Source organism: Erinaceus europaeus, chromosome 5, assembly GCF_950295315.1.
Source record: "Erinaceus europaeus chromosome 5, mEriEur2.1, whole genome shotgun sequence".
NCBI lineage: Eukaryota > Metazoa > Chordata > Mammalia > Eulipotyphla > Erinaceidae > Erinaceus > Erinaceus europaeus.
In genome coordinates this window covers 56,561,786-56,705,964 of record NC_080166.1, presented here as the reverse complement: position 1 = coordinate 56,705,964, position 144,179 = coordinate 56,561,786, and the positions used below count along the sequence as shown (strand labels likewise).

The 144,179-nt window shown below is 44.3% G+C and overlaps 2 protein-coding genes across 3 annotated transcripts; one reads left to right on the top strand and one right to left on the bottom strand.

Annotated features, from left to right (window-relative positions):
- Nucleotides 1-45,524: 45,524 nt before the first annotated feature.
- On the top strand, nucleotides 45,525-67,506 carry CSRP2 (cysteine and glycine rich protein 2). Its single transcript, XM_007529621.3, has 6 exons — nucleotides 45,525-45,666; nucleotides 55,932-56,044; nucleotides 61,353-61,521; nucleotides 63,653-63,782; nucleotides 65,691-65,784; nucleotides 67,267-67,506. Exons 2-6 carry the CDS (start codon nucleotides 55,933-55,935, stop codon nucleotides 67,341-67,343), a joined length of 582 nt encoding a protein of 193 aa, XP_007529683.1. The 5' UTR covers nucleotides 45,525-45,666; nucleotide 55,932; the 3' UTR covers nucleotides 67,344-67,506.
- A 2,312-nt stretch (nucleotides 67,507-69,818) lies between these two features.
- ZDHHC17 (zinc finger DHHC-type palmitoyltransferase 17) lies at nucleotides 69,819-133,956 on the bottom strand. 2 transcript variants are annotated; one of them, XM_060191349.1, is made up of 18 exons: nucleotides 133,679-133,956; nucleotides 115,579-115,682; nucleotides 112,038-112,160; nucleotides 109,449-109,526; nucleotides 108,119-108,263; nucleotides 100,696-100,760; nucleotides 99,868-100,030; nucleotides 95,326-95,436; nucleotides 93,881-94,006; nucleotides 90,308-90,450; nucleotides 87,836-87,936; nucleotides 81,717-81,841; nucleotides 80,535-80,597; nucleotides 78,205-78,298; nucleotides 77,992-78,075; nucleotides 74,791-74,948; nucleotides 73,865-73,959; nucleotides 69,819-72,757 (listed from the first exon to the last, which is right to left on the bottom strand). In XM_060191349.1, exons 1-18 carry the CDS (start codon nucleotides 133,769-133,771, stop codon nucleotides 72,619-72,621), a joined length of 2,010 nt encoding a protein of 669 aa, XP_060047332.1. In that variant the 5' UTR covers nucleotides 133,772-133,956; the 3' UTR covers nucleotides 69,819-72,618. The 2 variants fall into 2 exon arrangements, with proteins under 2 accessions (XP_060047332.1, XP_060047333.1); XM_060191350.1 differs by lacking the exon at nucleotides 95,326-95,436 and having other exon boundaries at nucleotides 133,679-133,946.
- Nucleotides 133,957-144,179: the final 10,223 nt, after the last annotated feature.

Sequence of the window (144,179 nt, the reverse complement as noted above, 5' to 3'; positions counted from 1 at the left end):
TCTTGTCCTGGTTCATTTCTCCAATATTTCTCCTTGCTGGTTTAACCATTTTATATAGTACATTATGAGGTCTCTCTCTCAGTACTTTTCAAATTACTGATCACTCTTGCCTGGATTGACTAGTGTCTAAGTAAGGTAATTAAAGGGTTCACAGTTGTGGAAATTTACAGTTGTTTCAATAGTATTTTAATCCCTGAGTTGGAGCACAGTGGCTTAAAAACCTCTTTTTTTTTTTTTTTCTTCTCTGTAGGCTATGGGAGCCTGAGGGTTTTTAAACTATAAATAGGCTTCTTAGCTTAATCACTGACTCCTGACCAAGAGATAAAGCAGGGTGGGGCAGAGATAATCCAGTGGTTATGCAAAGAGACTCTCACAGCCCCACCGCTAGGCCACCAAGGTATAGATCTTCTCCTGAGTTTCCTGGTTAGTTCTCTGTCCCCTGGTGACAGCACAGGGCCTCCCCCTGCCACTCCAAACTTAAGGGCAGTAGCAATGGAGACTCACAGTTGCATTTGGTGAGTCTTAGGGGAGTCCTCTCCTCCCTTCAGCTGTCTTTTTTGTTGGTGAAACAGACCGGAAGTGGTGCCTCAACTGGTAAACTGCCAGACTGTTACCAGCAACTTAATCTCTCCCTAGGCTCCTCTCTATCTGCGAGCCACACGTGTTTGCACTCACCAGTGATTTGGTGGGCTCCTGAAATCATTCTAGTTCTGTCTTGTTAAGGTCCGAGGTGGTTTCCTTTGGTATTCCTAGTTGGCCTGGGAGAGGAGAGGAGAGAAACACAACTGCTACTGCTCCGTAGCCCCGGAAGTTCCTCTGGAAGTTCCTCCCCATGTCTGAATGATCTTGCTTTTCTTACATTTGTTACAAAGTCAAATTGAAGACACTTTGGAAAAAAATAATAAAAGAAGTAGTTGAATTCAAGAACAGATACAGACTCAGAATCTCTGGATCTCTCCCCTACTATTAATAAATTTCTCTTTACTTTAGAAAAAGTAAGGCAGATGGGGGGAAATGGTCAATCCCTCTTTATAAGAACCTAGCAAGATTCAGGGTGGATTGTGGAACTGTTATAGAAATCATGGAAAATGATGTCTTAGAGAGCTAGATTAAATATAAAGCTAGTGACAGAATACCTTGTGCATGTAGAAAAAAAAATTCTTTTTTTTTTTTTTTTGCCTCCAGGGTTATCACTGGGGAGCAGTGCCAGCACTACAAATCCACTGCTCCTGGCGGCCATTTTTTCCATGTTATTGGATAGGACAGAGAGAAATTGAGAGGGCAGGGGAGATAGAGAGTTAGAGAGAAAAATAGACACCTGCAGGTGAGGAGCCAGGGGCTCGAAGTGGGATCCTTACATGGGTCCTTGTGCTTTCTGCTATGTATGCTGCTTCACCAGGTATGCCACCACCCAGCCCCCCACCGTTAAGAATTCTTACAAGAGATTAGATGATGTTTTAAATCAAGGAATCAAAGAGATACAGATTGGAAGAGTGTGGGCTGCCGCTCCAGGGCTCAGAGAGACAAGCTCTGGGAAAGCCTCAGTGGGGCAACTCATTTTTTGAGAGAGAAAGCAAGAAGATATGCCCATTACCCAGGGAGAAGGTCTTGGTCATCATTAACCCAAACACAGAGCAACACAATGCATAGCCACATGTTGACCTGAAAAGTATTTGATCACAAGTGAAGAATTACCACACAAGGTTTGATCACAAGCTCATAGTGCAATTTTCCCTGAGGGTAAATTACAGCCACTTTAGAGCAGGGGGAGGAGGAGAGCAGGTGAGTAACAGGACGTTTGCGGTAGTTTTCAAGTTTGGCCATACACAATGTACAGTAATTCATGGCCTTTGTTTTACGGGGAGAGAGGGGCACATGCAGAAAGGTAGCCCCCATCCAGAGAAGCCATCTGTCATTAGTTCATGAGATTGGGAGGGGACCTGCCATTGTCTCGACCAGGAGAGGGGAGAGCCTGGGGTTGACCCCTCAGACCTCATGGAAACAACGGCCTGGATTTCCTGGACAGTGGGGGTCACTCTCCAACAGAAGAGACGAAGTCAAACTCTCACTATTTGCAGATGATACGATAATATATACATAGAAAAACCTAAAGAATCAAACAGGGAAGTTTTTGGAAATTATCAGGCAATATAGTGAGGTGTCAGGCTACAAAATTAAATCAAAAAGGTGGTCAAAAGACGTAGGCTGCAAGAATTCTGTTGTTTTTGTTGTTACTGTAGAGAAAGGTTAGAAAAAAAAAGTGGCAGCTGTGGCTTGGCAGAGGACTAACAAAAACTGTCATGTCTTTTTTTCTCAAATATTAAAATGCTGGCTACTTGGCCACAATTTATTCTCTTGTTATGTCAACATCTAAAACATGCACTTTAGCCAAAAGGAATTTGGTGTGAAATTTGGTCTGGCACTGACCACTAAGGGACACTGAGCAAGTTAAGCCCTGGTCCTAATTTGAAAACTGGAGGAAGCACAAGATGCCATTCATAAACTGTTAGAGATAACACGTGAAGGTCCTTCAGAAAAATTAAAAATTAGTCAAATCCTTATGTTATGTAGTCAAGCATTTAGAAGGGCTGTTCTGCGCCAAAAAGTGGGTTGCCCATCGGTAGAAAGTTTACACTCTGATTCAGCAACTCTTTCAAGTGCTATGGGGCAGAGACATTAGTAATGGTTGAGCCATCTACCTCAAGCCTCTCCTTGACTAATCATAGTCTCTCCTTGACTAATCATAGTCACAATAAACCGATGACAGAAGTAATTAACCAGCAAAAAAAAAAAAACTGGTAGTGAATGAAGTTTGCATTTGAAGAAAATTCCAGTGCCTTATCCACTGCACCTTCTGAGCCACATTGTTGACTGTTTGTTTTTGCCTCCAGGGTTATCTAGGGCTCCATACCTGCATTACGAATACACTGCTGGAGGCCATCTTTTCCGTTTTGTTGTTCTTGCTGTCATTGTTGCTATTGTTGCTGTTGGATAGGACAGAGAGAAATGGAGAGAGGAGAGGAGACAGAGGGGGAGAGAAAAACAGACACCTGCAGACCTGCTTCATCACCTGTGAAGCGACTCCCCCGCAGGTGGGGAGCCTGGGGCTCGAACCCTGATCCTTACACCCATCCTTGGGCTTTGCACCACCTGCACTTAACCCGCTGCGTTACCACCCGATTCCCTCCAACATTTATTTTTTAAAGCTTCCCTGTAGAACCACTGGTTTCCAAGCCCTGAGCCTAACCAGTGTTGTTTGTGCCAGAGAGATGCTCTGGTTCCACCTCTCTCTCCCTCTCCCTCTCCCTCTCCCTCTCCCTCTCCCTCCTCTCCTTCTCCCTCTCCCTCCTCTCCCTCTCCCTCCTCTCCCTCCTCTCCCTCTCCCTCCTCTCCCTCTCCCTCTCCCTCTCCCTCCCTCTCTCTCTGTTGTTATTGATAAATGTTTAGAAAAAAAAGAGTGAGTGTCCGGTGTGTTTGACATAAGCTAAAGCCTGAGCATGCCATCTTTTCCGGGAATACAAAACAGCTTAAAAACAGCAAGGTGCCCACAACGACCCTGGGTCCATACTCCCAGAGGGATAGAGAATGGGAAAGCTATCAGGGGAGGGGATGGGATATGGAGATTGGGTGGTGGGAACTGTGTGGAACTGTTGTACTCCTCTTATCCTATGGTTTTGTTAATGTCTCCTTTCTTAAAAAAAAAAAAAACAAAAAACAGCAAGGTGATTTGGTTAACTCTAAAATATAAGCACACAAAAACTCTGGAACTTGTTTGGGTAGACTGTAATAAATATGATAGGCCAGGCAGTGGCACACCTGCTTAAGCGCACACATTACAGTGCACAAGGACTGAGTCAAGCCCCTGGTCCCCACCCACAGCGGGGAAAGCTTCACAAGTGGTGAAGCAGGGCTGCAGGTGTCTCTCTGTCTCTCTTCCTCTATCTCTCCCTCTCAATTTCTTTCTATCTTTATACAATAAATAATAAATATATAAATAATTTTTAAACAAGAAAAAAGCTTAAAAATTATTTTAAAAATCCTAGATTGTAAAATCACACATGAACTATCCCCAAATTCACTCAAAGTGAATGAAGTATTCGTCTAGAGACAGTGATCAAAACTGAACCACAAAAATAATCTGTCCTCCCCAAGATGCACTTAATGTGAATTTGTAAGTATTTCTATACCTTCAGAGATAATGGGATCTATTTTACTGGGATTTTTTATTGTTATTGATTTATTTATAAAATAAAAATATAGCCAAGACCAAAGGATAAGAGGGGTACAATTTCACACAATTCCCACCACCAGAACTCCATATCCAATCCCCTCCTTTGATAGCTTCCTTATTTTTTAAAAAAAATTATTTATTTATTCCCTTTTATTGCCCTTGTTTTATTGTTGTAGTTATTGTTGTTATTGATGTCATTGTTGTTGGATAGGACAGAGAGAAATGGAGACAAGATGGGAAGACAGAGAAGGGGAGAGAAAGATAGACACGTGCTTCACCGATGTGAAGTGACCCCCCAGCAAGTGGGGAGCCAGAGGCTCAAACCGGAATCCTTCCGCCCGTCCTTGCACTTTGCGATACATGCGATACATGCGCTTAACCCTCTGCACTACTGCCCGACTCCCCAGCTTCCTTATTCTTTATCCCTCCGGGAGTATGGACCCAAGAGCTTTATGGGGTGCAGAAGGTGGGAGGTCTGGCTTCTATAGTTGCTTCTCTGCTGAATGTGGGCGTTGGCAGGTCGATCCATACTTACTGAGATGTTTTTATGAATGAGGCAAAAATGAATTAAAATGATTGAGCTGGTCATCTCTAAGTCACTAGTTTCTCACCTTCAGGAATCTCTGTGTAAGATCACACACACAAAAGAAACTGATTTGCATATGGTTACAACAGCCAAATGTCTCAGAACTTATTTACTCCATCAACAGAGCACCTCTCTTAAAATCACCAAACCCATCTTTTTCAATACAGATAGACTTGTTCTAGTTTCCACTCCTTGGGTTTAAAACATTTTTGGTTTGCTTCACATTTTTTTTAGGTATTTTTAAAATATTTTTTTATTTATTTCCTTTTGTTGCTCTTGTTTTTTTATTGTTGTAGTTATTATTGTTGTATCAATGTCAGCGTTGTTGGATAGGACAGAAAGAAATGGAGAGAGGAGGGGAAGACAAAGAGGGAGAGAGAAAGACACCTGCAGACCTGCTTCACTGCCTGTGAAGTGACTCCCCTGCAGGTGGGGAGCCGGGGCTCAAGCTGGGGCTCAAACCGGGATCCTTGCACTTAACCCACTGCACTACCACCCAACTCCTTACTTCACATTTTTTTAAAGGTTTATTTACTTACTTGTGAGAAAGAGACAGAATCAGCGCATCCTTCTGGCATTATGTGATACCAAGGGTTCAAACTCAGGTTCCCAAGCTTAAAAGCCCAATGATTTATCCATGGCACCACTTCCCAAGCTTCTGATTTACTTTATGATTTGCACACATTACAGTGCACAAGGACCAGGGTTCGAGGTCCCTGTCCCCACCTGCAGGGGGAAAGCTTCACGAGTGGTGAAGCAGTGTTGCAAGTGTCTCTCAGTCTCTCTCCCTATCTCTTCCTTACTTCTCAATTTTTGGTTTTCTCTATCCAATAAATATAATACCCAAGAAAAGTAAAAAGAAAAAGTGATCTGGGAGGTGGTGCAGTGGATAAAGTGTTATAACTCTCAGGCACGAGTTCAATCCCCGGCAGCTCATATACCAGAGTGATGTCTGGTTCTTTCTCTCTCTTTTCCTATTTTTTCATTAATAAGTAGATAACATCTTTTTTAAAAAAATGTGGCTGTCCAGAGAATATGAACAAGACATTCAGTTTAGAGGAGATCCAAAAGGCTAACAAACCTATGAAAAACTGTTCTAGGTCGCTGATTGTCAGAGAGATGCAAATAAAGACAACATTGAGATACCACCTCACTCCTGTGAGAATGGCATACATCAAAAAGGACAGAAGCAACAAATGTTGGAGAGGCTGTGGGGACAGAGGAACACTTCTACACTGCTGGTGGGAATGTAAATTGGTCCAGCCTCTCTGGACAGCAGTCTGGAGAACTCTTACAAGGCTAGACATAGACCTTCCATATGACCCAGTAATTCCTCTCCTGGGGATCTACCCCAAGGATTCTATAATGCCCAACCAAAAAGATGTGTGTACATCTATGTTCATAGCAGTACAATTCATAATAGCTAAAACCTGGAAGGAACCCAGGTGCCCAACAGCAGATGAGTGGCTGAGAAAGCTGTGGTATATATACGCAATGGAATACTATGCAGCTATTACGAACAATGAGCCCACCTTATCTGACCCATCTTGGACAGAGGTAGAAGGAATTATGTTAAGTCAGCTAAGTCAGAAAGATAAAGATGAGTATGGGATGTCCCCACTCATCAACAGAAGTTGAGAAAGAAGAACAGAAAGGGAAACTAAAAGCAGGATCTGATTAAATTGAGAGCAGGGCACCAAAGTAAAAACACTGTGATGAAGGGGAGGGTGGCCATTGGGCTTCCCGGCACGGCGGAGGGTGGGGGTGGGTGGTGGGGATGGGACACAGTCTTTTGGTGGTGGGAGTAGTGTTTGTGTACAATCCTATTAAAGTGTAAACATTATATAAACCACTATTTAATTAATATGAGAGGTGAAAAACTGATGATATGCCTAGAACTTCCTAAAACACAGACTGAGTCTTTTTAATACATAGGCTGTCTTTGATATGTTCTCTCCCAAAAGCCTAGACCAGGGAGAACAGAAGCAACCGACAACACAGCTGTATACAAGATGCTGGGTACTATACCCCAAACCCTATCAAAGGGACTTTCCAAAGTTAACCCTATCACCAAATAATGTGATGATAACAATAACTATCCATTGTCTTCTTGAACCCTAAGACAACAGGAACCTCACATTTCCACTATAGAGCCTATATTTCCCCCAGTCCTGGAACCTTAGGGTGGGGCCCACTTTCTGCATGCTGCTCTCAATTCAAATCAAATAATATTGCATCTGCGGACCAAAACCTAATAAACACAACGAGTGCCACCCCAGCATGCTTCACTTCAGACTGTGACCAGAGACTTCAGGTATGGAATGATAGATAACCCTTCAGCTTCATCACTCAGGTGAGACCTTTCCTTTCATAGTATTCTCTAATTACATTCCAGGTGGTCCACTCCCCAATAAAGTCCCCAAACCTAGATATAGTCCAGGTCCCCTGAGATAGAGCATAGGTTCACCCGTGCCCATAAACTAGGGCAAAATATATACCTGAAAGCAGAAGTACAAAAGAGTCTGCAGTGTGCACCTCCCAACACTTCATCTGCACTATTCCAGCCTTTAGGTCCATGATTGTTCAACAATTTGTTTGGCTTTGTATGTTAACTCTCTTTTCAGCCACCAGGTTCCGGATGCTGACCAGACTTCCCTGGACAGACGACCCCATCAATGTGTACTGGAGCTCCACTTCCTCAGAGCCCCACCCTACTAGGGAAAGAGAGAGGCAGACTGGGAGTATGGATCGACCAGTCAACGCCCATGTTCAGCGGGGAAGCAATTACAGAAGCCAGACCTTCCACCCTCTGCAACCCACAACGACCCTGGATCCATACTCCCAGAGAGATAGAGAATGGGAAAGCTATCAAGGGAGAGGGATGGGATGTGGAGATCGGGTGATGGGAATTGTGCGGAATTGTACCCCTCTTATTCTATGGTTTTGTTCATGTCTCCTTTCTTAAATAAAAAAAATTAATTAAATAAAATAAGTGAAAAAAATGTAGCTGTCTCTGATCAGTGCTTTATTAGAGTTAAAAGACATGTAAGGTGCTTCCAGAAACCAGGAAATATTTGGAGAAAAGAATGTCTAGTGTTCACGTGCTACATTCTCTTTATTTCTTCTTTTTAATTTGTTATTATATTTATTTATTTATTAGATAGAGACCGTCAGAAATCAAACAGGAAGAAGGAGACAGATACCTGCAGCCCTGCTTCACCACTCACAAAGCCTTCCCCCTGTAGGTGAGGACTGGGGCACGAACCTGGGTCCTTGTGCACTGTAAGACGTATGAGACCACCCAGCCCCCACTCTCTTGATTTCTTTGCCCTGGCTTCATTTTCCTCATATACTAGGGGTGTTTCTTGAGTTCTCTTGTTTATTTACTGTCATGTTTCTGTTTCTCATGGAAATCCTCTCAAGTAGGACCTTGGGAGTCCTTCCTGTGTGACTCCACAGTCCAAGTCTGCAGATGTCATCAATACCCAGTAAACCTTTCAGAATGAAGGGAAGGAGAGAAGAAAGAAGGGTTGAAAGGGAAGAAAGGAGGGTTGGCCCCCAACTCTGGGCTGGGATTGTATTCCCTATGTTGTGAAGGACGCTGGCAGTGACGGGCACATACTGGATCAAGAACAGGGCGCGGAAGGTCCCTGGCATTCACACCCTACCTCACACAACACCCCCAGCCCCTCAGGCCTCTCTCCACACAGCTTCCGTCTGGGCCTGGAAGTGTACAAAGGTGGCTTCTGCACAGCATTCCAGCAGGTGTTGTCCTTTCCTCAATAGATACCCTGATGCTACTCCCCCGGGGACCTCGCCCTAACACTCAGAAGAGTGTTTTGTTTTGTCAGGTGTTCTGGTACCAGATGAAACATGGTCTCAATTCCATCTCTGCCCCCACACCTTGTCTCTCTACCTTGTCTCTCTCTTGCTTCTGGTTTGGTTTGTTTGTTTGTTTGTTTGTTTTTTAACTAGAGCCCTGATCAGCTCTGGCTGATGGTGGGACTTTGGAGCCTCAGGCATGAGAGTCTCTTAGCATAACCATTATGCCATCTACCTCCACCCCGCCCTTCCCCAGATCTCTGTCTCCTTCCTTTGTACAGTAAAGGTCAGGGTCAGTAGTCCCCTCCACCAAGTCCTGGGATCATCACCAGAATTCAGCCGCACAATCATATTCCCTCAGTCATCAAACACACAGTTTAGGTGATGTTATCTTTAAGCTAACTTTTCCCTACCACCCTCGTGTGTGTGTGTGTGTGTGTGTGTGTGTGTGTGTGTGTGTGTGTGTGTTGGGGGGGATTATGTGGAAAATGAGATGGGCTGTGAAAAGTAAACATTTTTAAAAGTATTTATTCCCTTTTTGTTGCCCTTGTTGTTTTATTCTTGTATTGTTGTAGTTATTGTTGTTGCTGGATAGGACAGAAAGAAATGGAGAGAAAGGGAAAGAGACACCTGTACACCCGCTTCACCGTCTGTGAAGCGACTCCCCTGCAGGTGGGGAACTGGGGGCTCGAACCAGGATCCTTACGCCCCTCCTTGTGCCACCTGTGCTTACCCCACTGCGCTACAGCCCGACTCCCAAAAAGTAAACATTTAAAATAAGGGCTGGAGAGTTAGTTCACCAGGAGGGTGATAAAGTGACCAGAATCTATCTTTATCTTGAATGTCAAGAAGCCAAAGATCTATCCTCGGGGGGGGGGGGGGGGATCATGGCTGGAGCCAGGTGGTGACGCACTTGGTTGACTGCACATGTTACAATGCACAAGGAACCAGGTTTGAGCCCCCAGTCTCCACCTGCAGGGGAAAGTTTCCAGAGTGGTGAAGCAGGGCTGCAGGTGCTTCTCTCCCTATCACCCCCCTTCCCTCTTGATGTCTGGTTGTCTCGATCCAATAAATTAATCATGGCTGCACCAACTGCTATGATTTAATCAGAACTGGATTGGAAGTGGTCCAATCCTGGAGGAGGTGTGCGTCTCAGACCTCTAACACTGGGTTTTAAACAGACATTGCAGGTGAGAGAAATGAGGGTTGATTTCTGAGCATAGCAAGTCTTGTCCCAAAGACAGTTTTGCAATTTTTTTTGAGCCTATATTCATACAGACATTGAGAGTTGCTTTTTTTTTTTTTTAAAGCCTAATAAAGCCTGACTTCTCTTAACAAGCAGAGGGGTCTGGCAACAATATTGACCCTTCCTTCTTTCTCACTCATTCATTTCAATTTCCTGCCTGGAAACCTATGGAAAGTCCCTGTGGAACTTGAGTTTTTTTTTTCCCTTAGGTTCACAAAACTGGTAATGTCTTTGTTTGAATTTCTTTTACTTAAAGCACATTTGAAAAGGCTTTCCTGTTTTGAGTCTTGGTCTTAAGGTCAACATGGCCACCTTAATAGTAAAAGACTGTAAGGCTACTTTCTTTGACCATGTGCCAGTTATAGAGACAGAAAGTCAAATAAACAGAAAAGTCCTAAATTACAGACACACACACACACAGCTAGGAAGTTCCACTAGTGGATTCAAAACTCCAGTCTCATTCAACAAATCTATTGGTTAAGTGAGCCTGAATTTCTCATTAAGCTCCTAACTTTGAGGCAGTTAATGTTGCAACGCCTATGGAAACAGGTATGCTTAAGAGTTTTTAAGCATTAAGCGCAGGTGGCGCAAAGCGCAAGGACTGGCATAAGGATCCAGGCTCAAGCCCCCCGCTCCCCACCTGAAGGGGGGTCACTTCACAGACAGTGAAGCAAGTCTGCAGGTGTCTGTCTTTCTCTCCCCCTCTCTGTCTTCCCCTCCTCTCTTTATTTCTACCTGTCCTATCCAACAACAGCATCAATAACAACAACAATAATAACTACAACAATAAAACAAGAGCAACAAAAGGGAATAAATAAAATTTTTTTTAAAAAAGAGTTCTTAAGCAAACAAAAATGTAAATATATTATGATAAAGTAACACTGCTGGGTCCAAGTGGTGGCTCACCTGGTTGAGTGTACATGTTACAATGTGCAAGGACCTGGGTTCGAGGTCCTGGTCCCCACTTGCAGGGGGAAAGCTTTGCAAGTGGTGAAACAGGGCGGCAGGTGTCTCTCTGTCTCTCTCCCTATCACCCCCTTCCCTCTCAATTTCTAGCTGTCCATACCCAATAAATAAATAAATAAAAATAATACATTTTAATTAAAACAAACAAAAAAAGCAAGGCTGTTCTAGCTAAAGGACATTAAAGTACTAATTAGAAGGGCCTGATGCTCCCCTCTGTTTATACAGACTTGCTGCATGTTGGGGACAGAACTACCACCAATAAACTTCCTGGTCACAGATCCAGAATTCCCAAGTTGGAAATCACCTTGGGAGTGTTACAAGAATGCCACCTACATCCACCCCAAGAGGTCAGGACTTCATTTAATTTTAATTAATTTAATTTTTCTGATTCATGTGCCACTCAGGCCTGGCTACTGGCGATGCTTGGGCTCAAGCCTGGTTGTTCCTCTCCCAGCCTGTCACTGAGCTTTTCAAAAACTGCCCAAGTGGGGCCAGGTGGTGGCTCACCTGGTTCCATGCTTGTGGAGTGATGAACACAGACACAGGCGGCTCTCTGCCTCTCTCCCTTCCTATCTGTTAGGTTGCATAGCGGGGGAGAGAGAAGAGACCAGGAACTCGTGGTGGAGCGGGAGCGCAAATCTTATTCACGTGGATGCCCCAGAATTGGGTGTGAGTACAGCGGGTTTAGGCCACATGGAGCTGGCAAAATGGCCACCTCCCACTATGCCCACCAGCCCTTCTCCAGATCTTCTCCAGGTCGGGACACAGAAGACAAAAAGAGCGAAACTGGAATAGCAGTGAGTTTTATAGGGTAAAAACCGGAAATGGTAAGTTGGAAACAGAAATGGCTAGGAAAGGGGGTGGAGAGAGGCAAAAGGCATGCTGGGAAGGTGAAAGCATCCTTAGCAACTGTTGTGATGGTTTTAACTGAATTAGCAGTACCCTGAGGGGATAACATGGTGGGGATCTTTCAGGCAAAACAATGATTATGTAATCAGAGCAGGGGAGCTGGCTTTAAGGCCCAATATCTCCCCCTTTATTTTTATCTAATGGCCATAGTATCAGGAATGTGGGGTGCTTTGTGAGGCAGGGAGTCTGATAGGACGAGGCACACCTTTGGGGTTACTACTGTCTCTCTTTGCTCAACCTCTCAGTAGAGAGAGAGAGACTAACAGGATTGACACACTCCTCAGGTTCAAGCTCTGCCAAGCTCGACCACATCCTCACAATTTCTCAACACCTATCTACTTCTGCCCTCCCAATTTCTCTGTCTCTATTCCCTAATAAGTAATTTTTTTGCCTCCAGGGTTATTGCTGGGGCTCAGGGCCTGCACTACAATTCCACTGCTCCTGGAAGCTGGGTTTTTTTTCCCTATTTTTTGTTGCCCTTGTTGTTGGTTCTGCTGTTATTGTTATTGTTGCCATTGCTGTTGTTGTTGGGTAGGACAGAGATGGGGAGAGGAGGGGAAGACAGAGGGGAAAAGACAGAGAAAGAAAGACACCTGCAGACCTGCTTCATTGCTTGTGAAGTGATTCCCCTGCAGGTGGGGAGCTGGAGGCTCCAACCAGAATCCTTATGCTGGTCTTTGCGCTTAACCCAAACGCGCTATCACCTGCCCACCTAAATAAACTTTTTAATTTCTCCAGGTACTTCTAAAATGTGACAAAAAATTGAGAAGTACTGCTCTAGACATTGCTTTGACTATAAAATTAAGTCTGTAGCGTCATGTAAAGCAAACCATCTGAACATTCTCAAAACTAAAGGGGAAAACTCTTAAGAAGGGTATGTCAGGTCATTAAGCTAAGAATGTAATAGGGTACCAGGTGGTGGCGCAGTGGGTTAAGCAAGGTATGAAGAGCAAGGACCTGAGAAAAGATCCGGGTTCGAGCGTCCCTGGGGGGGCGCTTCACAGGTAGAGGAGCAGATCTATCTTTCTCTCTCCCTGTCTCTCTCTCTCTCTCCTCTCTCAATTTCTCTCTGTCCTATCCAATAAAATGAAAAAAAAAAAATAGCACCGAGCTCCAACAATAACCCTGGAGGCAAAAAAAAAAAAAAGGAAGTAGAGGAGGGGGCAAGTCTATTCATCCCAAGATGTATGTCATCTGACCCACCAAGGCAGTGTCTACAGTTCTACTTGAGCTCAGGCACATTGATCCCTCATTTATTGATATCTTCATTGATTTCACATTTATAGGAGGTGGAGCTAGAGGTTATATCAGATGATGTAAAGGGTGTAGTGGTTGGTACTTCACAAATGGTAGTTTATTAAAAAAAAAAAACCTAATATCCAGCAGTTATAGTTTTTTTTTCTCAGTCACAGTCACCAATTCTAGTTGCTCTCAATCTCTCGCCTGTCTTATGTCACCTGGCACTCCCATTACTACCGCTTTCCTTTGTATTGCTGTGTGATTGTCTAGTGAATGTGATATGACTGGATAGACCAGGACTAGTAGAAAGAAAGGGGGGATAAAATCCCATAAGGCCATTCACCAGCTGGGGTAGACTTGCTTTCTCCTCACATGGCTGAATACAAGATATCAGACTGCGTACACAAGCTGCCTGAAGAAACTGGTCTTGAGTTTGTGTGTTTGTTTTTCCTTTGTGAACGTGGCTTTATTTAGGAAAACTAATATGTTGACTTTTTTTTTTCTTTATTGGGAGGATTAACGGTCTATAGTCAGCAGTAAGATACAGTAGTTGGTACATGTGTAACATTTCTGTTTCCACAGGACAATTCAACCCCTTCTAGGCCCTCCTCTGCCATCATGTTCCAGGACCTGAACCCTCCCCCTATGGCTCTGAATTTCTATCTGGCATCCAGACAGAGTCGACACAGGTAAAGAAGGGTGTATGGAATAACATTTCCCTTTTTGGGAAAAAAAAATTTTTTTTTTTACTTGCTCTTTATTTACTTATTGTGGATAGAGGCAGAGAAATTGAGAGGGGTGAGAAGGCAAAGAGACGCTTGTAGCTCTGCTCCTCCACCTGAGGGGCTACCCCTGCAGACGGGGATCAGAGACTTCAACCTGGGTCCTTGTGCCTGGTGATGTGGGCACTCTCTCTACTGACTAGTAACCTGGGAGTCCGGCGATAGCACAGCAGGTTAAGCGCACGTGGCTCAAAGCTCAAGGACTGGCGTAAGGATCCCGGTTCCAGCCCCCGACTCCCCACTTGCAGGGACGAGTCCCTTCACAGGTCGTGAAGCAGGTCTGTAGGTAACTGTCTTTCTCTCTCCCTCCTCTCTTCATTTCTGTCTGTTCTATCCAACAACGACGGCATCAATAACAACAACAACAACAACAACAACAACAACAACCCAAGGGCAACAAAAGGGAAAAATATAAATAAATATTAAAAAACTTAAAAAAAAAAACAACCAACCAGGAACCACAAAAATTGAAAGGGAGTCGGGCAGTAGCACAGTGGCGCAAAGCACAAGGACCAGTGTAAGAAGGTGTAAGGATCCCGGTTCGAGTCCCCCCCCACCTGCAGGGGAGTCGCTTCACAGGTGATGAAGCAGGTCTGTAGGTATCTATCTTTCTCTTCCCCTCTCTGTCTTCCCCTCCTCTCTCCATTTCTCTCTGTCCTGTCCAACAACAATGACATCAATAACAACGATAATAATAACCACACCCAGACCCTAGCATCTCCCTTTTAAAGGGATAATACGTCCTGTCTTGTCTAGTGTTTTTCCACTGCAGATGTACCGATGTGCCACTGATTGCATAGCTGCTTCAACAACACAAGTAATTTGACAGCCCTTGATGTCCCAAAAGGCAGCTGCACACTCCACTGTTCCAACACAGCCACGTTGTGACTGCACTGAGTTATAAACACCTGACAAACAGTAGATGGGGGTCTGGGCACTAGCGCAGTGGGTTAAGCACACGTGGTGCAAAGCACAAGGACTGGCATAAGGAACCTGGCTCGAGCCCCAGGCTCCCCACCTGCCGGGGAGTCGCTTCACAGGCGGTTCTTCTTCTAGTGTTTGCCCTTCTTCCGTAGCCAGTCAACAGCATCAGGTTGAGCCTGATGTAAAGTTTCGAGACCTCCTTTGAATCTGGAGAGGTGGCAGTCATTGACTATGTGGGTCATAGTCTGTCTGTAGCTGCAGGGGCAGTTTGGGTCGTCTCTGGCTCCCCAGCGATGGAACATAGCGGCGCACCGGCCATGGCCTGTTCGATAGCGATTGAGGAGAGCCCAATCATAACGTGCTAGGTCAAAGCCGGGTTGACGCTTGCAGGGGTCTGTGATGAGGTGTTTGTTCTTGACCTCAGCTGACTGCCAACTCTGTTTCCAAGAGTCTGGAACAGAGAAGTTCATTGTAGGCGTAGGGGACCAGATTGGGTGACGAGACGTCAAGCGTTGGACAGGGTGGGCGAAGATATCCGTGTATATTGGCAGGTCCGGTAGAGCATAGACGTGGGAAATGAACTTAGATGATGCCGCATCCCGACAAATATCTGGCGGGGCGATGTTGCTAAGAACTGGCAGCCATGGAACCGGGGTGGAACGGAGGGTTCCAGAAATTATCCTCATGGAGGAATATAAATTGGAATTGACCAAGTGGACATGGGGGCTACGGAACCATACTGGGGCACAGTATTCTGCAGTGGAATAGCATAATGCCAGAAATGATGATCGGAGTGTGGAAGCGCTCGCGCCCCATGAGGAGCTGGCCAGTCTTGCAATGATGTTATTCTTCACGCCCACCTTTGCTGCAGTTTTATGAGATGTTCGTGAAATGACAGAGTGCGATCGAGAGTAACGCCAAGATAGACTGGCTGGGCTTCATGCCGGATTCACAGGCGGTGAAGCAGGTCTGCAGGTGTCTGTCTTTCTCTCCCCCTCTCTGTCTCCCCTCCTCTCCCCATCTTTGTGCTATCCAACAATGACAATAGCAACAATGACAGCAACAACAACAAACTAGGAAAGATGGCCTCCAGGAGCAATGGACTCGTAGTGCAGGTATGGAGCCCTAGATAACCCTGGAGGCAAAAACAAACAAACAGTCAACGTTGTGGCTCAGAAGGTGCAGTGGATAAGGCACTGGAATTTTATTTTATCTTTTTTCTCTTCTTCCTCTTCTTCTCCTTCTCCTTCTTTCTCCTTCTCCTTCTCCTTCTCCTTCACATTTTTTCCCTTCCAGGGTTATCTCTGGGGCTCGGTGCCTGCACAACGAATCCACTGCTCCTGGAGGCCATTTCCCCCCCTTTTTGTTCCCTTTGTCGTTGTTATTGTTATTGCTGCTGGATAGGACAGAGAGAAATGGAAAGAGGAGGGGAAGACAGAGAGGGGGAGATAAAGGCAGACACCTGCAGACCTGCTTTGCTGCCTGGAAAGTGACTCCCCTCTGCAGGTGGGGAGCCGGGGGCTGGAACCGGGATCCTTACACCTGTCTGTGCACTTCACACCATGTGCGCTTAACCCCCTGCGACTGCCCGGCCCCCTATTTTATCTTATTTTATTTAGTTGGAGGTTAATGGTTTACAGCGCAAATGTCTACACATGGGCTCCATCTCCCAGCTCTGTATCATGACTGTCTGCAACACACTCTCACCCCCAGGCTAGACCCCAACATCCCTCTCCAAGCCCTCCTCTTCCTCCTGCACCAGGGCCCCTTGCTTTGGTGCAGTCATGGCGGTGAAGCTTCCCGAGTGGTGAAGTAGGGCTGCAGGTGTCTCTCTGTCTCTCTCCCTATCTTCCCCTCTTCTCTCAGTTTCTCTTTGTCTCTATCCAATAGCAAATAAAATAAAATGAAAAGATTTTTTAAAACTGATTTTAAAAAAGAAAGAAAAAAGAAAAATGCCAGCGGTTACCTCACATGGCACATGACAACACTAAACTTTCCGGGCCACTGACAGTAGAAGAAACAACATTCATTACTATCCCTCCTCTCTAACAAAACACATGCCAAAAATTCAGCTCAGTCTACAAAGAACTGATGGCTAAAAGCCAGCTCCCCTAATGTCCCCTACCTACACTGAGCCCAGGGACTCACACTGTTGAGTATTTGTGACTGATAAAACAACACGGTCAGACTGCCTTCTCTTTACTCTTCAAAGCTCTTCCTGAGAAAGAAGTGCATAGGAAAACACTCTCGCACGGAGGCCAGGTGGTGGTGCACCAGGTTGAGCACATATGTTACAGTGCACAAGGACCCAGGTTCAAACTCCTAGTCCCCACCTGCATGGGGGAGGGGAAAGTGGTGAAGCAGGGCTGCAGGTGTCTCACTCTCCCTCCCTCCCTCTCCCTTCCTCTATATGCTCCTTCCTTCTTAATGTCTCTGTCTCTATTCAAAATAAATAAATATTATTGAAAAAAAGAAAAGAAAAGAAAAACACTCTTAGTTGCCTATGTGTGAAATATGGGAATCACCACGGATTAGTTTTGGCAGAAAAATCTATTCAGATTACCCTGTAAATTAGCCAGTGCTTACACATCACACTCAGAAGCCTGTCAAATGGGCTTCCAGACATCTGTAACATTTCTGTGAACATCACTGGGCAGGGGTAAGTGGCAGGTGACTCTTACTAAAATTGCCAGGGAAGAATTTAGAGGAATGACATAATAAATGCTTGCTAAAAGAAAAAAACAAGCAAACCAAGAGTCTGTCCTTTTATATACTTAATGAGTACTTACAATATGTCTGATAGAAATTATAATAAGTTCTGACAGCACAGTAGTCCATATGAAATGACTGATATCTATCATTTTGGTAGTACAAATAAAATTCCGTTTTAGTAAATACCATTTTGAGAGATTCCATAGATGAGACCTAAATATCAAAGCGGACTACCCACAGCACCATCTGATAACAGACACTTCCAATTCCACAGCAATGACTATCTGATATTACCCTCTAAGAAAAAAAAGTGGGGGGCCATGTGGTGGCACACCTGGTTGAGCGCACACATTACAGTGCAGAAGGACCCAGGTTCGAACCTCCGATCCCCATCTGCAGGGGGAAAGGGTCACGAATGGTGAAGCAGGGCTGCAGGTGTCTCTCTGTCTCTCTCCCTCTCTGTCTCCCCTTCCCTCTCAATTTCTCTGTCTTTATACAGTAAATAAAGTGTTTTACAGACTTTTCTTTTTTGCCTCCAGGGTTATCACTGGGGCTCAGTGCCTGCACTGGTCCTGGAGGCCATTTTTTCCATTTTTGTTGCCTTTGTTGTTGTTGTCATTGTTGTTGCTGTTGTTAGGACAGAGAAAAATTGATAGAGGAGGGGAAGACAGACACCTGCAGACCTGCTTCACCGCTTGTAAAGTGACCCCCCTGCAGGTGGGGAGCCAGGAGCTTGAACCCAGATCCTTGCTCCAGTCCTTGTGCTTCATACTGTGTGCGCTTAACCTGCTGCTCTAGCGCCCAGCCCACCTATTTTACAGATTTATAGTGGTTTCTTGTAGGCTGGTCAAGCTGGAGAGTAGCTGGAAACAACGCATTTCTTTGATCTGGATGTCAAAGGAGTTCTCACTCCTCCCCAGGCTCTATGGAGTCTGAAGTCCTCCCTATAGAAGTTAGCAGTAAGGGAGTCGGGCAATAGCGCAGCGGGTTAAGCGCAGGTGGTGCAAAGCACAAGGACCAGCATAAGGATCCCGATTGGAGCCCCCAGCTCCCTACCTGCAGGGGAGTCGCTTCACAGGCGGTGAAGCAGGTCTGCAGGTGTCTATCTTTCTCTCCCCGTCTCTGTCTTCCCCTCCTCTCTCCATTTCACTCTGTCCTATCCAACAATGATGACATCAATAACAATGACAATAATAACTACAACAATAAAACAACATGGGCAAAAAAAGGTAGTAAGTAAATAAATAAATGTAAAAAAAGAAAAGAAGATAAAATTTAAAAAAAAGTTAACAGTACAGGAGAAAGCATTGTCCTCTTTCTAAATTTAACCCATTTGCCTTTGCTTCTTCTTCTAGCGTTTGCCCTTCTTCCGTAGCCAGTCAACAGCGTCAGGTTGAGCCTGATGTAAAGTTTCGAGACCTCCTTTGAATCTGGAGAGGTGGCAGTCGTTGACTATGTGGGTCATAGTCTGTCTGTAGCCGCAGGGGCAGTTCCGGTCGTCTCTGGCTCCCCAGCGGTATTCATCATGACAGAAGTAAATGTTGATAATTATCTCTAAGGGCTTTTTTTCTAATCAGGAGGCCACTAAAACCAAAGATCTTGGTTTTTTTTTTTTTCTTTAAGTATTCTCTGGCGCTCGTTACCACGGGAACTGGCTCACATAACTGCCAACAATGCCATGCGCTAGTTAACTGATAAGAATCAATATGTGGGGGGCGGGGCTGGGCAGTGGCACCCCGCTTAAGCACACATTACTATGCACAAGGAGATACACAAGGACCCGGTTTGAGCCCTGGATCCTCCCCACATGCAGTAGGATGCTTCACGAGTGGCAAAGCAGGGCTGCTGGTTTCTGTCTTTCTCTCCCTGTCTCCCCCTCTCTCAATTTCTCTTTGTCCTGTCGAATGCAAAGGAAGCAAACAAACAAAAGGCCACGTGAAGTGGTGGATTCATAAGGCTGGCACCGAGACCCAATGACTAGAGGCAAAAAAAAAAAAATTTGTGTGTGTGTGTGTGTGTGTGTGTGTGTGTGTGTGTTGGGGGGGGCGGTTACACTCAGTTAAGCACACGCATCACCATGTACAAGGACTCGGGTTCAAGCCCCCGTTGTTCCCCATCTGCAAGGGGGATGCTTCATGAGAGGTAAAGCAGATCTGCAGGTGTCTCTCTGTCTCTCTCCCTCTCTACCTCCCCTCCCTCTCTCAATTTATCTCTGTTCTGACCTCACCAATGTGTCCTGGACCCTCCCCTCCCCAGAGCCCTGCCCCACTAGGGAAAGACAGAAACAGGTTGGGGGTGTGGATCCACCTGTCAACACCCATGTCCAGTGGAGAAGCAATTACAGAAGCCAGAACTCCCACCTTCTGCTCCCCCTAAAGAATTTTGGTCCAGACTCCCAGAGGGATAAAGAATAGGAAATCTCTGGGTGGATGGTGAGGGTGAATGCTCAGCTTCACTTTGGGGTGAGGGGGAGGACGAGATGGGACACAGTCTTTTGGTGGTGGGAATGGTGTTTATGTACACTCCAATTAACTTGTAGTCATATAAATCACTAATTAATATGAGAGGGGAAATTTATTGAATGTCTCAAACTTTTTAATGCACAGACCATAGGCTGAGTCTTTGAAATGTTGACTCTCCTAAAAGCTTAGACCAGGAGGGCAGAAGCAACTGGTGGCATTACTTTATAAAAAAGAGAGATATGGGAGTTGGGCAGTAGCATAGAGGGTTAAGCACACGTGTTAAAAAAGGCAAGGACTGGTGGAAGGATCCTGGTTTGAGCCCCTGTCTCCCCACCTGCAGGGAGGTTACTTCATAATCGGTGAAGCAGGTCTGCAGGTGTCTATCTTTCTCCCCCCCCCCCGCCTGTCTTCCCCTCCTCTCTCCATTTCTCCCTGTCCTGTCCAACAAAGACGACAACAATAATAACTACAACAATAAAACAACAAGGGCAACAAAAGGGAATAAATAAATAAATAAAATACAGATATATAAAAATAACATCAAAGGACATAAATTATGGCAAGGTCATATATGACACAGCAAATCCTAACAATGGAATTTTTAAAGTCAACCCAATTACCAAATAATCTGATTATAGCAATAACTATCTATTGCTTAAACCCTAAGAAAGCAGGAACCTCCCACTTCCTCTATAAAGCCCAAATTTCCCACAGACCTGGGACCTCTAGGGTGGGGCTCACTTTCCTGTATGCTTCTCTCAATCCATACCAACTGATACTGCATCTGCTGACCCCAACCTAATCAATGCAATAAGTACCACCTCAGCATGCTTCAATTCAGAATGTGTCCAGCCAGAGACGTCAGGCATGGAATGTTCAAACCTTCAGCATCATTACTCGGGTGAGACCTTTCCTTTCTCATAGGACTTCTTAATTACATTTTGGGTGGTTCACTTCCTTTTAATTTTTTAAAAATATTTATTTATTTTCCCTTTTTTGTTGTTGTAGTAGTTATTATTGTTACTGATGTCATCATTGTTAGATAGGACAGAGAGAAATGCAGAGAGGAGGGTAAGACAGAGAGGAGGATAGAAAGATAGACACCTGCAGACCTGCTTCACCGTTTGTGAAGTCACCCCCCTGCAGGTGGGGAGCCAGGGGCTCAAACCGGAATCCTTACGCTGGTCCTTGCACTTCATGCCACGTGCACTTAAGCCACTGCATTATTGCCTGACTCCTGGTGGTTTACTTCCTAACAAAGCCTCAAAAAGAAAGAAAGAAAGAGAATAGGGAAGTTTCCAATGGAGGGGATGGGACAGGGAACTCCGGTGGTGGGAACTATGTGGAATTATACCCTTGTTGTCTTACAAGTTTGTTAATCATTATCATATCACTAATAAAAATTAAAGACAAATTCTAGTGAGAGAAAGAGAGGAAGGAAGGAAGAAAGGAAGGGGAGACAAGAAAAAGAATGAACTAAGAACATGAGTTTGACTGGTGAGACAATGTTTGGGAAGTTTCTCTGGTAGAACAAGATTCTGAACGTCTGGGAAGGCAGAGGCTTAAAAGAAGCAAGAATATTCTGTTGGGCAGACCCACTGCCCAAGGACTACACAAGTCAGAAGGTCAGACACCTATGAAGTAGCCTCCCTGAGTCTCAGGTGGACAGAGGCAAGTTTTTTCAAAGTGCTTCTGGACCTCAGCCGTGTGAGAGAAATCCCTTTGGGACACTCCACGCCTGGGTTGATCCGTTAAGGATTTGAGTTATGCAAGTGCTCATGGAAGAGAGAAATGCCAAGTGCCTTCAGCACCGTGTCTCCTGGCTGAACTTATTAAACATCTTTCTGTGACAGGCTGAAGTCAGAAAAAGAATCGTTGCCAAAATCATCTTGCTCTTGGAATCATGATTGCTTCAAGCTTCTAATGTTTCCCTGCATGACTTTGTGAGAGAAATTTCATGCTGACGGAAGATAAAAATTAATTTGTTTATCTGCCCAAGGGTTTAATTGAGGGGAAAAAAATCCTGTTTACTCGTCCAATTTTTAAAAATTTATTATTATTATTATTTTTACTAGAGTGCTACTAAGCTCTGGCTTATGGTGATATGGGGAATTGAATCTGGGACTTTGGAGCTTCACGCATGAGAGTCTCTTTGCATAATCATTATGTTATCTACCCCCACCCACTTGTCTAACTTTTTACTGATTTTGTTGGGATGTAAACCTACCACTCTTCACAGGTTGGTGAAATGGTTCAGTAAATATAGTGCCCTGCTTTTCCATGTGTAAGACCCAGGTTTGAATCAGACCCACACTGAGTTGAAGGAAGTTTCAGTGCTGTAGTCTCTCTCTCTTTCTCTCTCCCTCTTTCTGTGTCTATCTTTAAAAAATAAAAATAAAAAAGGGAGTCAGGCAGTAGTGCAGTGGGTTAAGCACACATGGCACAAAGTGCAAGGACCGGCACAAGGATGCTGGCTCAAGCCCCCAGCTCCCCACCTGCAGGGGGGTCACTTCACAGGCGGTAAAGCAGGTGTCTGTCTCTCTCTTCCCCGCATCTGTCTTCCCCTCCTCTCTCCATTTCTCTGTCCTATCCAACAACAATGACATAAATAATAACAACAATAATAACTACAACAACAATAAAACAACAAGGGCAACAAAAAGGAAATAAATATTTTTTTAAAATCTTTTTTTAAAAAAGTTAAACTTCACTTTGTGAGTTGTTTCTATTTTCCCCATCTACTCGTTGTCTTATTATTTTAATGTTTGGGCTTTTTTTTTTTTTTTTTTTTGCCTTCAGGGTTATCTCTGGGGTTTGGTGCCAGCACTACGAATCCACTGGCAGCCATTTTTTTCCCCATTTTATTGGACAGGACAGAGACAAATTGAGAGAGTAGGGGAGATAGAGAGGGAGAGAGAGAGAGAGAGAGACACCTATAGCCCTGCTTTGCTGCTTGGGAAGCTTCCCCCCTTCAGGTGGGGAGCTGGGGGTTTGAACCTGGGTCCTTAAGCACTGTAATGTAAGTGCTTAAATCAGGTGCACCTCCACCTGGCCCTGGATTGAGTACTTTTTAAAATTTTATTTATAAAATAAAAAATACCGACAAGACCATAGGATAAGAGGGGTACAATTCTACACAGTTCCCACCACCAGAGTTCCGTATCCCATCCCCTCCCTTGAAAGCTTTCCTATTCTTTATCCCTCTCAGCATGGACCCAGGTCCATTATGGGATGCAGAAGGTGGACGGTCTGGCTTCTGTAATTGCCTCTCAATTGAACATGGGTGTTGGCAGGTGGATCCACACCCCCGGCCTGTCTCTCTCTTTCCCTAGTGGGGCAGGGCTCTAGGAAAGGGGAGGTTCCAGGACACACTGGTGAGGTCGTCTGCCTGGGAAAGTCAGGTTAGCATCACAGTAGCATCTGCAACTTGGTGACTGAAAGGCAGTAGGCTATAAAGCAGAACAAACTGTTTAATAATCAGGAACCTAAAGCAAGACTATAGCAGATGAATCTTGGGATCTCCATTCTGGAAAAAGCTAGTAGGTCTATTTTAGGTATAAACCAAGGGGCCCATGACTTTACTAATTTCTGCCCAAGCCTGACAGCTAGCATGCAGGTGGACCAAAGGTATTGTCAGGGGAGATGGGGTCAAAGTTAGAAATAGGGCTAGAAAGCTGGGTAAGGGCAGAGAGTAGCTCCCAAATATGGGAAAGGAATACAAGTATCATTTTATGATTTTTTTTTTTAGGTCTTTCTACTTGCTTGCTGTTTTGAGTCACTGCAAACTATTGTGTGCTTTGGCTTTAAGGTGTATTATTTTCCCCTAACTTATGGATACGTGTGCACGTTCTCAGGTCCCCACCAGGGGCTTGAAACTCAGTCCTTGTGCACTGTAGTGTGTGCGCTAAACCAGGTGCACCATGAATTTTCTTACTAATTTTCTTGATCTGTATTCTGGGATGCAGCTATGGAATTTGCAAATAGTTTACCCCTTTTAGAGCTTGCATTTAAAGTTTATCCACCAGCCTAGAGCAGCCTTTCATGGGGGGGGGGGGTAACCGTGCTCCACAGCTGAGACAAAACCTCTGAGTATCCTCCCCGACCTCTACAAGTGAGAAGAGCCCTCCTTTCTGGCTACAGAAGGACTTGCCAGCTCTGGGTGAGCTGTGGGACCTGTTGGTGCTGTTTGGTGTAGATCTTTTCTGTATCTCACTTTTCTGTATCTCAGCTGATTGGCCTCAACTAAACATTTAAGAGGAGTCCTCTACATGCCTCTAAGTCTTTATTTCTGTGCAATTCTTCCTTACCTTGCACTCTACCCTGAAATCTCAAACCACCTTGGCTTCCCAGTCCCAGCCCCTTAATTCAGACAGGTGGCTGGGGCAGGCTGGGAGGTGGGGGGGGGGGCAGTGGATACAGTTTTGAACTCTCAAGCATGAGGTCACAGGTTTGCTCCCTGGCACTAAATATGAAAGAGTGATGCAGGCAGGGGAGATAGCATAGTGGTTATGCAAAGAGACTCTATGCCCAAGGCTTCAAAGCCCCAGGTTCAATCTCCAGCACCAGCGTAAGTCAGAGTTGAGCAATGCTCTGGTAAAAATAAAATAGAATAGACTTTAAAAAGAAAAAAAAATTTGGGAGTTGGGCAGTAGTGCAGCGGGTTAAGCGCATGTGGTGCGAAGCTCAAGGACCCGCGGAAGGATGAAGGATCCCGGTCCAAGCCCCCGGCTCCCCACCTGCAGGGGAGTCACTTCACAGGCGGTTAAGCAGGTCTGCAGGTGTCTTTCTCTCCCCTTCTCTGTCTTCCCCTCCTCTCTCCAATTCTCTCTGTCCTATCCAACAACGACATCAGTAACAACAACAGTAACAACTACAACAACAATAAAAAAACAAGGGCAGCAAAAGGGAAAATAAATAAGTAAATATTTTTTAAAAAGATTTAAGGAACAGAAGGAGGAAGAGTGATGCTATGGTCCTCTGTCCCTTTGAACGAATGAACAAATATATTTTTTAAGATTTTTATTTATTAATGAGAAAGATAGGAGGAGAGAGAGAAGGAACCAGACATCACTCTGGTACATGTGCTGCCAAGGATTGAACTCAGGACCTCATGATGAGAGTCCAGTGCTTTACCCACTGTGCCACCTCCCGGACCACATGAATAAGTATTTTAAAACAGACACAAATAACGAAGAGATAGCCAGGTCTTACCTGGAATCTATCTCCCTGACTTCAACCTGGAAACTCCAGACTATGAGTTGGGACATCACAGGAATCAGTTCCTCCATTGACCATCTCTTTTCCTTTCCTTTTCTTTTTTTCTTTTTGGCCTCCAGGGTTATCACTGAGGGTTGAAGGTTGGTGTCGGCACTAAAAATTCACCTGTTCTGGGCCGGGGGTGGCCCACCTAGTTGAGCACACATGTTACAATGCACAAGGACCTGGGTTCGAGCCTCCAATTCCCATCTACAGGGGAAATGCTTTGTCAGTGGTGAAACAGTGCTACAGGTGTCTCTTTGTCTTTCATTATCATCCCCTTCCCTCCCCATTTCTGTCTGTCTCTATCCAATAAATAAAGATAATTTTCAAAGTTAAAAAAAAAAAAAGAAAAAAAGAATCCACCTCTTCTGGTAGCCAATTCCCCCCCCTTTTTTTTTGTTTTTGTTTTTCTTATTTTCATTTGCTAGGACAGAGAGAAATAGAGAGGGAGAGATTTCTGCAGAACTGATTCAATGCTTTGAAAGGTCCCCCCACCCCCGCGGGTGGGGACTGGAGCCTCGAACCCAGGTCCTCCTGGGGGTCCTTGCACTTAGTACTTGTAAGCTTCAGCAGGTGCAACAGCACCCAGCCCCTCTCTTTACCATCCCTCAGGGATGGCTGCGTCAGGCTGCCTGTTGGACAGTGTCTGCAAGCAACTATTTCTTGCATTTTGTCCAATATTCAGTTGTTTTGTGTATGAGGGTAAAACTGGACCCTAATACCCCTTCTTTTTTATTTCTTTATTAGGAAATTAATGTTTTACATTCAACAGTAATAAATACAATAGTTTGTACATGCATAACATTTCTTAGTTTTCCATATAAAAATATAACCCCCACTAGGTCCTTTGCCATCCATTTTGGACCTGTAATTCTCTCCCCCACCCACCCCAGAGTCTTTTACTTTGGTGCAATATGCCAATTCCAGTTCAGGTTCTACTTGTGTTTTCTCTTCTGATCTTGTTTTTCAACTTCTGCCTAAGAGTGAGATCATCCCATATTCATCCTTCTGTTTCTGACTTATTTCACTTAACATGAATTTTTCAAGGTCCATCTTGAAAGATTGGCTGAAAACGGTAAAGTCACCATTTTTTACAGCTGAGTAGTATTCTATCGTGTATCTAGACCACAACTTGCTCAGCCACTCATCTGCTGTTGGACACCTGGGTTGCTTCCAGGTTTTGGCTATTAGAAATTGTGCTGCCAAGAATATATGTGTACACAGATCTTTTTGGATGGGTGTGCTGGGTTCCTTAGGATCTATCCCCAGGAGAGGAATTGCAGGGTCATAGGGTAGCTCCATTTCTAGCCTTCTGAGAGTTCTCCAGACTGTTCTCCACAGAGGTTGGACCAATTGACATTCCCACTAGCAGTGCAGGAGGGTTCCTTTGACCCCACACCCTCTCCAGCATTTGCTGCTGTTACCTTTTCTGATGTATGACATTCTCACAGGAGTGAAGTGGTATCTCATTGCTGTCTTTATTTGCATTTCTCTGACAATCAAAGACTTGGAGCATTTTTTCATGTGTTTCTCAGCCTTTTGGATCTCTTCTGTGGTGAATATTGTGTCCATGTCCTCTCCCCATTTTTGGATGGTGTTATTTGTTTTCTTGTGGTTGATATTGGCAAGCTCTTTATATATTTTGGTTATTAGCCTCTTGTCTGATGTATAGCATGTAAAGATCTTCTCCCATTCTGTGAGGGGTCTCTTGGTTTCAGCCTAATACCACTTCTGAATGAAAAATAAAAGTTTTTTTTTTGTTGTTGTTTTTCCTGCTCATCTCTGGCTTTTTTTTGGTGGTACTGGGGATTTAACCGAGGGCCTCATGGCCTCAGGCATCAAAGTCTTTTGTTCAACCATTAATGCTGTCTCCCTGGCCCCCCAAAAATGAAAGCCCTAAACAATGTTAAACTGGTGGTTTTTAATAGCTCAGTGTGCGTCAGAATCTCTTGGGAGACTTGATAAAAACAGATCAGTGGACCATCACCTAGAGTTTCCAAACTAGCAGATGTGGGGGCTAGGAACGTACATTCTTCTTCTTCTTCTTCTTCTTCTTCTTCTTCTTCTTCTTCTTCTTCTTTTTTTTTAAATTTATTTCTTTATTGGGGCATTTGTGGTTTACAGCTGGCAGTAAAATATAATAGTCTGCACATGTGTAACACGGAATGCGCAGTTGTCACCATGTCTCCAGTGATGCTGAAGACCCTACGTTAAGCTACACAACTGAGAACAACTCCCGTGCTGTTCGTCAGTGAATGAGCAATGCAGTGTAAGCTACTGAGGCCTTGAGGACAAAACCTGCCAGCTAGAGACTGCACAAGATCTGCTTTCAAAATTTCTTTTCGGCCTATAGCCCAACAGTCAAGGAAACGAAAAGGAAAGATAAACCACTGCAACGATGTCAAACTGAAAAGCTTCTGCACAGCAAAAGGAACCATTACCAAAATGGACACCCTACAGAGTAGGAAGAGACATTTACATGTCACACACCAGACGAAGAATTCATGACCAAAGTCTATAAAGAACTTAGAAAAACTCAGTAACAACGACAACAACAAAGCGAGGGGCCAGGCAGGTGGTACACATAACGACCTGGGTGGAAGCCCCTGGCCCCCACCTGTAGGAGGAAAGCTGCCCAAGTGGTGAAGCAGGCAGGGCTGCAGGTGCCTCTCTGTCTCTTTCCCTCTCTATCTCCCCCCCTCAATTTCTCTCTGTCTCTATCCAATCACAAATAAAATAAAATTAAATTTAAATTAAAAATACATTTAAAATGGGGGAAAGAACTGAACAGACAGTTCTCCAATGACCATAGAGGGTCAACAGCCAGTGCTCAAAATCACTGGTTGTCAGAGAACCATAAATGCAGATAAAAATAGATTCCATCTTACCCTTGTGATGGCCCACATCAAGAAACACAAAAACAAATGCTGTCAGGGATGGGAAGAGAACAGTCCTACACTGTTGGTAGAAGTGAAGACTCATGCAGGCCCTAGGAAAACAGTTTGCAGATTTTCAAAAGCATTAAAAGTCAACCTACTTATGACCCAGAAATTCCTGTCCTAGGCATCTATCTAAAAAAACTAAAACAACAAACAAAAATAACAACAAAAAAAGATCTGTCCACACTGATATTTGTTACAACATTTGTTGTCCACACTGATATTTGTTATAGCATTTGTAAACAACTCAAGTCTCCAACAACAAGTGATTGGTTAAACAAGTCTGGCATGTACCAAGCTGTGGATTCTGTCATGACACCATCCTGACTTCTCTAGGCAGATAGCCTCACCAATGTGTCCTGGAACCTCACCTCCCCAGAGCCCTGACCCACTAGAGAAATAGAGAAACAGGCTGGGAGTGTGGGTCCACCTGCCAAAGCCCATGTCAGTGGGGAAGCAATGACAGAAACCACAAATCCCACTTTCTGCACCCCAAAAGTAATTTTGGTTGATTCTCCCCATGGGGGAGAAATGATAGAGGGAAGATGACCAGAGGACTCTGAACTCCAACTTCATCGGGACTCAGAGAAGAGAAAAAGGGAGGGGCATTTGAATGTTGTAATAGTGTAGATGTGACTTGGAAAGGAAGAGAAGATGGGATCATGGTGGGTGGGGAATGGGCAAATCTATACCAATATAGACAGATGATTGTAGAAATAATAGTTAACCCATATCTTCAATCTTAAGACAACTACTGCAGTTTCCAGTGGAGGGGAGGGATTGGGTGTACAGAACTATGGCGGTAGGAACAGTACAGAGTTGTACCCCTGTTATCTTGTCATTTTTGTAAATCAATATTCAATCGCTAATAAAATTTAAAAAGAAAAAGAAGTCTTGGCGTGTGTACACAGTGGAATACAACACAGCAGGAAGAAAGCAACAGTTCTCACTTGCTATAACCTGGATGGAGCCAGAAGAATCATGTGGAACAAGATAAGCCAGAAGGAGAAACAGAGAGACCAGAAGACTCTCCTCACTGATGGGCTCTGGGAAACCAAGCTAAGGACAAGCCAGAGCGAGTCCTCCGTGACTAGTCTATTGCAACAGATCCAGAGACTCAGAGGGGGAAGGGAAAGGACCTAAGTCCTTATGGTGGAAGAAAATGATGGTTTAAGGCACAGAGGCATAGAGAGAGAGAGAGGGAGAATGAGAGTGTGAGAGAGAGAACGAGAGTGAGAGAGAGAATGAGAGAGCAAGAGAGAGAACGAGAGTGAGAGAAAGAGAGTGAGAGAGAACAAGAGAGAGAATGAGTGATAGAAAGAGGGAACAAGAGTGAGAGAAAGAGAGAACAAGAGTGAGAGAAAGAGAGAGAACAAGAGTGAGAGAAAGAGAGAATGAGGGTGAGAGAAAGAGAGAGAATGAGAGTGAGAGAACGAGAATGAGAGACAGAACAAGAGAGAGAGAACGTGAGAGAGAGTGAGAGAAAGAGTGAGAGAGAGAAAGAGGGTGAGAGAAAGAGAGAGAATGAGAGTGAAAGAGAGTGAGTGAGAAAGAATAAGAGAGAGAGAGTGAGAGAGAGAGAAAGAGTGAGAGAGAATGAGGGTGATAGAAAGAGAGAGAACGAGAGTGAGAGAGAGAGAACAAGAGTGAGAGTGAGAGAGAGAGAGAACGAGGGTGAGAGAGAACGAGAGTGAGAGAGAGAACGAGGGTGAGAGAGAACGAGAGTGAGAGAGAGAACGAGAGTGAGAGAGAGAACGAGGGTGAGAGAAAGAGAGAATGAGAGTGAAAGAGAGCTAGTGACAGAGAACAAGAGAGAGAACAAGGGTGAGAGAGAATGAGGGTGAGAGAAAGAGAGAGAGAATGAGAGTGAAAGAGAGCGAGTGAGAGAGAACGAGAGTGAGAGAAAAAGAGAGAGAGAGAGAACATGAGGTGACAATACCGGGATTTCCTTCACTGCAGCGGGGCCATTTGCGAAGGTGGGCATCACGCATGGCCATGTAGCATGCTACGTTCATGAGCTCTTTCGCTGGCCCATTCCCTAAGGAGATTTAGGTCCCTGATGTTATCTTGACATGAAAGTACATAGTTTAAATTAGTTGTTTTTCTCAGTATGAGACTTTTTTTTTCTTATCAATGGTGTAGAAAAGAAGTGACAAATTTCTGAAGTCACCAGCCAAATCTCAAACTATCATTAAGACGTGAGAATTAAAAAAAAAAACTTCTTTTAAGAGAAATGCAAAATCGGGTTATTGCCTTAGATGTGCATTGTCAAAAGGTGGAATCAACTTAAATACGCAACAACAGATGACTAGGTGAAAATGTTCTAAGATAATCTAGTCAATGGAAAGTTATTTAAAAAACGAAGCAATGGGATCATTTAGAACAAAATGAGTACAAATGGAAGTGAAAGAGGGTGAGGGGAGAGGTGAAGGACAACTACTGGGTAGTTTTACTTATACATGGAATAGAGATGAAAAACAAAACAACTGAATTTAAGAAAAAAAAGTGTTTTCAGTATATTCTGATTTTAAATAAGAAGACAAACTATGGAGACAATTTAGCTGTATAGAGAGATCAGCCTTATTAATGAATGGGTATTGACAAAGTATATATGTAGATAAACTCTATACTAATTCTGGGGGTCGGGAGGTAGCGCAGCGGATTAAGCACATGTGGCACGAAGTGCAAGGACAGGCACAAGGATGCCGGTTCGAGCCCCCGGCTCCCCACCTGCAGGGGAGTCACTTCACAGGCAGTGAAGCAGTAGGTGTCTTTCTCTCCCCCTCTCTGTCTTCCCCTCCTCTCTCCATTTCTCTCTGTCCTGTCCAACAACGACAACATCAATAACAACAATAACCACAACAAGGCTACAACAACAAGGGCAACAAAATGGGGGGGGGGGTAAAATAGCCTCCAAGAGCAGTGGATTCATGGTGCAGACACTGAGCCCCAGTAATAACCCTGGAGGCAAAAAATAAATATCTATACGATTCTTAGGGGGTAACAATGGTTTAACTGAAGGTGAAATATATGCATATCAGGAGCCAGATTGTGGAGCACCTGGTTAAGCACTCACTCTGCAATGCACAAGGACCTGGGTTCAAGACCCTGGTCCCCACCTGCCGGGGAAAGCTTTCTGAGTGATGAAGCAGGGCTACAGGTCTCTCTCTGTCTCTCTCCCTCGCTACTTCCTCCTCACCTCTCAATTTCTCTGTCTCCACCCACTAATAAATAAATAAAATATAATAATAAATATATATATGTATATATATATATAATCAGGCGATAGCACAGTGGGTTAAGCACATGTGGCACAAAGGACAAGGACCGGTAAGATCCTGGTTTGAGCCCTCGGCTCCCCACCTGCAGGGGAGTTGCTTCACAGGGCGGTGAAGCAGGTCTGCAGGTGTCTGTCTTTCTCCCCCCCTCTCTGTCTTCCCCTCTTCTCTCCATTTCTCTCTGTCCTATCCAACAACATCAGCGACATCAACAACAATAATAATAACTACAACAATAAAAAAACAAGGGCAACTAAAAAGGGGAATAAATAAAAATTCATTATTATATATATATAATATATATGTGTATATATATTATATATATACCTCTACCTACAATACCTCTACCTATAATACCTCTATTATATATATATATATATATATATATATATATATATATATATATATATACCTTGACAGAGGTATATATATATACCTCTGTCTCAAGGAACTTGGAAAACGTGCCCTTGTGACAGCACAAATCTAGTAAATTAGTATTTTCTCAATAATGATATTGGAGTTGAAAAACACAGAAAAATAACATTCACCAGGCATCGAAACTTAGTTTATTTTATTTATTTATTTTTTACCTCCAGGGTTATTGCTGGGGCTTGGTGCCTGCACCATGAATCCACTGCTCCTGGAGGCCATTTGTTTCCCTTTTGTTGGCCTTGTTGTAACTTTGTTGTGGTTATTATTGATGTCGTTCATTGTTGGATAGGACAGAGAGAAATGGAGAGAGGAGGGGAAGACAGAGAGGGGGAGAGAAAGACAGACACCTCCAGACCTGCTTCACCACCTGTGAAGCGACTCCCCTGCAGGTGGGGAGCCGGGGGCTTAAACCTGGATTCTTCTGCCGCTCCTTGTGCTTTGTGGCACGTGCGCTTTAACCCACCGCGCTACTGCCCCACCCAGAAACAGAGTACTTATACGTTGCTGTCTAAATCCATTGGAGATGCACACAGCAGAAATTAGACAGCTGGTCATGATCTCTTCTCTGAGAGATACAGAAAATCAGCTCCATAGAAATCATGCAGAAGAATATTTCCCAAATGACATTCCTTAGAACATTATTAGCATTCTGTGAGCCCTGGGCATGTTCTTTGTGAAATGACTAAGTGTTTTATTAAACCTCCAAGAGAAGGCTAGAATTTAAAGGACTTCCCAAACTTAACTCACCTCAGCTCACATCACCCCGCTTCACCACTCACAAAGCTTTCCCCCTGTAGTCAGGTACCAGGGGCTCAAACCCAGGTCTTTGTGTATTGTAACATGTGCACTTAACCAGGTGTGCCATCACCCAGGCCCCATATTTTATTATTATTTTTTTAGCCAAAGCACTGTTTATCTCTGGCTTTTGGTAGTGTGGGAAACTGATCCTAGATTTTGGAGTCTCAGGCATTAAAAAAAAAAAAAGTCTTACAAAGTGTAAGGATCCTGGTTCAAGCCTCGATGACTCCCCACCTGTAGGGGGGTCGCTTCACAAGCGGTGAAGCAGGTCTGCAGGTGTCTGTCTTTCTCTCCCCCTCTCTGTCTTCTCTTCCTCTCCTGATTTCTCTCTGTCCTATCCAACAACAACAAAAGAAAAAAAAAAAGCTGCCAGGAGCAGTGGATTCGTGGTGCAGGCACCGAACCCCAGTGATAACCCTGGAGGCAAAAAAGAAAGAAAGACAGGAAGAAAGGGAAAAAATAACAAATAATAAAAAATAAAAGTCTTCCAGGAGTGGTAGCATAGTACACACATAAAACTCCAACAGAAGCCAACCAACCAACCAAACAAACAAAAAGACTTCACCTTACAAATGCATGAGAGATACATCTAGTCTAAACCACTAGCAAATGACTATCTTCACTTCTTGCTGCTTGTGAGGAAATAACTCTGAGACTGTATTCAATAATACCCTGATTTCCCTAGAGGATTTGACCGAAGTTGCCATGATCACAGGCGGGATAAGCGTCGTCCTTCCTGCCCATCTTATTTCCTGGCCCACCTCCCTTCCTGCCTCAATCTGTATCGGGATCTGTGGCCACCATATACCTCACATTACAGGGCTCTATAACTGTCTTGGCTCTCATAACCAAAGCCTAAACTCTGAGAACAGAAACCTTCTTTCATTCAGCCCAACAAAGCACTTTTCACTCAGCACGTCTTCTTAAATGAGATCAATGAAGTGCATCAATCAGATTGAAAACCTTTAGGACAAAGTTGAAACAGAAATATAACAAGCTGGTGCACTGAAGTGGAGGAGGACTTGAACTGGCAATTAGAGGGGTGTGCAGACATCACAGGGAGATAAGATAGTGTGCCCATAAACATAACCTCACCCATGTGTCCTGGAACCTCCCCTCCCCAGAGCCCTGCCCCGCTAGGGAAAGACAGAAACAGGCTGGGGGTGTGGATCCACCTGTCAACACCCATGTCCAGTGGAGAAACAATTACAGAAGCCAGAACTCCCACCTTCTGCTCCCCCTAAAGAATTTTGGTCCATTCTCCCAGAGGGATAAAGAATAGGGAAGTTTCCAATGGAGTGGCTGGGACACCACATGCTGGTGGTGGGAACTGTACTCCTGTGATCTTACAATTTTGTTAATCATTTTTAAACCACTAATAAAAATAGAAGAAACTGTGCCCATGTGCCAACAACTGTCCTGTAAACCATAATCTCCTTCCTCCACACCCTAGTAAAGTGATTTTAAAAAGAAAAAAGAAATGGAGGGGAAGGGAGATGGTACACCCAGCTGGGTGCATAGGTTACTATGTACAAGGACCTGATTCTAGTCCCTCCTCAGCACCTGGAGGGCGGGAGGGAGGCTTCACAAGCAGTGAAGCATACTGCAGGTCTCTCTCTCTCTCTCTCTCTCTCTTTCTCTCTCCCTCTCCTCTCTCAATTTTTTTTTAAAGGGGGGGAATTGGGCAGTAGCGCAGTGGGTTAAGCGCATGTGGCGCAAAGTGCAAGGACCGGCAGAAGGATCCCGGTTCAAGCCCCTGGCTCCCCACCTGCAGGGGAGTCGCTTCACAGGCGGGGAAGCATATCTGCAGGTGTCTCTCTTTCTCTACTCCTCTCTCTTCCCCTCCTCTCTCAATTTCTCTCTGTCCTATCTAACAACAATAATTACAATAAAACAACAAAGGCAACAAAAGGGAAAATAAATAGATGAAATTTTTTTTTTTAAAAAAAGGGGGAAATGTCTGCTGGGAGCAGTAGATTAGTCATGCAAGCACCGCACCCCAGAAATAAATCTGGTGATGATTTTAACTACAACAAGGCTACAACAACAAGGACAACAAGGGGGGTGGAATGGCCTCCAGGAGCAGTGGGTTTGTGGTGCAGGCACCGAGCCCCAGCAATAACCCCGGAGACAATTAAAAAAAAAATCAACTCGGGTAATCACGCTTCTTCAAACCTCGCTTTGGCTTCTCTGTCATAAGTTTGTCACCTAGGAGTATTCATTAAGAAGCGTATTCTAATATCTACTAACTTATAATAGTATGCTGCTGGCTTGAAAGACAGCCGAAGCCTACTGTGCTCTTGACTATTTATGATTTTATAACTGAATTTGGATGTGAGTATAAGATCAGTCCAAGGTTGCTGAATACACTCTTTCACAGAGAATTCCGGTGGTTTAGCAACCCCATGTAAAAATATGTGTGTTACAAGTAGAACCTGAACTGGAATTGGCATATATTTCACCAAAGTGAAATACTCTGGGGTGGGTGGGTGGGGGGAGAATACAGTTCCAAAAAAGGATGACAGAGGACCTAGTGGGGGTTGTATTGTTATATGGAAAACTGGGAAATGTTATGCATGTACAAGCTATTGTATTTACTGTTGAATGTACAACATTAATTCCCCAATGAAGAAATTTAATATGTGTGTGTTAAAGATTTTATTTTTGTTTTAGAATATTTATTTATTCCCTTTTGTTGCCCTTTTGTTTTGTTGTTGTAGTTACTACTGTTGTTGTTGTTGAATAAGACAGAGAGAAATGGAGAGAGTAGGTGAAGACAGGGGGGAGAGAAAGATAAACACCTGCAGACCTTCACCGCCTGTGAAACGACTCCACTATAGGTAGGGAGCCGGGGCTCGAACCCAGATCCCTACTTGGGTCCTTGTGCTTTGAGCCACCTGCGCTTAACCCACTGAGCTACTGCCTGACTCCCAAAGATAATACTTTTTAATCACACGGAGAGAGGGGAGGGATGCCAGAGCCCCGCTCAGCTCTGGCTTATTTTGGTAGTGCTGGTAATTGAACCAGGGACCTCAGAGCCTCAAGCATCAAAGTCTTTTGCAGAACCATCATGCTGACTCACCAGCCCTGTAAACACATATTTGAGTTCATAGTCAGCCTTTACCAGGTCAGTGGACTTTGGATGTACCACAGCACTTCAGGTCTTTTACTGAAGCAAACACGTGACAAATAAGGCAAAAGTTCAAGTCATCTAACACAAGTTGACATTCAAACATCTTAAATGGGAATGGGAATTAGGTATTCCCCCAAACCTTTTCAAACAGTATACATACACACGTAATGTTTAAAGTAAAGTCTAAGCCAGCTCTCCTATAAACACAGACAGAGAGAATTTATAGTAGCTATTACTTTGTAAAACTAGTAACCTGGGAGTCCGGCGATAGCACAGCAGGTTAAGTGCACGTGGCTCAAAGCTCAAGGACTGGCGTAAGGATCCCGGTTCCAGCCCCCAACTCCCCACTTGCAGGGACGAGTCGCTTCACAGGTCGTGAAGCAGGTCTGTAGGTAACTGTCTTTCTCTCTCCCTCCTCTCTTCATTTCTGTCTGTTCTATCCAACAACGACGGCATCAATAACAACAACAATAACAACAACAACAACCCAAGGGCAACAAAAGGGAAAAATATAAATAAATATTAAAAAACTTAAAAAAAAAACAACCAACCAGGAACCACAAAAATTGAAAGGGAGTCAGGAGGTAGCACAGTGGGTTAAGTGCACGTGGCGCAAAGCGCAAGGACCAGTGTAAGAAGGTGTAAGGATCCCGGTTCCAGCCCCCCCCCCACCTGCAGGGAGTCGCTTCACAGGTGGTGAAGCAGGTCTGTAGGTATCTATCTTTCTCTTCCCCTCTCTGTCTTCCCCTCCTCTCTCCATTTCTCTCTGTCCTGTCCAACAACAATGACATCAATAACAACGATAATAATAACCACAACAATGGTAAAAACAACCAGGGTAACAAAAGGGAAAAAAAAAGGCTTCCAAGGAGCGGTGGATTCATGAGTGGTGCAGGGCACCGAGCCCCAGTAATAACCCTGGAGGCAAAAAAAAAAAAAAACCCAACAACTAGTAACCTTTCTCCCTATAGCGCGCGCAATACTTTTCTTCTGAGGTAAAAGCTGAAGACGCATGATGGTTTTGATTTTTTCTTTTACAAGGTTCATTTAACAAATGGATTTGAATCCTTCATGTGAGGGTTGCACAAAAGTCCTGGCAGGCAGGTGTATATCACAAAGAATTAAGCTCCTATCAGTTATAGCATTGTGTATTATGTCTAAAATCCTATCAACCTTCTTCACACCATTTTTCAGAGGAATTGTACATCTGTATTCTTTCAAGTAGAAATCTGTATGAAGGTTTCTGGAGTTTTGTTCAGTGATCAAAACACAAACGGAAATCTGTAGCTACATCTGAGATGAAACATCTACCCCTATGATACTTTTTTTTTTTTTAAAGCATGAAGTTTCTTTTCTGTTTGATTTTTTGTTAGCGTTTTAGTCATGGCTCACACTATTATAAGATTAAGATCGAGTTCCACAGCATTCCCATCACCAACGTCCTATGCTTCACCTTCCCAGTGACCATCACCATAGTTCTCACAGGTTGTTAAAGTCAGTTCACGGCAAAGGGAGACGGCACAATGGTTCTGCAAAGAGACTCTCATGACTGAGGCTCCAAAGTCCCAGGTTCACTCCCCTGCATCACCATAGGCCAGAGATGAGCAGGGCTCTGGGAAAATGTAAACACACAAAATAGTAAGAAAGGAAGCCAGTTTAGCTGCTGCTGCTTCTCCTCTTCCTCCTTGAAAGTTTCTTGCAAGTAAAGAGGGAGGAGGGGGGAGAGAGAGTGAAAGAGAGAGGGGCCTGAAGCCCTGTTTCACCACTTACAAAGCATTTCCCCTGCAGGTGGGGACCAGGGGCTCAAACCTGGATCCTTGTACACTGTGACATGTGCGCTCAACCAGGTGCACCACCACCTGGCCCCTCTTTATAAGTCTTATTGCTAATATTCCATAGATCTACTTGTATGCACTATTCCTGTAATTGCACTTTGCAAGAAAACAGATTCAAGGTGCCTACAGCTTTGGTAATTTCTTCCCATTGTATATCAGAGAATGAAAAATGTATCTTATGATAAAAGTGAACATTTGTGTTAAACATCAGAAATGTGACCTCTCTGAGAAGTTTCTGTGTGTTTACACAATCATTTGTTTATTCAACATTAGACCGTGACCAAGAGTTCAAGTAGGATAAGGACTGAAAAATGATTGTTGCTTTGACAATTAGGGGCTCTCTAATGACCAGAGGAAGAGGCTCCGGGGTCTCTTGGCAGTCTGCAAAACTTCAGTCAGGGCTGGCGTCATCTCAAGCCCTGACAAGGCTGTGGAATCTCTTCCAAGCTCGCTCTTGTTTTTGTTGGCAGAAGATCCCAAGTCCTTTTAGCCTGTTGGCTGGAGGCCTCTGTTCCTCACCATGGGCCCTCATGGACTGTTGGGAGTCTTCCCTAAACGTGCAAGTTGGCTTTCCCAGTGAGAACGATCAGGGTGTTGGGGGGTGGGGTGTGGAGGAGGAAGAAGTAGGGGAGACTGAGGCAGAAGAAACCAAGTCTCTCTTTTTTTATTTTACAAGAGTATGTTTTTATTTAATATTTTAATGATTTTAATAAGAGATACACAGAAATAGCAAGCTATTAGAGAAACACCAGAGCCCTGTTCAGCACTGCCTTATGGTGGTGCTGGGGACTGAGCCTGGGCTCTTGGAGCCTCAGGCATGAAAGTCTTTTGCAAAACAAGGATGCTGTCTCTGGCTTATGGTGAATATATCTTAATGGTAATATATATTTTTTTCCCTTTTGTTGCCCTTGTTTTTCATTGTTGTGGTTATTATTGTTGTTGTTATTGATGTTGTTGTTGGATAGGTCAGAGAGAATGGAGAGAGGAGGGGAATCCAGAGAGGGGGAGAGAAAGAAAGACACCTGCAGACCTGCTTCACTGCCTGTGAAGCGATCACCCTGCAGGTGGGGATCCAGAAGCTGGAACTGGGATCCTTCCACAGGTCCTTGCGCTTTGTGCCACGTGAGCTTAACCCATCGTGCCACGGCCTGAAAGTTTTTTCGTATAACTATTATGCTATCTCTCCAGCCCGTCATCTATTTCCTAGAAGCTAGTCCTCAATGCCAGCACTAACTCTTGGGAAAGGGAAGCCAAGTCCAGCTGATAAGGGGAAGTATCAACGAATCTGCGTTGACAGTGTCAATCCACCTCAGACAGTGGAGTATCTAAACTGCAGGCACCAGAACAGCTTTCACAGAATGAATCCATTGCTCTTCAGATTGAAAGGATCCTGAGGGAGGTAAACGTCAGCAGCGATGTGTTCAGAGTTCTGACTCTCTCTCTCTCTACCTTTTCTGTTGAGACTTTTTTTTTTGCCTCCAGGGTTATTGCTGGGGTTCAGTGCCTGCACTATGAATCCACTGCTCCTGGAGGCCTTCCCCCCCTTTTGTTGCCCTTGTTGTTGTAGCCTTGTTGTGGCTATTATTGCTGTTAATGATGTCACTCGTTGTTGGATAGGACAGAGAGAAATGGAGAGAGGAGGGGAGACAGAGAGGGAGAAAGAAAGATAGACACTTGCAGACCTGCTTCACCGCCTGTGAAGTGACTCCCCTGCAGGTGGGGAACCGGGGGCTTGAACTGGGATCCTTCCTCTGGTCCTTGTACTTTGCGCCACATGCGCTTAACCAGCTGCGCTACCGCCTGACCCCCGTCTGTCTGTCAACTTTTATTTTTGTTTTTATTTCTTTCTTTCTTTTTTTGCATCCAGGGTTATTGCTGGGGTTCGGTGCCTACACTACAAATCCACTGTTCCTGGAGGTCATTTTTTTCCCCTTTTGTTGCTGCTGTTGTTATTATTGTTGTTACTGCTGTCATTGTTGTTGGGTAGGACAGAGAGGAATCGAGGGGGGAAAGACAGAGAGGGGGTGAGAAAGATAGACACCTGCAGACCTGCTTCACAGCCTGTGAAGCGACCCCTGCAGGTGGAGAGCTGGGATCCTTACACCAGTCCTTATGCTTGGTGCCATAACCCACTGTGCTACTGCCCAGCCCTTCAACTTTTTTTTTTAAAGATTTTATTTATTTATGAGAAAGATAGGAGGAGAGAGAAAGAACCAGACAGACATCACTAGCACATGTGCTGCTGGGGATCGAACTCAGGACTTCATGCTTGAGAGTCTAATGCTTTATCCACTGTGCCACCTCCCAGACCACTCTGTCAACTTTTTATTTGTTTTTCTTCTCTTATTATTTTATTTTATGTATGTATATATTTATATTGCCTCCAGAGTTATCGCTGGGGCTCGGTGCCAGCATTACGAATCCACTGCTCTGTCAAGTTTTTACAAGATGGAGTAGACTGCATTTTTGTAAATTCAAAAGGAAGGGACAGGGGGCAAGGGAAGGGGCAGTGGGGAAGGGGAAGGAAAGGGGAGCCTTAAAAACAGAGACATTGCTAAGCAAGAGGGTATTTGTGAAGCACGCTGAAAAGGGGGCCCAGAAATAGAGGCAGAGTGGGTATTCTTGGAGAGGTGCTGAGAAGCCAGCTGGTACTCTTGACAGCCTGACAGCCGGCACAAGTGTCACCATGCAGACACTGGGGGGAGGGGGGAGACGCAGGAATACTGGCTGGTGGCTGGGAAGGTGGCCCAAGGAGAAGACAGTGAAAGGAAGGGAGAAAAGTGAGACAAGGTCCTTAAGTGTCATGTGAAGATTAACAGAATAAACTGTCTTGAAAGTTAACACTGATGATATTTTGTAAACTAATAAAGTTAGACACACCACTTAAAAAAAAAAGTTTCAGGTGGTGGTGCAGTGGGTTAACCTCGCACATGGCTCAAAGCTCAAGGACTGGAGCAAGAATCCCGGTTCAAGCCCCCGGCTCCCCACCTTCAGGGGAATCACTTCACAGGCAGTGAAGCAGGTCTGCAGGTGTCTGTCTTTCTCTCCCCCTCTCTGTCTTCCCCTCCTCTCTCCATTTCTCTCTGTCCTGTCCAATAAAATAGGAAAATGGCCGCCAGGAGCAGTGGATTTGTAGTGCTGTATTTGTAGTGGATTTGTATCATGCTCCAGTGATAACCCTGGAGGAAAAAAAAAAAGAAGAAGAGAAAACGACATAAAAAGAAAACACAAATAATGCTGTAACTAAAAGCAATAGCGGTGAAGTAGAGTAGTCCGGGAGAAAGAACATTACAACATAATGCAAGTTATCAGGACATGGGAGTTCAAAGCAGGTTCTGAATAACAAGAACAGAAGGAAAAACACAAAGCAGAACTCTTGAACTGGGTTTGGCATGTTGCACCAAAGTAAAGGTCTCTGGGGGAGGAGAGAGGATTCCAGGCCCTGGTGTCTGATGGTGGAGGAAGACTTAAGACCCGGGGGGGGGGGGTGTTTTGCAAAAAACTAAGAAATTTTACACATGAACCATCAACTCAATTTACTGTAAACCAGTAATCCCCCATAACAATATATATATATATATATATATATATATATATATATATATATATATATATATATATTTTAAGTTATAAAAGGAACTATGATGAGTAAGAGTCATTTACCATTCAAAATGTAAGCACAGGGGCCAAGCTATGGTGCACCTGGTCAAGCACACATTACACTGTGCAAGGACCCAGGTTCAAGCCCTTGGTCCCCACAGGCAGTGAAGCAGGACTACAGGTGTCTCTCTGTCTCTCTCCCTCTCTATCTCCTCCTCTCTTCTTAATTTCTGTCTATATCCAATAATAAATAAATTAAAATCTTGTTTTAAAATAAAGATTAAAAAGCAAACAAAAAATGTAAGCATAGATAACCTTTTCTTTTTTTTTTTTTCTGCCAGGAAATGCTTCAGAGTATTAAGGTTGCATATGAGTAATTTTAAATTCTCACAACTGTTGCTAATCCCTGGCTAAGAAGTAAAGCAGAACAGCTGTGTCTTTTTTGTATTACAAAGCCTGTAGGTTAGTAGAGTGAGATTCCCCATTTATTTTAGACTGAAAAGAAAGAAGAAAAGAAAAAGAAAAACAATCCTGTCCACTTTAGACTAGTCTGCTTCTGGGAAGGAATTTCCCTCCTAAAATAAAGGGGCTCTGTGTTTATATTCCCACTCATCTGGTTCAGTTTTGTTAAGAAAAAGAGGCATGAAATAAAAATAAGAGAAGCATCTGAAAAATCTCAAGTCGGAGCACAAGGTCAGGCAGAGAGGCAACGTTGGTTCAACTCGCCTTAAGACCTTGACAGAAGACTTTGATTTGAAATCAACTAATGGGTTCCAGACAATAAAAGAGCTGTTACAAGTATGTGTACTGGAGGCGGTGGGGAGGGGGCATTGGAAGGGACACATTTTGCCTTCAAGGTTGCCCATGGCCACTTTGAGAAGGGGCAGACTGGAACTATGTGGAATTATGCTTATCCATCATAGCAAATTTCTCTCATTAGCTAGGCAAACAACCACAACAAAAATATTTTGCACTGGGAACACGTACATACATACACACACACACACACTTCCTTCTTACTAGCGGACGCTCAGCAAGTAATAAAAATATAAGCTCATATTTCTTTCCTATGCCTTTCTCAAGAAACAGACGGGGACAATGAGATACCCTTGCCTCCCTCAACCAGCACCATTACCTGTGCAGCCAAGTGCCAGGTACGGTCTGGCTTTTTACACGACGAGCTGAAGCCTCCTGACGGTGTTGCCGTGTGTGTGCGGTGTTATCAGCCCCACCATCTCACAGATGGAGAATAGAGATGCAAAGCGGTGATGTGCTTAATCAAGCCCGTGGCCAATGTGTGTGTTGACAACATGTACTCTCTCAGGAGGTGCCAAAGCTCAAACAGACTTTTTACACTGCTATCTAAATAAGCTGAAACGTGTGCATGTGCGTGTGCGTGTGTGTGTTTATAATTAAAAGAGGTGGCAATTGAAGTGAATATTTAAAGAAAGGAGAAGTCAGATACTTAAAAAAATTTTTCTTTTAAGACTAAGTTTGGTATATTGCATCAAAGTAAAGGCCTCTGGGGTGGGGGTGGAGGGTGTTCAGGTCCTGGAACATGATGGTGGAGGAGGACTTAAATGGGGGGGGGGTTAGAGTGTGATTCGGAAAACTGAGAAATGTGACACATGAACCAACCACTGTATTTTACTGTGGACTATAAGCCATGAAACCTCCCCCAATAAAGAAAAAAAATATATATATAGATAGATATGAAAAATGTTTTTGATAATTAAATCCACTATTGAATTTCTTTCTTTTTCTTTTTCTTTTTTTTTTCTCCCCCAAAATCCAGTGCTGCAGACTCACAACGAAATGTACTGAGTGGGGCCAGGGAGATAGCATAGTGATTCTGCAAAATAAAACCTCCCACGCTTATGGTTCCCAAGTCCCAGGTTCAATTCCCAGCACTGCTGTAGGCCAGAGCTGAGTAGTGCTCTGATAAATAAAATAATAATAATAAAATCACGTGTGTGTGTGTGTGTGTGTGTGTGTGTGTGTGTGTGTGTGTGTGTACACAAATACACAAGCACTTATATATTGGATGCAATCCCAACTTCAAATGATAGGACAAAACTGTAAAATCCAGGGACATATGAGGCCAGCAGAAAACAAGCTGGAGGCCAGAAAGGACAAAGAAAGGTTTGCCAGGGAGTGGTTACAGCCATGAAACTCTCTCCTACAATTTCATTCAATAGAAACATTATGAAAACAGGGTCACCAGCAGCGGAGCTCAAATGAATGCAGACTGAAGGGCAGGGTTTTACCTGGGGCCCAGGCCACATAGCTGATACCATGAAAAGAAGGACTTTTCCATATTTAGAAGTGCTCACAGCAGGCAGGAAGCCTTCCAAACTCCTGCCACATATCAGGATCTGTCAATCATCACTGTGTGCTTTTGCAGTGTTTGATAGACAGAATAAGGCTGTTATTATAATAAGTTTATCCTGGATTAGGCCCAGCATATAAAATAAAACAATATATGAAACTAGCTCTGTGTTTTGTGATTCAGATGGGTGGTTCTCAGTCACTGCCTTGTGTCTTCACCCTAAGGGGAATTTGGCAATGTCTGGAGACTTTTTTTTTTTTTTTGAGGACGACAACTACTGGTGGCTCCTGGGTGCAGGTACTCACAGTGAGAGGACAGGGCTGGGGAGACAGCAGAACAGGAATGCAGACAGATTCTCACGCTTGAGGTACCAAAGGACAAAAGGCTCGTGGACCACCAAAGCCACTGTCCATGAGAGCTAGGGGTGCTAAAAAGAAAACAAAAACTAGAATAAACTGGAGAGCCCCTCACAACCAAGAAAGAATCAGCTAGTACCAAAGGCCGACAGAGCCACAGCTGAACAGCTCTGGGACAGACAGGCTCTTTCCCCGCTGCTGGCTGAATGAGGGCTAGTAGTGGCCCTCAGACTTTGCTTGAGCTTCCATCACCCCCCCAAAAAAAAAAAAAAATAAAAAAGAATTATCAGAGATCATGGCTTTTGGCAAGAGAGATCCAGCAGGTCCCAGAATAATACTCCATGCAGAACTGTTCCACCCCTCCTCTTCCTCCTTCTTTTCTCCTCCCTTCCCCTCTCCCTCCCCCTCCCCCTCCCCTTTCCTCTTCCCCCTCCAATCCTTCTCCTCTTCCTCCTCCTCCTCTCCCTCCTCTCACTCTCCTCCTCACCCTATCCTCTTTCACCTCCTCCTCTCCCTCCTCCCCCCTCCTCCCTCTCTCCTCTTCCTCTCCCTCATCCCCCTTTCCTCTCCATTCTCCCCTCCCCTACTCCTCCCCCTCTCCTCTCCCTCCTCCCACTCTCCTCCTCCCCCTCTCCTTTCTCCTCCCCCGCTCACCTCCCCCTCTCTTCTTCCTCCCCCTCTCCCTCATCCTCTTTTCCTCTCTATTTTCCCCCTCTTCCCTACTCCTCCTCCCCTCTCCGATCCCTCTCCTCTTCCTTCTCCCCCTCCTCCCTCTCCTCCCCTCTCCTCTTCCTCCTCCTCTCCCTCATTCCTCCCTCATCCCCCTTTCCTCTCCATTTTCCCCCCTCCCCTACTCCTCCCCCCTCGAACCCCTCTCCTCTCCCTTCTCCCCTCTCCTTTCTCTCATCCCCCTTTCCTCTCCATTCTCCCTCTCCCCTACTCCTCCTCCCCCCTCCAACCCTTCTCCTCTCCCTCCTCCCCCTCTCTTTTTCCTCCTCCTCTCCCTCATCCTCCTTTCCTCTCCATTCACCCCCTCTCCCCTACTCCTCCTCCCCCTCCAACCCCTCTCTTCTCCCTCCTTCCTCCTTCCTCTTCCTCCTCCTTCTCTCCCTCTTCCCCCCTCCCCTTGCTCCCCCTCCCCCAAGGATGCCGCCCAGGGCCTGTGGGGACCCTCCCACCCACAGCCCGGGGGCGCCCGTCTCCCCTTCAGTCTGGGGCAGGTGGGGGGGGGGCAGTCACTGGTCCAGGACCGCAGGGTGCGGCCCCAGAAGCCTGGACTGGGTGTCTGCAGGGAAGGATGAGGGCAGGGGGACGTGACCCCAGTCAGCGGCTTCCTGTGCCTGGACTTCGAGCTGTCCCCACCCGCGCACCCCTACCCCTGAGGAGCTGGCAGAGCTGAAGAGGGGGGCTCCCGCCAGGCAGGGAAGTCTCTGCTGATTCTTCTTAATTCTGTCCTTTTCCCCCCTTAGACATGTATTTTCATTTTATTTATTTACTTTGTTTACAGAGCGGCGTCGCCCAGAGCCCCGCACCGCCCTTCCTGGGCGCGAACCCAAGGTCTCAGGGCCTCTCTGACCTGCAAGCTGGGAGGACTCAGGTGCGACTCCACGCTCCGCCGCCAGGGGCGCTGAGGACGCCCCGCCCCATCAGCTCGTAGCGCCAGGCGGCGCGGGGCGGGGCGAAAACAGGCCACGCCCACCAAGGGGCCTTTAAAAGGCGGCGCGTTGGGTCCTTGAGCTTCCCTCCGCGCCGCACACAACCCTGTTCTGATCCCGGTCTCTTCACGCTTCACTCGCGCCGCGCTGCAGTGCTCAGGCCTCGGACTCAAGTGAGTAGCCTGTTAGCTCCGAGGATGGCGGTGGGGGCTTTCCACAGCTCCCCGGGGGGACCCCCTTCTCCGATCCCCCATTCGGGCTTGTAGCTAGCAAGCTCCCCTTAGGTGCTCGAACCCGGGCCCCGCCTTGCACGCCCTCCGCGAGGCTGCCCACCCTGCCTTCAGCAGCCCGGGGGAGAGTGGGGGTCCCCGGGTCAGCCCCCGCTTCTCCTCATGGGGGTCTGCATGAGGCTCGGGGTGCCCCCGGCCGCGAGTGGAGGCCGCGCGGATGCACCCCATTGTCTCAGCCCCCAAGGGTGAGCGGACCCCGGGGGGGGGGGCGGCAGGGCGAGCCCTGGGGTGTGGAATCCTGCAGCGGGTCCCCGAAATGCACACCTGAGAGACCCCCAGGTATGCCACCAACCCCCCCGGGGAACGATCCCCTCCCCAGCACCACCAGCCAGGACCTGGGTGAGTGCAGGGGGCTTCAGCTGAATGGTCACCCAGGATAGCCGGCAGTCCTGATGTATGGTCTGCAGACCAGACACTTGTGCACTGTCTGCATACTTCTTAAAAACATTTTTTTCACTAGCCTTACTTATTGGATGCGGACAGCTAGAAATCGAGAGGGAAGGGGGAGACAGAGACAGACAGAGAGAGAGAGAGAGAGAGAGAGAGAGAGAGAGACCTACAGCCATGCTTCACCACAAAGCTTCCCCATGGCAGGTGGGGACCCGAGGCTCAAACCCAGATCCCTGAGTATGTAGTGTGAGCGTTTAACCAGGTGCGCCACCGCCTGGCCCCTTTCATAACTTTTTTCCCTCCATTATCTTTAATTATCTATTGGATAGAGATAGCCGGAAATTGAGAGGGGAGGGGGAGATAGAGATTGGGAGAGACACCTGCAGCCCTGCTTCACCACTCTTGAAGCTTTCCCCCTGCAGGTGAGGACTGGGGGGCTCGAACCTGGGTCCCTGCACGCTGTAATGTGAGAGTTTAACCAGGTGTTCCACCACCCAGCCCCTGTTAATACTTTTTAGTACAGAAAGATCTCTAAGTCCCCTTGCTGTTTTTTGTTGTTGTTGCTTTTTTTTTTAAACTCCAGTAGTAAAGATGGCTTAAACTCCATTTGGACTTTTCAAGCTCTGCTTATAAATATGCCAGAAATACAAATGGAACAGCCTCAAGGTGGGTGACATTAACTCACACCACCCTGAGAGGGGATAGTAGATTGTAAGAGGGTAACTGTGAATCTCACTTATGTATAAAACTGCAGACTAGGGCCAACTGGTAAAGTTTTTCCCTGGTGTCATTACCCCCTCCCCAACACACACACACACATGCACTCTCCCTGCCTTTGCCAGGGGCTTTGCTCTCTCAAGTTCATTACCGCTGACACATCAAGATTCTCTCTCCTCCAAATCCTCCTCCTCTTCCTCCTCTCCTCCATTGCCTCCAGGGTTATCGCCGGGGCTCTTTGCTGGCACTACAAATCCACTGCTCCTGGCAGCCATTTTTCCATTTTATTGACGTGACAGAGAGAAATTGAGAAAGGAAGGAGAGACAGAGAGAGACAGACACCTGCAGACCTGCTTCACAGCCTGTGAGGTGTCCCCGCTACAGGTGGGGATTGAGGGCTCACACGCCAGTCCTTGCGCTTTGTACTGTGTGCTCTTATCCCAGTGTGCCACCGCCTGGGCCCTTGAATTCTACTTTCCTTTGTCCTTTCAGACAGAGTAGGCTTACATACAAACAGAATCTGCATCTCACCAGTCTTTGAAATGCCAAATCTTTGCCTGGGTACCATCAATATAGTTGGGACTAGAGCCCATTTGCATTGAGTGATTGAATGAAAGGGGCAAGGGAACAAAGATTTAATCTGAGGGATTCGTTCATTCAGATATTTGATCCAAACTTTCCATCAGACACTTTTTTAATGGATTCCAACAAATGCATTCAAAGAGCAGTGATTTGATTGATACAGTGAGATACTAAGTAAGGCGCTGTATGGTAAGTTATGTAATATAAATTATTATTACTAAGACAGTACTCATTGGCAGTCCTGATAAAATTGCCAAATCACTTGGATGGAGGGGGGTATCTACTAAAATGTTGGCATGCTATAGGGGAGCTGAGTCTCAGGTCCCTCCTCCTCCTCTTTTTTTTTCTTTTTTAATTTTTATTATCTTTATTTATTGGATAGAGACAGCCAGAAATCAAGAGGGGTGTGAGAGAGAGAGAGAGAGAGAAAGAAACACTTGCAACATTGTTTCACCACTTGCAAAGCTTTCCCCCTGCAGGTGGGGACCAAGGTCTTGAACCCAGGTCCTTGCATATTGTAACATGTGCACTCAATCCAGTGCACCACCACCTGGCCCTGGAGTCTCTGATTTCTTGTCTGTCAAAATGACCGTGGTCAGATGAGCTGGGGAGGAGGAGGCAAAGCATGGTGGGAAGGGCAGGACAGGCTGGTGGGGCTCAAATTGACATCCCTACTCACCCCGTTGGTGTGTGCTGAGCCGACTTTCTGGCCTCAGTTACTGTATCTTGCAAAATGGGTGTAATCACACCTCCCTGGAGGGCTGTGGGGAGACATGTTGATCCTTGTCCAAAACCCAGCCCAGCCCAGCTTAGCAGAGTTGGCCCTTGTAATTAGACACCACTGTACACTTTACTGGCTGTAGGAGGAAATGGCTACTAGTGAGAGCCTCTTCCCAGAGAGAGAGCTCTGACTCAGAAGTAAACAGTACCTCCTAGTCTTGCCTGGAGACAGACTTTCTTCCCCGGGCAGTTATTCAGATGCTTCCTCCAGGCTCCATCATTTCCTGAGCTGGTTTTTCCTTGGAAATCCGGGGATTCTGATGGCTGCAAGTCCCGTCTCCCCCCCCCCCCCCCCTTATGTTGATACCAGTTTTACCTCAAGGGTTCTTCTGGCTGTCAGGTAAATCCATTGGATCTTGGTCTTAAAATACTTTTAAGTGCTTAAGATAAAAGTACAAGGTACCACATTCACCAGTCCTCAGAATTTCAAATCTGTAGAACCTAGATAGGGAAGTTTTCTCATTAAATTGAGGAGAGGGGAATGGGACTGGGTACACATTCTGAGAAATGGTAGTCTATTGTGATGAATTTGCGAAGCATATGTGGTTTTCTCCCTTTTAACCGTCCCATGTGGTCACAGTACTGCAGATTGTCCTTGAGTTAGGACAGATGCCATGTAGCATATTAGAGCCACATGACTTCCCAGTTCACTCCAGGAAAGGTTTTGTTGTGGTTTCTCAGCACTTGCTGAAAGGAAAAAGTGAACAGGGACTGGAAGCCTCTGATAGTACGTGGCAGACCAGGAAAGACACAGTTAAAAACATGAACCTGTAAAATAACTCCATCCTGACTTCCCTGGGCAGACGACCTCACCAATGTGTCTTGGAACCCCACCTCCCCAGAGCCCTGCCCCACTAGGGAAAGACAGAAACAGGCTGGGGGTATGGATCCATCTGCCAACAACGGTGTCCAGCAGGGAAGCCAGAACTCCCATCTTCTGCACCCCATAAAGAATTTTAGTTCATACTCCCAGAGGGGGAGAAATGTTAGGGGAAGATGACCAGAGGGCTTTGAACTCCAATTCCAGAGAGAGAGAGAGAGAGAGAGAGAGGAGAGGAGGGAAAAGGGAGGGGCATTTGGATGTAATAATGGGTGTATGTGTGACTTGGAGAGGAAGAAAAGATGGGAATCCCCCCCCCCCAGGTCAGAAATGGACAAATGGTTGTAGAAATAATAGTTAACCCATATCTGCAACCTTAGGAGAACAGCTACAGTTTCCGATGGAGGGACTGGGGACACAGAACTCTGATGGTGGGAATGGTGTGAAGTTGTACCCCTGTTAACCATGTCATTCTGTAAATCAGTATTAAGTCACTAGTCAAAAGTGAACCTATGTCAGCATCACAGAAGCCAGTACTGTGTTGGGCTAGGGAGACAACATAGTGCTTATTACAAAAAAGACTTTCATATTTGAGGCTCCGAAGTCCCAGGTTCAACTCACAGCACCACCATCAGCCCAAACCGAGCAGTGCTTTGGTTTAAAAAAAAAAAAAAAAAAAGTACTGTGTTTCAGTGTGGTTAGCTTGAGAAAAACCTCAAACTCAGTATAGTTTGTTTGAACCTTACTGGTATTTTTAAGTGGAAGTAGCATTTGATCTTGGGGTCACAATCTAAGCCACTCAGAATCTCTGTACTTTCCTACTCATAAAATGGATATAACAACCTGGTTGACCTCAGTTAGGAGGATTAAATAGGTTAATAGAAGCAAGCTCAACGTCAGTGAAACATATGATAAGCATTCTCTGAGAGTAAGCATCCGCACCGTTTTTATTAGGAATTAACTGCAGGTCAGAGAGGTGAGCAGAGCCCACCTGGCAGATACACTGGCATCTAGATAGAAACCTTCACCAGCTCCCTGTACAGAGCATGCAGACAGCAGATCCCACAAGCTGTCTTGTCACTTGCACAGATTGCAGATCTGCCTTGGCAGGTGCGGGGAGCCAGGGTGACACTGTGTTTACAGCACCGCCACGTAGTGACTACAATGTGTGGCTCGGCCAAGTCTGCGTGGAGGGGCTTTGCTGTCGTAGACACAGATGGCAGCAGGCTATAGAATTAGTCTGAAGTGAACCTAGGGGAGCGGAATAGATAGGAGACACTCATCTCTAAGGTGAGTCTCCCTGGACCGAGGTTAGCAGGGAGGAGTGGGAGAGAGCTTTGCGGTGCTGGGTGTTGGGTTGGGGCATAGAGGCCATGTGCTCACTGCTGGTGGGTTGGTAGACAAAGGGGATGGAGAATTTCCCTCTGCCTGTGTAACTTGGTAGCCACAAGACTGATCTTTTTTTATTATTATTATTTTTTAAAATTTATTTATTTATTTATTCCCTTTTGTTGCCCTTGTTGTTTTATTGTTGTAGTTATTATTGTTGTTGTCGTTGTTGGATAGGACAGAGAGAAATGGAGAGAGGAGGGGAAGACAGAGAGGAGGAGAGAAAGATAGACACCTGCAGACCTGCTTCACTACCTGTGAAGCGACTCCCCTGCAGGTGGGGAGCCGGGGTTCGAAACAAGACTGATCATTTTTAAGACAACTCGGATGGATCGAGCTCCTTCCATCAGGTTTTCTTTTTTTTTTTTTTTTCCTTCTTTTTTTTTTGCCTCCAGGGTTATTGCTGTGGCTCGGTGGCTGCACCATAAATCCACTGCTCCTGGAGACCATTTTCACCCCTTTTGTTGCCCTTGTTGTTTTATCATTGTTGTGGTTATTATTGTTGTTGTTGTCATTGGATAGGACAGAGAGAAATCGAGATAGGAGGGGAGACAGAGGGGGAGAGAAAGATAGACACCTGCAGACCTGCTTCACCACCTGGGAAACGATGCCCCTGCAGGTGGGGAGCTGGAGGCTCAAACTGGGATTCTTTCGCTAGTCCTTGCGCTTTGTGCCACGTACGCTTAACCTGCTGTGCTACCGCCCAACTCCCTCCATCAGGCTTTTTATGGGCGTCTGGAGAGACAGTTTGTGGTCTTGAAGTCAGATGTGAGTGGGCTGAGCCTGACTGTGTATCTTTGTGAATCACCTTAGAACTGGATTTTTAGTGACCAAAAATGCAGCCGAATTCCCGAAGAGGAAGAAGAAGACAGAGTTTGTGGAGCACAGGGTCATTGCCAGGCACTTTGCAGAAACATTTTTTTTTTTGCCTCCAGGGTTATATCTGGGGCTTGGTGTTTGCACTACAGATCCACTGCTCCTGGGGGGCTATTTTTTTTTCCATTTTATTGGACAGGACATAAAGAAATAGAGGGGGGGGAGAGATAGGGAGAGAGAAGTGATAGGAGGAAGAGGATAAGAGGGCTCTGAACTCCAGCTCTATCGGATCCCAGAGAGAGGGGGCAAAAAGGAGAGACATATTTGGTTGTAGTAATAGGGTGATGTGTGGCTTGGAGGGGAAGAGAGGACGGGACCTGGAAGGAAAAGTTATGTACAGATGTAGACAGATAGTTGTAAAGATGACAGTTAACCCATGTCTGCAACCTTAGGAGAACCATGGTGGCTTGCAGTGGGGTGACTTGGGATTCAGAACTCTGGTGGTGAGGACGGTGTGGAATTATACCCCTATTGACATGTAATTTTGTAAATCAATATCAAATTGCTAATAAATTTTTTTTGAATTTTTTTATATTTATTTTCCCTCTTGTTGCCCTTGTTTTATTGTTGTAGTTATTATTGGTGGTATCATTGTTGGATAGGACAGAGAGAAATGGAGAGAGGAGGGGAAGGCAGAGAGGGGGAGAGAAAGATAGACACCTGCAGACCTGCTTCACCGCCTGTGAAGCGACTCCCCTGCATGTGGGGAGCCGGGGGCTGGAACCGGGATCTTTACTCTGGTCCTTGTGCTTTGTGCCACTGGGCACTTAACCCACTGTGCTAAAGACAGACACCTGCAGACCTGCTTCGCCACTTGTGAAGCTTCTTCCCCTGCAGGTGGGGAGCAGGGACTCGAACCTATATCCTTGGGGGTCCTTGCTCTACGTACTGTGTGTGCTTAGCCGGGTGTGCCACCACCCAGCCCCCAAAATATCTCAGTAGATGTTCACAACCACCTGGTGAGATCGTTTTCATTCATTTCCAAGCAGTAGCTGAGGGAGTCGGGACAAACTTGTCTGTGTGATTCAGGTCCCATGCTCTCCCTCTCAAAGCAGATGGGTCTCAGATAGCATGAGTGACTGTTGCCAAGACGTGCTGTGCTAATCACTGTAACCTTCAATATGAGAGCTTTATAGTCTCTTGCCCAGTTCTTTCCAGGAACTCAGCTATTGGTGGATTCACAAGATGGAAGCTGTTTTTTTGCTGATTAGGAAGGGGTACAGTGGATAAAGCCTTGTATACTCAAACAGGAGGTCCCAGGTTCAAGCCCCAGCACTACTTGTGTCAGAGTGATGCTCCATTTTTCTCTCTCTCAGGACCACAGAAGTCTTGGAAAAAGATGAAACCATCTTTGCCATCTCTGTATAAAGAGATCATTTTAGACTTCTCCAAGTCCTTCCTGCTTGACTCTTGTGTATTATTATTTTTTTTTAATATTCTGTATTTATTTATTGGATAGAGACAGCCAGAAGTCGAGAGGAAAGGGGAGACACAGAGACACCTGCAGCCCTGCTTCACCACTTGCGAAGCTTTCCCCCAGCAGGGGGATCCTTGAGCACTGTAGCATGCACTCTCAACCAGGTGCACCGCCACCTGGCCCTTGTTTTATTTTTGGTAATGTATTTCTCCCTCCAAAGTAGGACATTGTGAGAAATAGGGACCTTTCACTGTAATCCCTTTGTCTTAAGCACCTAATGGTGGGCATTACTTTATAAAAATGCTGATTTAATGTTTACATAAGGGCATTATAGAAAAAAAAAACAAAAAACCAGTATCCCAGTCAGTGTTAGCTGTTCCTCACCTAGAAAAACTGCTTCAGATACAGAAACGAAACTAGGACTTAGCTGAGAGACAGAGAGGTAAGTTAACTGTCTCTAGTTAGCTAGTCTGATTGGGAGGGCTTAGGAGCAAAAGGAGGGACATGGATCAAAGAATGCTGAAGGGGCCAAGTGGTAGTGCACCTGGCTAAGCGCACATCCATGCACAAGGAACCCGGGTTCGAGCCCCTGCCCCCCCCCCACAGGGGAAACACTTCATCGCCCCAAACAAACCTTTGTATTTCACTGTATTGTGTGGAACTGGAAGGGGGGAGTGTTTCACACATATGTGGTTTTTTACTGTTCTTGGCTGCTTCGTTCAGACACGGAGAAGGGAGAGAGCAAGAGCAACATGGAGTTTCCCCAGTGCCGTGGCATGTGGTGCTGAGGCTCGGCCTGGGCCACGTGTGTGGGAAAGGCACACTGACAGCCCAGTGAGCTTTTGGGTCTTTATACTTTTGCTTTGTATATCGATGGAAATTGAGAAGGCAGGAGAGAGAGAGACAGCGAGACACCCGCAGAATTCCTTCACCACTCATGAAGCTTTCCCCCTGCAGGTGGGAGCCAGGAATTTGAACCGGGCGGGGTCCTTGCACATAACCACATGTGCACTCATTTTAGTACGCCACCACCTGGCCCCAAAACTAAGCATTTTACACAGTAACCAGGAAAGGCAGTTTGTTGAGAGGGCAGATCAGAGCACGTTGGCTCTACGTCACAGCAAGAGAGCCCCCAAGCATTGCTCAGAGGCCATTCGGACATGATCAGCAAACATTGACTCTGCTGGGGGAGGAGCCTGGTCACACGCCAACAGGTGTGTGAAAGAGAAAAAAGCAGCAGCTGACTGGACTAGAGGGTGTTGGATTCCTTTAGCAGGGACATTTATGTAGTTGTCATCTGGAAGGGCTAGTTCTGCTGTAATCCACTGTAGACAAATAGACCACTCATTTTTACAGGCACTATAATACTTTCTTCCTCCCTAGAAAGTGATTTGCTCCATGTGTATGTTAAACATTTGTTGACGCAGTCATGTCATTAAAAAAAAAAATTAAAAAGACCAAACCCTTCAGGGAAGTGTTATTTCTTTAGCTGAGTTAAAAAAAAAAAAAAAACTAGTCAGTGAGGGTGTGGAGAAAGTGTAATGGTTCCACAGAAAGACTTTTTTTTTTTTTAATGACATTGTGTCCTGGAACCTCCCCTCCCCAGAGCTCTGCCACATTAGGGAAAGACAAAAAAAAGGCTGGGGATGTGGGTCCACCTGCCAACACCCATGTCCAGTGGAGAAGCAATTATAGAAGCCAGACCTCCCACCTTCTCCTCCCCATAAAGATCTTTGGTCCATACTCCCAGAGGGATAAAGAATAGAGAAGCTTCCAATGGAGGGGATGGGACACAGAACTCCAGTGGTGGGAACTGTATGAATTGTACCTCTCTTATCCCACTGTCTTGTTGATCATTATTCAGTCAATAATAATAATAGTAAGAAGAAGAAGAAAAAGAAGAAGTTGAAAAATAAAAGAACACAAAGCAGAACCTGGACTGGAGTTGGTGTATTGCACCAAAGTAAAAGATGGGTGTGTGTGGGTGTTCAGGTCCTAGAACATGATGGCAGAGGAGGACCTAGAGGGGGTTAGAGTGTCATGTGTTAAACTGAGAAATCTCACACATGTACAAACTACTGTATCTTACTATTGACTGTAAACCATTAATCCCTCCCAATTTAAAAAAAAAAAGATTAAGGAAGCTTCCAATGGAGACGATGGGACACTGAACTCTGGTGGTGGGAACTGTACCCCTGCTATCTTACAATCATGTTAATCATTATTAAATCACTAATTTAAAAAAAGGGAGTTGGGTGGTAGTGCAGCTGGTTAAGCGCACGTGGCACAAAGCACAAGGACTGGCGTAAGGACCCTGGTTCAAGCCCCCAGTTCCCCACCTGCAGGGGAGTCGCTTCATAGGTGGTGAAGCAGGTTCTGCAGGTGTCTATCTTTCTCTCCTCCTCTCTGTCTTCCCCTCCTCTCTCCATTTCTCTCTGTCCAATCCAACTACAACAATAATAACTACAGCAATAAAACAAGAGCAACAGAAAGGAAATAAATAAATAAATATTTTTTAAAAAACCAGACTTTCATGCTTGAGGCTCCGAGGACCTAGGTTCAATCCCCAGCACCACCACCACAAGCCTGAGCTGAGCAGGGCTATGGTATCCTCTATCATTCACATTAAAATAAATAAATAAATAAAAGAACCTGGGCTGGGGAGGTAGCATGATGGTTATGCAAAGAGCCTTCCATGCCTAAGGCTTCAAGATCCTGGGTTCAGTCCCCAGCACCACCCTAAACTAATGCTAAGCAGTGTTCTGGTGGTGGTGGTTGGGGGGGAGACAATCTGTTCAGTGACATTTTTAAAAGTCCAACAAGTTGGAAGGTGCTGGAAGAGGGTGGTGGTGGTAACGCCACTGGATTTTATTGTCGGCGTGTGCGGGTGCGCGTATCGTTCACTGCAGGTCTTTTATCCTATTTGGAGGGGGGAGCATATATGCATGACATGACATGACATGACATGACATGACATGACATGACATGACATGACATGACAAAATCAGTTTCCAAGTGAAAGAACTGCAGCTGGGGAAATGTCCTACGGTTATTGTGGGGGAATTGCAGAGTGATTCATAGAGGCTCTGCAGCTGTCGTTGTGGGCTGGGCAGCAGCAGGCCTGACGGACGGACGCCCCGTGGCGGGAGGATGTGCTCACCAAACCTATCCCTTCAGGATGCCCGTCTGGGGAGGCGGAAACAAGTGCGGGGCCTGCGGGCGGACCGTGTACCACGCTGAGGAGGTGCAGTGCGACGGGAGGAGCTTCCACCGATGCTGCTTCTTGTGCAGTAAGTACCCCGAGCCCTGACGCTCACGGTGCTTTGACTTGCCGGGGAAGTAGCAGTCTTGGGGTTGACTTGACAATCTTGAGAAGTGCCAGCAGTTCTCACCCACCAGCCTGTTCTGGGCACTCAGCCCAGGGGGGTAGCTGGACCCTGGCCTAGGCCTCCCTGTGTCCCCTGATCTTTGGGCTCCCCTGGGCTTCGTCACAACTCCCCTGGCTTCCCTGGCGGCTGAGTGGCAGTTCCTAGTACAGGATCCAGCACAACTTCCCAAGGTGGTCATGGACTTAAAGACTGAGGCTGGGGAGACTCCAGTCCGCTTTTCTGACTGCCACGCTGTTCCTCCCACTATTATCTGTTAGAACCGAGCAGTGCTCTCTGGTCACTTCCACTCGCTCATGAAAAAAAAATTTGTTTTAACATTTATTTATTATTGGATAGAGGCAGAGAAATTGAGAGGGGAGATAGAGAGACAGAGAGACAGCTGCAGCCCTGCTTCACCACTTGTGAAAGTTCCCTCCTGCAGGTGGGGAGTAGGGACTTGAACCTGGGTCCTTGTGCACTGTGATGCATGTGCTTGGCTTGGTGCGCCACTGCCTGACTTCCTAGCTTTTGTGTCCTGAAGCTCCTCTTCCCCAGAGCCCTGCCCCACTAGGGAAAAAGAGAGACAGGCTGGGAGTATGGATCGACCAGTCAACGCCCATGTTCAGCAGAGAAGCAATTACAGAAACCAGACCTCCCACCTTCTGCATCCCACAATGACCCTGGGTCCATACTCCAAGAGGGTTTAAGAATGGGAAAGCTATCAGGGGAGGGGATGGGATACGGAGTTCTGGTGGTGGGAGTTATATCCCTTTTATACCATGGTCTTTTCAGTGTTTCCATTTTATAAATAAATTTTTTAAAAGTATATTTTTTCAGTAGTGAAAGGCAGAGAGAGTGGTCCAGGAGGTGGCACATTGAATAAAGTACTGGACTCTCAAGCATGAGGTCCTGAGTTCAATGCCTGGCAACACATGTACCAGAGTGATGTCTGGTTCTTTCTTTCCTACTATATTTCTCATTGATAAATAAATAAATATGAGAGAGAGAGATCAGAGTACTATTCCTAGCACCTCTGGTTGGTGCTAGGGATCAAGCTTGGGACCTTATGCTTTAACCAATGCTTTACCCACTGGTCCACTGCCTGGGTTGTGACAACAGGCAAGTAAGGGGCCAGGTGGTGGTGTACCAGAATAAGGGCACATGTTACCATGTCCAAGAACCCAGGTTCAAGACCCCAATTCCTACCTACAGGGGGAAGCTTTTCTCCCTATCTATCTCCCCTTCCCCTCTCAAGTCCTCTCTGTTTATATCCAGTAAAATAAAATTAAATGCCCTCCCCCAAAAAGGGGGAAAAAAGCCACCCAAATTGCAATTACTGAGAATGTTGGCTCTGTATACCCAACTATTTCTTTGTTTTTTTCCCCTTGGAATCTTTTTCGACAGATTTGCATGTCTGCGCCACAGTGAAGTTGGCTAAAAATCAAGTGTTGGTTTTGTCTGTCTGTTTTGCAACCGGGCCCTCATGGCTGCACAATCCCACCATTTTTATGTTCTCTATTGTTTTTCCTTCATTTTTCTCCCCCCTAAATCATGAAAGACAGAGAGGAGAAGCACTACAGCACCCTTCTACCACTTGAGAAGCCCCTCCCCCGACATCTGGTGCTCCCATGTGGGGGCTTGAACCTGCATCTTCATGCATTTTTTTGCCTCCAGAGTCATTGCTGGGACTCAGTGCCTGCACTATGAATCCATTGCTCCTGGAGGCCATTTTTCCCTGTTTTTGTTGCCCTTGTTGTTTATCCTTGTTGTTATTATTGCTATGGTTGTTGTTGGATAGGGCAGAGAGAAATGGAAAGAAGAGGGAAAGACAGAGAAGGGAAGAGAAAGTTAGACACCTGCAGACCTGTTTCACTGCCTGTGAAGTGACACCCCCCCCCCCCCCCGCGCGCAAGTGGGGAGCCAGGGGCTCGAACTAGGATCCTTGGGCTGGTCCTTGCTCTTTTCACCATGTGACTTAACCTGCTGCACTACTGTCCTCAGGCATTCAACTGGGTGAGCTATTATCAGGCAGCCCCCTCAAGTTCTTTTCGGTTTTCATTATTTATAAGAAAGGGACAGGGTATAAGAAGGTGACACACCTGGTTGAGCGCACAGATCATAATGTGCAAGGACCCGGGTTCCAGTCCCCACCTGCAGGAGGAACGCTTTGCGAGTGGTGAAGCAGTGTGGCAGGTGTCTCTGTGTCTCTCCCTTTCTACCACCCTCTTCCCCCTTGATTTCTGGCTGTTGCTAACCAATAAATAAATATTTAAAAAAATTAAAAGATAAAGTTTTACAAAAATAAAAAATGCTTTAAAAGGGGGGCCGGGTGGTGGCGCACCTGGTTGAGTGCACGTTACAATGCTCAAGGACCCAGGTTCAATCCCCCGGTCCCCACCTGCAGAGGGAAAGCTTTGCGAGTGGTGAAGCAGGGCTGCAGGTGTCTCTGTCTCTCTCCTTCTCTATCACTCCCTTCCCTCTAGATTTCTGGCTTTCTCTGTTTAATAAATAAATAAAAACAATTAAAAAATATTTTAAAAGAAAGGGACAGACACCAAAGCACCACATCACCTTTTATGTTCTGCTTCTATCTTCCGTGTGCAAGTTAGAGGGCTCAAACCCAGGGCTTCACCCGCAGAAGGTGAGCCGTCACCCTGGCCCTCAGCCATCAGTTTCTTTACCGGTCATTTTTCCTGCTTCTACTATTTCTCTTTGTTGACCTTTGAAGGAAACCTGAGTCTATCAGAATTATTTGCAGATGCAGGTTTGTATGTAGAAGACTGGGCTGGGAATCATGGTTATAGAGTTAAGTCCTCAGGAGTCGGGTGGTAGTGCAGCGGGCTAAGTGCATGTGGTGCAAAGCGCAAGGACCAGCGTAAGGATCCTGGTTCAGCTACACACCTGCAGGGGGGTCGCTTCACAGGCAGTGAAGCAGGTCTGCAGGTGTCTATCTTTCTCTCCCCCTCTCTGTCTTCCCCTTCTCTCTCCATTTCTCTCTGTCCTATCCAACAATGATACCACCAATAATAACTACAACAATAAAACAAGGGCAACAAAAGGGAAAATAAATATAAAAAAATTCAAAAAAAATTTATTAGCAATTTGAAATTGATTTCTCTCCTCTCTGTCTTCCCCTCCTCTCTCCATTTCTCTCTGTCTTATCCAACAACAACAATAACTACAACAACAATAAAAAACAAGGGCAACAGAAGGGAATAAATATTAAAAAATAATCAAGGAAATTAATTTTAAAAAAAGAGTTAAGTCCTCACCTTCCAGGGCCTACCACTTCTGTGCCTGACTTCAAGGTCCCAGGTTCAGTCCCCCACAGCACCATAAGCCAGAGCTGAGCTGTCCTCTGGTTGGGGGGCGGGGCCAGGGGGGGAGAACGTTCTCATATTCTAATGCTTGCTGTGACTATTCTGTGCTTTTAGGTTTCTGTGTTTACTTCTGTTAAGAGTGCTTGTGTTCCAGCGTTGTATGGTTTGAACTACTTTTTGTTTGTTTTGTTTTGTTTTGTCTCCAGGGTTATTGCTGGGGCTTCCACTGCTCCTGGTAGCCATTTTTCTATTTTATTTGACACAACAGAAAGACACTCAGAGCGGTGGGTTCCTCTTTATTAGAGAAGTAGAGAGAGGGAGAGGCAGAAACACACCTGCAGGTCCTCTTGCAGGTGGCGAGCCGGGGGCTCGAACCTGGATCCTTGCGCAGGTCCTTGCACTTCGTACTATGTGTGCTTAACTGGGTGCACCACTTCCCTGCCCCCTGGTTTTAACTGACTTTAAGCAATCATTTCACTACTTGAGCTTCATTCCGAATGCTTCTATCGGCGGTGTTATTCTCTTCTACCAAAGAAGACCATAGTCTGAAAAGACAAACACCATGAGTCTACAGGGTCTTTCCCGAGCTTCATGGAAGTTTTCGGAAGGGAAATAATGTCTGGATCAAACACCATGGCATCTGGCAGGTTTATGAAGTAGGATGCATAGAGATGTCTCGTGCGAGAAAGAATGTTTTGTTTCCCCGTGGGACTGAAGGGAACACAGAGCTGGCTTTCAGCCACCTGATCTTTTCCAGACATTCTTACCCACTGGAGATGCCAGTGGTGAGAGGAGAGAATAAAACTTTTTCTCTTCCAGCCTGGTGATAAAATCTGGAGTTCGGAATTTCAGGCGGTGCTTGCTTTTTTTTTTCTTTCTTTGAGTAGGAGGGAGTACTACAGAAGGCACTCAGTCCCCTTTTTGTTTTATTCTGCTTGGTTGTGACATGGTAGGAGGGAACTGAAAAGCAGGCCATTAAGAACAGTTCCCCCTGGGCACTGTAACACTGTACCTCCTTTTCTGGCCATGTGACCCATCGCCCTCCACACTGGAGGAAGGCCAGTGTTGTGGGATCTTTCCTTCTGTTTTTTTTTTTTTTTTCTGTCTATAAAGTCAATACAGAGTGGGCAAGCCCCAACAATGACTAAGAGAGAGAGAGAGAGAAGAGGAAAGAAAAGATACTGAGGGGGGCCTGACAGTATGACACCTCAGTTCATCACAGATAGTACAAATTGAAAGGGCCTGTACAAGGATATGGGTTCAAGCCCCCAACTCCCCACCTGCAGGAGGACACTTCACAAATGATAAAGCAGGTCTGCAGGTGTGTGTCTCTCTCCTTCCCTCTCTGTATCTCTCATCCTCTCTCAGTTGCTCTCTGACCTATCCAATAAATGGAAAAAAATGGCCACAGAAGCAGTGGGTTTCTAGTGCAGAGGCACCGAGCCCCAGCGATAGCCCTGGAAGCACAAAAAAGGAAAAAGAAAATGAATGATTGAATGTCGAGAACTCAGTATACATACACTCTTGTATCCTCTGATTCACGTTGCTTACTATAGCCATTTCTGAATGGTGATAGTGTCTGTGCTCACCTGTCGGAGAAACAAAGTATCTTGAAAAGTTGGAGGCTTCAGGATGCAGAAGAAAAGGGTCACAGACATCACAAACATATATCACATGCAAATAATCTTTCAAGATAGTGGCAAGGTCCAGGCGCTGTTCCATGACTTCTGTAAAACGTCACAATGGGCCAGGAACCTAGGAGAGCCTATGCCTTTGTGATCAGAACCCCATGTGTCTGATTCACCATGGTTCACAGAGATAAAGCAGCATTGGAAAAGGAAAAAGAAAAATGTTTTTAAGTCTTCTTAACTCTTCTCCCTCTACACACACTCACACTGCCTTTCCTACAGTGGTTTGCAGGAAGAACTTAGACAGCACCACCGTGGCGATTCATGACGAAGAAATCTACTGCAAGTCCTGTTACGGAAAGAAGTACGGACCCAAAGGTTACGGCTATGGCCAGGGCGCCGGCACGCTCAACATGGACCGTGGAGAGAGGCTGGGCATCAAGCCAGAGAGGTGAGCGAGGGCCAGATTTGCTCCTGCAGACACGATTCTGGCAGTGTTGCCTGTTGGGCAAGGAACCTGGGAGTTCCCAGAGGGATAGTTCACACTAGGCTGGCAGAATGGCTCTGATTCTTTCTTTTATTTTACTATTTTATTATTTCTTTTATTAACTAATGATTCTCTATGGTTTTGTCCTTAACCATGCTCACTGTCAATTCTAGTTCTGACTTTAAGCATTCTGAGGGCACGGGGGGGGGGGGGGGAGGGGCGGGGGACGGGGACTGGAGTGGTTTAAATTTGCTTCCAGCTCACAGTACTTTCACAGACCCCACTGCAACATTTCCAGAGCATATTTACTTTTATTGCCTCCAGTGTTATAGCTGGGGCTTGGTGCCGGCACTACGAAGCCACTGCTCCTGTGGCCATTTTTTCCATCCCCCACCCCCTTTCCTAAATTTGATTACATAGGATAGAGAGAAGTTGAGAGGACAGGGAAATAGAGGGAAAGAGAGACAGACACCTGCGGACCTGCCTGCTTCACTGCTCACTTGTGAAATGTACCTCCCGCAGGTGGGGAGCGGGGTTTCCAACCCACGTCCTTGCTCATGGTAATATTTGCACTTAACCGGGTGTGCCACCACCCGGGCCCCCAGGCAGATGACTCTAAACGTGCATGATGGGATACCTGAAGTAGGCACTCCCAGACGCCTGTTGTACATGCATACTCGTGACATGTAATTCTTACAGGAAGTGAGCTCTCGTGCTCTGTTGCATCTGTAGGAATAGGTACACTAAGACTCGGGTCCCAAAGGTAAGTGATCTGAGATTTGAACCCCTGTCCAGTTGGTTCCCATACCTGTGCTATTTCCACAGCAGTGTACTCTGGATTGAGGCCCACTTCTCTTTTTTTTTTTTATTGGCAAGAGACAGGGGAGGAGGGAGATAGAGAGAGAGACACCTGCAGCCTGCTTCACCACTCATGAAGCTTTCCCCCTGCAGGTGGGGGCTGAGAGCTTGAACCTGGGCCCTTGCGCACTGTAATGTGTGCACTTAACCAGGTGCACCACCGCCTGGCCCCTCTTTCTGTTCTTGGGTCTTTTTTTTTTTTTTTCCTCCAGGGTTATTGCTGGGGCTCAGTACCTGCACCATGAATCCACTGCTCCTGGAGGCCATTTTTTCTCCCTTTTGTTGCCCTTGTTGTAGCCTTGTTGTGGTTGTTGTTGTAGTTATTGATGTCGTCATTGTTGGATAAGAAGAGAGAAATGGAGAGAGGAGGGGAAGACAGAGGGGGAGAGAAAGACAAGACACTTGCAGACCTGCTTCACCACCTGTGAAGCGACTCCCCTGCAGGTGGGGAGCCGGGGTCTCGAACTGGGATTCTTACGCTGGTCCTTGCGCTTTGCACTACATGCGCTTAACCTGATGCGCTACCGTCAGACCTGGGTCTTTTTTTTTATCATACAGTTTCTGCACCAACCACGTGCCGTGTGTATCAGCCAGACAAGGGCCATCTCATTCATTGGGTGCTGTCATTTGGCAGGAGCCTGGCTTGCTATGGTCATTGTTAAGTATCTTTCCCGGAGGACTCAATGAATTCTGGCAAGTTTAGAAAATAATAATTGGTCCTGGGCAGTGTCACACCCAGTTAAGCACACGTAGTACCAATGCAAGGATCCAGATTTGAAGCCCCCACTCACTACTTGCAGGGGGTCCACTTCATGAGCGGTGAAGCAGAGCTGCAGGTGTTTCTCTGTCTTTCTCCCTCTCACCTCTCAATTGCTCTCTGTCTCTATCCAGTAAAATGGAAAAATGGCCGCCAGGAGCAGTGGATTCATAGTGCAGGCACTGAGCCCCAGTGGTAACCCTGGAGGGAAAAAAAAAAAGCAAGAGGAAGGAAGGAGAGAGGGAGGAAAATAATATAGGTGGATGTTTACACTTGGTTTCTTGTCCTTTTGGTACCATTGACCCTAGAAGTGGGCACAAGTAGTAACTACTCTGGCCGGCATGGACACGTTCTGCTCACCCACGAAGGCCTCCAGCCCCAGGGACAGGAGAGCAGCCAAGTTTCAGTTAACCTTGTAGACTTTTGAGGGCCCTGCGGTGTATCAGTCTTAAGCTTCTCTCTCTCCTCCTTCTCCACAAGTGTGCAGCCTCACAGGCCTACGACAAGCCCAAACACGTCTAAATTTGCTCAGAAATTTGGTGGTGCTGAGAAGTGTTCCAGATGTGGAGATTCCGTATATGCGGCGGAGAAGATCATTGGAGCCGGGAAGGTAAAACACTGCCATGCGTTAGTTGTGGCCGACAGCTCTCTGTTCTCTATTCCCCCATCCTTCCTTGTTTGTTTTGTTTTTATACATTTAGTTTTAATTTATTTAATTTTTGAATAGTGAATATTTTTTTATTAGTGATCTAATGTTGACTTACAGAATTATAACGGGTATAACTAACTCCACACCATTCCTACCACAAGAGCTCTGTGTCCCCACTCCCTCCACTGGAAGCTACAGCAGTTCTCCCAAGGTTGCAGATATGGGTTAACTATTATTTCTTTTTGGCCTCCAGGGTTATTGCTGGAGCTCAGTGCCTGCACCATGAATCCACTGCTCCTGGAGGCCATCCTCCCCCCTTTTGTTGCCCTTGTTGTTGTAGCCTTGTTGTGGTTATTAATTGTTGCTGTTAATGTCATTCATTGTTGGATAGGACAGAGAGAAATGGAGAGAGGAGGGGAAGACAGAGGGGGAGAGAAAGATAGACACCTGCAGACCGGCTTCACCGCCTGTGAAGTGACTCCCCTGCAGATGGGGAGACAGAGCCCCGAACCGGGATCCTTATGCCGGTCCTTGCACTTTGCACCACGTGTGCCTAACCTGCTGCGCTACCGCCTGACCCCGTCAACTATTATTTCTACAACTCTCTGTATCTATATAGATTTGACTTTTTTTTTTTTTTTTTGACAGTCCCATTTTTCCTTTCTGAGTCACCCTTACACCTGTTACTACTTCCAAATGTCCTTCCTTTTTTCCTTTTCTCTCTCCGGGTCCTGGTCATCTTCCTCTAATGTTGTCCCCCTCAGGTGGATCCATACCCCCAGCCTGTTTCTGTCTTTCCCGAGTGACCCCCATCCTCCACCCTTCCTTATTCTTTAGGGGGAGCAGAAGGTGGGAGTTCTGGCTTCTGTAATTGCTTCTCTGCTGGATATGGGTGTTGGCAGGTGGATCCATACCCCCAGCCTGTTTCTGTCTTTCCCGAGTGACCCCCGTCCTCCACCCTTCCTTATTCCACTCAGGCACTGTTTATTGTATAAATGCTAGTGAGACAGCATACTTATTCTGCAAAAAGACTTTCATGCCTGAGGTATCAAGGGCCCAGGTTCAATCCCCAGCACCACCATAAATCTGAGCTGAGTAGTGCTCGGGTTAAAAAAAAAAGAAAAAAGAAAAAATCAGGAATGCTTTGGGTTAAGCTTTTGTTAAAAATGAATTTCCACCTGAGTCATTACATTTTGTTTTAATATTATATATTATTTGGGAAGTCATACCCTTCTCTGAGGAATCCCCATCTATTTTTCCTAGTGATTCAATAATGATGAACGAGATTGTAAGATCCAGTTCCACACAGTCCCCACCACCAGAGTTCCCTGTCCCATCCCCTCCATTGGAAGCTCCCCTATTCTTTATCCCTCTGGGAGGATGGACCCAAATTCTTTATGGGGAGCAGAAGGTGGGAGTTCTGCCTTCTGTAATTGCTTCTTCACTGGACATGGACACTGACAGGTGGATCCACACCCCCAGCCTGTTTTCTCCCACCTGTTTTCAACGGGAACTCACTTTTTATAGGAGGCATTCTAGAAGGTTGTAAACTCCCTGTGCTTGTGAGGTTGTTCAGAGTGTCGCTAAAAACAGTGGCCCGGAGTCAGCCATCGGGTGCTCTTGTAGCTGCTGTGTTCCGGCATGAAAGATGGCTTTCCTAGGAGCATTGGAGCTAGCACTGCTTAGGTTACCGTCCATCCATGACAGAGCTCTGGCCCGCGTCTTCTGTGAATGACGTCTGAGTCCTTTGGGAGGCCTAGTGCCAGCCTTCTCCCTGGGCTGGGGTCTACCCACATGGCTCGGGGGCTCACCGAGCCATCTCAGCTCTTATGTGGGAAGTCAGCCTCAGAATTTCATTTCTCTCTCTAGCCCTGGCACAAAAACTGCTTCCGGTGTGCCAAGTGTGGGAAGAGTCTTGAGTCGACAACTTTGACCGAGAAAGAAGGTGAAATCTATTGTAAAGGTAAAATTTCTGCCATTGTTATCTGCCTAATACTCCCTCAGTGGTTAAGGAAATGTCACCATCATTTAAAAAAAAATTGTGCCCAGCCTGACTCTTTTTAAAAAGATATTTATTTACTTATGAGAAAGATAGGAGGAGAAAGAATCAGACAATACTGGTACCATGTGCTGCCAGGAATTGAACTCACAGGACCTCATGCTTGTGTCTAATGCTTTATCCACTGCGCCACCTCCTGGACCTCCTGAGTCTGACTCTCAAAGCATATTAGTTCCAAGTGGATTAATGACCGAAGTGTGCAAGGCAGACTTACCAAGCTTTCATAAGACAATGCACAGGGGCACCTTCATGACCTCGGGGTCAGGAACTTCAGAACCAAGAGAAGACAACAGCTAGTTAAGAAGGAGAGTAAGAAAGTTATGTACTTGACCAGTTTTTGTTTGAAACTTCACCACTCCCTGACGGTTAAAAAAAAAAATATATATATATATATGGGAGTCGGGCTGTAGCGCAGTGGGTTAAGCGCAGGTGGCGCAATGCACAAGGACCGGCATAAGGATCCCGGTTCGAACCCCGGCTCCCCACCTGCAGGGGAGTCGCTTCACAGGCGGTGAAGCAGGTCTGCAGGTGTCTTTCTCTCCCCCTCTCTGTCTTCCCCTCCTCTCTCCATTTCTCTCTGTCCTATCCAACAACAACAACAATAATAACTACAACAATAAAACAACAAGGGCAACAAAAGGGAATAAATAAATAAAATATTTAAAATATATATATATATTTATTATTGGATAGAGACAGAGAAATGGAGAGGGGGAAGAGGGATTACAGAGGAAGTCAGAGAGACGCCTACAAACCTGTACACACAGCAAGGCTGAGCAGGCTCCTGTGTATGAGCAGGAACGAAAATCCCTACCAGTGTTCAACTGCACACTCTCAGCAATGTGCACACTCCCAGGTAGTTGATTTCTTACTCAGCTGGTCTGGTTTGCATGGCCGTCACTCACTGGAAGCACAGACACTGCAAACCAGAGACCCTGCCTTCACAGCTTTTTTTTTTTTTTAATTTTTTAAAAATATTCCCTTTTGTTGCTCTTGTTTTATTGCTGTAGTCATTATTATTATTGATGTCGTCATTGTTGGATACAACAGAGAGAAATGGAGAGAGGAGGGGAAGACAGAGGGGGAGAGAAAGATAGACACCTGCAGACCTGCTTCACCGCCTGTGAAGCGACTCCCCTGCAGGTGGGGAGCCAGGGGCACGAACCGGGATCCTTACACTGGTCCTTGCACCTTGTACCACGTGCGCTTAACCCGCTGCACTACTGTCCGACTCCAGCCTTCACAGCTTTGTAACAGCACTTTCTGTTTGTCTGTTTGGCATCTTAAGTAAGTTGAACTTCTCTTTGATGTAGTCTTCCTGGGGGCTGTTCCATGGGGCTTAACCAATGCCAGACTTGCACTAAGTGTCCATTTCCCTTTTTGTAGGATGTTATGCGAAGAACTTCGGGCCCAAGGGCTTTGGGTATGGCCAAGGAGCAGGAGCCCTTGTGCACGCCCAGTGAGGCGGGTCTGGGCGTTGCACACTGAGGACGTCTGCACAGCCCAGGCACAGCGGACCTTGAGCACTGGCTGACCAGCAGGGAGGGGCCGCTCTGCCCTGCTTTTCTCCTCACCATTCCCAACACCTTTAATTTCCCATCTTTCTTAAATAAACTTCAGCTTTGACATGAGTGTCCAGTGTCTTTGAGCCTTCGGGAGGACTAGGAAAGGCTTTGGGTGCTATTGGTGAGTGAGGCCACCCCAGCACCCAGCTGGGAGAAATGTGAGGGTCCCCATTTAGGCTGCCAGGTTCTCAAGAGTGGGGGCTTCTTAGCCAGCAGGCCTGTCCAATCCCTCTCCTCAGAGCTGGCGGTAGCTTTTTTGTTTGTTTGTTTGTTTTTTAGCCTCATCTTTATTATTGGATAGAGACAGAAATTGAGAGGAAGGAGATCAGAGAGACACCTGCAGCCCTGCTTCATCACTCATGAAGCTTTCCCCCTGCAGTGGGGACCAGTGAACCCGGATCCTTGTGCACTGTAGTGTATGAGCTTAACCTCGTGCGCCACTGCCTGGCCCCTGGCTTTTTTTTTTCTTTTTTCCCTCCAGGGCTATTGCTCAGCTCAGTGCCTGCACCATGAATTCACTGCTCCTGGAGGCCATTTTTTCCCTTTTTGTTGCCCTTGTTGTTGTAGCCTCCTTGTGGTTATTATTATTGCCATTATTGATGTTGTTTGTTGTTGGATAGGACAGAGAGAAATGGAAAGAGGGGAAGACAGGGGGGAGAGAAAGACACCTGCAGACCTGCTTCACCGCCTGCGAAGTGACTCCCCTGCAGGTGGGGAGCTGGGGGCTCGAACCAGGATCCTTACGCTGGTCCCTGCACTTTGCGCCACATGCGCTTAACCCACTGCACCACCGCCCAACCCCCTCCCCCGGCTTTCTTAAGTATGACCTGTGACATTAAAGTCACATAAGCAGAGTGGTAATTATATTTCAGCTCCAGAGCAGCAGCCTCTAGGGACTAGAGACTTTTTTTTTCAACAAATTGCAAAGATAGGGGTGGGGGTGGCGCACCTGGTTAATTGCACATAATATACTACGCAAGGACCTGGGTTCGAGCACTGCTCCCCTCTAGCAGGGGGGGTGGCTTCACAAGCAGTGAAAGCAAGTCTGCAGGTGTTTTTCTGTACCCCCCCCCCAATTCCCCTGTCCTATTGGATAAAAAGCAGGGGGAAGTGACCCGTGAGATGGCGCAGTGGCTAAGGCAATAGACTCTCAAGCATGAGGTCCTGAGTTCAATTCCCGGCAGCACATATACCAGTGATGTTTGGTTCTTTCTCTCTCTTCTATCTCTCATAAATAATAATTAAAAAAAAATGGGGGGGGAAGCCACCAGAAGTGGTGGATTCATAGTGCCAGCAGTGAGCCCCAGTGACCGGAGGCAAAAAAAAAAATAGAATTACAGATAGGTAGGTCCCCTGACACCCTGTCCTCCCCCAAAAGCTTTTCTTCCTCTTTTTTAAAAATTTTATTTAAATAATTACTCTGGGGTTTCACCTGACAAGGCTGTCTGAGCTGGCCCAGGTTCAAGCCTCATTCAAAAAGGGGAAACTTGGCGCTGTGGTGTCTATCCCCCCGACACACACAGCTGAAAAGGTGTGTGGTGGAGCCCTAGCGACAGACCTCACCTGATTTCTCTTTACTGAAAACTACTGCAGGCAGCTCTCCCAGGAGTTGCGACAGAGGAAGACAGGACTTAACTGCAAGTAGAAACTGCTAGTGCAGGCATGAGTATAAACGTGTTTTATTTTATAAACATGCTCAGAATTCTGTTACTGGAGACAGACCTGATACTGGAGGCATTAACTTTCTGTAACATAAAATGGGGAATTGGTCGAGCCTAAAAATAATCTATTTAATACTCCTGGATTCTCAAATCCCAAATTAGGATGTGAACAAGAAACAAGTTCTGACAGACTGCTCTGCAGAGTTGCCATAAGGCGGTCAACGCTCAAGTTTCACAAGTAACGAAGAAACATGTTTGCTCCCCTCCCCACTGCCTCAGTTTTTTCCTGGTCTTTTTAAATTCCTTTCTTTTGCATAGAGACAGAAAGTGAGAGGCAAGGGGGAGACAGAAGAGAGCGACACTCAGCAGCCTTGCTTCCCCTGTCCTGCAGGTCTTGTGCACTGTGTTGTTGTGGACACCTGTGTCTCCTCACCCGGCTTCTTCACTAATGTCTTCAGACAAGATCACTGGAAATTTATACAGCCCCAGGGGTCTTAATGAACTCCATGAAATGCAAAATTCTTTTTAAAAATTCTCTTTATTTAGAAAATTTACACACACATAATCGGAATTTACCAATTTCTATGGTCTTATCTCCTCACCCAAGTCCTGGCCGATCCCAGACATAAGTAAACTGATCTCTTGACGCCAATATGGACCACTGTGTTTTATCAGCTTCTTAGTACACCAAATAAAATCACAAACACACGTGTAAGAGTCAATATTTATTCTGATTAATATTTTTAAAAATTTTGACAGATTTAATTTATGTAAGGAGAGCTAATTTATTAAACACTTTACAGGTTTTTTTTTCTTTCCAGAGTAACACAGTAAGTAGCAAAATGATACTTGGCACAGTTATAAATAATAAAGAAGATATAAAATAAAAATATCCATAGCTCAGGAATGAATAACGGCATTGTTTTACACCTATTAGTATTTCAAATAAATTCCTGACAACAACCCAAATACGAAGAAGGAAAACTCCAAAAAGTGACTCATGTTCAGAGCTGTTAAGTTCCTATTTGCTAGAAGAAGCTGATTAGCCCAATATGAACCACTCCCCAAAGGGCAGCTTTCACACACGACTTGAGAGCTGAGTTAAGATGGTTCCCACAAAGACCTACAGGGTCACAACGGAGACAGCACACTACTGCAAAGCTGCTTCTGGGCCATTTCTGCGTCGCAGGTTCTACTGGTGCTATGGGACGGGTGAACTCAAGCATTCACACTGCTCGTGTCTCCCACGGGATTACACAGCTAGAGGTTACTTTGCTCCTACTTGACTGAAAAACGTCTCTTTTTTTCTCTGAAAAGAATATTGTACCCCAGAGAAAGGACCTGGTAACAACATTCTCATTCAAACTCTTGAGAAACCCACCACTGTACTCAACTGTTAATACAATAAAAACTGCAACTGAGTCTTTATGTGAAGGGTGGCTCAAAATACAAAAAGAAACTAAAACAAAGTCTAGCCTTTTTTATAAATAACTCTTAAGTTTAAAAATTGTCTAAAGTCTCCCCCAATTAGTAGTCAAAACTCACAGAGACATTTATAAAATTAACCCCGTTCCATGGTGAAATGGCGTGATGCTATTGCCACCTCCAGCCATCTCTTCCCTTTTCAAAAAAAAAAGAAGTACGTACGCCGATCTTCAAATAGCCAAACATTCACATACACTAAGGCGAGTCTGCTTTTTTTTTTTTGGATGTGTAAGGAAACTACTGTTATAAAAGTGGGGAGTTGGGACTACTGAGCCTCAGCTATGTGCCTCTCCACTGTTCTTCTCCCTAAGGCAAGGGTTCGGCTCTGCCACTAGGCTGCACAGAGCCCGCAACTTGTATTTACAGGGAATGCTAATTGGATCAAGCATCGGACATGCAGTGAACTTGCAGAGTATGAAGCCTATAAACAGTGAGAGTGAACGTCACCAGAAGCTCACTAGTTTCCCCCCTTTCTCTGTTGGCTGGGTAAAATGAATGAGCAGCTTTCAACACACTAACACGGACAGACACAAAGAAAACTACCGATAAATTAATTACCTATGTACAGATACACAAATCTTTACACTGGTCTGGGATGGATCTGCCGCCAGCCAGTCTTGACACCCTTCCCCACCCCGCCCCACCCCACCCCAGTCCAGCCCCTCCCCTCTCGAGGGGTTCCCACAGGTTGCTGGAACCACAGCTGGCTGCAGCACTTGCGAGGGACTAAGCCTAGCCTCACTCTGTAAACAGTATTTGTGGATGGAGTGCCTGCTAGCAGTTCACCACGGTATGGAAACGGAAACGCTGCCGCAAACATGGATCAGTGCACCACATTTGACAGGAAGAAAACCTTCCTGAAATGATTTCAGACAGCATCGAGAAAGCTCAAGACATTCAACCAGGGGAAAAACTGACATCTGGGGAAATTAAGTTCTTGCTGACGAGTCCAGAAAAGAGAACAGGCGTGTCTTCAGTTCACATGTGCGATGGACAGAGCTCATGGCCCCCCTTTAGCCACGCTCCATTCTTTTGCCTGCAGTCTGTTTCGTAGCTCAGATTCCTCCACATGTATCCATCCACCCGGCTCTGGTGCGGAGGCTTCTGCGTTCCACGCACTCTGCCTCTCCCGGAAAACACTTCGAGCTGCCTGCGTGGTAGACTAGACTCTACGCTTTTCTGGACAGCGTGTGCTAGCAGACACTGTAAGAGGTGTATGTACCAAGCACTTAGTAGGGCTTTCTTTTTAAAAAAAAAACAAAAAAACTTTGAACAGCACATGACTTACTGGACTCATGCAAGTGCTTTACCACTAGACCCTGGCCCCTCAGAGCATCAGGTGACTACAGAGTATTCCACAGAACGAGAACTTGCTCAGCACTTGCAACAGCTGCAGGCACTCAAATCGTCGGCGTGCTGTGTTTGTGGGCGTTACTTCCCTGTGCCTTTGAAGACATACCACAGTAGACCCCCAATAAAACCACATGATTTTCCTCACGGTACACGGACATTCCCAGACGTACACGATCCTAGTCGGTATCGATGTAAGACGACTCTCTCGGGATTCGATTCAATGTGATACTACTAGTAGACTGCCATCTCTCTTTTTTTCAGTTTACTAGATTTGAACATTTCTGATCAGTATGCTATGTCTGTCAACAGAATACATCATATATATATATATTTATATATATATATATATATATTTTTTTTTTACAAAAAAATGTTATTTAAAAAAAAAAAGTTGAGTATGTTGTGAAACCTCACGTAAGAACCATTAAATGTGCTTCCTGGCCTACAGTCTTCCCGGAAGTGGCAGTGTGCTCTGTCCATGTTTCCTTTTGCTAATAAAAGTGTTGGGGGTTGGGGGTTGGGTAGGGAAGGAACAAAGACCGTAAAATTCACTGTCAGCCCTAGAGATGGCATGCTACTGCTCAAAAGGATGTGGATTCGAGTGTGAGAGAGACATGGCAGACACGATTCTCAGGCACCACTCAGCAATTAGGCTTCATACAATTGAGAGGTTGCTACACGAGCTGGTACCCAGATCCTGATATCTGGTCATATTCTAGGGTATACTGCCTGGTCCAGTCCACGGTAACAGGACGAAAGAGGCCACAGCACCGGAATCCAAAGAAGTCTATAATGTTCCTGACACATCCATGGCTGGACGGCCCCCATCGAAAATTTTTTAAAAAGAAAGAAAGAAAGAAAGTTAATTAGCAGAATGACTTTACATGACTAGTTATACGTGTGTATATTTTAAAACTTCAAATTCAGGTTACATGTTGCAAAGAGCTTGTGGATAGTTCTACAAATTGCATATGGACTTCACACTTTTCACCGCTGCCAACACTGAATTTTCTTTTTCTTTTTTTTTTGTTTTAACATTTATTTATTTCCTTTTTGTTGCTCTTGTTTTTATTCTTGTTATAGTTATTAGTGTTGATATCGTCATTGTTGGATAGGACAGAGAAATGGAGAGAGGAAGGGAAGACAGGGGGAGAGAAAGAGACACCCGCAGACCTGCTTCACTGCCTGTGAAGCGACTCCCCTGCATGTGGGGGACCAGGGGCTCGAACCGGGATCCTTACGCTGGTCTGGTCCTTGCACTTGGCACCACGTGCGCTTAACCAAGCTGCGCTACCGCCCAACTCCCTGAATTTTCTTTTCTTACCTTAGTGGGTTACACAATTATTTTTTTGAAGTTACTTAAATGTGTACTTTTTCATTCCTGTGTCACCTGATTTTATTTTTATAAAAGCTTTTCTTTGGTGGGTCTTTAGAAAGGAGACAAACTTACATCCACACTTGGGAAAGCTGAAGGCTGGCTATACCTAGCGTGAGTGGAGTGGTGAAGCTCAGCTTACTCATTATTCCCACATCAGGAAACAAGGGGAGATGGCTCAGGGTTTGCATGCCTGAGGCTCCTGAGGTCTCGAGTTCAATCCCTGGCACATCCAAAAGCCAGAGCTGAACTGTGCTGTGGTCTCTCTGTCACACTTAAGACAAGAGACAGAGAGGCAGAAAGAGAGGAAGGGATAGAAACCACTGCACCCAAGTTTTCTTCAGTGGGGTGGGGGATAGGCTTGAACCAAAACCACACACATGGCCAAGCAGCGCTGTGCCCAAGCCACCCAAGTAAGCTAGTCCACCGGGCCCTTGGCACGCCAAAAGGAAGTACCTCTCCTTGATGCCTTTGCCGCCGCTGAGTTTGGTCAGTACAGACATTCCTATGAGAAGGGAAGAGGTTAGGTCTACGTGTGTACGTACTTGAATGGGCTTTCGATTGACGTTGTCGTGACTTTGAAGTGCTTGTACCTCCGGGCATTCATCCTTTCATTTGTAGTGATGCCCAGACATGATATCTAGAAAAGAAGGAAGTGAGCCCGTCACTACCTCGGTGAGTGCGACTGTCAAGAGCAGAACCAGGGGAGATAATGCTGGTTCACGGTGCTATAGCCCAAAGGCAATCCCTACCACCACCACGAGCCAGAGCTGAGTGGTGCTCTTTCTCCGATCTCCCCCTCTGTATCTCGCTCATTAAAATTAAATATTTAAAGCATAAAAAAAAAGTTAAACAGAGAAAGAAGTTAAAAACAGGTTGCCTGGTACTGCAGGCATGGAGAAACAGAGACTATGTAACAAAGATAAGCCCCTCACAATCTGTGCCTTTTGAAGAATAGGTTATTTCTTTTTTTTCCTTTCTTCAATCCTTAATAGGAAAAGATTATTGGACAAATACTATTATTGGGTCTGGAAAGACAGCATAACAGTTCTGCCAAAGAGTTTCATTCCTGAGGCTCTGAGGTCTCAGGTTCAATCTCCAGCATTTCCATAAAGCAGAGCTGGTAGTGTTCTAGACTGTGTCTGTCTGTCTGTGTGTGCATGTTTCTCTCTATATGTATACATATATAAATCACTAAAATAAATAGAATTTAAATAAAATACTTTTAGAGTAGAGACCATAACCACAGAAACCACTTATAGTGTGGTTAATCTAAGTTCACGCTTATACCCAGTAAAATTCATCTGAATCAGGAACAGAAAAGGCTCTATTGAGAACAGTGTCAAGTTCACAGCGTGAGAGAGGAGGGCTCAAAGGTCACTAAGAGGAGAGGTTTTTCCAGGAGCAAGCAGCTCTTTGACAGCTCTTCCATGAGCACACCCCAAGCACAAAGCAGTGGCCCTGCACATACCTGGTACATCTGACACATGAGGAGGACCGCCACCCACATGAAGTGGAAAACACTGTTCAGAAACATCCAGAACATCCACGGTGAGCACGTGGCAATCTGAGTGACGTACGTCCAGAATCCATCCTTGCTGTATGTGGTCTCGCAGTGGAGGCCCCAGTCTAAAACCAGAACACAAACACTCTGGCTTTCTGCACCGTCCAAACGCCTCGTGTGGGAGCAACTCAGACAGACACCAGACATAGACACCAGGCCCAAGCGTGTGGGCCGAGGACAAGGAAATGGCTCGGCTGGCAGGACGCAGGACTTGCACGCCTGAGGGTCCTTCCCCTGCAGTTGGTCCCTGGTGCCATGGCCCACAGTGAGGCTCTGGCCTGCCCACCACCCCTCTCTTCTATCTTATATGGACTGAAATCAATCTAGCCTTCTGAAAAATACAAACTTAAAAGGGTGGTTGGTACACCCAGTTGACTGCACATGTTACAATGTGTAAGGACCCGGGTTCAAGGCTCTGGTCTCCAATTGCAGGGGAAAAGCTTTTCGAGTGGTGAAACAGGGCTGGAGGTGTCTCTCTCCTTCTCTACCTCTCCCTTCATCTCAATTTCTGGCTATCTCTATCAAATAAAGATAATAAAAATTTTAAAAGAAAATAAAAATGTACAAACTTAATTGATGACATTCAAGCAAATTCTTTATACTCTTAGTACTATTTCAAATTAATGAAAAGTTACTGAAAGAGAGAAATGGGAAACGCAAGGGTCAGTTTTTAATTAGGATGGACTTAACAAGACCTTGTACGGGCCTTTCATATATACACACTACTTCCAGGAGCGTCTCCTTAATAGAAAAATGAAATTGCTTGTGAGCAGAGGGGCAGGTAACACAATATTGCCATGATGAGCTGGGTTTCTCTCTTTCCTTTTTTCTTTTTAAATTGTTTTTGTTTTTTTTCTTTTTGCCTCCAGGGTTATCTCTGGGGCTGGGTGCCTGCACTACAAAACCACTGCTTCTGAGGCCATTTTTTTTTTCTCCCCATTTTAATGGACAGCACAGAGAGAAATCGAGAAAGGAGGGGGAAGACAAAGAGGAAGAAAGAGACATCTGTAGACCGTAGACCTGCCTCACTGCTCATTAAACAGACCTGCTACAGATGGGGATACAGAACCCAGATTCTTGCAAAGGTCCTTGAGCTTAGTACTATGTGTGTTTAATCAGGTGTGCCACTGCCCAGCCCTGGGTGGGTTCCCTTCTAACACAATTCTACTCTTTATAAATACATACTAGGGGAGTCAGGTGGTAGTGCAGCGGGTTAAGCGCACGTGGCACAAGGACCAGCCTAAGGATCCCATAAGGATCCCGGCTCCAGCCCCCTGCTCCCCACCTGCAGGGGAGTTGCTTCACAGGCCATGAAGCGGGTCTGCAGGTGTCTATCTTTCTCTTCCCCTCTGTCTTCACCATCTCTCTCCATTTCTCTCTGTCCTATCTAGCAACGATGACATCAATAACAACAACAATAAAAAACAAGGGCAACAAAAAAGGGAAAATAAGTATTTTTTTTAAAAAAAAGAAATACAGGATCTTTTGAGAGGGGGGCAGTAGACAAAGTATTGAACTCTCAAGCATAAGGTTCTGCCTGAGTTCAACTCCTGGAAGCCCATGTGCCAGTGTGATGCTTAGAATTATCCCTTCTCTCTCACACACACACATTCCTTTTCGTTAGTAAATAAGTCTTATTTTTTTTTAAAGTAAAGAAATACAGTTATTATCAGGAGTATGTTCTCACTTATGTGGACTGGGTGGGAAATTCTGTTAAATGTCTCCCATTCATCTCTGTGTGAGGAAGTACACTGCTTTTTCATTGGGGCAATCATAAATTATTCTAACAGCAACAAGAGGGATTGGGTATGTTTCCAAAATTTAACTTGTGAAGTTAGGACCTACTACAACTTCGTGCCAAGTTCTACCAAACTCTGAAGCATAGTTCTGGGGCACCCGGTGGGGCGTACACACCATCCTGCTCTTGGACCTGGTTAAAGTCCCCAGTCCCGTCCTGCAGGGGAAAGCTTCACAATTGCTCTGTCCTATCAAATCAATTTTTTTTTTTGCCTCCAGGGTTATCGCTGGGAGTCGGTACCTGCGCTACAAATCCACTGCTCCTGGAAGCCATTTTTTCCCCATTTTTTGTTGCCCTTGTTGTTGTTGTTATTGTTGCCATTGCTGTTGTTGGACAGGATAGAGAGAAATTGAGAGAGGAGGGGGAGACAGAGAGGAGGAGTGAAAGACCGACACCTGCAGACCTGTTTCACCGCTTGTGAAGTGACTTTCCTGCAGGTGAGGAGTCAGGGGACTCAAAGTAGGATCCGTATGCTTTGTTCCATGTGTGCTTAACCTGCTGTGCCACCACCCAGCCCCCTCAAATCAATATTTTTAAAGACATTCTGAAGCACAGAAACTACTACCTTTATTCAGATGCTTTCCAAATTATGCTCTCAAATTCAGTTCAATTTTTTTTTCCTGAGGTCCAGAAAATGCTCAGTAGGCAGAGAGCATGTGTTTATGTGCGAGGCTCTAGGATCATTCCAATTCAAGCACCAGAGACAACAATGAGAACTCCAAGAACAGGGACAAGGACGACAGAGTGGTGTCTTGGGATCTCTCAAATTCTAAACAAGTGAGCCAGAGTTGGAGGGGGAGGGAGGGAGGGCAGGAGAGGTGTGCCTCTGCAGTACTGTACTTGGCGGCCCTGGGTTTGACCTACCTAGAAGAAGGTCCTATCTGCTTTAATATACCAACCATACATGCTCACGTATATATACTGTTATTGCTAAGAGTCAGCATTTCCCAAGTGGCCTGAGAAGAGGAAGCAGCAGAGACGCACGATCTACACTCTACAGCAACTACAGGAACACAGCTGGCACATGGTGTGAAGATGTCACCGTGTTTTGCCCAGAGTATTTTCAAAGCCTGCTATACCAACATGGTTCCAGGATGCTTTTGTTAAAAAGTGATTTATATCTATTGCTTACATGATACGATGAACATATCTGACACTTCTAAGTTATTTTTTTCTTCTGTATACTTCAGTGCTGTGAGGTACCCCAAACTGGCTTTTACTTAAAAGACCGCAGTCGCCATACTGTGCACGTGGTAAGAGTGTGCAAACAATTGTGCCCTACGGAGATGAGGAAATGGAACTGTACTCACAAGAAACACACCCATAAATCATCCAGCAGATCATGAACAGCAGGAAGAACAGGTACCCCATGAAGTACCTGTGGTTGCCAGCACCTCGAGAGAAGAGAAGCAGGAGCCTTCAGCCAAGAAAAGTCAAGCAGAGAAAGCCCTCTAACACGGCATCTCCTCAGTCGCCTGAGCACTTACGGGAAGGGTTGGCTTGGGGTCACTGGCAAAACTTACCTACACAGTTACCAACCCAAGGGCAGTGGTGGTCAAACTTTGCTATACAGCGGTTGCACACCCCACAATGTTTGGACCTCACAGGTTTCCGTATCTGTTGATAGGCATATGACAAGATTATCAAAGGCACTATACCAGACTTCTCTTTTCTCAAAATGCAATTCCAATAAAATAAAACTTTTTTTTCCCCTAAACTTATGGCAAAGACCCTAAAGGAGCGAAAGCAAACAAATATCGGAATGGCTTAGTTCAAGGAAACTGCAACAAGGGTGAAAAAGGAAAGATTATTGTACAGTGAAGGCTTTTTAGTATGAGGCAGAATCATCAGAACTTACCTACACAGTTACCAACCCAAGGGCAGTGGTGGTCAAACAAGCATAACGAAGAGCAATTTGCTATTGCAATGGATGGTGCCCTATTAATTCACATCCCCTGGTTTTCTAAACAATAAAAACATACTGGGGGTCAGGCAGTAGCGCAGTGGGTTAAGCGCACATGGTGCAATGCACAAGGACTGACACAAGGATCCCGGTTCGAGCCCCAGGCTCCCCACCTGCAGGGGAGTCTCTTCACAAGCAGTGAAGTAGGTCTGCCACTGTCTATCTTTCTCTCCATCTTCCCCTCCTCTCTCCATTTCTCTCTGTCCTATCCAACAATGATGACATCAATAACTACAACAATAATAACCACAACGATAAAAAAAAACCAGGGTGACAAAAGGGGGGGGCCTCCAGGAGCAGTAGATTCTTGGTGCAGACACCGAGGCTCAGCAATAATCCTGGAAGCAAAAAACAACCAAACCAAACAAAAAATATATATATACCAGGGGCCAGGTGGTGGCGCACCTGGTTGAGCACACATATTGCAGTGTGCAAGGACCCAGGTTCAAGCCCCTGGTCCTCACCTGCAGGGAGAAAACTTTACAGGTGGTTGGGCTGCAGGTGTCTCTGTCTCTTTCCCTCTCTAACTCTCCCTCCCCTCTCAATATCTCTCTGTCTGAATCTATTAAGTTAAAAAAAACAAAGATTAAAAAAAAGAAATCTAAAAAAAAAATGCACATACATCACTCCCTGGTGAGGAGACAGCATAATGGTTATGCAAAGAGACTCTCACTCCAAGGCTCCAAAGTCCTATGTTCAACCTCCTGCACCACCACAACTAGAACTGGGCAGTGCTCAACAGTCCCAATACTTGTAAATAAAAATGATGAAGGGTCGCATTGTTCCTTTATAGTAATAGGAAGATCAGGTTAGACACGATAAAAACTTTTAAAATAAAAAAATCAACGTTCACAGGACTTTCATGCATGAGGGCCTAGGTTTAATCCCCAACACTGCCATTAAGTTGCTGAATGGGTTCTCTGGACTCTCCTGCATATAAATAAGTAATCTTTTAAAAAATTAAATTTGGGAGTTGGGCAGTAGCGCAGTGGGTTAAGCGCACATGGCACAAAGCGCAAGGACCAGGGTAAGGATCCTGGTTCCAGCTCCCCACCTGCAGGGAGAAAGCTTCACAAGTGGTGAAGCAGGGCTGCAGGTGTCTCCCTCTCTACCTCCCCCTTCCCTCTCGATATCTGGTTGTCTCACTCAAATGAATAAAGATAATAAATTTTTAATTAAATTCTAATCCACTAGTAAAATACATCTTCCCAAACTTACAACAAACAAAAAACCCAGTAAGTATACCTGTCTGATTCCCTCTAAGAACCTCTTTAGATCACAGACTAAGGCATAGTATTTCCCCTAAGCAAATCGAAGAAAAGCACATTCTTAGGACACTTGGGTAGCTCTGATTCTGTGTAAAAGTATAAAATACTCAACTCATGACAGGTAATGAAGAGTTCCTATCTGTTATGTTTGGTATTTTTTGTTTCTTTTCTTCCATGAGGGTTATTCCCGGGGCTCACATCTGTCCAGTAAGCCCTCCCCCACACCCACCCCCCCCCAAAAAAAACTTAAAGCTGGAATGCCTCAGTGCTAAAAGAATCATGTGCTGTTTTCCTCTGACTCAAGTCTAATGAACACAATAACTGATGAGTGATCTGCAAAGGGCTAACAGGTCCCACACTGGATCTATGCCACTTGTATATTTGTTAAGACAATAAGAGAGTGAATGAATCATGAATCATTAGCTTCAGTGTGAGAAGCAAGCATGCTGGGGAGAAGACATGATTCCTCTTTCCTCCTGTACTCCTGCTGAGGGTCAGGCACTGGGAGGGAGGCTATGCCTGTAAGAGGAACGGCTCCCGGTCCTCAATACCCGTATGCTAGGCCACTAGCAGAGAGGGAAGTATAAAGAAGAAAATATATATATATATATATATATACTACCAAACAGGTACTGCAGAAGATACTGAGGTCCAGACTTCCCGTCTCTGCAAGTTCAACTATTGTCTGTAAATAAAAGAGAGATCCCTTTTATTATTCCAGGCTGAACAATAAAACCAGTTTGAATCATTATGCTCATCTTTAATTAGCCAATGTTTGCAACTAAAAACCAAATCCTTTCTTCGCTGCATTGTTGCAGTTTCTTTATAGTATGAACAAGGGAAATTTATTTGTTGGATATGAGGAAAGGCAGCCCTAACCTTAATGATGGGAATATCTCTGAAAATAAAGCTCAAGTACCTACTCTAATGACTGATCTGCATAGCCCAAGTTCAAGAGAAAATGAAATTTCCAAAACTAGATTTTTTTTTTTTTTTTGCCTCCAGGGTTATCACTGGGGCTTGGTGCTTGCACTACAAATCCACTGCTCCTGAAGGCCATTTTCCCCATTTTGTTGCCCTTATTGTTGTTGCTATTATTATTATTGTCATTGCTGTTGTTGTTGGATAGGAACGAGAGAAATGGAGAGAGGAGGGGAAAACAGAAAGGGGGAGAGAAAGATAAACACCTGCTTCACCACTTGTGAAGCAACCCCCCTGCAGGTGGAGAGCCAGGGGCTCAAACCAGGATCCTTAGGCCGGTCCTTGTGCTTGGTGCCACGTGCACTTAACCCACTGCACTACCGTCCGGCCCCCAGAACTAGACTTTAATCCAGAAAAAGCTAGCAAATCAATCAGAAGTAATGCCCAGTGAACAGTATACCATAAAGGTTGCAATCTTTATGCATTTAATTTTTTTCATTATCTTTGTTTATTGGAGAGAGACAGCCAGAAATTGAGAATGTAGGAGGAGATAGAGAGGGAGAGAGCCAGAGAGACACCTGCAACCCTGCTTCACCACTTGTGAAGCTTCCTCCCTGCAGGTGGGGACTGGGGGACTTGAACCCGGGTCCTTGTGCACTGTTAACATGTGCACTAAGCCAGGTACACCACCGCTCGGATCCTAATCTCTATGTATTTTGGAAGAACCTTAGATCACAAGGACTACCAGTGTCTGAAGACGCCTTCTTCCTTTACATACTAATATCTGCTATAAGAACAGGAGTAGACAGAGCTGAGGGAGCAGATAGGTAGCATGTTATCTGGCGGTTAATACATTACAACAAGTGAGATCATACATTCCTACCTTTTTCTTTTGTTCTTCTGTGGCTTTAATAATTCCTGGGTCTGATTTCCAAGATTTCCCAAAATTATAAAAAAGTGCAACACTATTAGCAAGGAATGGAAGGTGAATAAATAAGAAGTTGAGATGTGCCTCCAGTTAAGGAATCCAGGGAAGCAGTCAGGAACAAGTTCACACCATTTTACTGCAGGCAGGCAGGCACGCACGCACGCACACTGGTTAATTCATAACTCCAAACTAAGTCATTTAATCCCCATTATGCTCCTAACTAGATATGAAATGTAAAGACGTGGCATCTTTATAAAGCTTTTTCAGAGATCTTATTTAACTTGTGAGGAAAGAGTCAGAGCACTGCTCTGTCATGTGGGGCTAGGTGCCCCTGCCCAGAGGGGACATGCTCTACCAAAATCCAGTGCATTTACTTTTAAAATGGTTACTTCTTGTGACAAAAATGAAGAGATTTCTCACAAAGTTCCTAACACATTAAAATTGCTCTGTATCTACCAAGTGCTTCTGAGACTGTACGCACATATTTTTTAAAAATTCCTTTTATCTTCTTCTTTGCCTTTTCTGGAACGTACTCAAAGAGGAGCTTAATTTTAGAAAAGAGATTTATAAACTTTCTTTTTTTTAATATTTATTTTATTTATTTATTCCCTTTTGTTGCCCTTGTTGTTTTATTGTTGTAGTTATTATTGTTGTTGTCGTTGTTGCATAGGACAGAGAGAAATGGAGAGAGATAGGGAAGACAGAGAGGAGGAGAGAAAGATAGACACCTGCAGACCTGCTTCACCGCCTGTGAAGCGACTCCCCTGCAGATGGGGAGCCGGGGTTCGAACCGGGATCCTTATGCCGGTCCTTATGCTTTGCGCCACCTGCACTTAACCCGCTGCGCTACAGCCCGACTCCCGATTTATAAACTTTCTAGTCCACATTCTTCCCCCTAATGAAAACAGATGCACTAGACATTTATAAATAAAAGTGAAGCATTAAAGACTATTTCAGATAACACTAAGGCAAAAGCAATATTGCATCAGTAGTATACTTTGGAGACACAAAAGTCTCTAAAACACTCAAATCTCATTTTCAACATTTTACACAGGTGTGGGGATGTATCGTACCAGAATTTTAAAGACTTTCAGACATAATTGTGCACCTATAGTCTCCCTTTCTTATAGAGCTCAAACACAAAAGATAAACTTATGTGTCGGCTGCACACCGCAGCGATCCCAGACATGTGTGCTCACCGTGTTCCGTGTTCCTGTCAGTTTCTGTGAGTGTGTGACCACTGTGTTCCTCTAGTGGATGTATATCTCTCACCCCTTCACGAATTCATGTGTTTTCCCCCTTAAGAACCCCTAAACATATACAGGCTATTTTTAAAAATGGATAGACTATTATGTCACTGTTAACGGTCATCAGTATAAAACCAGATCTCCTATCTCCTCTTCAAGCTGAATCTCAAGCTAATAACAACCCCCCCACACACACACATACTTTTTTTTAATGGACACAGGGAGAAGGAAAGACACACAAAGAGAGTGGGGGCCAGGTGGTGGCAGCCCTAGCAGAGAGTACATATTGCACAGTGCAAGGACCCAGGATCAAGGACCCACCTGCATGTGGAAGCTTTATAAGTGGTGAAACAGGATGTCTCTCTTTCTCTCTCCCTATCTCTCCCTTCCTTCTCAGCTTCTCTCTATCTCTATTCAAGAGAGAGATCTGGGGGGGAGGAGAGAAAGAGTGAAAAGACCCACAGCACAGAAGCTCCCTCCAATGCAGTAGGGGTCAGGCTCGAACCTGGGTCACCTACATGGCATATCAGTGCACTATCCATGTGAGCTGTTTCACAAGTCCAACAAAGCCTCTTTGTTCCTGTGAATTCTTTGACAACAGGATCAAGTCATAATAATAAGATAATTTACAACTTGCAGGGACGCATGGGCCAATGACTTGAATGGACTAAAGGAAACATGATAGATAGCCAAGGCTGACACTGCAATTGAGTGAGGAGAACAGTATCCAGAAGCAGACTTCTCCAGCAAGTAAAAACCAGGACAGGACAGCTGTCTTCAAACCATTCCTCTGAGAACCAATGCATAGCCAATACGTTGCATTAACAGCTTAAAACAAGAGAACGTCCTTAGTGAACTCAAAGAAACACGCTTGTGTGTGCACATAAACTCTCTTCTTTCTTTCTTTCTTTCTTTCTTCCTTTCTTTTCTTTCTTTCTTTCTTTCTTTCTTTCTTTCTTTCTTTCTTTCTCTCTTTCTCTCTTTCTCTCTCTCTCTTTCTCTCTCTCTCCAAGAATACCTCCAGCAACCTTGTTGGTATTTAGAGCTGGCAGTGGGGCGTCTGAAGAGAGGTAGCAAAAGCCGAGACATTATTAGGAGGATCTTAGTAGAGATACATAGAAAATGTAAGACCTCCCAAGGATGAACTTGTCGAAACTGTCTTATGTGTAGGCTACACGGAAAACATGCTGAAAAGGAAGTAAACAGTGATAGTTGACGTTTTTCACTCTCTTCGCTTTCACAAGTGCCATCGATCCTGGTTCCTCATAATCAGGCATGGGGTCAAGCGCATGTGGCACAAAGCGCAAGGACCGGCGGAAGGATCCCGGCTCCCCACCTGCAGGAGAGTTGCTTCTCAGGCGGTGAGGCAAGTCTGAGGTGTCTTTCTCTCCCCGTCTTCCCCTCCTCTCTCCATTTCTTTCTGTCCTATCCAACAATGACAACATCAATAACAACAACAATAACTACAACAATAAAACAACAAGGGCAGCAAAAGGGAATAAATATTTTTGTAAAAAAAGAAGCTTCATTTAGGAGCTGAGCATTGCTGTACTAGTAGAGTGCACAAGTACAAAGACCCAGGTTCAAGCCCCAGGCCCCCATCTACGGGGGTGGGGGAAGCTTCACAAGTAGTGAAACAGTACTGCAGGTTTCTCTCTCCTTCTCTCTCTGTCTCTCCCAATTTCTGTCAAAAATAAAATTAAAAAAAAGAAAAAAGGAAAAAATGCTGGTGGGAATGATGGATTCATAATGTAGGCACCAAGCACCAGTGATAACCCTGGTGGGAAGCAAAAAAACTAAAAGTAATTTAAGGCATAAAACATTTTATAAACTATCATTAATGTTTTAAAAGTGTTAACACAATAAAGGACTGACTACATTGGTTGCAACAGTGAATTTTAGAATTGTTCAATTACTTAAAAGAAGCACAATCAATGAAAAGAACTTACAAATATGTAAAAAAAAAAAAGATAGAAAGTAAAATTATTCATGAGTCTAACAAGAGATTACCACTACTAAAAAAAAATCACACGTGTATATATATTTGTAGTTCTTTTTTCTTTTTTTTTTTTTTATAAAGGCAGAGTGAGTGAGTGGGTGATTGAGTGAAAGAAACCACACACAGGGAGTCGGGCGGTGGCGCAGTGGGTTAAGCGCACGTGGCGCAAAGCGCAGGGACCAGCGTTAAGGATCCCGGTTCGAGCCCCCGGCTCCCCACCTGCAGGAGTCGCTTCACGGGCGGTGAAGCAGGTCTGCAGGTGTCTATCTTTCTCTCCCCCTCTCTCTCTGTCTTCCCCTCCTCTCTCCATTTCTCTCTGTCCTATCCAACAACAAAAGCAACATCAACCATGGCAATAATAACCGCAACGAGGCTACAACAACTAGGGCAACAAAAAGGGGGAAAAATGGCCTCCAGGAGCGGTGGATTCATGGTGCAGGCACCGAGCCCAGCAATAACCCTGGAGGGGAAAAAAAAAAAAAAAAGAAACCACACACAGCACCACAGCTTTCTCCAGTATAGTGGAGGCTGGGCTCAAACCTGGACCTCACACATAGCAAAGCAATGCACTATCCGAGTGAGCTATTTTGCTGGACCCATAGTTTGTTTTGTTTTTAATAAAAATAACTGTGGCCCAGGAGGCTGGTGTAACAAGTCTGAGCCGGGGCATCACATGTGCCAGAGCGATGCTCTGCTTCTCTCTCAAGTGGAGAAAATCAGGTTATAATAAATTAACAAATAATGAAAAGTTTTTGCCAGAGAGTTACATTTTCTAAATTATGACATGGAATTGTATTATATATTATAATGAATTACTACATAACTTATACATATATATGAGTAATATATATAGATAGATAGATAGATAGATAGATATAATATGGACATGAAATGCCCTTTTTCTTTTCTTTATCTGGAAAGAGGATAACCAACTCATTCAGATTTCTGAAGCTGAAGAGCTGAGAATCTGAAGGGAACGCCAGGACAGTCAAGTAGGCAGAGCTTTCCTAGCTGATCTGCCAATTTATAGACAGGCATGTAACTCACCTTGAAGGTTCACTTCACGCTAGCTTCAAGTCAAAATGACAGGATGCGGATACTCTATTTCATTTTAATGTGGGGGAGTTTGATCCCTGACAGCCCTAGTGATAACCCTGGTGGGGTGTCAGGGATCAAACATGGAGCCTCATACAGGCTAGGCTTGCACTTTGCCACAGAACTACAATCCTGACACCTGCCCAAGAAAACTCCAGTTTGTAGCTATCTGTAAAGAACAGACTGGCACAGTACCTTAAATTCTTGACAAGATGAACATTCCTGATTTTTAAAAGTTGTTTAAATGGCATGTCTCACTGTTTACTCGTGACTTTTAAAATTTACCCAAGTTCTTATTCTGATGAACTCTAAGTATGCGCTTTTGGCAACTTTATATGAATGTCTGTGTATACATGATACTCACTGAATGTGTACGGAAAAATAGTTTTAAACTATTGATTTTTAAACCCTTATACTTCTCAATATTATTAAAAGGACCATTCATAACAGATGAAAACATGCATCAGTCTAAAAGTATCAAGATTTAAATCTGACATCTTTTTTTTTCCCCTTGGATGAAAATTTACTGTCCAATTTAGGGAACAAAGTTAGAAAATATGCCTAGAATATGAAAGTCCCTTTTGAGGCCGGAGCTTTTTATAACTTTAAGATTCTGGGGTAACAAAAACAAGCAGATTAACTTTACTCATAACAGTGAGCAAATCCTGAGAGACTAGGATTTGTTTCAAAATATAATCGGAGGCCAGGGAAAGTTAGTTAAAACTGCCACATGAAAAGGTTTTAACAAATATTTGTACTAGGAAAATATTATGTTTTCTGAAATCAAATACATACAGCTTTAAAGATATTCCATTTCAAAGCTATGTTTTCAAATAAAATGCAACTTAACAAAACGACTTCAACAACATGCAAGTCTGTGATGGTGAACCAAGTATTAAGTGAGGTGAACCACAACAATTACAAGCCACTATACACCACAGAAACCATGTTCTTTCTGTAAGGCTCAGAGAATTAACAAACTTTTAAGAAGTGTAACATAATAAAGCAGACATCTTCCAAAATTTTGACATTGGTCTCACTTCTGACTGCATACACACACACACACACAAACACGCACACACACTCATGCACATACACACAAACACACACCTTTCAAATTATATTACTTTTTTTAAGTATTACTTTTTAAAAGTATTTGGTATGAAACAATTTGCTAAAGATGCAGTGCTGCCATGACAACCATCATCAGTTGTGATGTTAAGAAAATATTCAGATTCAGTGCAGGATAAAATATATTCAGAGAACATAACTGATAGTAAATGGAGCTCACAGTCAGCAGACAGGCTGAGAAAGCAGTGTAATACTGCATGTGTTCTATCCCAGCTTTACCAGAGGCAAGCTGTGTGATATTAGACAAGTCTGTTGATAGTTTAACTCCTGTCTAAATTTTCTCATGCACAAAATACAGGCAACAATCACTTGGCCGAGGTGTCATGAACGAGTATAAATCATTTGAGAAATACCCTTTCTAAACTGAATAATGGCAGTTCATTTTGACTGGTGTTAGTACATGGAGCTGTAAAAGGAATTCAAAATGAAATTCTAGAAAACTGTTTTCACAGCATATCACCCGTTCATTCTCTGTCATCAGAATTCTGCTGTACTGCAGCAAGTGGTGAACACCTAAGTCCTAGTGTCAAGTCATCAGGAACCATTTGTTTAGATAACTGACAAAAGTCGTTGCAGGTACAGTCTTTACAGCCAAAGGATATCATTCCAAAACCAGAAGAACCATGTCACATACATCCAGAACTTGGTTGCCAAATATATTCCAAGGGGCAACGCACTATGCATTGAATGATCAAAAAAGGATCTGTAAAACACAAGTTTTGGAAGATTTGAATGCTCGGATTCACTGTGAAAATATCTACTTAGATGGAAATGAGATGCATTCTACATAGTAGACCCAAGTTAGCCCAAATCCAGAAGCCCAGGGTGCTTACGTACCAGACTGCTTTTCTATCAGTCGACACTAGACGAGTTCATGGCTGAAGGCCTCAGCAAGAGTCTGAAGCTGCTTTTTAACTCACCAAGAAAGAAAACCACATTCTATACATGTACTTCAGAATTTCAAATGCATTCTCATTCTCTTCAGTCAACAATTCATTTTAGTATGCACAGTATTGTTCAGCAGACTATTCAACAGATACATGTTATCATTGTGGCAAATGAGACTTCAACAATTGTTTCATTATCTCTCAATGCCTACTATCTAGCCAAGTTTTTGTCACATCTTTTCAAATTGAGCTGAATAGTTATTTTGGTAGAACTGAAAAGTCAGTATTTATAGGAGCAGAATTCAGGAAAAATAAATGTCACTAAAATGCATTAAGACATAAGCAGGGTCAGCCATTCTTTGAAGGCTAAGTAGGAGATCTTGACAATTCCCTACTTTTAAAAAAGACTAAAAACAAAACAAAACAAAAAACCATTAAAATGAGATTACTTAGAATTAAGTCCCTTCCTAAGAGTTAATACACTGGTTAACTTTCTCTCCCGCTCATATATATTTTTTAATTATTTATTTTGGATAGAAAGAGGTATTGAGGGGTTTGGGGGAGATAAAGAAAAGAGAGACATTTGTAGCACTGCTTCACCACTCGCAAAGCTCTCCCTCTGCAGGTGGGGACCAGAGACTTGAGCCCAGGACCTCATACACTGTACTGTGTGTGCATACCCAGGTGCCCAACCCCTTCACCCACACTCATTGCTGCTGTTATTTCTCAAACCCAAGTGAATGCAGATACTAAATTCAGGCAAGTTAGGTAGGAAGATGCAGGTCAGCCACAGCTGCCTAGATTTCATGGATGGGTCAAGCCTAGATTTCATGGATGGGTTAGAGCAGTGAGAGCTAAAGACTCTGGAAGAGAAAAAAGCCACAATCATTAAAGATAAAAATACCAATGTACTAATCCCACCTTATGCTCACCTCAATATGAAAATAAAACTCCTTTCTCTTTTCAATACTTTATTGATTCACTTTCTGGATAGAGACAGAAACTGAGAGGGAAGGGGGGAGGATAGGGAGAGTGAAAGAAAATCTGTAGTACTGCTTCACTGTCTGCGAACATGGGTCCTGTGCACTGTGACATGCTCAGTCTACCAGGTGTGCCAGCACCTAGTCCCTGAAACCTCTTTCTTGTGAATTGCCTGTGACTCAAGAGAGCATAATTCCTATGGAATGTAAGCCCGAACATCAGTAACTACCTGGAAGTAAACAACACTCTAACAGAGGTCAATACACTCAAGGACACTTCTACTGAAATAACTTGAGGCTATTCTAGCACCAAGATCAATATTAAACTTTGTCACTGATGACATCATGAGAATCACTTTAATGATGTTAAAAAAAAATTAAGACTTCACATCTAAGTCTCCCAAAATTCTTTTTTTTAAAAAAAATTTTATTATCTTTATTTATTGGACAGAGACAGCCAAAAATTTAGACAGCAGGGGAAACGGGGAGAGAGACAGAGAGACCCCTGCAGCCCTGCTTCACCACCTGCAAAGCTTTCCTCCTGCAAGTGGGGATCGGGGGCTTGAACCCAGATCCTTGTGCATTTTAACATGTGTGCTCAAACAGGTGTGCCACCACCTGGCCCCTCCCAAAATTCTTTGACCCTAAATTAAAATCAAACAAGTCACATACAGGAAGTGTTTTAAATATACTAACAGTGCTTTAAATGACAGAGTCCAAATACACCCTCCCCTCTCATGCCTGAGGGTCCAACGTCCCAAGTTCAATCCCCTGCACCACTATAAGCCAGAGCTGACCACTATAAGCCAGAGCTGAGCAGTGAATGCTCTGGTTAAAAGAAAAAAAAAGGTAAGAAAAATAAATTATATATATATATCCTTCCATATACAGTTAAAATCAGCACATTTATGAGGCTGGGAGACAGCTGCAGATAAAGTGGATACTGTACCATGCATCAGGGCCTAGATTTGATCCCCAGCCCATCTGGGAGCATCAAAGAGCATCAAGCACACTCCATGAATGGAGAAACAGTGCTTTGGTGGCTCTCATCTCACCCTTGCTATCACATTATAAATAAGAGCTGGTCTAGGGAGACAGCTCGGTAGTGTCATGCATTGCAGTGCAGACTCCATTCCTTGGCACTGCATCGCATCACACACACACACACACACACACACACACACACACACACACACACACCACTTACTTGGAAAGAAACTGTACTGTAGCCCAAACACCACCATACATTAGCCCTTTAATGAGCCAAGAATCAATATTTAGATCTGCTATAAATCCGACCAGCCAAATAACTAGGAAAGGAGTTCCTAGCATCACTTTCTGCCGAAATTCCTGTACAGAGAGAGAGAAAAAAAAAATTATTAAGTTCCAAAATAAGCTAATTGTGAATCACTGTTACCTCTGGGGAAACTTACTTTTTGTTTGAATGAAGGGTGAACTTCATTCAAACAAGTCTACTGGGTACAAGTCCTACCGAGGCACTGGCCTCTGTCTTCTGGTGGCAGGCTATTTCAAGACATTAAACATTTTGTTTTGGCCTCCAGGCTTATGGCTGGGGCTTGGTGCCTGCATTATGAATCCACTGCTCCTGGAGGCCATCTTTTCCCAATTTTGTTACCCTTGTTACTCCTCTGTATCTTTTATTGGATAGGACAGAGAAATTGAAACTCCACCCCTATCAAATCTCCAGTGTCATTTTTCAAAGAAATACTGCAAACATTTGTAAAACCTGTATGAAGCTACATAAGGCCATGAATAGCAAGAACATTCGCAAGGGGGCAGAAATTGGAAATACCTTGCCCCCCAGACTTCAGACTATAAAGTTAATGATAAAGACAATGGTGTTGGAAGACAGACACCCAAACCAGTGGAAGAGGCCTGAAAGCCTTGAAATGAATTCACACAAACTGAAGAAGGTCTGTGCAACAAAAGTTGCTGGGAAACTTGTACAAAACACGCACAAAAAAATTCAAGACTGGGTCACTATTTGCACCACACACACGTGAACTCAGAATGGAGTAGAGGCTTGTGTACAGGACCTGAAAATCTTAAAGAGTACATTTCTAGACATGTGCCACAAATTTGTCTTTTGGACATAGCTCCAGCGGTAAAGGAAAAAAAGAAAGAAGGGTAGGGTAGGGTAGGGTAGGGTAGGGTAGGGTAGGGTAGGGTAGGGTAGGGTAGGGTAGGGTAGGGGAAGGGAAGGCAAGGGAAGGGAAGGGAAGAAGAGTCCCAAGTCTCTCTGCTGCCTTCTCCGATGGCACCTCACCACCACCTGACCAAGGCAGAAGTCTAGACTTATAAGGGGCTGAGGCACAGCAGGGCCAGTTTTTCTCCTGTAATGTTTGGTTACAGTAGAGGAGCTATCTTTCTTTTTAAAGTTCCTATCTTGCTAAACTGCCTCTTTTGTGGCCGTTTGGCTAAAGAGCAGACTTTTATTGGGGATTTCTTGATTTATCTATTTTGCTAACGTCCATTCTTGATTGAGTTGTTGGTTTTGTCAGCGCGGCTTCTGGGACGTACAAGGTGGGGGGAACAGAACTCATCACCACGTCATTCTTCCAGGACCGAGTTCCTGAGCTGCTCTGCTCTTCTCACCTCCCAGTCTTCTCTCATCTGTCTGTATGGAACGACTAGGGGTGAAGCAGTGCAGCAGGAGGAGTGGGGAAAGCCTATGTGCTCCATTGTCCCAGGCTTACTTTTACATAGTAAACATTCCTAGAGAGGAAACACGGGAGATTTCCACTGTTAAACAAAATGGATTGTGGAGCTTTGTAATTTGAGAAAACCTAACTAACTCTTGGGGTGGGGTTCTTCCTACTTCCTAATAAGCAAATGGCAACTGAATCTGCCTGTCGAAAAAACATCTTCTGACTTTTTAAAAACTCAAGATCCTTTTAAAAGTTCACTAAAAATCTAGATTCTCTCTAAATTTCTAACTAGCTGTGTCCCAAAATAGCTCTCTTTTCCCTTTGGAGAAACTTATCTTTAGTGAAATAACAGTGTCTGCAGTGTCACTATTCCCCTAGACACAGAACACACTTCACGAACTGGCTATTTATGTTTGTGCTCTAGATTTTTGTAGTATGAGATGGAAAGAGAGAAGAACTGTCGACATAATTTCAGAGTCACCAACCATCATATGTCCTTATCTAGGAACCTTTAAAAAAAAAAAAAGATCTATTTCAAGCTATCGATGTGAAGACAAAACAGTAAGACAACTTCTTTTTGTTAAGGACTAACTGCCAATTTTTTATTTTGCCGTTAAAACTTAACTTCTGAAGTGATCACAACAATATGCGAATGCTCAGAAAGCTGTGCTTTTTAAATCATGCTCTTTAAAAAAAAAATCGTATTCAAACATAGGAACTTATAACCCTGTCACTACCACTATAAAACATTACATATTAATGCATCTGTCATTTCCAAAGTCCTTCTCATCTAATAATTAAAAATATAGTTTTAATATAAGACACTTTTGGGGGCCAGGTGGTGGCACACCTGGTTAAACACACATTACCGTGCGCAAGGACTCATGTTCAAGCTCCTGGCCCCCAACTGCAGGGAGAAAGCTTCGCCAGTGGTGAAGCAGGGCTGCAGCTATCTCTTTGTCTCTCTCCCTCTAAATATCCCCTCCTCTCTCAATTTCTGGCTTTCTCTATCAAATAAATAAAGATAATTAAAAAAGACACTTTTATTACTAACCTAATAATTATGAGACTAGATATTTTGAGGTGAACAAAGCTGCAGTAATTCTAGAAGAGCGACATTACAATAGATGAGTAAGCCATTCTGTAGACATTACCAGTAAAATGAAAGGACTAGCAGGGCACGCAGACATTACTCAACAAGTTGGTTTTAAACTGTTACTCTAGTTATTTTGATATAAATCTAAATGAGCCAAGCGGACTTTTTCAGATCATTCAGGAATTGTGAATGCCTACAAATAAATAAGGCATGCTTTCAAATAGGCTCCATTATCAAAAAACAATTTTTCATGCTATAACAAAAATCCAACAGGAGACAGTTCAGGCTTAAATACATTCAAGAACTATGAGTAAATCAGCAAACACCTTAGATGTATGTTGAATTCACTTATTTAAATTGGTTATCTAAGTATTTAGGGACATTAGAATTGCCAACCTCCATTTTCCTTTTTTGGTGTAAATTTTTTTGAATTTCTTTTTTTAATTAATTAATTTTATTTTTTTAAATTTAATTTTGCCTCCAGGGTTATTGCTGGGGCTCGGTGCCTGCCCTACGAACCCACTGCTCCTGGAGGCCGTTTTTTCTCTTTTGTTGCCCTTGTTGTTTTATCATTGTTGTTGTTATTTCTGTCACTGTGTTGGATAGGACAGAGAGAAATAGAGAGGAGAGTAAGACAGAGAGGGAGAAGAGAAAGACAAGATACCTGCAGACCTGCTTCACCGCTTGTGAAGTGACTCCCCTGCAGGTGGGGAGCTGGGGGCTCAAACCAGGAGTCTTACTCAGGTCCTTGCGCTTTGCACCACGTGCACTTAACCCGCTGCGCTACCAACTGGCCCCTTTTGGTGGAAACTTTTAAGGAGCACAAACCCTTTTCCGGAAGAGATGGTCTTGGTTTTCAAATCATATTACTCAATAGGCCACCACAGGGGCAGAACCTGAGAGACTTGGCTGGACTCACTAGTATTGTTCTTTGTCACACTGGCCAATGCCACAGGTAAAGACTGGAAATGCTCGTGACTATGATCACTCAGATAACGCTTAAGGACACTCTCACCTTGTCAGCTTTCAGCTTCCTGAGGAAAGACGGGCTGTCATACCCCTTTGCTTGCCTCGCCTCCTGCAAGTGGTTCATCATCCACACGTTCTTCCTCTGCTTTGCCAAATCCAGTGCTGATTCACCCTAGCAATGGGAGCGGACAAAAATCACATTAAAAAAAAAATGTGTAAGCATAAGATTTTATTTTTTGACTTTAAAACAGTACTTCTATGAAAATAAACTGGCTGCACTAGTAGTTCGTGAATTTTTTTTATATATATACTGGAGAAAGTCAATTGCTAAAATAATTTTTAAACCATGACATATTATTGCTTATGCTTTCCCAAAGTACAATCACATAACATATTTATTCACCTTATTCTATTTCACTTGCATGTTATCTTATATGAGAGAGTAAATCAAAAGGTAGGTATTTTAGCACCTGCTGGATCGTAGGCTAGCATTGTTTATCACTTTGCATTCTTCAATAGTTTCCTTAGTTAATGCTGCAATATAGCATGTTATAATACCGAATCATCTGAAATCTCTGTTTTGTTTCAGCGATGACACGAAATCTAAGAAGGAGGATAGGGAAGGAAAGACAACTTATAGAACTCTGACATTACATTCTTGATTGGACTGGCATTCTTGGTCTAAAATTCATTTATCCATCCAGAAACTGACACAGAGAACAACCAAAATTATAAACCTCAAGCTCGACTTTAATCTCGAGAAAAAGAATGCCAAGAAGAATAAATAAGTGAATAATACAAAATGTTGTAAAAGAAGAAACAAAAAACAAGGAGTCCCAACTCTAGATCTAGGGTTCTTTTTAACTAATCTAAAAATCTTATTTTTCCTTCTGCAAATTAGTCAGGCACTTACTTGCATTCCTACTCTATTCAATATTTCCACTACTTATCTACTCCTTTAATACAAAAAGTTAAATCAAAGCCGTTTGCCAATATTTCAAAAATGTGTAAATCAATATTCAAAATTATTTTAAAAGGAGAAAAAGTATTAAGGCTTTATTTAAAAAAAAAAAAAACGAACAAAAATGAAGGAGTCTGGGGCTCCTAACTGATGAGGGACTATTACTAACCAAGTATGAAGAACAGTTTCTCTTTTTGAAAGAAACACAGAAAAAAAAAAAAAAAGAAGAAAGAAAGAAAGCAACCAGCAAAATAAGCACACCACTACCACCTATAACAACCTAACCACTGAATTCCAGCCCTATTAAACCTTTTAATAGTGAGATCAAGAGTAAAACAAAATTTTCATAGAAATAGTTTCATGGAATAGTTCATCTAGGCAAGTCTCCCACACAGGGGTTACGAATTTTTTTTTTTTTTACTTTAAAACCTTTCCTTGTCTATTTAAAAACAAAAAACAAACAAACAAACAAAAACCCTTGACTAAGTTGTCAGAGAACCAGCTCAATTAATCCAAACTAGAAAGATTACCTGAATAAAAGCAATCTCTTGAGTAACAACTCCCAGAGAATATCCTGCAGGTGCCTCGGTCCCGCTGAGCACCCTTCCACTAGTGGGGGCCATGTGCCACCTAAGGGTTGCCTAGATAAAGAGATGGAGGGAGCTTTAAGAAATCTTTCAACTCCGCTAGTCATCTGGCTGCTTTTGAATAGCTTTCTTTTTTTTTCTTTCTTTTTTTTTTAATTCAGCCAGCAAGCAAACAAGCAATTAATAGAAAAATCATCCTAGAGACAGGTTTCTGGATCAATCTGATCACTCCACATGTCAGTCCAAAGTAAGTGATAACAACAGAAGCAACGATAACAAGAACCATGGAGTATTTACAGACTAATAGATGATTTAAAAAAACAAAACAAAACCCAGAGTTTGAAAAAGAAGCATTGTGTTAGGATGAATGGAAGACTTTTTTTTTTTTTTTTTGGTGCTTATGTGAGGTTGAATTTCATTACTGAACCTAAGGAAAAGTCTTTCTTGGAAAACTATTTATATGGAGTACTTACAAGGCAATAAAAACTGATTTCTGAAACAGTTTTATTACCTCACTTCAAGAAACCATGTAAGATGGTTGAGGAAGTGTCTCAACTAATACAATGCCAGACTTTCATGCCTGAGGTTCCTGGTTCAATCTCCTGCACCACATGTACCCAAGATTTGGTCTATCTCTCCTTTGACTCATGTGAAACTCTCTCCTAAATAATAAAGTAAAAGAAATCTTAAGAAAGGAAGAAAGGGAGGAAGGGAGGGAAATGGAAAAGGGAGGAAGAGAGAAAGGATTACTGCATTACTAAAGAACTAAGAATCTAAATAGAAAGACAATTTTCTAAAAACCTGAAGTGGAATCTTAGTTGAGCAAAGGGTGTTCTTAGGTTCAGAGATTCAGGCACCAGGCGAGGTGCCTCACGGCCACACACACTCTCCCACAGCAAGCAGAGTCTAATCTTAGAGGGTTTTATTTTAAAGCACAAAGCAGGTCACAGAACTACACAGCTTCCGTAACCCCTTCCAACTGTGTCTAGTGACTGCCCTGGCACTGGGCTCTCTTCATGACTTCTACCCCTTTGTTCACTGCACTTACTAGTCCAGGCTGTCCACATTTCCCTGCTATGAGCGTGCAAAGCTTCTTCCTACCTCAGGGCCTTCACTTGAGGGATCCTCTGCAAAGAAATCTTTTGGTCCATTGTCTTTTCATTACTAGAGATTCATTTCTGTTTTCGTCAAAACTTAACTTCACTTGATGGTAAGACCTTAGCAAGCCACCCACTAGGCTGTGTTTTGTGCTTCTGTTTGGTTCAGAAAGAACTACAACTAGGGGCTGGGTGGCGGGTCAGCTGGTCGAGGGCACACTCCACCTTGCACAGGGACCCAGGTTCAAGCTCCCAGTCCCCACCTGCAGAAGGGAGCTTCAAGAGGGGTGAAGCAGGAGTCTCTCTTTCTCTCCACCTCTCAGTCTCCCTCTTCCTTCACAATTTCTGTCTCTACTTTAAATAAAATACTCTTAAAACGAACAATATTTTCTGAATAAATGTTAGTTACTAGAAGACAGTGATTAGACCTGAGTATATAAACAATGCCGGATTCTAGTAGAAAAGGCATCTGTTTACTTAGTTCATTCTTTTGACTACATTTTTTAAAAAAAATCCTGGGGCCGGGCAGTAGTTAAGGATCATTGTCTGTGTGAGATGAAACATACAGGCAAGGTGGGTGGAGATGGCTCAGTGGTGGGTCACCTGCCTTGCACGTCTGAGGCCCTGTGGGCCTCCAGATGTGGTAAACTGACGACTACATACAAGACAAACAGACAAAACACCGTCAGCCTATACTGAGGAGGGGGACTCAATGGGGTGGAGCTCAGGACTTAAGACACACAGAGGGTAGGGGGCAAAGGGGCAAGTGACTAGAAAAACCCACAGGAGTTTAAACAGAAGAGCTACCAGTACAATCATCAGCTCAGTGACTGGTTTCTACAGACGGAACACCGCTCACAGGAATGCACGAGCTGCGAGGCCTGGGTGAGAGGCACTGCTCAGGAAGCTTCATGACAGCACATCCTACTTTGGTCAATGACGGACTCACGGGCCTACACCTGCACAGTACTGAAAACACCTGGTCCAAAGTACTGAAGCATTTCAGATATCTCTACTCTTAGCATTCCCTTTCTGTGGAAATTCACTAGATTTTTTTTTTTTTTTTTTGCAAGGACTAGTAAATTTATGCAATGGTTAATATGGAGTGTGGATGTTCAGTATTTATTTTCAAAGACATTAACTTCCCAAGCATCACCTCATATACTTAAAGATTATGACCAAAGAGAAGTTAGCTAAAATCACATGGTTAGAAAAGATGGCTTTCAGTGCTCCAAAAGGAAGAAAAAAACAACCCACAAGTCTCAAATACTTGACCTGCATTGTCACTTGTAATTTTCTGGTACGATAGCAACTTCCCTACAGAATATCAGATGCAGATACACTTCCTAACAGAATATCTTACCAAGACTCTGCCATGATGAAACTCACTCAGTGTTTTCAGTAAGACCGTGAAACTTATTTCTGAGTTCACTTTGGGAATGTCTACGTGGAGTCAAATAAAAAAAGAACGAACATTCTAAAGCCATTCAGATACCAAACATCTAAGAAAGTCTCGTTATCTTACTGTGCTATGGCTTCGGCACAGGTAAGGGGGAGTCTGACTAATCACGGTGTCAGAAACTTCAGAGCTTTCTATTGAAAGCACCTGATAGAGCCACAAGCTCTAATTTCAGCAGCGGACAAGACATACACTAGCAGAGAGAGAGTCATGAGAAGGAAAGCTCTCAGAAGAAAAATCTCAAGACGAGGCCACTCTTTCTTTATTCAGTCAACAAATATTTTCCTCTTTCCCTGTATTTACTGGCAAATACTCAACCCTGCTGGTCATTTCATCCAGCAATAAGAAAACACAGAGCTAAAAAGAAAGAAAAGAAAAAGAAAATACCAAGTTTTCTTAAATTCTTACAGTTAAGATAACTGATATTTACTTATAACTAAATTGTTTTCAACTCAATTCCCTTCTAAAAACGGGTTGTCATCTTTAATTAAATGAGGGTCCATATGGAACAGGTACTTTACAATAGGTGATTTTGTGTTAGTGGTTTAACCTTCCCCCTCTCCAAGAGAGAGAAACTATTTCTTGTGATATAAGTATATGCCCTGATCCAGCAAGAGATAACCTACTTTTTGATTACCATTTCAGATTATTATGAGACTCAAACAACTTGCATATTTACTTAGCACATATCATTTAGAAAGTTAGAACACATAACTTGGAAAATATTATGGCTTACAATCAAATTAAAAAACACTCGTTAAGGGACACAGCTATTTGTGAATGCACATTACTAAAAACTGTAAAGTTGAAAGCCATTTCACAGAAGGAGATTTTGGCTGAAATACATAGCAGATCCTAGAGCTTCAAAAAGAGAGAGAGAGAGAGAGAGAGAGAGAATCATCAACCACATTTAAGACTACCAACACTGATTGACTAATTGCAAACCTACAGGTTTCTAGGTGCTCCTAGTGTAAATGTCAGTTGTGCTTTGCTCTAAGATCACTTTCTAAGCTATTCCTGGACTAGTCCCACTTTGAGAAACACAGTAAAGCTGTTTATCAAATGTCATGGTCTTAGTCTTAAAAAAAAAAAAAGACAATAGACAACAAAGTTAGAAAATTACTAAAAGTAATGTGGATTTAACTATTAATTTTCAGTTCTCTGTAAAGATCTTTTCAAACGAGGAAACTATTAATATAAAAACACTGATGACGGGGGGTCGGGCGGTGGCGCAGTGGGTTAAGCGCACGTGGCGCAAAGCGCAGGGACCAGTTAGAGCCCCCGGCTCCACACCTGCAGTGGAGTCGCTTCACGGGCGGTGAAGCAGGTATGCAGGTGTCTTTCTTTCTCTCCCCCCCTCTCTCTGTCTTCCCCTCCTCTCTCCATTTCTCTCTGTCCTATCCAACAACAAAGCAACGTCAATAATGGCAATAATAACTGCAACGAGGCTGCAACAACTAGGGCAACAAAAGGGGGGAAAAATGGCCTCCAGGAGCGGTGGATTCATGGTGCAGGCACGGAGCCCAGCAATAACCCTGGAGGGGAAAAAAAAAAAAAAAACACAGATGATATGACTTCCAAAAGCCAGTAAGAATTCATTAATGGCAATCCAAGAGAGTCAAAATTGGCTAGGTACCGAACGCATAAGCCTGGAGTTCCGAGATCCTTGGCATCGCATATGCCAGAGTGAAACTCTGGTTCTCTCTCTCTCATTTCTTTATAAATATTTTTTTAAGCAAAGAATTTACTAGTGAAAAGATTGTCAAAAATCTGAAAATGACACTAGTACTCAAAAAATAGAGCATACAAACCAGTCTTTAAACAAATCCTTGTACAGATGTTGCTTCAGTGAAAAACTTAAATTGTATTGAGGAATTCATATCTCAGTAACCACACTGCACACGGCAGAATCAATCTACATATTCTTACCTTGACATTCTGGGCATCAACGTTGGCTCCTGCTTCCAGAAGAAGACTGATGACTGTGGTATTCCCTGCTAGGACTGCCCAATGCAGAGCAGTGTTTTTGTGATACTTGTCACCAAGGTTAACTGAAACATTGAATGTTAAAAGCAATCTAGTTGGATCCACACTGAAAAGGAAAAAACAAACAAACAAACAAACAACAACCCTAATTTCAATTGTAGAAATCGTTATCAATACTCAACTGATTTGGGCTGTATTTGCATTTCTAGCCTGGCCTATCCACTGCAACTTTCTAAGAAGTACTGAGCTGCTGACACGAATATGACACGAAACAGTGAACAGGGGGCAATATCATATAGAGGTAAAATAGTTCAAAGAATACTTGATCCCGAGATTTTAACATATGTATAATTAAATACTAAAAATTTTAAATTTAAACCGGAATTGTTTCAAAAATTATTTAAAGCAACTTAAAACTAAGACATTAAAAATGTCAGTATTCAAATCATGTGAAAAAAATGTTCTTTAAAAAAATAAAGTGATATCTTCCATTAGTGGACATTTTTCAAAGAACAGATTGAATACTATTATTAAGTCTTAATAGTACAATTATTGAGGTAACAGCAAGCACAAAAATGTTTGTACCCAAGAAAGGCTAATCACAAACTAGATACTATATAAATACTATGTAGTCATAAATGCTACATATGAATACTATATACTCAAAATCTAAGATTCATAGGATAACATTAACTGCTGCTTCTCATCACCTATTATATATTTTATTATGTGAAGAATTATCTCAGTGAACATATTGCAACGGCTGCATACCTATGTGTCCTGTAAGCGGCCCACATCAGAGGTGTCATTCCATTCTGATCCATCATATCTACATCCTAATACAGGAAAAGGGGGGGGGGAAGTCAGAAGGTAAAAATCGCTAAATTCCTAACAAATTTACTTGAAAAAAAAAAATCCACTTTACACATCATAGGGAAAACCAATAAAATGCAAATTGAGCAGTATAACTTGGCGACTAGACTTTTTTCTTTTCTAACTTTCAAATGAAACTATCTTAAGTAGCGTGCACACCTCTAACTGAAATGCCTTCAATATGCATTCAACGGGTCCCCATCTAGCACGTATCTACTGTGTATTTAACGCATGCGCTTACATTTTTCCCTTTCTGAGATGCTTTCATCAGTCTTTTCAATGTTCTGAATTTACAGGATCTGGCTTACTCTTGATCTACCTTTCAAATACATAGTCAGGTAAATTACATAAGCCTCTGAAAAAGAACAGGAATTCCTGGCTGGAGGGAATGCTGAAGCCCTGCTCCTTTCTAGGCATCGCAAAACAAAGATTGCCAAGGGCGCTCGATTCCTTTGCCTTGGACTGTCATGTGCACCTTCTGAATGAAATAAGACGGGACTTGGTGTGGGAAAAAAACAATGTGAAAAAGCAGCTCTCTCCGTCAGTCGCACTATTCTCACCTCTTTTAACTCATTACTTTGGTAATAACTCATTACCTCCACAACTTGAACTAAGGTGCCTGAACTGCTCATTTTCACTTTCAGGCACTGACTGGAGAGCTGCCAGCCCACCAACTGAGGTGTCTCTTCTCCCAGCCCCGCCACAAATACACGCCCGCCTCTGTTCTTTTCTCTCAAGAGAGACGCTACCATTCTAGTTTCAGAAATGTGCGGTATTTACCTCAATACACAGAAAGAAGACTCCCAAAACCATTCCTAAATCATGTACTGAATCATGGTTACTGTGTCTCTCTACCCCTTCCTTCCCTGATTCTGCCCTCCAGCTACCACCACACCCCATGCCCTTTATTGCCACCAGGGTTATGGCTACAGCTCGGTGCCGACAGCCACTAACCACCAACCCCCCCCCCCCCTTCTTTCCCCTATTTTATTGGATAGAGACAGAGAGAAATTGAGAAGGAAGGGGGGAAATAGAGAGGGAGGGAGAGAGAGATAGATAGAGAGAGAGAGAGAGAGGGAAAAAGAAAAAACACCTGCAGCCCTGCTTCACCACTCATGAAGCTTTCCCCCTGCAGGTGGGGACCTGGGGCTTGAACCCGAGTCCTTGTACACTGTAATGTGTGAGCTTCACCAGGTGCACCACCACCCAGGCCCAGAGGATCAAAATCCTGTTAATTCCTTTTGGTGTCATTGGTGCCCAACAGAGTCAATGATGGCAAAATCTATGTTAAAGGAAGAGACACGTTGTTCTCCTCCCCTAGGCAAATAAGACAGGCAGTTATAATTTCTTTTTTATTTTTATTTTTTTTTTTATTTAAGAAAGGATTAATTAAGCAGTTATAATTTCTGTCTCCACCCTCAGAAGATATAGAAGACTAGCAAAATTACTTTCTCTAAACTGAAACTCATTCTTCCAATATGGGGGTTTAAGTTATGGATTTTTTTTTTAGTTAAATTTTTTTGCCATTATTTTTATTTATTTGTTGACTAGAGACAGCCAGAAATTGAGAGGGAAGGGTTGACAGAGAAGAAGAGAGACAGAGAGACACCTGCAACACTGCTTCACCACTGGTAAAGCTTTCCCCCTGCAGGTGGGGATCAGGGGCTCGAACCCGGGTCCTTAAACATTGTAACATGTGACTCAACTAGGTGCACCGCTATCTGGCCCCTAAACAAATTTTTAATGTTATCTTTATTAATTTGTTGCAGAGAGACAGCCAGAAATTGAGAGGGGTAGGGGGAGATAGAGAGGGGGAGAGACACCTACAGCCCCGCTTCACCACTCATGAAGCTTTCCCCCTGCAGGTGGGGACCAGAGGCTCGAACCTAACTGTAACATGTGCGCTCAACCAGGTGCGCCACCACATGGCCACAAGTTACAGGTTTATAAATGAAATCATATATAAAGCACATCATATATAAAGCACATCAATAAATAATAAGTCGCTTCATCTTCCTCCGCCCACTTCCCTGTTCTGGGATTCCATCACGCCAGCAGTTCCAGCAGTTGTGCTACTCAGCATGAGTGAGTGGAGAGAGGACAGTTGTCATGCAAACACTGCGAAACGCTTCCTGTGTCTCTGCAGCCTTCAGTCCCCTGGAAGCCCGTCTTGTGTTCTCATGTCTCACATGAGAACACTAGCCAACAGGACTGAGGCAAAAATCTAGGCTGAGAGTCACTGTCTTTGACAAAGTGGAACACAGAACAGACTCTTGGACAGCAACAGTTTCTGCCTCTAGCCATGAATGCTACGGTCAAATATGATGCTTTACCCATTACAAATTCATCTATGGATTTATTTTTAAGTGCTGTTGGAAACATCTTTTGTAGCCTCACTCAATATTCCTAAAATACACGCTGATCTTAAACATAGCTTCTCTAAGGAAGTAAAAGGCTTTCTCTTTTCTTACATGAGAACTGAGGCCTATAACTAATTTACTTTCCGCACTGTCCTGCCTTCAACAAATTTCAACCAAATCTGATGTCACCTAAAACATGTGAATCCTTATTTATAAATTTATTCTTCTGAGTTCTGAGACTTTTCATAAGTTTTTTAAAAGTGACTAGTATTGAAACTATCAAAATCAAAATGTAAAATCATGCCACATGTCTAGATTACTAAAAGAAAAATAAAATTCAACCTTTTCTCTCTTTGGTTTGGAATTTAAAATGTGACATTCTTTCCCAAGTTCAGCCTGAACGTATAGGTATTCTCTATTAGGAAGAATTAATAAGCACAGATCAAAAGCTTATCATAATTCCATGTTCAACAGGGCTCCAAAACTTTAGCATTTTCCCTTTTCCCTTTTCTTCCTGAAAATCATTCAAAAGAATCGGTAGTGAGCACTGACTATATTTCACCAGATAACTAAAATGAAGTCATTGTGAAGACTAGAATGACAGACTGGAAATGTTAAATGCCCTAAAAATGTAAAATTGGTATTAACAAAAAGGAGGGGAGAGAATGGGTAAAAAGAAAAGAAAGTCTCTGATTGTCAGAGAAATGCAAATAAAGACAACAACGAGATATCACTTCACTCCTGTGAGAATGTCATACATCAGAAAAGGTAACAGCAGCAAATGCTGGAGAGGGTGTAGGGTCAAAGGAACCCTCCTACACTACTGGTGGGAATGTCAATTGGTCCAACCTCTGTGGAGAACAGTCTGGAGAACTCTCCAAAGGCTAGAAATGGACCTACCCTATGACCCTGCAATTCCTCTCCTGGTGATATATCCTAAGGAACCCAACACATCCATCCAAAAAGATCTGTGTACACATATGTTCTTGGCAGCACAATTTGTAATAGCCAAAACCTGGAAGCAACCCAGGTGTCCAACAACAGATGAGTGGCTGAGCAAGTTGTGGTCTACATACACAATGGAATACTACTCAGCTGTAAAAAATGATGACTTCACTGTTTTTAGCCGATCTTGGATGGACCTTGAAAAATTCATGTTATGTGAAATAAGTCAGAAACAGAAGGATGAATATGAGATGATCTCACTCTCAGACAGAAGTTGAAAAACAAGATCAGAAATGAAAACACAAGTGGAACCTGAAATGGAATTGGCATATCGCACCAAAGTAAGACTCTGGGATGGGTGGGTGGGGAGAATACAGATCCATGAAGGATGATAAATGACATAGTGGGGGTTGTATTGTTAAATGGGAAACTGGGGAATGTTATGCGTGAACAAACTATTGTATTTACTGTTGAATGTAAAACATTAATTCCCCAATAAAGAAATAAATTTAAAATAAATAAATAAAAGAAAGTACTATGAGTGTCTATAATAGCTATGAGTCAAAAAATACATTTAAAGCTGAAAAAAAAAAATCTAGTGATAGGGAGTCAGGCAGTAGCACAGCAGGTTAAGCACATGTAGCCCGAAGCACAAGGACCCGCATAGGATCCCAGTTCGAGCCCCTGGCTCACCACCTGCAGGGGAGTCGCTTCACAGGTGGTGAAGCAGGTCTGCAAGTGTCTTTCTCTCCCCCTCTTTGGCTTCCCCTCCTCTCTCCATTTCTTTCTGTTCTATCCAACAATGACAGCATCAATAACAACAACAATAAAACAACAAGGGCAACAAAAGGAATAAATATTTTTTAAAATCAAGTGATACAGTGTAACTGTATCAGAACAAAGTTTACAGCAAGAAAGACATCACTGACTGAAAAACAGGGAAGAAAAAAAAAGGAACATGAACTGTTATATTGCTAATAATTGGGCATAAATTAGAACTGATAAAACCTGAGGAGACAATTGATTCGAGACAGAACTGCACAGCTGTTGAAGGAAACCGGAAACCGGTTACCAAGAAGAAACAGCATGGCCAAAGAAGAACCCTAAGGTCACTGCACATCAGAGTTGTCCATGGTGAGAGCTGAGGGAGGGAGGGAGAAGCAGGTGACCAAGAGAGGCATCCAGGTAGAGACCCCACACAGTTACAGAGGCCTGGGACTTGGGCCCCAAAGTATGACATATACACACATGGAAGTGTTTTGTAGGTTTTTTTTTTTTTCCTTAAGCAATATATTAAATAGCATCTACAAATACACACACCACAGCACTTTTCCAGGTGTGAAAGGGAAAGCTTTTGCTTCACAGAAATGAGGGAGAAGGAGTACAGTAAGACTGAAAATGCAGCCAAGTCTCGTGCAGCAGTGACATGAGGACCATGAAGAGAAAAATCACAGGCTAGACTATTGAAGGAAGTCATCTCAGCGGTGGGAGGGACATCATTTTCTTCCTTTCATTTTAATTTTATTTATTAATGAGAAACATAGGAGGAGAGAGAAAGACGCAGGCATCACTTCGGCACATGTGCTACCAGGGATTGAACTCAGGACCTCATGCTTGAGAGTCCAATGCTTTATCCACTGCACCAACTCCCAGACCACGGGACATCTTTTTTTTTTTTTTTTATATTATTTATTTTCCCTTTTGTTGTCCTTGTTCTTTTTTTATTGTTGTTGTTATTGATGTCGTCATGTTAGATATGACAGAGAGAAATGGAGAGAGGAGGGGAAGACAGAGAGGGGGAGAGAAAGATAGATACCCGCAGACCTGCTTCACCGCCTGTGAAGCGACTCCCTGCAGGTGGGGAGCCGGGGGCTTGAACCGGGGTCCTTATGCCGGTCCTTGTGCTTTGCGTCACATGCGCTTAACCCACTGCACTACTGCCCAATTCCTGGAACGTCATTTTCTAAGTTACACTCCTCTGTTATGTTAGAGCCTTGTGAAACATAAGAAGAAAACTGTATGTCAAACATTCGTCATCATGATGAACTTGCTGCATAAAAGGTAATATAACAGGGAGAGAAATCCCTAACCTTTAAGAACAGCCTCATGTCTTAGGGAAATAATACCCTCATGACAATAACAACCCTGCAGAACAAGACGCCTGCAGTAAACTGATAATGAAGTTGAGGGGAGAAAACTACAGTCTACACACTATGTCAGAGTTAAAAAATGATTGAAATCAGAAAAACTCTAACATCAATAAGTTAACAACAACAACAAAGACTAATGAAAACTCAAAATAATACAGGCCACTTTTCTTTCCCAGTGAAAAGCAAACAAGAAATGCATGCATATTGCCATGCCGTGTCTGGCTGATAGGGCTCACTGCCATGTGCTAGAACAGAGCTGCTGCTTCAGCCTCCAGCCCAGAAGACACTGGGAGCAAAGCCCCTTGTCCACAAGTGAGCCCAACAGCCCTCAGCTCAAGCCCTTCTTCTCCCATAATGAACATCCACTGCACCTGATGCAGAAACGCTGCTGGGCCAAGACCTGGCGCTTGCCAGACAGAAACCACTGTCGTCTGCCTTTGTCCTTTGGGGAGCCCCGAGTATCCCTGGAAGGAGTGCAGTTGCCCTTGCTGAAGAGACCTTGTGGAGAGGTATTGTGGAGAAGTTCTGAGAACACTTGAAGACCTAGCGGCCTGTGCAGACACTGCAGGTGGGCGGACTGGCGGGTGGGCGGTGCTTCCAGCCAATCCCCTCAAGGTGCAAGGCATGGATGTTAGTGAGTCATCCAGCCCAGGTGACTTGAGGCCCCAGATAATCACAGCTCTCAGTCACAAAGAAACAAGGCAGCCAAAAAGAACGGTTAACCCAGAGAACTGTGAGAAGTAATAAAAGCCAGTGTTGTCCTCAAGTCCTTGGGACTCGGGAACAATTGCCATATGGACAGAAAACCCGTGCAGCAAATACGGGCCTGGCCTATGCCTCTCTGCCCCAGCTTCACCACAGAATTGTCACTGCTTGACAATGGCTGTCAGCAGATACCTTCTAGGATTCGCAGAATACTACTCAAAGTTAAAGCAATAACATCGATGTTAACAGCAGTAAATCAAAATCATCTTTCTTACTCTTATGGTGAGATCCTTAATAAAATTAGTGTTTTGAGTGCTACCACCAAACACACATGAGCAGAAAGCAGGGTGACATCAATTTCAACAAAATACATTTATTACAACAGCATGTGATGCGATTTATAGTCACTGCAAATTGAGGAAAATTAAGAACTACCTATACCATGGAAAATAGTTTTGTGACAGTATCCTGACATTCAAAAAGTAGTATTATTTTATACAATAGAAACTAACCTGAAATGATCACCTTCAAGAGATACTTCATCTAAAACAGCCAAAAAAAGTTTAGATGGATTCAGATTATACAGTCAAAGGACATAGCTGAGGGGATAATACAGCTAAATTTCTCCCTTACTTTTATAGATTCATCTTCATTCCTTTCAGAGATAACATAATGGGGTCCGAGTGGTGGATCACCTAGCTCACATAGCTCTAGGAGCAAGGACCCAGGTTCAAGCCCCAGTTCCCCACCTGCAGCAGGGATGCTTCATAATTGGTGAAGCAGGTCTGCAGGTATCTATCTATCGATCTATCTCCCATGCCCTTCTCAATTGCATACAAATGGCCGCCAGGAGCAAAGGATTTGCAGTGCCAACACCAAGCCCCAGTGATACCCCTGAAGGCAAGAGAGAGAGAGAGAGAGAGAGAGAGAAAGAGAGAGATAGCATAACCAATTTAACAGATTATTATCAGGCTCACGGTTATCTTTCAACATTTGTCAATAACTACTTCAAAATATAAATAAATATATGTATGTATATAGTCTTATCCATCAGAAAAATACCATTTTATGTCACCAGCTTGCTACACTTCTAACATTAATGATGTTAGACGTTCAAACCACAAAGAAACATCTTCTTTAATCCACACAGGTGACTTTTACCTGTCCTTTTGCTATGAGATAAGCAACAATGGAGGTATGTCCAAACTGAGCGGCCAGATGAATGCAGCTACAGCCTTCTCCATCAATTAGTGAAGGATCGGCACCATATTTCATTAGTTGCACAACCATGGATAGATGGCCTTGTCTAAAACATAAGAGAATAAACACTCAGGTATACAGCACTCCAGAAAGATCTTTATTAAACAAGGCAGTGGAAAAAAGAGTACATGGTCTTCAAAAGAATTATAAAAAACTGAAATGTCAGGACACATTAATGGCTCTTAAAGACTTTTTTTTTTTTTTCCCTTTTGTGTGCTCTCTGGGGCCTCACTGCCTTGGGCTGACTTTTTTTCGAGATAAAAAAGAGCGAGACAGGGCTACAGAGGGAAAAGGAAGACATCTGAGCACCAAAACATCCTTCAAAGAGGCAGGGGCTGGGTTCAAACTGGGGTCATGAACATGGCAAAGCAGCACACTACCCAGTGAGTTATTATGCCAGCCCTTGTGAGAAAGACAGAAGGAGAGAAACAAAGAACCAGACGTCACTCTGGTACATGTGCTGCCAGGGACTGAACTCAGCACCTCATACTTGAGAGTCCAATGCTTTATCCACTGCGCCACCTTCCTGACCACTGTTCTTAAATCTTAACTGGACTAACAACCTTTGAAATTTTATGGGGATTTTCTTAACTTCTATGAGCGCATTAATAAAGTCACTACATTCTATCAATCCCAGTAAATGATATGACCTTTCCTTTCTTTTTAAAAAATATTTATTTATTCCTTTTGTTGCCCTTGTTTTATTATTGTAGTCGTTGTTGGATAGGACAGAGAGAAATTGAGAGAGGAGGGGGAGACAGAGAGGGAGAGAAAGACAGACACCTGCAGACCTGCTTCACCACTTGTTAAGCGACTCCCCTGCAGGTGGGAAATGATATGATTTTAATCATTCCATGAACTGGATAACTTCTTAAATTGTAAATACATACTGACTACAAAAACAATATATTTGTAAATCCAAAGTTTAATTGAAAAGTAACACAAACTAGGCTAACAGCAGCCTAAGTAATTCCTGAAGGACTCTTTAGACAAACAAACTTTACTTCCAATGCAGGTAGAACCGGACATGATGCACTAGTATAGACTGACTATAAAAATTAATGGGAAAGTAAGGTTCCCCACTTACATTAAGATATTCCTTTTTTCAAACCATTTTACTAGGGAAATAACAGTCTACAGGACAGTTGTTGGTACATGAGTCTCTGCACATTGTTAGGTACAAAATAATAGGGAAATCAGCAGAAAAGAAAATACAGAGGCAAATTTCAACCTTGTGGCCCAGTGCAATGGAGTTGAATTTAAGTCTCCTCCAAGTTGATCCACAATAGCACCTTTCGAAATATAGTATCTGTAAAAATAAAAAATAATAAAATAAAATAAATATATATGTATTTTAATAATTTAGAAAATTTTCAATTTTAAGACATTAGGTGACACTCCTAAGCAAGAGGAAAAAAAAAACAAAAAACACTGATTTGAATGGATACACACAGCCCTGTCATTTACAACTACTGTCGTATGCTTTACATTGGCCTGTTCTAGCCCTCCCCCTCCAAGAGAATTGGATGAGTCCTGTTAATTTCGCGGGCCTGCTTGGCCCCGCCCCAAGGGACCCTGGGAGAGGGTTCCGGAGTCCGAGAGTTCCTGAGTTCCCCAGAGACAGAGTTCCTGAGTTCCGGAGTTCGAGAGTGCGAGAGGGCGAGAGTTTCTGAGTTCGAGAGTAAGGGAGAGGGTTCCTGAGTTCCAGAGTAAAAGAGAGAGTGCTTGCGCCGCCGCAAAGAGACAGCAGAGTTCTGTTTGGTGATTAGTTTGTCTTAGTTTGTGAATCGTTGTTCCTGAATAAAGAAATACAGCTGCCCTGCCCAGCCGTTGTCTCCGCGTCTCTGTTCATCACCGTGAAGCTAGCCGGCCGAGGCCAACCTGCCCAGCTAGAGCCTACGAATTTTAACAACAAACTACATTGTTTATCATCACTGAAATATGGATAAACCTCAAAGCTTCTTGCCAGGTGATCAAATAAAGTGAAAAGAACATATTTCTTGGCAACTTATACAGATCAGAGTGTATCCGGACAAAATGGCTAGAATGGGAGATGATTATGCTTGGTGGAATAAGTAGAAAGAGATGAAAATTTCATTCATTCATGTGTGGGATATTGGTAACTAAAGTAAACAAGCCTGAAAAACAACAACCAGGAGACTTTCTCCTAAAGTCTGTGAAAAATAGTGGTTATAAGACGGAATGGAAGGGAGTAAAGACCTTTGGTAGTGAATGTGGCATAAAATCACACACCATGATGCCCAACAGTTCTGGAGAGCAATGTTAAATCATTAATAGTACAAAGGATTTTTTTTTATTTATTTCCTTTTGTTGCCCTTGTTTTATTGCTGTAGTTATTGTTGTTGTTATTGATGTGTCATTGTTGGATAGGACAGAGATAAATGGAGAGAGGAGGGGAAGACAGATGGGGGGAGAGAAAGAGACACCTGCAGACCTGCTTCACCGCTTGTAAAGTGACACCCTGCAGGTGGGGAGCCAAGGGCTGGAACTGGGATCCTTACCCAGGTCCTTGTGCTTTGCGCCACCTGCACTTAACCCGCTGTGCTACCGCCCGACTCCCCAAAGGATTGTTTTTATTTAAAAAATGTGTGGGGTAGGGGTAGACAGCATAACAGCTGTGCAGAGACTCTCAAGCCTGAAGATCCAAAGTCCGAGGTTCAATCCTTACACCACCGTAGACCAAACCTGAGCGGTGCTCTGGTAAAAAGAAATAAACAAACAAATAATCCTTCACAATGAATTTTCCAGCAAATGAAAACAGAATCAGGAGAAGGGAAGTTACAACTGCAAGAAGGAGCAGCTGGGGAAGGAAAGCACCTCCAGTGCAGAACAATGGACTCGCCCGGCCGGACTTTCCTGGCTCAATCTCAGGCACCACATGGGCCAGAGAGGTGTTTTGGTTTCTCTCTTTCTCATGTGAAACCCTACTGTATGTAACAAACAAAATAAACCTCATTAAAGAAGTGCACAAAGGGGGGGGGGGATGAACAAATAAAATAGAAAGAAATGCTATATCCTTGGGAGAGGCGGCTCACAGAGTTTGGCTTAGTTATTGCTTGACTGTTCTTTCTTTAAGAATCAGAGGGCAGTTTCTTTTACTTTGCATCCCTATCATTATTTGTCACATCCATCTATAAACGATTCATTTCATTGTGTGTCTTTACCTAGATAACTCCTGTCCAAATTACCAGAGATCACTAAACCAGATTTTTAGAAATATTTATTTATTCCTTTTGTTGCTCTTGCTGTTTTATTGTTGTACTTATTATTGTTGTTGTTACTGATGTTGTCATTGTTGGATAGGACAGAGAGAAATGGAGAGAGGTGGGGAAGACAGAGGGGGGAGAGAAAGTTAGACTATTGCAGACCTGCCTCACTGCTTGTGAAATGACTCCCCTGCAGGTGGGGAGCTGGGGGGCTCGAACCGGAATCCTTACACTGCTTTTTGCGCTTTGTGCTACGTACGCTTAACCCACTGCGCTACCACCCGACTCTCAAGTCTCTAACTTTTTTCAGTCGCATGCCAACTGGCAGCATATTTCAACCTCTTTCTGCTTGGTTCCACATAAGAAAAACAGGAGTCATCCCCCCCCCCCCCCCGCACACACACACACACACACACACATAAGAGTTAAAGAAGTAAGACTAAAAGAAATATGCATGGGAAAAACTCAGCACAGAACCTTACACATAACATGCATCCAACATATGCTAAAAGCACAAGTTTTCAGGGGACAGAAGGTACAAGGTACATAAAGATCTCTATTTTTAAAGACACAAATGGCTTGAAAGCACGTACTTGACTAAATCTATTCTGTTGTTGATGGCAGCCCAGTGGAGCAGTGTGACATTTTCTTTGTCTGGCTGCCGCACATCATAACCAGCTTCTACCAATTCTCGACAGCGTTCGTATATTCCATACCTTGAAAAGAAAAGAAAAGACAGATGTGAGACTGTTCTGCCAGGAAGCACAATGCTGAAAATGACCATTCCAGAAGAAAATGACAGCTCATCCTGAAACCTGGAACCTGAAGTGCAGTTATCAACATAAAGTGGTTATTTTTTTATTATCAGTTATTTCCAGAGGTTTTTTACTACTCCATTTTATAGCTTTAGATTCAATACCTTATTCATAACTATGCAATACCTCCATAAGATGGCAGAGAAAATGAGAGCAGAATGAAAACTTTATTCCACAGGACACTCAAGGCGGTTTCTGGGAATATATACAGTGGCCTAAGAGGTGGCACAACAGGTAAGATGTGTGACCCTCAAGCATGAAGTCCTATGCCAAGACCTCAGCAGCACGTGTGCCAGGGTGACGCCTTGGGGCTCTGCCCCTTCTGCTCTCCCTCTCATAAATGAACAAATAAATCTTTAAAAAATGCATACAGTTACATTAAAAGCCATTAAGTCAACAAAAGATAATTAACAGAGGGCATATGAATGACTTAGAAGATCACCAAAGAGAAAGAATGTCCAATAAGCCCCAAGAGTTTAATGACTACAGTCCGGGTATTCCCGAAAGCGAGCAGAACATGCTATGTGGGGGTGGGATGGAAAGGGCCTGGAAGAGAGAAGCTCAAGTGACCGAGACACTAAGTTCTTTTTTTTTTTTTTTCTTTCCTCCAGGGTTATTGCTGGGGCTCCTCTCGCAACTCTGTGCCCCCAACATGTCAACAGTGGAAAAGAGAACTAAGAGCTCCTAGCCCACATAGGGACTGCAGGTGCAGCCTGGAAGCAGCCTTATGGGAACTCGGCCTGCACAGTAGCCTGAGAGCAGGGCTTCATTCACCACACACTCTCCGTCGGTCTGTCACATGCCTGCAATCTCGAGTGTGCTGGTGGCTGAACAGCACCACAATCGTCACAGGCACTAGTAACTAAGAACCACTGACCAACGGCCAGGCCCCTCTAACACAGACCCCTGGGCCTAGGCCTGGGTCTTCAGAGAAGCAAACAGAATGGAAAAGGACTCTCTTTGAAATCCACATTTCTTCTTGTCCTAGGACCTCTAGGATTTTGCTTGTATTCCTTAAGGTCTCTTCTCCTGACCCCTTACCCTGTTATACCATCTCTGTTGGTTTCAACTAAATCAACATGGACAGTCATGTTGCCAAGTCATGCTACCACTGCCTTTGGGCTACGGACTGTCTCCAGAGACACCAAGCCTGAGAGGTCGCCCTCCAACTCCTTTAACCTGGTGAGATCCTCCCTAAGGCATGGGACTATCCAGTTCCATTTCAGCTGGTGCTTTTTCTAACAAAGTTACCAATCCTAAATAGAGGCTCCAGCTGATGGTACTGTGTGCATGTGTTCCTGTCTCCATCAGTTAGGGACAAATACACACCTCAAAGTGAAAGTACCCAATAGTCCTCTGTGATTAGACTTAGGCCTAACAGGCTTGGCAACCTAGCAGCATGGTCTAAAGAAAGCACCAGGGGGTCGGGCGGTGGCGCAGTGGGTTAAGCGCATGTGGCGCAAAGCACAGGGACCGGCATTAAGGATCCCGGTTCGAGCCCCCCGGCTCCCCACCTGCAGGGGAATCGCTTCACAGGCGGTGAAGCAGGTCTGCAGGTGTCTATCTTTCTCTCCCCTTCTCTGTCTTCCCCTCCTCTCTCCATTTCTCTCTGTCCTATCCAACAACGAATTGCGTCAACAAGGGCAATAATAATAACCACAACGAAGCTACAACAAGGGCAACAAAAGGGGGGAAAAAAATGGCCTCCAGGAGCGGTGGATTCATGGTGCAGGCACCGAGCCCAGCAATAACCCTGGAGGAGGAAAAGAAGAAAAAAAAAAAAAGAAAGCACCATAAATTCTCTCATCAAATATTTATTAGGCCCAGACATCTTCCTCTCCTAAATCCAAACCTAAGCTCACCGAAGCACATAATAATTGAAATGTCAGAGATCAAAGACAAAGACAGAATGTTACAAACAGCTCAAGCAAGAGGGAAACTTTTCTGCAAAGGGCTGGCATAAAATGTATCAGAGGGGTCTCTCCTGGAATAAGATCATCTTAAACTATATTACCGGCATGTGCGTGTATGTGTGCATGTGTATAAATAAAAAGAATATATATGGATCTGGACACATTAAAGATGAGTACTGAATACAGTGAAAAAACATATTTTCTGGGGCTGGATGGTGGAGAGCTTTGTTTAACAACGCACATTACCATGCTCAAGGTCCCGGGTCCCAGGTTCAAGTCCCTAATTCCCAACTATAGGAAGAGTCACCAGAGGTATGCACTGAGTAATGTTAACTATTCCATCATTCTGTATCATAAATACTATGAAGTCAAAAACATAACCAATCCTCTGTTATGAAAAAGTTCTATCAGGGGCCAGGCGGTGGCGCACCTGGTTTGAGCACACACATGACAGTGCATGAGGACCCAGGTTCAAGCCGCTGGTCCCCACCTGGAGGGGGAAAGCTTTGCAAGTGGTGAAGCAGGGCTGCAGGTATCTCTCTCCCTCTCTATTTCCCCCTCCTGTCCCAATTTCTCTCTGTCTCTATCCAATAGTAAATAAATTAGGAAAGTTAAAAAATAAAAAATAAATAAAAAGTTCTTTCAGCCTCATGCAGACAGAAGAACACTTAATTATTCTTAGTTTATTAAGTGGTCTGGCAGCTATTACTGCACATTCTCTTCTGCAAGTAAACACACATGATCAGGAAGACTCAAGAACAAACACCCTCTGCAGCTACGGACCAAACGTATTTTACCTTCTGTTTCTAATTTGAATCCTGAACTGAAGGTGCGGCAAACAGCGGAGGTACACTATGCTTCCCACATAATATAATACTGCTTTTAATACCACTGTTTCTTCCCTCTTCTCCATAATGAATCTCAGTATCCCTAGGACATAATAGACTTCTGGAAGGATCAGCAAATAAAATGTAAAAAGGGGAAAGATAATAGGCATTCAGTACATGACGGGAAAGAAATGAATTTGCTTATTTAAGAGACTGATTCATTTTTCCCAGGGTATTAGAACTGATATTAAGGAGAACAAAGTGTGATCAAATTTCACTTAAAATACAAATATCGGGAGTCGGGAAGTAGCACAGCAGGTGAAGCGCATATGGTGCAAAGCTCAAGGACCGGTTCCAACCCCCCGGCTCCCCACCTGCAGGGGAGTCACTTCACAGGCAGTGAAGCAGGTCTGCAGGTGTCTGTCTTTCTCTTCCCCCTCTCTGTCTTCCTCTCCTCTCTCCATTTCTCTCTGTCCTATCCTACAATGACGACATCAACAACAACAAAACTAGGGCAACAAAAGGGAAAATAAATAATAATAATAAAATTTTAAATATACAAATATCAAAAGAGCTTACTGGGTGGCCTTCACAATGTCCCATGTGCTGTAATCATCGATGTGAGCTTTCCGTCCAAGGGCTTCACCATATCCATGGTTATAATGACTCTGGGGTTTGATTTCCTATGAAATAGAAGAATCACAAAGGCAAGAACTGAGACAATAAGAACACAAACATTTCATATTTCACCACGACTTTTCAGGTTACTGGAAGAAAACACTAATGATGGAAATGATTTGGGTCTACTTATGCTGCAGTCCTTAGAGAAAAAGCAGGTCTAAACAGTTTCTATGGTGCACACAACAATAATTAAAAAAAAAAAAAAAAAGAAAAGAAAAGAAACGAGTTGAGAGGATGCTGACACCCAAGCACACGGACAGGAGAAGCTGCACTCGGGGCCGGGTGCTAGTGCACCTGGTTGATGCCCGTTACAGTGCACAGGGACCTGGGCTCGAGCCCCTGGTCCCCACCTGCAGTGGGAAAGCTTTGTGAGCGGCGAAGCAGTGTTGTAGGTGTCTCTGTCTCTCTCCCTCTCTACCACTCCCAGCTGTCTAGCCAATAAATAAAGATAATAATTTTTTAAAAATTTAAAAAAAAAAGAAAGCCCCACACCTATGGACATCTAATCTTTGACAAAGGGGCTCAGACTATTAAATGGGAAAAGCAGAGGCTCTTCAACAAATGGTGTTGGAAACAATGGGTTGAAACATGCAGAAGAATGAAACTGAACCACTATATTTCACCAAATACAAAAGTAAATTCCAAGTAGATCAAGGACTTGGATGTTAGACCACAAACTATCAGATACTTAGAAGAAAATATTGACAGAACTCTTTTCCGCATAAATTTTAAAGACATCTTCAATGAAACGAATCCAGTTACAAAGAAGACTAAGGCAAGCATAAACCTATGGGACTACATCAAATTAAAAAGCTTCTGCACAGCAAAAGAAACCACTACCCAAACCAAGAGACCCCTCACAGAATGGGAGAAGATCGTTACATGCCATACATCAGACAAGAGGCTAATAACCAAAATACATAAAGAGCTTGCCAAACTCCACAACAAGAAAACAAATAACCCCATCCAAAAATTGGGGGAGGAAACAGACAGAATATTCACCAAAGAAGAGATCCAAAAGGCCGAGAAACACATGAAAAAATGCTCCAAGTCTCTGACTGTCAGAGAAATGCAAATAAAGACAACAACAAGATACCACTTCACTCCTTTGAGAATGGCATACATCAGAAAAGGTAACAGCAGCAAATGCTGGAGAGGGTGTGGGGTCAAAGGAACCCTCCTACACTGTTGGTGGGAATGTCAATTGGTCCAACCTCTGTGGAGAACAGTCTGGAGAACTCTCCAAAGGCTAGAAATGGACCTACCCTATGACCCTGCTATTCCTCTCCTGGTGATATATCCTAAGGAACCCAAGGCATCGATCCAAAAAGATCTGTGTACACATATGTTCTTGGCAGCACAATTTGTAATAGCCAAAACCTGGAAGCAACCCAGGTGTCCAACAACAGATGAGTGGCTGAGCAAGTTGTGGTCTAGATACACAATGGAATACTACTCAGCTGTAAAAAATGGTGACTTCACCGTTTTCAGCCAGTCTTGGATGGACCTTGAAAAAGATCATGTTGAGTGAAATAAGTCAGAAACAGAAGAATGAATATGGGATGATCTCACTCTCAGACAGAAGTTGAAAAACAAGATCAGAAAACAGAAGTAGAACCTGAACTGGAATTGGCGGTCCAAGAAGGATTCAGAGGACCTAGTGGGGGTTGTATTGTTATATGGGAAACTGGGGAATGTTATGCATGTACAAACTATTGTACTTACTGTTGAGTGTAAAACATTAATTCCCCAATAATAAAAAAAAAATAAGTAAAAAAAAAAGAAGCTATGGAGTTGGGCAGTAGCACAATGGGTTAAGCGCACATGGCACAAAGCGCAAGGACCAGTGTAAGGATCCCTGTTCGAGCCCCCTGTCATTCAGACTAGATGGAGGCACAAAAACTTTCTCAAACAAGCAACAGCTGAAAGAATCAACTATCACCAAACCTGCCCTGAAAGAAGTTCTGAAAGGTCTCCTATAAACAGACCACCATAAACATGTCATCTATCAGAACACTCTAAAAATCTACAAGAATGGCATTAAAATACCTTCAATCTTTGATATCAATAAATGTCAATGGCCTGAATCCACCTATTAAAGGGCACAGAGTAGGAAGATGGATCAGAAAACACAACTCAACAATATGCTGTCACAGGAGGCCCACCTAACTCAACAAGACAAATGGACTCAAAGTGAAAGGATAGAAAACTATCAAACAAGCCAATGGCCCACAAAAAAAGGGCAGGAACAGCTATTCTCATAACTGACACGATACTTTAAAATAAATAAAATTTAAAAAGATAGGGATGGACATTACTTAATGCTCAGAGGATCAATCAAGAGGACTTAACAGTTATTAACATCGATGTACCCAATGAGAAGCCATCTAAATACATCAAACATCTACTGAAAGAGCTATAGCAATATATTAACAGCAACACAGTCATAGTAGGGGATTTCAACACCCCACTCTCTCAACTTGACAGATCATCAAGGCAGAAAATCAATAAAGACATAAGGGAGCTAAATGAGGAGATAGATAAACTAGAACTATTGGACATTTTCAGACTCATTCATCCCAAGAAACTAGAATACATTTTATTCAAGTCCACATGGGTCATTCTCAAGGATAGACCATATGTTAGGCCACAAAGACTGCATCAGCAAATTCAAGAGCATTAAAATCATCCCAGGCATCTTCTCAGACCACAGTGGAATTAAACTAACATTTAACAATCAACAAAAGATTATTAAGAGTCCCAAAATGTGGAAGCTCAACAGTACACTCCTTAACAACTACTGAGTCAAAGAGGAAATCAAGGAAGAAATCAAAATGTTTGGAGAGTTCAATGAAAATGAAGACACAAGCTATCAAAATATTTGGGACACAGCTAAGGCAGTACTGAGAGGGAAGTCCATAGCCATACAAGCACACATTAGGAAACAAGAAAAAGCACAAATAAACAGCCTGATTGCACATCTTAAAGACCTAGAAGAAGAAGAACAACAACAAAGGAACTCTAAAGCAACCAGAAGGACAGAAATCACTAAAGTTAGGGCAGAAATAAATAACATTGAGAATAAGAAAACCACACAAAAGATCAACAAAAGTAAATGTTGGTTCTTCGAAAGAGTGAACAAAATCGACAAACCTTTAGCCGGACTCACAAAACAAAAAAAGTGAGAAGACTCAAATAAATTGGATTGTAAATGAAAGAGGAGATATCACAACAGACACCACAGAAATTCAACATATCATGCGAGGCTTCTATGAAATGTCACCAAGCTAGAGAACCTGGAAAAAATGGATGATTTCCTAGATACCTATAAACTTACAAAAATTCTAGCCAACCGAATACAGTAGTATATTAAAAAGATTGTTCATCATGACCAAGTGGGGTTTATCCCAGGGATGCAAGGTTGGTTTAATATACATAAATCAATCAACGTGATCCATCACATCAATGAAAGCAAGCAAAAACCACATGGTCATATCAACAGATTCAGAGAAAACCTTTCACAAAATACAACATCCTTTAATGATCAAAATGCTACAAAAAATTGTGTTTAGGGAATAGATGGAAAATTCCTGAAGATAGTGGAGTCTATATATAGCAAACCTACAGCCAACATCATACTCAATGGTGAAAAACTGGAAGCATTTCCCCTCAGATCAGGTACTAGACAGGGATGCCCACTATCACCATTACTATTCAACATAGTGTTGGAAGTTCTTGCCATAGCAATCAGGCAGGAGCAAGGATCTAAAGGGATACGAATTGGAAGAGAAGTCAAACTTTCCCTATTTGCAGATGAGATGATAGTACACATAGTAAAACCTTAGTAATCCAGCAAGAAGCTTTTGGAAATCATCAGGCAATACAGTAAGGTGTCAGGCTACAAAATTAACATTCAAAGGTCAGTGGCATTCCTCTATGCAAACACTAAGTTAGAAGAAGTTGAAATCCAGAAATCAATTCCTTTTACTATAGCAACAAAAACAATAAAATATCTAAGAATACACCTAACCAAAGAAGTGAAAGACTTGTATACTGAAAATTATGAGTCATTACTCAAGGAAATTGAAAAAGACACAAAGAAGTGGAAAAATATTCCATGTTCGTGGGTTGGAAGAATTAACATCAGCATTTGACTGCATCAAAATGAATACACAGAAAGTATCTTTATAGTTATAGGACATGTTTCAGGGGTAGAGCACAGAACTTGCATGCCCTTGGTTCAGACTCAGGCACCATTATATACCAGAGCTGAGCAGTTCTCTAATCTTCTTCCTCTTATGAAATTAAACATATGAATTCTTTAAAAAAAAAAAAAAAGAATATACTACCCACAGCCATCTACAAATTTAATGCTATCCCCATCAAGATCCCAACCACGTTTTTTAAGAGAATAGAACAAATGCTACCAATATTTATCTGGAACCAGAAAAGACCTAGAATTGCCAAAACAATCTTGATAAGAACGAACAGAACTGGAGGCATCACACTCCCAGATCTCAAATTGTATTATAGGGCCATTATCATCAAAACTGCTTGGTACTGGAACATGAATAGACACACTGACCAGTGAAATAGAATTGAGAGCCCAGAAGTAAGCCCCCACACCTATGGACATCTAATCTTTGACAAAGGGACTCAGACTATTAAACGGGGAAAGCAGAGTCTCTTCAACAAATGGTGTTGGAAAAAATGGGTTAAAACATGCAGAAGAATGAAACTGAACCACTCTGTTTCACCAAACACACAAAAAAATTCCAAGTGGATCAAGCACTTGAATGTTAGACCACAAACTATCAGATATTTAGAGGAAAATATTGGCAGAACTCTTTTCTGCATTAATTTTAAAGACATCTTCAATGAAATGAGTCCAATTACAAAGAAGACTAAAGCAAGCATAAACCTATGGGACTACATCAAATTAAAAAGCTTCTGCACAGCAAAAGAAACCACTACCCAAACCAAGAGACCCCTCACAGAATGGGAGAAGATCTTTACATGCCACACATCAGACAAGAGGCTAATAACCAAAATACATAAAGAGCTTGCCAAACTCAACAAGAAAACAAATAACCCCATCCAAAAAATGGGGGGAGGCCATGGACAGAATATTCACCACAGAAGAGATCCAAAAGGCTGAGAAACACATGAAAAAATGCTCCAAGTCTTTGATTGTCAGAGAAATGCAAATAAAGACAACAATGAGATATCACTTCACTCCTTTGAGAATGGCATACATCAGAAAAAGTAGCAGCAGCAAATGCTGGAGAGGTTGTGGGGTCAGAGGAACCCTCCTGCACTGCTAGTGGAAATGTAAATTGGTCCAACCTCTGTGGAGAACAGTCTGGAGAAATCTCAGAAGGCTAGAAATGGACCTACCCTATGATCCAGCAATTCCTCTCTTGGGGATATATCCTAAGGAACCCAACACATCTATCCAAAAAGATCTGTGTACACATATGTTCTTGGCAGCACAATTTGTAATAGCCAAAACCTGGAAGCAACCCAGGTGTCCAACAACAGATGAGTGGCTGAGCACATTGTGGTATATCTACACAATGGAATAAAACGTCACCGTTTTCAGCCGATCTTTGATAGACCTTGAAAAATTCATGTTAAGTGAAGTAAGTCAGAAACAGAAGGATGAATATGGGAGGATCTCACTCTCAGGCAGAAGTTGAAAAACAAGATCATAAGAGAAAACACAAGTAGAACCTGAACTGGAATTGCACCAAAGTAAAAGACTTTAGGGTGGGGGGGGGAGAGAATACAGATCCAAAAAGGATGACAGAGGACCTAGTGGGGGTTGTACTGTTATATGGAAAACTGGGAAATGTTAAAACTATCGTATTTATTGTCGAATGTAAAACATTAATTCCCCAATAAAGAAATTTAAAAAAAAAACGCACTTAGCCAATAGTGCCAGCAGGTGGCTCTGCACTCAAGACAGAATCCTTTCCCAGCTTATGGGGTGAACCCACCCTCTGTTCAGGAAAAGTAAAAATAGCTGGGTTATGTAATGGAGAGACTCTTCACCCATTTGTCATGTCCACCCCCCCCCACACACACCCGCCGCCCCTTCGGTAAGCAACAGATCCTTCTCTCTCTCTGTCTTTTCCTAAGGTCCATAATTCCCGTCTAACAGCCTAAAGGCTACTTTTGATAAAAGAACCCAGCCTGAGGCGCAGGCTCTCCAGGCAGCAGTGCTGCTCAGGAGGCCATCACGTCAAGCCCCCGCTGATGCCTGGAGCCTCAATGAGCACAGAACCCTATAGAGACTATGCTTTCTTCTGACAGATTTACAGGGAAGTTCAATATATCCAGTAGGCACAGTAAAACAACAGTGACTATAAAGCTAGTACAAGTGGGGGCCGGGCGATGGCACACCTGGTTAAGCCCACCTTATCACCAGCATGAGGACCTGGGTTCGAGCCCCCCACTCCCGACCTGCAGAGGGGACGCTTCAATAGAGGTGAAACAGGTCTACAAGGTGTCTCTCTTGCTCTCTCCCTATTTCCTCCTCCCCTCTCAATTTCTCTCTGTCCTATCAAGTATAATAGGAAGAAGGAAGGAAAAGAAAAGGAAAGGAAAGAAAAAAAAAGAAAAGAAGAGAAAAGAAAAGAGGAAAAAATGGCTGCTGAGAGCAGTTCATTCACAGCACCAAGCCCCAGCGACAACCCTGGTGACAATAAAAACAAGCAAACAAAACTAGTCAAAGAAAGTATAAATATGCTATATAATAAGCTACATGTGCTCTCTCAAAACAGCTACTGAGGCGTGACATTTTCACAACTGTGGTCCTTGATGAGAGGAAGTACACCACTACTTCAACCCAAACTATCAGTTGAACCTGGTTTGCTTGCTTCCAACAAATTTTGGACTAGAAAATGTTCTTCATCTTCCAGCTCTGAAAACTAATTTTCACAGGGAAAAAGATCTGAATAACTACTTTTCCAACAGATGGCTCACAGCAGACAAGTACTGAGTAGCTTCACTCATATGTAGAATATAAGTAACTGAAATAAAGGAACTTGCAAAATAGAATAATAACAATAATAGCCAAACTGGCTCTTAGGCTCCATGAGAATTACACTGGTTATCAAGGCAAACGAGAAGTAAACTGGTGGGGCCAGGTGGTGGCACATCTGGTTGAACACACACATTACCGGGTTCAAGCCCCTGGTCCCCACCTGCAGGGGGAAAGCTTCACAAGTGGTGAAGCACGGCTGCAGGTGTCACTCTGTCTCTCTCCCTCTCTATCTCTCCCTCTCCTCTCTATTTCTCTGTCTCTATCCAGTAATAAATACATAAGAATGCTAAATATATATATATGTGTGTGTGTGTATATATAAAAGAATAGAGAGGAGTGAAGCGGTGGGACAGACAAAAGTGTAGGGGTGAAGGTGTAGGGGTGAAGGCACTCTGGTGGGTACGCTGAGTTGTGAGGACATGCTATCTACTCCTAGAAACCCTTTTACAATACTGACAATGTCAAATCAATCAAAATTCTAACTTGAAAGGAACAAATACAAAACATGCTCTTTGACCTAACTGCAGCAAACTAAAAGTCAGTAAGACCTGAAAATCCACAAAAGGTATTTGGAGACATTTGAATCTTCTTCAGCTGCTCATCCAACATCTCCAGTTCTCCTCCCTGGCCCAAGCAAGACAGGGATATACGTATCCCCATCACTGTGAAAATCAAGTGTGCTCAAACGATGGGCCTAGCAGTGGGTTATAAATAAGAAAGAGCTGCTACCTTCAGAGGCAAGGTTTTTTTAAGAGTCAATATGTAATTATTCTTTCTTTCTGCCCGGGGGATTAGAGACATTCCAGAGAGCAAGTATCAGCTGCGGTCCAAGAGCAAACACAACAGACTATCCAGTCACAACAGACTAGACCTACAATGGCCACTATTATTTAAGCCCCTAGGATTTTGGAAGCATCACTGCAGCAGGGCTCAGCGTATCCTAATACCACTCTCCGAGAGCTAGCTAAGTAATATGCAAATAGGATTCTACAAAAAAAAGTCACATGCGTAGTATTTGGGAGCTGGTTATAACTAGAATATTGAGTACGATAAATACTCAGATTTATCGTGTATCTAGTCACACTGTAAAAGTATGATCTCTGAATATTGTTTAGGGATTTTTATCTAGGACTAACATAATGTGAATACAGTCCAGGAATATAATTTAATCCTTCTTTTAGAAGGGCAGTAGCTTCAGTTCCCCAGCGATGTCCAAAGGTGTTCAAGTGCCCTATCCGAATGGATTCCGGGGAAGAGGTAACACTGCATTTGAGTCTAAAAGCTCTCTTGCCCACCAAACCCCTACATTAAAGAATATGTCCAATTTTCTATTTCATTTGAGACTAATTCAGTTTGACCCTCTGTGATTGTGACTAACATCTCCTACCCTGGTCGGAAATGTTGTGGAAGACATTGTCCTGACTTTACCAGCAACCAAAACTCAAATCCTCCCTATATTTCTCCAGAGGAGAAAAGTTGAAACAGACACAACGTGCATTTCTGGACAGTTCTGAAGATCTTAGGCACTGTGAGTAGTTTTGTTTTTTAAGCCTAAGTCGAGTGCACATGTAAATCAGGCGATTCAAAGTTAACTGCCTAAATATAAATATGGACAGCAAATAAACAATGAGTATCTTTCTTTTTTTAATTACCACGAGGGTTATCACCCGGGCTTGGTGCCAGCACTTGGAATACACCACTCCTGGCAGCCATGTTTGGCTTTTCTCATTTCATTTTTTCTTTCTATTTTATTAGCTGGGACAGAGAAAAACTGGGAGAAGAGGGTAAGATAGAGAGAAAGAGAGACACCTGCAGACCTGCTTCACCACTCATAAAGCATCCCCCATACAGCTTGGGAGCAGGGGCTTGAACCCAGGGCCTCACACATGGTAACATGCGTGCTTAACTGGATGTGACTCCCCCACCCCTCCCCCCAAATGCACAAACCTAGCTCATTTAAAAAAAAAAAAATGGCAAAAGACTGTTCCGGGGAGAAGTTTTTCCCTAACCTCACTATGCTGAAGCCCAAATTCCCACCCTTCAGAATGTGCAAGGGACTTAGGAGCAAGGATTGGTGGGAGGGAGTGAAGTTAAACTGAGGACCTTAGGACAGCTCCTAACTCACTGAGAGCTTTATACACAGAAGCTATGTGAGGGGCGGGGAGAAAGCATGATGATTATGCAAAAAGACTCGTGTCTGAGGCTCTGAGGTCCCAAGTTCAAACCCGCATACCACTGTAAGCCGGAACTAAACAGCTCCCTCTCTTTCTCTACCATAAATAAGTAAGTAAATAAGTATGATTAGAGGAGGAGGGGGAGGAGGAAGAGAAGCAAAACCTTGTGAGGACAAAGCTGAAGGATAGGCATCTGTAAATTCAAAGACTGAGACCTCAGAAGAAGGTTTTCGGGCACCTGGTGGCGGCACACTGGCACCTGTCCAGGCGCACCCATCACCACATGCAAGGGCAGATGTCTATCTGCCTACCTCTTCCTTCTCAATTTATCTCTCTATCAAATAGCCAAAATTTGGAAAATAAAGAAATGAAGTTTGCCAACACTTAGATCTTGGACGTCCAGGAGAAATGTGAAGAGACAGATCTCCACAGCCTAAAGTCACCCAGGCATTTTCTTACTGCAGCTCTGCCAAGCCACTGCAGGCACAGACATCTCACCCACGAGAACATAAAGACGGCAACTGAGCACACGAGGAGATAGTTAGCCATGTTCACCAGTGGGGAAACAAACGCAAGCTAGGGACACCGTGACTTACTGTCACAGACCTATTAAAAATAGGCTAGAACTCGGGACATTTCACAACAGACTTGCAAGCTTGAAGCCCCACAAGTCTCAAGTTCAATCCCTGGCACCACTACAAATCAGAGCTAAGTAGTGCTCTCTCTGTTTCTTTCTCTCTCTCTCTCTCAGTAAATCTTTCAAAATAAATAAAATGGGCTAAAACTTTAAAAACTGGCAATACCAAAGGCTGCTTTATGATGAGACAGAGAGACCAAGTCACTTATACACTGCTGGCTGGCTGGCTGGCATATAAACCAAAGTCACTCAGGAAGCAGCTGGGCAGATTCTTTAAAACGCAGACAGAGCTGAAGAGATACAATGGTTCTGCAAAAAGACTCACATGCCTGAGACACCAAAGATCTCAGGTTCAATTCCCAGCACCACCAAAAGCCAGAGCTGAGCAGTGCTCTGTTGAAAACAAAACTAAACAAAAATACTGACACAGAGCTACTACACAACCCAACAACTGTTATCTTCAGTATTTATCCCAGAGACAGTAAAATATATGTTTACAAAAAGCCTGTAAACAAGTGGATATATTTATATAACTATAATATATTATTATCATAACATAACTCTTATAATAATCTGGGATTATTTTTAGCTTTGGGCTATTATAGTTACTTAATATATATAACTATTATGTATAATAATTATTATCATTACTTATAAAAGCCCAAAGTAAAAATAACTCCAGATGGTCTTCAGGGGATGAATGGCTAAACAAACTCTGTTTAACAAAAAAGAATGAACTACTATGGCATATTACAACCTGAATAAACCTGCAGAGAATTATGCTAAGTGACAAAGGTCGGTTCCACCTGCAAGGGGAAAGCGTTGGGAGTGGTGAAGCTGGGCTGCAGGTGACTGTCTCTCTTCCACTCTATCATCCCCTTCCCTCTGGATTTCTGGCTGTCTCTTTCCAACAGAGACTCAAAAAAAGTTTTTTAATCTGCAAAGACAGTCGGTACAGTATTGAAGAGATGCAAGTATGAACAAAATTAATGGGAAACCAAAAATAAATGGTGCCGTGGAAAAAGAAAATATGAGTGATTAGAGAAAACAGTAAAACAGGAAGTGTATAAGAGATGGAAGCTAAGCACTCCAGTTCACAGCTCTGGCAGGTCAGTGAAGCAGAGGGCCACACCACACTCTGGCAGAAGAGAGGACTATGTATGGCTCCTCTCTGTGAAGGAGCTGAGATGGCTTACTGAAGAAATCCTAGTGAGAGAAAGAAGACTGGTGACAACAAGTCAGCTGGCCCTGTGGCTTCTGTCACAACCACTCTAGATGGTCAGAACCGCACTCCAGCGGGCACCCTCCTCAGCTCAGGACTGAACTGGGATCCTGCCAAGTGCTCCATGCACATGCCGACATCTTCCCGACTCAAACACTGAATTCTAGAGAGTAGCAGCTATTTTATTGGTTTCTTTTTCACCCACATAACACAAGACAGTGCCTTTTAAACTCTCAAGCTTATCCATCTTGGAAAAAAAAAAAAACCACAATAAATATATAGTCAAAACATCAGTCTTTGGAGAACCTGGAAGACACCAAGCAGTCTAGCACCTTTCTCTTGACCCAAGAAACGGGGGCCAAGTGGTGGCACACCTGGTTGAGTACACGTTACAGTGCACAAGGCCCTAGGTTCAAGGCCCTGGTCCGCACCTGCAGGGGGAAAGCTTCATGAGTGGTGAAACAGGGCTGCAAGTATCTTATCTTTCTCTCTCCCTGTCTATCACCCCCTTCCCTCTCAATTTCTGGCTGTCTCTATGCAATATATAAAGATAATTTTTAAAAAATTAAAAGAATAAAAATCCAAGAAACAAACAGTAGTTAAATGCCCAGGAGTCTGACACCAGATACACCAGCCATCTGATAGTCAGGCTTGACTGTGGCTACACAGCCCGTTTCCATTCAATGCAGTAATAGAAATAATCACCTCTTTAATCAGAACACCAAGGAGACAGCATCAGGGTCCAGATCAGACAGATAGGTGAGGTGCCTCACCACACCCACAGTCCCAGTTCAGGCCCCGACACTACACAGGAGGCCTCATGGCAACTGTGGATGCTCCCGTGCTACGCTCTCACTCTACATGAATGAAGAGACAGGATGGGGGAGTGGATCCACCTACCAACACCCATGTCCAGCGGAGAAGCAATTACAGAAGCCAGAACTCCCACCTTCTGCTCCCCAGAAAGAATTTGGGTCCATCCTCCCAGAGGGATAAAGAACAGGGAGGCTTCCAATGGAGGGAATGGGACAGAGAACTCTGATGGTGGGAACTGTGTGGAATTAGATCCCTGTTATCCCACAGTCTTGTTGATCATTATTAAACCACTAATAATAATAATAATAATTTAACAAGAGGAGTAAAAAATAAGAAAACACAAAGCAGAACTTGGACTGGAGTTGGTGTATTGCACCAAAGGCTCTGGGGTGGGGATGAAGGTTGAGGTCCTGGAACATGATGGCAGAGGAGGACTTAGTGGGGGCTGAACTGTTATGTGGAAAACTGAGAAGTATTATACATGTACAAAATACTGTCTATACTGTTGACTGTAAACCACTAATCCCCCAATAAAGGAAAAAAACACAATAAATAAATATCAAAAACAAAAAACAGCCCAGAGTGGTCAGAATGGTGAAGACCCAACTCCACAAAATAATAATAATAATATAATTATTATTATTATTATTACAGGCCTCAGCAGACATCATAAAGGTGATGGGGGAAAGGGGGGATTGAGCGGTGGTGCAGTGGATTAAGGCACGTGGCACAAAGCGCAGGGACCGGCTTAAGGATCCCAGTTCGAGCCCCCTGCTCCCCACCTGCAGGGGAGTGTCGCTTCACAGGTGGTGAAGCAGGTCTGCAGGTGTCTTTCTCTCCCCCTCTGTCTTCCCCTCCTCTCTCCATTTCTCTCTGTCCTATCCAACAACAGCATTAATAACTACAACAAGAATAACTACAACAATTAAAAAAAACAAGGGCAACAAAAGGGAAAATAATTAAATACATATAGAAAAGCATTATTTTACTAGACACAATAACCATGAGAAGTAAATACTACTTACCCAACTATACAAAAGAGCTGGTGTGACCCACTGTAAGGAGCAGAACCCAGAGTCTCAGTTTAACACCAGAGCCTATGCTGTCTCTCAGAGAATTTACCACAAAAATCCCATTGTCAAGAGTCCAGCACAGTGCTTGACCCAAACAAGATAAACCAATGCTTCAATTATGGCTTAAACAGATAAGACTATTTGATTTATTGAAAAGGCTCTCTTGTGGGTAGATAGCCTAATGGTTATGGCAAAGAGACTCTCATGCCTGAGGCTCCAAAGTCCCAGGTTCAATCCCCCCACATCTCCATAAGCCAGAGCCGAGCAGTACTCAGATTAAAATATAAACAAATAGGCTCTCTCACTGCAAATATGTCTAAAAACAACATTACCCCCCTAAGAAAAATTCTAGCAGGAAGTAGTTTGTACTCTAGAAGATTTAAGCACTTTGCTTTCTCCTATAATAATTTACCCAGTCAAGTAATAGTTAAGTGAGAAAATATTTTTCTGGGGGTCGGGCGGTGGCGCACCCAGTTAAGCGCACATAGTACTAAACACAAGGACCCGCACCAGGATCCAGACTTGAGCCCCAGCTCCCCAACTGCAGGGAGGACACTTCACATGCTGTGAAGCAGGTCTGCAGGTGTCTGTCTCTCCCCCTCCCTTCTCAATTTCTCTCTGTCCTATCCAATAAAATGGAAAAAATGGCCTGCAGGAGCAGTGGATTCATAGTACTGACATCAAGCCCCAGAGATAACCCAGAGGCAAATATATATTAACAAAGTGCTAAATTTGAAGTAATATAAAACTTAATCCTGAAAGATGCCAGCCACCCTACTAAATTAAGACGCACACAGTTCTTAAACTATCCGCCAAAAGCAAACTAAGCGTTGTTCTCTCTACTAAAGGGAAAAGAAGTGGCACTGCCTCTGAGCACTCACAATGAGCCAACCCTGAGCCTCAACAGAGGTTCCTTACCTCGGCCCTTATAACCAACAAGGCAGCACCGAGGGTCACAAGGCCAAACACACATGTCATAGCACTTAGCCAACTACTGCGAATCCACAACTGAAACCCGTCTCACTAACCAAAAGTTACTCCCTCACCGAGTGGAAATCCTATCCTCAGGAAACAGCATGTCCATTTATCAAACAGACTTTCATGCCTCAGGCACTGAAGATCCCAAACTCAATCCCTAAAAACCATCATAAAAAGGAAAAGAGAAAAATCACTAAAAGTACCACTACTTAATCTGCTGACCAAGGCAGAAAAGGAATTTCTTCCCAAGGGAGAACAAAAGCAGGGATGCTCATAAACTAAAGGGCACTTTGTGAAGTATTACTCACCACTAAAAGGGGTGGCATTGTGTTCTTCAGGAGAACGTGAATGAGACTGGCTAAAATAAGTAAGGAAGCAAAAGAACTACCAGAAGGCAATGATAAAAAAAAATCTGTGGGCTATCAATTACCAAAACAAACATACTTTCAAAAGACAACCATAATAATAACCACACTGATTCTTATGCTGAGAACTATGGTTTTTGAAGGAAAGGAAGAGGAAAAAAGGCGAGAGGGTCTTTGGTGGTAGGAGCAGTGAACTGGATATAGGTCTATTTATATCTATGCATATATACGTAGGTGTGAGACTAAAATAACACTGTAAACCACTGCTAAACGAACTTAAAAGTTAAAGGACAGGGAGCCAGGTGGTAGCGCAGCGGGTTAATCGCACGTGGCGCAAAGCACAAGGACCAGGCATAAGGATCCCGGTTCGAGCCCCCGGCTTCCCACCTGCAGGGGAGTCGCTTCACAGGCAGTGAAGCAGGTCTGCAGGTGTCTATCTTTCTCTCCCCCCCTCTCTGTCTTCTCCTCCTCTCTCCCTTTCTCTCTGTCCTATCCAACAACGATGACATCAAATAACAACAATAAAAAACAAGGGCAACAAAAGGGAAAATAGTTTTTTTTAAAGTGAATTAAAAAAAAATTAAAGAACAACTGTAATACTTGACTGTTGTCAAAGTTTACTTAAGATTGCTTTTGTAAAGATCAATGAAATCAACACACCTTAACAATAAAATTAACGGCCTCATTTCAACCCTCACAAAAGCTCACTGCGATTCCGTCCAACTAGGTGAGAGAAGCAGCTTGAAACCCAGAAGCAGGGATAACTTGTCCAAGAATGCTGTGCAAGGGAGACAGCAAAACCAGCCCAGGTCTGCAATGGGCAAAACTGAAGTATCATCAAAGGAAGACGAAGAGCAGAAGGGCCTTAACCCCGTGCAGCTATGAGTTTCAGAATTAAAGCATCCAAACAAACCGTGTGTCTATAAGGCTTGGGGGGGAGGGGATAGCGGACAGTGCGAATCTCAGTTTCAAAGACAAGGAAGGTAAGCTGTCTAGTACTACTCTACTAAACAGAAGACTTTTCAAGCCTAGAGACCCTTCCTTTGAAGGAAGCAATGTCTGCATCTGGTACAAGTTCCAATTATCCTCACCATGGCAAACAATGCTCTATTTCACCAAACAAAGGTTTACGCAGAGAGCGATGTGTTGAAATATACAGAATCGACATGAAAACTCTTGAAACCGCCTCACAATGACAAGAGGAATGGAAGTGTTCCTGCCAACATTCTCAAGGTGTCATCTGAAGACAACTTCATCTCTCTGACATTTACTGGGGGCAGGGGGGGGGATCCTGAGTGTAAACTTAAGAGAGACATGTCTCCCATGTCAGTTATGAAAACACTACTACTTTGAACCCTCCTAAGGAGGCTGGCCCAGTGCCTAAGGAATCGCCACGGTGTTGGTGTTTATTTGTTTGTTTTCTGATAAAGCAATGATCAAAAGGACTGAATATAAATCTAAAACATGGGTCAGGGATCCTCTTTCCTCTAACTGTACTAAGAGCAAAAGCTGGAAAAACACCTGAAGTGAACATATGGAGACTTCCATGTTCTGTTCATTGACGCTACAGCAGCTCACTCATTTGTCTTCATCCTCCTAAAAAATAAAACCACAAGCCTGCAGGAAGCTGAGCCAGCACTCACTGTCCAGGGTTGGGGGGGAGGGTGGCACTGAAAAAGCGGGAAGCCTTGGGAGCTCCTCTGCCCTGATCCAGCTTTTTAGGCCTGTTCTCAGCTCTGACACCATCTCCCTATACAATACTTTCACCCCCACCTGCATATTAGCTGTCAGGCTCAGGCAAAAAGTACTAGTCATAGGCCCCTTGGACTATACCTCAAATAGACTTCCTAGCTTCTTCCCACATGAAGAGCCTTAGTTTCATCTGCTCTATTCCTAGGTTTGGGTGCCTGTTTATTCAACAATGTGTCCTGCTTTATATCTTACTGTCTTTAAGCCACCAAGCTGCAGTTGTTAGTATGAGTCCATCCTGACTTCCCTGGGCAGATGACCTCACCAGTGTGTCCTGGAACCTCCCCTCCCCAGCGCCCTGCCCCACTAGGGAAAGATAGAAACAGGCTGGAGGGATGGATCCAACTGCTAACACCCATGTCCAGTGGAGAAGCAATTATAGAAGCCAGACCTCCCACCTTCTGCTCCCCAGAAAGAATTTGGGTCCATACTCTCAGAGAGGGATAAAGAATAGGGAAGCTTCCAATGGAGGGGATGGGACACGTAACTCTGGTGGTGGGAATTGTGTGGAATTGTACCCTTGTGATCTTACAGTCTTGCTCATTATTAAATCACTAACAAATTTAAGAAAAATTAGAAAAAAAAAAAAAAAAAAAAGCAGAAAGCCTCCAAAACCGGTTGTCAGGCCCCAATTGGCATCAGCCCATCTAAAACTCAGCAGCAGACCCGCAGGGCAGCTCAGACCCGGACCCCGAGCTGGCATCCTTCACCGGATCAAAACCACACACCAGGAAGCCGAGCCCCTGGCGGGCTGGGGTGCAGCTCAGGTCCAGTAGCCCCTAGCCCCCAACTCCCGCAAAAATAAAAATAAGCTGTGACCCCCGCTTCCCCCTAAGGCTTGAGGGCAAAAGCTGGGAAGCGGTGATAGCTGCCCGAGGCGGGAGGAAAGGGAGCCAGAGCTCCCAGAAATTGTGTTCTGAACCCTGAGGCTACACCCGCAGAGCAGGAGGGGCAGCGGCCAGTCACCCAGGCCAAGGAGAGAGTGAGAGAATAGCAAAGGAGAGAGAGAAGACAGAGAGGAAAGAGAAAAAATAGGAGGAAGGAGGAGAAAGAAAAAAGAGAAGAGGGAGAGAGGGGGGAGGAAAAAGAAAAGAGAGAAAAAGAGAAAAGAGAGGAGGCGGAGAGAGTGGAGAGAGGGAGGGAGAAGAGAAGACAGGGAGAGAGAGAGAAAAGGGGAGAGAGCGAGGGCTGGGGAGGTGGCAGGGGCTCTGTCTCCCTGTGTCTCATTAAAGTAAATAAATAAAACATTGAGAGAGAGAGAGAGAGAGAGAGATGATGGAGGAGAGGTGCGGGAGGGAGGAGACCCAAGCCAGCCGCGCTCCTCCCTCGTCCCCCCCCCCCCCCCACAGGCCTGCACACTGCAGGGGAAGAGCCGCGGTCAGGGTTCTGGTCCGGGTCGGGAACTGGGTAGGAGTCCGGGTCGGGATTCGGTTCAGGGTCGGAGTCCGGGTCAAGGTCGGGGTTCGGTTCAGGGTCTGGATCTGGGATCGGAGTGCAGGTCGGGGTCTGGGGTCGGGGTCGGGATCTGGGGTAGGGCTCCGGGTCGGGATCTGGGGTCGGGCTGCTGGTCTGGTTCGGGGTCGGGATCTAGGGTCGGGCTGATGGTCTGGTTCGGGATCTGGGGTCGGGGTGCGGGTCCGGTTCGGGATCTGGGGTCCGGGTCCGGGTTGAATCTGAGGTCGGGACCCGCTTCGGGGTTCGTGCCCGAGTCGGGATCGAGGTCCGAGCCAGGCCGCCGCCCGCCCGGCGGCCCGCTATCTCCTCCCGTTATCCGCCCGGCCGGCGCTCGGGCCTGGCAAGTTGAGCGCCCAGCCGCCACCTGCCGCCGCGGAGCACCCAGCACGCGGACACCCAGCAGCCCGACACCGGCCTTTCGGGCCCAGGGGCGATGCCAGCGGGGACGGGGCGAGTTCGGGGCGCGGGGCGCCGGGCTCACCTCGGCGTGGAGAATGGGCACGCAGCCCGCCTCGGTGTCATACTCATCCGGGCCGTCCGCCATCTTGGTGTTAAATCCCTCTTCCCGCTGCATGCCGGGAGAAAGCGTTTCGCCCTCGCGGGGCCCCGGCGAGGCGGAGGGCGACGCGGCGGCCGGCCCCTCCTCCGCCGCTCCTCTTCCTCCCCGCGCGCACAGACGCCCTACGCGCGCGCGGCCCCACGAGGGCCCCCCTCCGCGGGTTCCCTACGCGCGTGCGCGCGAGGCCTGGCCCGGAGCGGGAGCGCGCTCTGCGGCACTGCGCGGGCGGTGGGCCCTGCAGCAGCCAGGCTGGGGGGTGGGGGGCGGGGCGGTGCTGCCCGGGCGGAGCGCGGGGCTCTGGTGCTGGAGCCCCACTGTCCGCCCTGGTCCGGGAGCAGACGCGAGGCTGGACAGACCTGCAGGGATCCCCAGCGCAGAAGATGCAGCCTTTCACCCTCCACAGCCCAGAGGGCACCCTCCGGGGAAGGCAGGGGAGCAGCGCTGGCAGCTCGCTGGGGTGGTCAGTTAGCAATGACAACAGCAACAAAGTGGCATATAGATCCACGTCCAGATGCTGCCAATTCTGCAAGTTCCCGTCTACACCATTTTATTTAACCCGGGGATTCAGAACTGAAGTCACTTTTTGCAAGCGACTCAGAGTGTGACCCCAGCCAAATTTTAATGGATACTAGTTGGTGTCATAGCTGTACAGTGTGGGGTCTGCTTCCTAGAAATGTGCTGATGGGACAAGTATAGAGAGCTTTCTTTCTTCTTTTCCTTTCCATTTTTAGCTGCTGAAAATTAGAAGCCCAAACTGCCCAAGGGAAGATGTAGCCGAGATCATGCAACAAGAACCTCCTCTTACACATCCTGCCACGAAGCTGCCTCTGGTCAAAACCAATTCAGCCACAGACCACCGGGAGGGAGCCTCGATCCAGTGACAGCAGCTGTGAGACCATGAAGGAGCACCAGTCAGGCGTGGGGGGCATGGAGCACGGGGTGCAGACTGGAGGTGAAGCCTCCCCAGAAATAGGGGTTCCCGCCGCAGGAGTTTGCAGGGCTGGGGGTTGGGGTGCTAGGATCAATCTGGATTGGACGCTGTTTCCGAGGCAGGATTGGGAAAAACAGGGATTAAGCCGGAATTGGATGTTGTCAGAAAAAGAAGCTATTTAGTAATTGGGTGTCCAGGAATAAATGAAAATAGCAAGTAGTCCCTGGGGTCAAATTGCGTGGAGAGCAGTAGCCCTCAAAGAAGGGTGGATGCAGCCCTAGTTACAGCTGCCTTGTGGTGGTAGATGACAGGATTTGTTGTTGTTGTTATTGTAAACTTTTATGACTAGCTTAGTATGTGATTTTCTTCCTTCCTTCCTTCCTTCCTTTTTTTTTTTCCCCCTCCTCTCAGTCTGACCTGACATTCTTTTTAAGTCTGGGCCAAACCAAGAATTGTGTTTTTTAGACTCTATCACAGCTGGAAGAAACTCCAAGGATAGCTGGGGCACCAGTTTCTGTTGTTAAAATTTTCAGAGGCTCTGGCCGGGCTGGCTTGCTTCACAGCGGGTAACAGAGACGACCAGAGACATACGGCTGGGCAGGGAAGCTGTATTTCTTTATTCAGGAACAACGATTCATAAACTAAGACAAACTAATCACCAAACAGAATTCTGCTATCTCATTGCGGCGGCACAAGCACTCTCTTACTCTCGAACTCAGGAACTTTCCAACTCTCGTACTCGGGAACCCTCTGAAACTCTGGCACACTGGAACTCTCTCTTACTCTGTAACCCTGAAACTCTCGAACTCAGGAACTCAGGAACTCTGTCACTGGGGAACTCAGGAACTCTCGGACTCCGGAACCCTCTCCCGGGGTCCCTTGGGGCGGGGCCAAGCAGGCCCGCGAAATTAACAGGACTCATCCAATTCTCTTGGAGGGGGAGGGCTAGAACAAGCCAATGTAAAGCATACGACAATTCCCCCTTTTCTTTTTAACTAAATGACTATAGTATCAAGGGTGTGGGGTGAACAGAAACATATATAACAAAAACCAGCATGTTGCCAAGGGAAGGCCTGAGGGGGCCCTATCTGCCTCTGGGGGGCTACTTGCCTCGACGAGCATTTGCATGGGGGCGGGGAACGGCCTAGGGTCCCAAAGGCAGCTGGCTGCAACTTATTTACTATGAAACAAAACTTGTTATTAGCATATCTACTGTACGATCTAACATTTCTAATAGAGAAGGAATTTGAGACTTTTACATATCAACAACGTCTTTTAACCTTTTGTTACACCCATTCAAGATGGAGACACACCCTAGGTGTGGGCCGGAGAGGAAATCTCAGGCATGGGAATAATTAGCATAGCCATTGTGCGATCTACCATTTCTAATAGAGAAGGTAGTGTTTTACATATCAACGAGTCTATTTAACCTTTTGTTTAGACCAACTTAGTTAAAATATATTGTTAACTAATTTTTACCTCAGACTTTAAATGTAAGTTAATTTTATCTTTATGAGAATTACGTTGAAAACCTTTTTCATTTAACTTTGACTAGTAAGAATTTAGCCTTAAAGCTACTGTTTACCAAACTTTAAACATACACATAAACATGGTCATTAATACACAAGGAGAGAAACCTTTGTTACGAAGACATGTCATTTTAAACACGAATATAAATCTGTACTGTCTTAGTGGTTGGGGGGGGTCACCATTCGGAGGTGGCTTCCCGCGCAGCTTCACTTTTAGGGATTGCAGGTTGTGATCTCTGCACAAATCTCTGCGTACTCCAGCTTGTCTGCCTTCAGGCCAGACCGGCAGCTGGAGATCTCGTGTGCCCAGTTTCGGCAGGGAGCCCGGGGGTCCGGGAGGCCCGGGATGGTTCCAGAATTCATAGAAAGAGGGCAGGCAGGCCATCTTTGTAGAAGGCGTGAGCCTAGGTGCCCAGGGGTGGCGGCCATGATAGGCCGCCGCGGCCCTGCCCCATGGCCCTGCCATGTCTGCTGCCCTGCTCGCAGTGGCCAAGCAGTGTGGAGGGATCACGCGTCCAGTGCCCTGCGCCACGCGGTGGAGAGCCGGCTCCTGTGGGCTGGCCTCGGGCTCTTGCGTGTTGGCATAGGGCTCCAGCATGTTGGCATCGGGCTCTAGCGAGCTGGCATCGGGCTCTTGCATGGTGGCGTAGGCCTCCTGCGGGCTGTGGGGCTGCGGGGCTGCGGGGCTGCGGGCGCGGTGCGCGGGGTTGTCTGGGCGCAGCCGGCTGGCTGGCTGTTTAACCAGGTGGAAACGGCAGCTCCGTGCCTCGCCTCCCGCCCGTTGGCTCTTCCCGCTGGCTGTTCTGAGTTCGCCCGAGCGAGTGGAAACCACAGAGTGGTCCAGAGATAAATGTTCCAGAAACAGCAGAACAGTCTCGTGAAGAAAGAGCAGAGGCCTTTGGAGATCTCTTCACAAGCAGAAGAGAAGGCCATCGTGCATAGGTAGCCAAATTGTCTTTACTTATCTGAGAGATGTGCAGGTCAGGTCCACTTGGGCGCCATTTGTTGTTAAAATTTTCAGAGGCTCTGGCCGGGCTGGCTTGCTTCACAGCGGGTAACAGAGACGACCAGAGACATATGGCTGGGCAGGGAAGCTGTATTTCTTTATTCAGGAACAACGATTCATAAACTAAGACAAACTAATCACCAAACAGAATTCTGCTATCTCATTGCGGCGGCACAAGCACTCTCTTACTCTCGAACTCAGGAACTTTCCAACTCTCGTACTCGGGAACCCTCTGAAACTCTGGCACACTGGAACTCTCTCTTACTCTGTAACCCTGAAACTCTCGAACTCAGGAACTCAGGAACTCTGTCACTGGGGAACTCAGGAACTCTCGGACTCCGGAACCCTCTCCCGGGGTCCCTTGGGGCGGGGCCAAGCAGGCCCGCGAAATTAACAGGACTCATCCAATTCTCTTGGAGGGGGAGGGCTAGAACAAGCCAATGTAAAGCATACGACAAGTTTCCGTGCACTTTAATATGGAGAGAAGCTTACCCTTCAACAATACAATGTCTTGCCCCTTAGCTCACGAATTGACTGGAAATAGAAGAAGTTTGGAGTAAAGAAGGGAAATTGAGTGAAAGGTTGGCAGATGGTATAAGGAAGAGAAAAGAAAGTAGGGAAGGAGGAGGCACGGGCCACAGCACATAGTACAAAGATTAAGCGCACATAGCACAAAGTGCAGGGACCCCGAAGGATCCGGATTGGAGCCCCTGGCTCCCTACCTCCTACCTGAGGGGGGGGGGTCACGTAGGTCACTTCACAACTGGTGAAGCAGAACTGCAGGTGTCTATCTTTCTCCATCTCCCCCTTCTCAATTTCTTTCTGTCCTATCCAAAAAATCGAGGAAAAAAAATGTCAACAGGAGCAGAGGATTTGTAATGCAGGCATCAAGCCCCAGGGAGAACCCTGGAGGCCAAATAATAGTAATAATAATAATAGACAAGGAAGATCCACAAGAAGGAATGTTTCCTAAGTGCCCATGTTTTAGAAACACTGAAACAGAAGTGTGATGAAGAGTATCTAAATAAGAGATGTTGGGGGAGACAGACAGACACCTGCAGCCCTGCTTCACCACTCGGGAAGCTTTCCCCCTGCAGGCTTGAACCTGGGTTCTTGTACACTGTAATGTGTGAGCTTAACCAGGTGCATCACTGCCTGCACCCCCCCTTTCAGATAACTTCTATATTTGGCTCTGCTACTACCTAATTCTGTGGCTTCATTAAAAATATATATAGAGAAGAAGATGTATTTGTTTATTTTATTATGAAATAAAGAGTGAGAGTCCCACTTCTTCTTCTAGCGTTTGCCCTTCTTCCGTAGCCAGTCAACAGTGTCAGGTTGAGCCTGATGTCTGCTTGTTGCTGGCTTTGAAAGTGACTGGGATCCATGTGGATTCAGTCAGCTAGGAAGGATCGTCAGTTTCCCCAATAAATGGGTACTCACGGGATGCACCACGAGAAGGTCGATCCAATGCATCCCAAGAGTCCCACTGATGGCCATGAAGGCAAAAAAAAAAAAAAAAGAGGATAGATCAGCAAAAGAATAGCATGGAATTGTGGAGGAATGTAGAATGGTAGGTAATGGGAACAGAATGCAAAGAGAGAAACGGACCTTGCAGGAGAGAAGTGTGAAAGGAACTTGGAAGCACAGGGTTTGAGAAGAGTGGGGAACAACTGTGTAGATGTGGCCTCCTGTGTCAATTCAGAAACGACTGGAGCTCACGACAGCGTTGGTTCTAGTCAACTCCAACATTTCACAGGCAGAGAAGTCATGGCTGGAGGGTTTAAGGAAGCCATCTTAAATCACACAATTGGGGGTAGGGAGAAGCCCCAAGGACTGCAGGATCCATCCCCAGTACTATATTCTCAGAGCTAAATACTGTCTGTGTGCATCTCCAAAGGCTCAGGTTCAATGCCCTGCACCACCTGAAACCAGAACTGAGTAGTGCTTTGGTAGGAAGAAAAATAAATAAAACCTGACTGGATTGTTATTTTTGTTGGGGGAGCAGTTGGTGTGGTATGCAAACAAATTTTGAAAGACCAGGGGCCAGGCAGTGGTGCACCTGGTTAAGCTCACACATTACATTGCACAAGGACCCGGGTTCAAGCCCCTGGTCCCCACCTGTAGGGGGAGAGCTTCACAAGTGGTGAAGCAGGGCTGCAGGTGTCTCCTCCCTCTCTCCCTCTCGCCCGTCTCGATTTCTCTCTGTCTCCGATAATAAATAAATATAATAAAAAAATTTTTGGAAGAATACTGAGCTCAACACATTCCCCAAAAGGTATAAAATCAGTGCAGATCTCTTGGGATCAGTCAAAGGGCAATGTCTGGGGGCAGGGAGAGGAAAAAGAAGAAGAAGAAAATGAAAGTGCCAGGCAGTGGCACATCGGGTTAAGCACACATGGCTTAAAGCACAAGGATTGGTTTAAGGATCCCAGTTCGAGCCCCCGGCTCCCCACCTGCAGGTGGGTCGCTTCAAAGGCGGGGAAGCAGGTCTGCAGGTATCTGTCTTTCCCCCTCTCTGTCTTCCCCTCCTCTCCATTTCTCTCTGTCCTATCCAATAATAACGACAGCAATAACAATAATAGTAACAACAACGATAAACAAGGGCAACAAAAGGGGAAAAAATGGCCTCCAGGAGCAGTGGATTCGTAGTGCAGACACCGAGCCCCAGCAAAATAATAATAATAAACCCTGGAGGCAAAATAATAATAATAATTAATTAATTAAAAGGAAAAGAAAATGAAAGGAGGCTGCGCACCTGGTAGAACACACGCATTACCATGCACAAGGACCCAGGTTCGAACACCGAGTCCCTACCTGCAGGGAGAAACTTAATGAGTGGTGAAGCAAAGCTGCAGGTATCTCTCTATCAATCTATCAATCGATCTCCCTTTCCCTCTCAAGTTCTATGTCTCTATTCAATAAGTAAATATTTTAAAAATAAAGTCTGAAAAGAACAGAAGAGCGTGAAACCCATTGAGGGGAAAAAATTTAAAACAGGACTTGAAATGATTGTGTAAATATTGAAGGCAGCTAGGGGAGAGAGGATTTTTTTTTAAGCAGGAAAAATTTGGATTTCTGAGTCTACCCTTGTCTGAGAAGGAGCCCTGCTGCCGGGAAATGCGGACTGTACACTGAATGGAGAGGAGAAGATTCCACCCTGAGGGCTCTAGAGTGCCAGGAACTTCGTGGATTCCTGTGACAATCAGAGTCTCTGATTGTCTATTGCTCGCTTATTCTGCATGACGTTCGCAACTTTCTCTTGGCTGCCACCATTTGCTTCACTTTGGGAATGACTCAAGATGTGACCATGCTGAGCAGTGCCAATGAGTTTTGTTTTTTCCTTTTTGCCCTCCCCACCCCCCCTCTCTAAGACCTGGAACACCTGTGAGCTTAAAGGGGAATCTCAAGTACCTACAGCTTGAGAGACAGCCTCCACACAGATAGCTATAATCGGCTTATATTTATTTATTTTTCCTTTTGTTACCCTTGTTTTTTATTGTTGCTGTAGTTATTATTGTTGTTGTTATTGATGTCATTGTTAGATAGGACAGAGAGAAATGGAGAGAGGAAGAGAAAACAGAGGGGGAGAGAAAGATGGACACCTGCAGACATGCTTCACCAGCTGTGAAGCGACTCCCCTGCAGGTGGGGAGCCAGGGGCTCGAACAGGGATCCTTACTCAGTGACACTATTTTATCTTGCTCGGGTGCGGGGATCTCTGACAGACATTCCCTAAAGCAGCGAGGTCATGATGTTTTAGACTTTCTCTCTTCCATAGCTGAATCCGGTTTGATTTCTACTTTTAGTTTCTGTTTGAAGACTGAGGATTTCATTGTCTGTGTTTTATGTTTCTGTATCATAGGGAATGGTTGGAGCTGAGGGGCTGGCGGCGGAGGTAAGAAAAGTCAAGACAAGATACAATGCATTAGAATGCTCCAATTATGTTCTCTTGGCTCAGTTTTTTTTTTTTTTTTTTTGTCTCCTTTGCCAAGATGAAAAAATTTTTTATTGTATCTTTTATTTATTTATTTAATTTATTCCCTTTTGTTGCCCTTGTTGTTTTATTGTTGTAGTTAATTGCTGTCGTCATTGTTGGATAGGACAGAGAGAAATGGAGAGAGGAGGGAAAGACAGGGGGAGAGAAAGATAGACACCTGCAGACCTGCTTCACCGCCTATGAAGGGACTCCCCTGCAGGTGGGGAGCTGGGGTTCGAATCGGGATCCTTATGCAGGTCCTCGCTCTTTGTGCAACGTGCACTTAACCCACTGCGCTACCGCCCAACTCCCCAAGATGAAAATTAAATCACACTCTGGTAGGGAAACATCCTCAGGCATCTTGGTAGTTTTCTTTTTTAATTATTATTTATCTTTATTTACTGGATAGATACAACCAGAATTCGAGAGGGTAGAGGATGATAGAGAAGGAGAGATACAAAGAGACACCTGCAGACCTGCTTCACCACTTGAAAAACTTTCCTCCTGCAGGTGGGGTCCGGGGGCTGGAACATGGATCCTTATGCACCGTAACGTGTGCGCTCAACTAGGTGCACTATCAGCTGGCCCCGAATCAAGTAGTTTCTCCCCTTTGTGAGTAGCCAGGAAATGTTCCCTTTAATAACTAGAGTCAGCTTCATAAGTCACTTTTGTCATCTCAGCAGCCTTTGTTAGAGCTGTTTCAAGGAATGTGCAGCAAGAAAATTAAAAGTGAAAGGAGATACATTGGTTTATTTCTCTTTAGATCTGGAGATCTTCATGTGACTCTCAGATATATCTGTATTTTTTTACGTGTGTGTGTGTGTGTGTGTGTGTGTGTGTGTGTGTGTGTACCTGGTGGCCAGGCGGTAGCACAGAAGGTTAAGTGCACGTGGCGCAAAGCTCAAGGACTGGCATAAGGATTCCAGTTCGAGCCCCCAGCTCCCCATCTACAGGGGAGTCGCTTCACAGGTGGTGAAGCAGATCTGCAGGTGTCTATCTTTCTCTCCCCCTCTCTGTCTTCCCCTCCTCTCTCCATTTCTCTCTGTCCTATCCAACAATGACATCAGCAACAATAATAATAACCACAACAAGGCTAAAACAATAATATTAACAACAGCAACGATAGACAAGGGCAACAAAAGGAAAAAATGGCCTCCGGGAGCAGTGAATTCATAGTGCAGGTACCGAGCCCCAGCAATAACCCTGGAGGCAAAAAAAAAAAAAAAAAAGACTTTTATACCTGAAACTCTAAGGTCCCAGGTTCAATTTACCAAACCATCAGAGGCCAGGACAAGACACAATGGTCTAGTCTCTGTGTTTCTCTCCCCTCTCTCTGTATCTTTTGTTTGTTTGTTTGTTTCATCTTGCCACAAAGGTTACTGCTAGGATTCAGTGCCTGCACAACAAACCCATTGCACCCTGTGGCAATTTTTTTCTATTTTTTCTTTCTATTTTTATTTGACAGGACAGAGAGAAATTGAGAGGAAAGGGAAGAGATAGAGAGGGAGAGAGACAGAGGGACACCTACAGACCTGCTTTACCACTCATGAAGCTTTCCCCCCTGCAAGTGGGGAACAGGGGCTTGAACCTGGGTCCTTATGCATTGTAATGTGTTCATTTAACCAGCTGAGCCACCACCTGTCTCCTTAAACAAAATTTTTAAAAGATTTTTATAAGAAAGTAATCACAGGCTGGGGAGATAGCATATTGGTTCTGTAAAAGACTGTCTTTTTTTTAATTTTATTTATTTAATTTATTATTTTTTGAGAGAGAGAGACACACACACACAGAGAAACACCAGAGCAGTGCTCAGCTCTGGTTTATGGTAGTGCAGAGGATTGAACCTGGGCTTTAGAAGCCTCAAGCATGAGAGTCTGTTTGCATAACCATTATGCTGTTCCCTTCCCCTCCCCACCCTGCAAAAGAATTTCATACCTGAGGCTCCGAAGTCCCAGTTTCAGTCCCTAGAACCACCATAAGCCAGAGTTGAGCAGAGCACTGGTAGCTCTCTGTGTGTATCTTTCTCTCTGTGTCTGTCTGTCATTAACAATGAATAAATAAAATATTTTTTAAAAGAATAAGAAACTAATCGCCAGTTCTGGATTTACAGCTAATTCATTGCATGACCTTCATCATTTTAATTTATCAGCCTCAGTTTTATTATTTGAAAAAATAAAAGGGCTAGGAATAAGAGTTCTATTCTCTTTTATCACTAATAATAATAATATCCTAGACATATTTTAAAATGTCAGAATAAAAAGCCACAGTATCTATAATTAACGTCTGTCAGTTACTCAGAACTTTTACTCAGTAGCTTCTTTCTGATTTCTATAATAAACCTTTCATCCTAAATCTTATCTTCTTCTCAGTTCTCTTGATTATCTGTTTATCTCTCTCACCTAAATAATTCCCAGACAGGTTTAAAATCTTTTTTTTAATTTTATTTATGTATTTTCCCTTTTGTTGCCCTTGTTGTCATAGTTATTATTGTTCTTGTTATTGATGTCGTCGTTGTTAGATAAGACAGAGAGAAATGGAGAGAAGAGGGGAAGATAGAGAGGGGGAGAGAAAGACAGACACCTGCAGACCTGCTTCAGGGCCTGTGAAGCCCTGCAGGTGGGACCTGGGGGCTCGTACAGGGATCCTTATGCTGGTCCTTGCACTTTGCGCCATGTGCACTTAACCCGTTGCACTACTGCCGGACTCCCTAAAATCTTTTTTTTTAATCATCTTTATTTATTTATGGGATAGAGACAGCCAGAAATTGAGAGGAAGGGGGAGATAGGGAGAGAGACAGAGTGACACCTGCAGCCCTGCTTCACATGAAGCTTTCCCCCTGTTGTATGCTTTACATTGGGTTGTTCTAGCTCTCCCCTGCCAAGAAAATTGGATCAGTCCTGCTAGTTTTGCCCCCAAGGAACCCCGAGAGGGTTCCAGAGTTCCAGAGTTTGAGAGTGCTTGGTGCCGCCGCGGGGGAAA

Bases quoted from the DNA above. Each gene is read 5' to 3' on its own strand.
- CSRP2 (XM_007529621.3), top strand. From the start codon at position 55,933: ATGCCCGTCTGGGGAGGCGGAAACAAGTGCGGGGCCTGCGGGCGGACC. The intron at 56,045-61,352 runs GTAAGTACCCCG...CCTTTCCTACAG, and splicing joins CCGATGCTGCTTCTTGTGCA to TGGTTTGCAGGAAGAACTTA. The intron at 61,522-63,652 runs GTGAGCGAGGGC...CTTCTCCACAAG, and splicing joins CTGGGCATCAAGCCAGAGAG to TGTGCAGCCTCACAGGCCTA.
- ZDHHC17 (XM_060191349.1), bottom strand. From the start codon at position 133,771: ATGCAGCGGGAAGAGGGATTTAACACCAAGATGGCGGACGGCCCGGAT. The intron at 78,076-78,204 runs GTAAGTTTTGCC...TCTTCTCTCGAG, and splicing joins TTGGGTTGGTAACTGTGTAG to GTGCTGGCAACCACAGGTAC. The intron at 74,949-77,991 runs GTGAGTACAGTT...TTCTGGTTTTAG, and splicing joins GATTTATGGGTGTGTTTCTT to ACTGGGGCCTCCACTGCGAG.